This window comes from Rutilus rutilus (assembly GCF_951802725.1).
Source record: "Rutilus rutilus genome assembly, chromosome: 12".
Classification (NCBI taxonomy): domain Eukaryota; kingdom Metazoa; phylum Chordata; class Actinopteri; order Cypriniformes; family Leuciscidae; genus Rutilus; species Rutilus rutilus.
Window position 1 is genome coordinate 1,918,539 of NC_140217.1, and position 144,179 is coordinate 2,062,717.

A 144,179-nucleotide genomic window follows, 5' to 3' on the forward strand; every position below is an offset into this window, starting at 1 on the left:
CTGCGGAGCAACCGGCACAAACTAACCCTTTACTAAAGTCACCACAGACGACTGAATGTTCTCAAGCACCACTCCACCATTCAGAAGAGAACTGAGAAAAATACAGAAACGAGGTAGCACACAGACAGAACACAATTTAAAATTTAAAGGCGACCAATACAAGATGTAAGTCTCAGGTTCCCCAGAATCAGAATGTGTGTGTGAAGTTTCAGCTCAAAATACCCAGAGATCATTAACATGTTGTAAACGGTACCTTCATTTTTGAGTGGAAGGAAAAAGGAAAAACGTGCTGTTTTCGTGCATGTATCTTTAAATGCAAATGAGCTGCTGCCCCGCCCTCTAACCAGAAGAGGGCGGAGCCTTTCGTGCCTCGGATACTCTGCCAAAAACTAAATCATCTGTTTGGTTTTGATCATAGACTGTAAAAAATTGGTGAGAAGTAGAGGTGGGCGGATCGATCCTAAAATATCGATACTTCGATACTGACGTGGTATCGAAAAGGATCGATCCTCACATAAAAATATCGATCCAAATGTGTGGTTTTTTTTCCAGTAATTTTTATTAATTTAGCACGCAATTCAGTGCGTAAAATAAGCTTCTAAGTGGAAAAATAAGCGAATGTTAGCGGATAATTGTGTAGGATAGAACTTTTTCTCCTAGTCATCTGGATACAAGACGAAACCAATCAATCACAGAGAGCGTTCAATGCTGGTGCTTCGCTGAGCTCACAGGCCCAGTGCGTTTGGGAAACAAAGCCTTGCTTAGATGACAGAGAAACAATCGGGAGTTATTTTGCAATAAACAAAGCAAAAGTGTATATAACGGTTCAAAATGTTGAGGACAGTAAGATTTTTTTAAATGAAATTAATATTTTTATTCAACAAGGATCGATGCATTAAATTGATCAAAAGTGACAGTCAAGGGTTTTTCACTGTTAAAAAAATCTACTTCATATAAATGCTGTTCTTTCAGCTTGGTTCATCAAATAATTCTGCATCATAATAATAATAATGAATTATTATTATTATTATTATTATCATGGCATCCACAAAAAAATATGAAAATGTTTTCAACATTGATAATAAGAAATGTTTTCTGAGGTGTAAATCAGCATATTAAAATGAATTATCATCATAACTGGAGTAATGATGCCGAAAATTACGCTTTGATCAATTTAATAAATTACAGTTTAGTATGACATAGCAAACAGATAGCCTATGTTAAATTGTAATATTACAGTTTTTACTGTATTTTTGATCAAATAAATGCAGAAGAGAATAAAAAATCTTACAGACCCCAAACTTTTGAACAGTAGGCTAGGTGTACAATAGTACTTTTACTATAATTAGGGTAGTTTTGTAAAAGTCACTGACTAATAATTACAGGCGAGTTGAGAGCACAAATCACAAAATATTTAGTAGTCATGAAAACGTTTTCAGATTTAGCATATTAATGATGCATTCACCTCATAAATCATGACACACTGCTCTAGCACAGGAAAGTGCATACAAGTTCAAGTGCATGCTTTTAAAATGAAAAAGTATTGGTATCGATATCGGCGATACTGGCCCTGTATTTACTTGGTATCGGATCGATACCAAAATTTGGAGTATCGCCCACCCCTAGTGAGAAGTGAAGCCGCCAGTGTCCTGATATGGCGCTGACATCTTGGGGCTTGAGTCTGTGCAGTAGCGATCTCGGGACCAGACCTGCGCAGTCGTGAGCAGGAAGTAAAGCCGCGAAATCAAGGCCCCGCCCTCACTCTCGGTGTGAAATAATTAATTATAGAAATTTAGATATTAAATTTAACGCTCCAATCTCCTCAGTCCTCCGAAGATCCCGAAAAAAAGTCTGTTGGTGCTTCAGTGACTACTTCGCTCAGAGAACCTGTCAATCACAGCTGTCAATCATGATGTCACACCACCGTTTTTATAGCATCGCGTAACTAACTAAAAACAAATTTATTTTAAAAACAAACACTTGAATTTACATCAGCGTGATAAAAACTACAGTAAATGACAGAAACCACCTTCGGAAAAAAGATATTTGAAGTGTAATTAAATTGTTTAGTTGGTCTCAAGTCCCGTTGGATAACACTTATGACCTATACTAGGACCAGCCACTGGGGGGCGATCGAGACGTTTTGGCTTCACTTTTCAGGGCTTGTGCGGCACGCTTGGTTTTGATTATCATCTCGATTGCGATCACACTCACGTGACACTGCAGTTCTTCATCTTCATGAAAGTTTATTATCTGCATGCGTTTTAAAGTCATATCAGTCTAAACTTCTGATATATGGTTTTCTGAGCGCACACATCTGAAGCACGCACACAGGAAGCTGAACATCAGACGGAGCGCCCCGTGAGTAGTTAACTAATCTCTGTCGCGTCTTATTGTGCTTAAACGGTCAAATACACACAAGGTTATGTCAAAAACACAAAGTTCACATAAACACAGTCTGTTATGTCTGTGAACGTAAACAGCAAGTAAAGAAATCACATGTGTATATTAGATCTGTGTATTAAAGTGAAAGCAGTTCCTGCTGTTGATATGAATCAAACAACAAAAGAATAACTTTAGTAGCTTTAATAAGAATACTGAAATTTCTTACTTGGGAGGGCGGGTCTATGCTAAAAGGGCGGAGTCTGTCAGTCATGGGCGGGGCCTAAGCAATGTGACATCACACTGTACAGAAACTGCAAACGTCTTATTCTGTAATACAGCTTATGATTTATGGGATTAGAAAAGAAGGATTGGGTTGATTTTTACCAATATAGGGTGGTTGTGTACACACTCTGCCTACACACATTTATGTTAAAATCTTTGCATAATAGGTCTCCTTTCAGGGTTTAGCGAGCTGTTAGTAAATCTGTCCAAATAATGAATCCCATCATCAGTGACAGAACAACCCAAATAACTTGTGCTGTCAGATACATGTCTCACAGAGGGATCAGAAGCAGCCTTTTAATACCATATTATTAATAGCCTTATTATTAATATTATTATTATCAGTATTATTATTACTTCTCCTCTTCCTCATCCTCCAACCTCCCCCTCATTCCTGATGAAAAGAGTTTATTATTGTTGTTATTATTATTACCACTATTACTATTCTTAATATAATTATTGTATTATTATATAAGACTATTTTATCATATCATCTTCCTCATCCTCCATCCTCCAGTTATTATTTTTATAAAAATGTTTGCCAAACAACGATTAATGTGACCGCAAATACCACTAAATAAAAATGGTCACCTTTTAATAAAAAAAAAACAAAAAAAACAAAGATGCATGTCTGGCACTGTAACCGTGTCAAATCTCACCATGTCCTCTGCTGAAGCCGGCGCTCCCTCCTCCTCCCCCCGGGGTTAAACTGGTCAGGGACGGTCCCGGTGGCATGCCTGGCATGGGCCGCTTGCCCTGCACCGCCATCTGCAGGTGTTCTGGGAGAGGCTGCCCGCGCGCCAGCATCTTGTAGGCCATGATCTGCGCCCGCAGCTGGTGGAGCTGGCTCTGGTTGAAGGGCGTCGGGGGGGCAGAGGAGCTCGAGACGCTGGTGCCCGACACTGAGGCGGCGCTTTGGGTTCCCGGCCGGTTCTGGCCGTCCACACCCTCCAGCGAGGCCGAACCCGAGCCGGTGGACAGGAGAGGACCTGATGGAGGCCCGCTGGTGGACATGGGACTGGACACGTGTTCTGAAGCGCCCAGCGGAGACGGGTATCCTGAGGGACGAGACCGAACACATCAATCAAAACACTGAGGCAAAAACAAAACTGTGTTTTGTTATATATTATATATAAATATATGTACGTGCAAATATTTCTTAAATATATCCGTGCATGTGTGTGTATTTATATGTACAAAAATAATTATAAACCGTACACACACATGTTTTATGTAAACACAAACTTTCTTTTTGGATGCGAATAATCGTTGCCAAGCACTAGTTTTTATCAATTTTTATTACGTTTTAGTTACTTTAGTACATCAAATTAAACTAAATTAAAATGAGAAGAAAAAAAAAGTTTGATTTTATTTTACGTTAATTATATTTCAAGTTTTTCAATGATTTCAATTTCAGTTTACTATAATAAACCTCATGCACAGGAGGCGAAAACAGTACTTATGGGTGTCAGTCAGACTTTACTAGTCAAACGGCTGCGGTTCATGAATGCGGGAACCTTGAGAGCAGAGCAACGGTAAGTATTAGTGATGATTATCAGGACCAGTTAAAGGGATAGTTCACCCAAAAATGAAAATTCTGTCAGTAATTACTCACCCTCATGTTGTTCCAACCGCGTAAGACCTTCGTTCATCTTCGGAACACAAATTAAGATATTTTTGATGAAATCTGAGCCATGTTTCACTCCTCCATAGGCTTCCAGTGTGACCGAAACTTGCTGGCCCAGAAAAGTTATTAAAGAGATCGTTAATATAGTCCAAGTGACTCCAGTGGCTCAATCTTAAGTATATCAAGCGACGAGAATACTTTTTGTGCGCAAAAACAAACAAAAATAACGACTTTATTCCACTATTCATTTCCTTCTCTCTGGATGTCTAGTTGGTTTGCGTAGTGTTTTTGCGCAGCGCGTCTGTGTTACACGTCACCACGTAGGCTCACTATTGGCCGACGCCGGTCATGTGTGTGTTGCGTGATGACGTGCAACACAGACGCGCAGCGCAAACACACTACGAGGCCCAGAGAGAAGGAAATGAAAAGTGGAATAAAGTCGTTATTTTTGTTTGTTTTTCCGCACAAAAAGTATTCTCGTCGCATGATAAACTTAATGTAGTGCCACTGTAGTTATTTGGACTATTTTAACGATGTTTTAATAACTATTCTGGGCCGGTGAGTTTTGGTCACACTGGAAGCCTATGGAGGAGTCAAAATTCTGTCAGATTTCATCAAAAATATCTTAATTTGTGTTCCGAAGATGAACGAAAGACTTACATGGTTGGAACAACATGAGGGTGAGTAATTACTGACAGAATTTTCATTTTTGGGTGAACTATCCCTTTAAAGTTTTTGTCATTTTGTGCCAGTTTGTTATTTTTATTCGGTTTTTTTTATGTCTATATAGTTTGTATTCATTTGTATTAAGTTTTAGTTATTTCAGTACATCAAGTTAAAGCGGTGGTATAATGCCCTTTTCACAAGATGTAAAATAAGTCTCTGATGTCCCCAGAGTGTGTGTGAAGTTTCAGCTCAAAATACCCCACAGATATTTTTATACAGCATGTTAAAGTTGTCACTTTTTGAGGATGAGCAAAAACACACCGTTTTAGTGTCTGTTCCTTTAAATGCAAATGAGCTGCTGCTCCCGGCACAGAGGGCGGAGCTTCGAGAGAGAGAGTGTGTGTGTGTGTGTGTTAGCAGCTCTGATTATCTCACACAGACACACACTAAAAAAACTTTGTTTCTTTTATGTTCAAACCGGAGTCAGAAACATGGAGAGACTCGAGAAGAAGTGACAACATGTAGAAGCAACAGGACATTTCTGAATGTTTAGTTGATGAATTTATGAAGCTGATGTGTAGTTATCTTCTAGTCATTGATTAGCATATTCTGTCTTGATAATCTATAAATCATGTTCCCGGGGGCGGGGTTTATGTAAATTCTAGGGTTCATGATGTCACTAACCCGGGAGGAATGTGGTGTAGTCTCTACCAGCCGTTTGTTGTAGTCCTTAAAAAGCGATTTCTTTAAAAGCAAATATCTCCCTTTGCTCTGAACTTTGAGTGTTGTAACTTTGCAGATGTTTTTATGCTCAAACAGCAACATTACACACTAACTAAAGTCAGAAAAGTCAAATCATAATCAACCATCCCTTTAAACTAAATTAAAATGAGAAATAAAAGAAGTTAAAACATTTTATATTTAATTTTACATTTATTGTATGTATATGAGTGTGATTTGGGAACCTTGAGAGTGCTGGTCCATCGGGCTCCCAGGACGGGTCATCCTCATCGGGACCACCTTCATCTGACTGAAGCGGGTGTCTTCTGAAAGGCTCTCCTCCACAGGCTTCAGGACAAACACAAACATTAACCCTCGGACCTGATTTACCACAGTAAAACATTCAGATTTATTGAGCTTTCCACCTTGTGCATCTGATGCAGACTCTCCTGGCTGTATCCCGCAGAAGTCTGCTGAGGAAAGGTGTGTCCTGTGGAAGTGGCCGGTCCGGGACTGGGGCCCATCATGCTGTGCGAGGATCCAGGGGACAGTCCTGATCCCAGAACGGCCCCGGGAGACGGGCCCGGCCCCGGCGACGGCCCCGCACAGGGAGTCCCTCCTAACGGGGGCTCTGGGGTGGACATGCCTCACACTCGCCCTGACACAACCAGAAGACATTCAGATGTGACGCTATGAACTGGGTTTGAAATTAACATGGAAAAACTCAACAGTGGCGGATTTGGCAGGTTACTTATTATATTTAGTCGTGTAAGCCAAATCTGCGCAGATTTAGCGCAAATACTGAACTCGTGAGTCATCATGATATATTAAAGCTGCACTGTGTAGGATTTTCTCCCATCTAGCGGTGAAATTGTTTATGACTACCAACTGAATATTACTTTCTAGCTCCTCCCACTCCGAGGGCGTATTAACTCCTACGGTGGCCAGCAGTCGTGAGTAATCTCCCCCTCGCATTCGTCACGGCGCCACTGCGTGTCAAAACGCAAGGCGAAGCTTGAATTTCCAGGTATGTCCCTCTTTGGCTGATGTATTTTCAAGATGGAGGCGCAACATGGCTGCCGCCATTCGAGCGACTCGCTCGTATGTATTCTAAATGGCAGATTCCACGCTTACGAGAATACTTGATTAGTTGGTAGAAGTAATTACACATTAATGAGCACATATCATTTTGAAAGAACAAAGTGTTTTTTGCTAAGAACCAACTTAAAAAATGACACAGTGTAGCTTTAAAGCATCTGGTTAACAGAAAAGACATTGTTATTTTCCAACATCTTACATATTTTTTATGTTTTTTGTGCTGTATTGATCTGTCCACCTAAAATATTTTTTTGTTGAAAAGGATGAGGATGAAATAGGAAGGGAGGAGATGCTGGATGACAGGATTTAGTTTGAATAAGAAATGAATGTATGAAATCCAACAAACAAAAAAATTATATGTAATTTTTTTTATTTCATACATTTAAACATAAAAGAAATAAACCAGTTTAACTACATCACAGCTTATATATATATATATATATATATGCATACCTATATAAGCTGTGACGTAGTTAAACTGGTTTATTTCTTTTTGGCAACTAGAAGTTCTGAATGGCCGGTAACTTAAAAAATTTAGTAGCCAGTTAATTAGTTAATTATTTCAAACCCTGGTTATGAACGATCTACATAATGTTTTCCATGACAGCTGCTCTGTCAGTGTGCTTTATGTTACAGCTGGCTGTGATGACTTCTAAATACTCAAATAAAATATACTCATTCAAGCACAATTTATTTACATGACAAGACATGTTGTGTTTTTAAAGGGACAGTTCACCCAAAAATGAAAATTCCGTCATTATTTACTCACACTCATGTTGTTCTAAACCTGTATGAGTTTCTTTCTTCAGTTGAACACAAAAGAAGAGATTTTGAAGAATGTTGGTAATCACACAGTTGATGGGAGCCATTGACTACCATAGTAGGAAAAAAAATACCATGGAAGAAAATGTGTACCGTCAACTGTGTGATTACCAACATTCTTCAAAATCTCTTCTTTTGTGTTCAACTGAAGAAAGAAACTCATACAGGTTTAGAACAACATGAGTGTGAGTAAATGATGACGGAATTTTCATTTTTGGGTGAACTATCCCTTTAAAGTCCTCCTGTGGTGAAAATCCAGCTTTTAATGTTGTTTATGTGTCTATTTGGTGTTTTTAATCTGCTTTAACACAAACCATGTGTAAGTTCATAAGTCGACAGCATTGCTGAGTATTTCCTCCTTAAACTGCAGTGAACCAAAGACAGTCTCAAACACACGCTTTGAAATCGCTGGTGTTTCTGACGTCACAAACTACCTTGTAACCAATCAGATCAACGTGTGATCGTCAACCAGTGGATCTCTGAGCTGAGCGAGTGAGTGGATGGCGGGGCTCATTTGCATATTCATAGAACCACGCATGCTAAATGAGGCAAGGGTGTCGAGTTACATTCAAGATATTTTAAGGCATGAAAAAATTTGTTTTCAATGGAAAAACTCATAAATATGTCATTTTGGTGATCAAAGATGAGTTTTAAGGGATACAATTATTGACTACAGGGGGACTTTAAGGCACATTTTCTTAGTAATATGGCTTCCAGAATCTGATTTTGTCCTTCTGGGATCAATGATGCTTCATCATAACATGATCTGAAGACTTTCCAAATGTAAGTGAATTACAGACAGTAAATCCTGCTGAAAAAGCAGCTAAAAACAGACTAGCCGTGTCCCAAACACACAATTATAATGTTCTCATTGTAATTTTATACAGCCGATATGAAAGATTTGCGCTGCACATGTTGCACTTAACCGCATTTTCATTTTTGAAGTGATTTCAATCATATTTCAAGCAATTGAAAACCATCGTGGCGAAACTAAAGTGTCACAGCTGAAGGAAATAATCCATTATTTATCAGCTTTATTATATCGGCCAACTTTTCTTATCAGGCCAATATCATATACATATATCAGTATATTGTGCATCCCTATGAAAAAAATCACACTATAATACCAGTTTCTGCACTAGGTTCGACCAATGAATTTCCATATAATTTTATACAGATTGTCCACGCAAAGAATAATTTATATCCAATATAAATTAGTTGAGATTTATTTTACACTAGGGAAAAAAAATCATTATGGAAATTCCCATATGTATTGGTATCCATGACTTTTCCAGGCCTGGAAACCACATTTATCTAAATGCACTGTATTGCACAGGTATTCTATGATGATACTAATAATGATAAGGATTTATTGGTGTCAGTCAGATGATTAGACATGAGCAGATGATCCTGGAGGATGAACTCATTCCTGCCTCTGGAAACATCAAACTGCGGTTCATTATAGGAAAATAAGCCAAGCTTGAGCATTTGACAGGGAAATAAAATGTCGTCCAGCTCGAGCTTCTGGATGATCCTCCGCTGCACATCTGCACATCCACCGATCATCCGCTAAGATCAAACTCGCATGAATTACTGAGTCATATTGAAACACTGCGATAGAAATAATGACGTCAAGTGGCCAGACAGGCTGAAGCTGTCGCGTTCACACTATTGCTATCAGCGCGATCATAATTCCTGTTTAATCAGACTTACCCGTGGTATAATAAACGAGGCGGACGCGCTCGAGCTGATGACGGAGCCCACGGTGTGTTTAATTAACCGATCCGCGACATCCGTTCCGTTCATTCGGTTGATGTTCATGTACGGAGCGCCGCTGCGGACACAGAGTCATACGCTCGAGAGAGAGAGAGAGAGAGAGAGAGAGAGAGAGAGAGGGAGAGAGAATACATTTTTAAATTATAAAAAATATATATTTTATATTATATAAGTCTGTTTTCCCTATTTGCGTTTTGCTGTTCAGTCCAAAAAATATATAATTCTGGGTTGTTTCAATCCATGTTTGGGTCAAATAACCGTTGGTTTACATTTTTTAATTACATAAATTCGGATTTGACCCAATATGGGTTGAAAACAACCCAGCATTTTTGTTTTGTAAAAATTCTGACCACTCTCTAAGAAAAGGCACTTCATATACAGACGGGTTCCCATCATGGGATCATAATATGGATTTAGTTTTAATGAGTTAATTTTGATTTAATTCTAATTACATTTTATGAATTAAACAGCTCTTAAACATATTTAATTACTAGAAAAAAGAAAAGAAAAACCTGTTATACATAAAGTAGCCTATACTATCCAATCATTTAATACATTTTAAGAACTTTTTTTTGGGCATAAAGCGTTTTTTTAGAATTGAGTAAAAACCCCTAGAGTTGTATTTAAACTCCACTGAACCTTGTTTTCTAACCTTTTTCCTCATGAGATGCCTTTACATGTCCACCAACTAACTAAATGTCAAAAACCTATTGGCCTAGATAGCCTATATTACTAACAAATATTCCTATTTTTCATGCCTGTATAACTACTCTGGGACAGATGTAACACTCATTTTTAATAGCTTTAGGCTTGCATTTAAGAGAAATATACTGAAGATTTGTATGTTTATGAATAATTTTAACGTATCAATAGCCGATATAGTTCAGAATGTCTGTGACTTTATGCTCTTAAAGTCACCATGAATTTAAAACTGACAATTCCTTGTTTATTGAATATTGCATATATATATACCCTTGCTATTACTCAAAACTCACTACTACAGTTTGGCATTTGATGCTATGTGAGAGTATTGTTTTATTGTTTTGTTTTTTATTCCTTTTATTTTAAGTCATGTTGGTTGTTTGCATTATTGATAAAGGATATGTGTGTACAGCACTTTGATAAACACCTGTTGTTTTTAAAAAGTGCTATATAAATAAACTTTGACTTGACTTGACATAGGCTATATATATATATATATATATATATATATATATATTATTATTATTATTATTATTATTATTATTTTATTACTTTTTTTATTTTTATTAATATGTCTCATAATTTAGAAATCAGAATAACTTCCTTTTGCAGCATCTCTTCTCTTCTCTGATGACGAGGGCGTGGCAACCTGTCACTCACTTGACATCAGCCAATAGTAAACCACAACCATCCAATCAATTCCCCACAGACACAATCAAGCCCCGCCCACATTTATTCTTGTTCGAGAAGCTTCACTCAGATATACCGCGGTAAGAAAAGACAAGCGGTACTGCCGTTTCATGCTGACTTTATTCATTTTCTCAGAGGTGGGAGGACAGAAATACATTGTCCCACTTCCAACATCAGTGCAGTCAAAAGCCATCTATCCATCTAAAGTTATGGCGCCGTGATTGCTGGAGCAGATCCCAGTGTAAGGGCCGATGGCAGGGAAACATTCTGGATGCATGTATTCAGGGTTTGAAATCACTGTGGCGGGTAATGCTGTCAAATACTGCCAATTTTGTGTTACTTATATGTTTACTCAATTTGCTGGGGAAGTCAAGTTCGTGTAAGACAAATCTGCGCAGATTTAGCGCAAATACTCAACTCGTGCGTCATCGTGATCTTGCGCAGAATCTGCGCATATCTGCTTACTTGAACACACACGTCACAACGCAACAAATAACGACACGCTTGTTTATTTGCATTGAAGCAAAAGCGAAGATTAAAAAGCATTTGTTTAACAGAAAAGACATTGTTACTTTCCAAAATATACTTTGTTTTGATGTTCTTTGTACTGCATTGATCTGTCCACCTAATACATATTTGGTGAAAAGGTTGAGGATGAAAGGAGGCGATGCTGGATAACAGGATTTAGTTTGAATAAGAAATTAATGTATGAAATCCAAATTTTATAATATATAGCCTATATATATGGCTACTATATATATATTTAGTACAATATATATATATAAAATATAAATGTAGTAAAAATATATAATTTAGTAAAAATTTGGCTACTAAATTTTAAAGGTTTAAGTATATAGGCTACTAATATAAGATGCGACGTAGTTAATCTGGTTTATTTTTTGTGTTATTTTATGTTTATTTTATTATGGCTAGTAGAAGTTCTGAATAACAAATTTCAAAAATAATTAATAAATAATAATTACAAATAACTAAATAATAATAATAATAATAAAAAAAATCTTATATATCGCATCTTATATATAGATATATCTTATATATCTTATATGTCGCATCTTATATATATATATAAAAACGTTCATTTCAAACCCTGAATGTATTTCTGTGTATGTTTTCAACTCACAATGAGAAAACGGGGACATTTCGTTGACGTCTGCTCACCCAAACCGCTGCTTCTGTGTGTGTGTGTGTGTGTGTGTGAGCGTGTGTGTGTGTCCTCCGCTGCTGTAGGAGGCGCTGCTGTTCGACATTCATGATAATGAGGAGCGAGTTCCGGTGAATATCAGATTTCTGCTAGTGTTCCTGCTCACCGATGAATTTCGTTGATAATTTACACAAATGGACGAGTAGGATGGATCTGGTGAGTGTTCAGTTGTTGTAACAGCACAGGCTGCTCGATTAACGGAGAATAAAGCCGGTTAAAAGGCTATCCGATGTGTTGTTTGTGTCGAGCGCTCTCACGCGCCGCTGCGTTTACAGAATGAATTTAATCTGATGTGAAGAGCGTGTCTCGATCTCGAGGTATATTCATATTCAGTGGCTCTCAGACATGTTTATTGTGTAGCATATTGTCCTCTGTCAGTCCCGGTTGACGCGGCTCGCGGTGTGTGTGATGTTATTCACTCTGTTTTAGGACTTCGGGAACAAACTGCCCCAGGCTCTGTCGACAAACACTAAACTGCCCCAGTCTCTCTCCTCTAGCGCTAAGTTTCTGCCCTCAGGCCCGTTTGAGCACTACGGGCGGCCCGTGGGAGTCAAAGTCAAAGAGGAAGACGAGAGTGTGGAAGATTTCTTTCATTTCGGTGAGTGGCGACACACACGCAGTTCATATTTGCATGCAGCTTAATGTGTTGTTTTCCTTGTCCTTGATTTCATCATTACCACGGTAATATTAGCACAGCTAAAGATGTGTGTGTGCTACTAGAACTTTTCCAGAATATAAGGACCCAGACAGCATCATAGTGTCGGCCCAGATCCGGCCCACATCTGGTACGACTGGAATCCACATGTTGCAGATCTATGATGCTGTCTGGGGAATAATGATGAGTAATAGTTGTGCTAATGAGTCATTTTCAATCTCAAAAGTAGTTTTTGTGGCAAATGTCGCACTTATAACATTAAACCTGAGTTAGTAAACAATTAAATTTATTCATAAACACGAGCACCTTTTCAGTTGTGTGTTCATTAAAATGGGGAGATGTAAAAAAAATAATATTTATTAGGTCATAATTGACCATAATATAAAAACTAGAGGCTTGTTTCACCCAAACATGATCATTCTGTCAGCATTTACTGACAGACTTTCTGCTGTGGAACAAAGTCAGTGTTGTTTGGGTGATCTAACCCTTTAACCTCGTCTATAATATTCCTTAATCATCTCCATATATCACGTTGCTGATGCATTTATTCAGCTACTTACTATTAAAGTGTTAGTTCACCCAAAAATGAAAATTCTGTCATTTACTCACTCTCATGTCGTTCTGAACGCATTAGATTTCCATTCATCTTCAAAACACAAATGAAGATCTTTAATTAAGTCTGAGAGATTTCTGTCCCTCCATTGAAAGCGTATTCATCCAAAACACTCATAAAGAGAGGGTAAAATAAGTACATTTGAACGGATCAGTCTAATCAAGTCTTCTGAAGAGACCCGATCATTTTATATGATGCACAGATTTAATTTGGGCTTTTATTCACACATAAACATGAGCAAACAATGTTTACAGTTCAATTTTGTCAAGTGGAAGCTCAACCAATAAGGTTTGTTCTCACGGGTCACATGACATGGTATGATTGAGCTTTTATGTTGGCTGATCAATGTTTATATGTGAACAAAAGCCTAAATTAAATCTGTTCGTCATATAATGAGATGGTCTTTTCTTGGATTAATCCGCTTTTATATGGATTTATTTTATGATTTATTCGCATGAACAAGCTTTCAATGGAGGGACAGAAATCTCTCTGATTTCATTAAAGATCTTCATTTGTGTTTCAAAGATGAATGAAAGTCTGACGTGAACGTCATGAGGGAGTAAATGGGTGAACTATCGCTTTAATTGACTAAAAAACACACACCTGATGATGGTGTTTCATGGGAATGAATCGGTCACACTTTACAATAAGGTTCATTAGTTATAGTTTATTAACCAATATGATATAACCATGAGCAAAACATTTCTTACTGTATTTGTTAGTCTTTGTTAATGTTAGTTAATAAAAATAAAGCTGTTCATTGTTAGTTCATAGTGCACTAACTAATGTTAACAAGATTTTAATAAAGTATTTGTAAATGTTGAAATTAACATTAATAAATGCTGAATAAGTGCAGTTCATTATTAGTTCATGCTAACTAATGTGGTTAACTAATGAACCTTATTTTAAAGTGTTTCCAGTGAATCCAGTATTTTGAGATTGAAAATGCTCTTGCGTATTATCATGCATGTCTGAAATCGCAATGCATTGTGTGTAATCCTGTGTGTAATGGTCCACGTTACATCTGTTATCAGAGGCGACTGTCTGAGTTATGCATTTCAGAAATCATACACAAAATCACCATTAGCTAAAAATGTATTAATTGAAACTAGGCCTGCACGATATTGAAGAAAAGTGCGATAACTCATTTAATAAAGCAATACGATAATGCTTAAAGTGTGTAAAATAAACTTAAAATATCTTTAAAATGATTGTTTCACATTCTTTTTGTGACAAGAAAACATCCCTAAACTCCTGCCAGTGAACATCAGTGTTTTACTGTATATAAGAAGTGTTATTTTAACATCAGTGTAAACCTCGGGGGTCAGGGGGTCAGGTTATCCTACATTAGGGTTATTTAACTACACAAACTGAATAATCAAATGTAAAAAAATAAACACTGCTTAGTTTTCACTGTATGAGTTAAATATATCCTGATTCTTATTAAAGCTACAAAAGTGATTCAGCCGAGAGCGAGTGATTCTCTCTGTCTTTAGTTCATGACCCCAGTTAGTGCGAGCTGTTGCGATATGCATATATATTAGTGATATTTCGATAATATAATTGAAACAATGTCATATTTAAGGCAGAAGCCGTGTGTAACGGTGTTGTTCTCTCCTGACCAGCTCAGCATCTGCAGCAACAGACCGGAGAGTGTCTCACGGCTTGTTGCGGCGACTCCGATCCTAAAAGCCTGTCTCTTCCCGACTCCCCCAAATCCAACAACCGTCCCTCGGCGGACCGGCCCTATCACTGCCAGGACTGCGGGAAATACTTCCGGATCAACGACATCAAGAGACACCAGAGAATACACAGCGGAGAGCGTCCGTTCCCGTGCTTCCAGTGCGGGAAGAACTTCCCCACGTCCGGGGATCTGAAACGCCACGAGAGGATCCACACGGGAGAGCGTCCGTATCACTGTCTCCAGTGCGGGAAGAATTTCTCCGACTCCGGGCATCTCAAGCAACACGAGAGGATGCATACGGGCGAGAGGCCGTACCAGTGCTCCCAGTGCGCCAAGCGCTTCTACAGATCCGGGGATCTCAAACGCCACCTGAGGATTCACAGTGGCGAGCGCCCGTATAAATGCCTCCAGTGCGGGAAAACCTTCTCGGATTCGGGACACTTGCGCGGACACCAGCGCATTCACACCGGAGAGAGGCCGCACCGGTGCACCCTGTGCGAGAAGAGCTTCTTCAGATCCGGGGACCTGAAGCGCCATCACAGAACACACACCGGCGAGAGGCCGTATCAGTGTTTCCAGTGCGGGAAGAGCTTCTCCGAGTCGGGACACCTGAAGGAACATCGCCGGATCCACACCGGGGAGAAGCCGTACCACTGTAACCAGTGCGATAAGAGCTTCTCCAGGCTGGAGCGTCTGAAGGGCCACCAGAGCATCCACACGGGCGAGAGGCCGTTCCACTGCACACAGTGCGGGAAGAACTTCTTCCGGTCCGGAGAACTGAAGCGGCACCAGAGGATTCACAACGGGGAGCAAGCGTGAAGCGGGAAGAGGGCCGGTGCACTACCAGGAAAACCATCGGGATCGGGACGATTCTTAATGCTTTTAAGAGAAGTCTCTTCTGCTCACCAGGGCTGCGTTTGTGATTAAAGATACAAAAAAACTGTGAAGTATTATTATTATTATGATGTAAAAGTGATGTTTTCTATGTGAATATATAGTAAAGTGTAATTTATTCCTGATCAAAGCTGGATTCAGCATCATCACTCCAGTCTCCAGTGTCACATGATCCTTCAGAAATCACTCTAATATTGTGATTTGACACATTTCTGGTTATTAGTGTTGAAAACAATTGTGTACATTTTTATTTCAGGATTCTCTGATGAATAGAAAGTTGAAAAGAACAGCGTTTATTTAAAATAGAAGCTTTTGTGAGATTAAACACCACCGTTTTAAAGTTTGGGGTCGGTAGGAATTTGTATTTTATTTTTGTGAGGAAATAAAGAAAAGAAATCAATACGTTTATTCATCAAGGATGATCAAAAGTGACAGTAAAGACATTTATAATGTAACAAAAGATTCTATTTCAAATAAACGCTGTTCATTTGAACTTTCTATTCGTCAAAGAATCCTGAATAAAATTGTTTTCAACATTGATAATAATCATAAATGTTATTTGCGCATCAAATCATCATATTAGAATGATTTCTGAAGGATCATGTGACACTGAAGACTGGAGTAATGGATGATCACAGGAATAATTCACATTTTAAAATATATTAAAATAGAAAAGTCATTTTAAATTGCCATAATATTTAACAATATTACTGTTTTTTTGGTGTATTTTTAATCAAATAAACGCAGCCTTGATGAGCATAAAAGACTTCTTGTAAAAACATTAGAAATCCTACAGATCCAGAACTTCTGACTGGTGGTGTGTGTGAAGGCCGAACGAGCCGTTCATGTTACTCTGTTGTACCTGTGAAACCGTAGAGAACTGATTCTCACTGACTTCTCTTCTATTTCCCCATTAGAAACCAGCATATGCTGAACTCTAGCATTGTTATAAACACGTGCACCAGTTGTTCATTGCCGTAGACCGTGTTATGAACGCCTACAAACGCCCCAGATTTCCTCGGACCCGTCAGACTCGGCGCTGATCATGTGATCAGGTTGTTCATCACACTGTCTGTATGTCTGTATGTTGTTGCCAGATATAGTCAAGTGACTCATTAGAACTGTAAATTGTACAGGAGGATATTATTATTGTGTATGCTTGCATTCCCTGTATTTAATGAATCCCCCTCAAATTTTTTTTTTTTTTAAAGATATAAACATGAACACTGTTTTATTGTCATAGTGCAAAAGCCGTCGACATGAGACGATGCCTCTGAATCCTCTGATTTTGATGTGACCGTATGGTTTGTGTCAGTCTCTCAACGGTGGCTGTTTTACTAGCCGCTGTTAAACACTTGTGTGATCCACAGAACACAGTTATTGTTTAACTATAACACTTTGTCACAACTATCAAAGTATAGATATGCTCATATTAAATGAGCACCAGGTGAACTGTATAGCAAACTGAGCTTTCTCATAATAAATCACATTAGATTTAGCTTTTAAGTTTTTATAAATTAGCTCTTGACATTTATTATTGTTTCATATTGTCGTCTAATTTTTACTTTCTTTATATATGTGTGTATTTAACCATTTGTAGTCAGTGTGTACTCAGTTTGGAGGGCTTTAATGCGGTCAGAAAGGCTTTTACAGCAATAAGAGCTGTGTTGAGGGATGAGTTATTATAATAACTGTTTTGCTTCTTCATGTGCATGAATATTTTCTTCATAATGTGTCATTAATAAACATTTCACCTGTACTAATGCCAGCACACATGAAGAATCGTTTATTGGTGTTGTGTGACATTTTACATTTCCACAACAAGACTGACTCGTTAATAAATTATAAAACTTCAGATAAATCGAGTGATTAAGGGTTGTTTAATGTTTGTATGGTGCTGAACGGATATTTTCATATCTGTCGAGGTAAATTACTCGCACGTAGGTTTCTATTATTTAATTTAAATGATGTAATATTTAGAGGTAAACACAGCGAACCGTTTCCGCTTTCCTGTGGAAGCGATGCTCGTATTACGACATCTGCGTTGGCTTTACGGCACTGATCAGTCGGAAGTCTGGTAACCAGGGAGACGGCTGGCGGCACTGCGGTCAGCGTGAGACGGTGAGCTGTTATTGATTCGAAATCTCTCATTAAATACATTAACCAGTCAGTTTTCTTAGTCAGATATGTGTTTTCTAATGTTTCCATGAAACTATGAACGGCGATTGACCGGGACGGAGCAGTCTACGAGCCAAACACGGTTCATGTGTAAACAAAACAAACACTAAACACAGAAACTCGTGAAAACTAGCAGCGTTTGTGAGAATCTGAGTCTCATGTGACCGTCATTAGCTTTAATTTGACTGATTAACGGCCGTTTGCGTTTGTTTTCGTTCATTTAAAAGGCTTTTACTGCTGTTTTCCAGCCAGTTAGCGCTTGTTGAGCTGCTGTAGCGTTAGTTCAGCACTGATCGGAGGTCAGGTGTGCTGTTTCTTCTGCAGGTGGTGGTGGTGATGATGATGATGATGTCAGACAGGTGGGATGTTCAGCTGTTGTGAAGCTTCTGCAAACTCACCGACTGCTTGCACTCACAGGTGAGGTGTTTATGAGGGTTGATACGAGCTGATGATGTTTTCAGACCTGCCATGTTGCACTAAAGTGACCTGTAACCTAGATCGCAGAGCACTGTGGAAAGCCTTAAAGGGATAGTTCACCCAATATGAAAATTCAGTCATTAATTAGTGACTCACCTGCATGTCTTTCCAAACCCGTAAGACTTCTGTTCATCTTCAGACCACAAATGAAGATCTTTTTGAGGAAATCTGAGCGATTTCTGTCCCTCCATTGACAGCTACGCAACTACCACTTTGACATAAAGAGTTCGTAAAACAAATTCATATGAATTGAGCGGCTTTAGTCCAAATTTTCTGCAGAGACTTGATCGCCTTATATGATAGATAGAATAGATTGAATTTCGGCTTTTATTCACATTTAAACTGATCAGCGAAGATGAACATAAGCTTGCGTGACATGCGAGAACAAACCTCTTACAGAAGCTCAAACGAGCTGCGTAACACGAGAATGAACCTCATTTGTTCCTCATTGGTAACCTTCTGACCTTTTATAACGTCTTTTAGTTTGTCAAGAGGTTTAAAGTGTCGTTTCTGAAGAGTGTGAACGAGCTCTAGTGCGTAAGAACGAGTATGATTGAATCTGGAAATAAAGCAAAATAACTGAGAAACATGAGAAATAGTCCTCAGATGTCATGTCTGTAATCTATAGCAAAACATCTCGCATTAATTGGATCTCAAACAGATTCATTAACAGTAGTTATTACTCCAACACATGCGTGACCTCATTAACCAACGTGGTTGAACGACCAATTTGCGGCAATATGTTCTCGGGAAACAGTCGTGATGCGCTAGTTGATTTCTTCAACGATGTGTCGTACTATAGTAGTGAAGCAGCGAGTTATGGCGTTATACGGGAAACACACACCAGTTCTGTTCTAGTGAAGTTCTCAATGCTTCTGTGTTTCTCCACTCAGGTTATTGGAATGTCCTGGGTATGACACAAGTAGAATTCTCTTTTATGAAGTTATTTCACTTATTTAGTAAGATTATGCCTGCAAAGGTTTTGGATTTTATATCATATGTTAATTAAAAAAAGAAATTATAATATGACTTGTTTATTTGCTTGGTTTTATTGTATTTATATGATTTTTGTATTTTAATTTTGCCGTGAAAATAGCCTTAGATGCTGACATATCTGTCTGTCTGTGTCTCTCCAGAGCGATTCCATGGAGGTCCGTAAGCCGGTCCTGGAGCTGAAGGACGTGCCTCCGCCGCCCCCCCACAGCGCCGGCCCACACACACACCCGTGTCTCAGCGTAAGCGTGTGCTCCTGCTGTGAAGCGAGCGTTCGTCTGCAGAAGAGCTCGAGCGGCGTCACCGGTGGAGGCTTTCCTCTGTATCTCCCCCGCTCTCACACACACACACACTCTCCTCCAGCGTCACACTGCGCCGCTCTGAGGCCGATACACACCGGTTCCTCTCTGTGTAAACACTGTCAGTGTCATTTCCCACATGGTGACACGTCCTCACCCCCTCACCTCTGCTCTAGCTCACTCCAACACACGACGCGGTGTGTGACGGGCGCTCACTGTTTGCAGGACTGCTGGAGAAAGGTTGGTGGGTCCGATCGCTCGCTCACTGGCTGCGTTTACATGCTCAACGTTTGTTTCAATCGAACTGTAGTGTTTACATGAACGCTAAACAACTGATCGGGTTTTTGACATGCGCTCACTCCACGAATATAGAGTTTCCCACTGTTTGCAAATCCTCCTACATTGGTCCTTTATTTGTTTTAAACAGCAGACTTAATATATTTAATCAATTTCTGGCCATAATTTGGAGACATTGAGCCTCCTTCGCCATGTTATGACACATATGCTCATCAATTTTGGTGAAGTTCTGAGTTTTCCTTTAGGATTTATAGGCTATAAAATTAATTTGGACCGTTGTGCCGTACTCTTATATTTATCATGCTGTAAAAATGCCCAAAACCAGGATGAGAGTCTGAAACGAGCACTGGTGGGACGTTGTCCTGCTTCACTTTAAAGGAGGATTATAAAATGACGAGACACTCATTTATACGACACTTTCTTCATCAGAAGAACAGCTCGTTCTGCGCATCATTACGCTATTTCTACATCGTTACACATGCGCAGTCCAATCCGATCAAGTGTTTACATGTTCTCTCGATCGGATTAGAATAGGAATAAACCCCCCTTTCATTGGGATCGAGCTCAATCTGATCGAGTAAGGTGTTTACAGGAAGGCTTTTCAGTGCGATTGAGCCGTCGATCCGATAACTAACGGATGATTTGATTGCATGTAAACGCAGCCACTGAAGGTGAGGCAGGAACGTGGTAAAGTGTCTCTCGTGTGGATTCTGCGCTGAAATCTGACATCAATCTCTTCTGCTTTTTAGAGTTTGCGTGTCGACTCGGAGAAGGTTTGGCCGAACATTCCTCCGCCCGTCCCGGTGTGCAACGGCTGCGGCGTGACGGGAGTTTCCGACGGTCTCCTGGGTGTCCACCTCGGCAAAACCCCACAGAAATATGGTCTGTACACACACCAGATGCACATTGTTTTACTGCTGATAGTGAGCTGAGGCCTGTTGTAGAGCCCTGCACGGGCCTCAAATCTAGGCCCGAGCCCGGCCCTGGCCCGAGACGCTCAGGCCCTAGCCCGACCCGTGTCCGACAGCTCATCAGAATTATCAGCCCGAGTCCGACCCGAGCCCGTTTTTTTTTTTTTTTTTTTTTTTTTTTTTTACAGCGGCAGCCCTATTTGCAGCCATTAAAATATGTCCGTTTTGTTAGTTATGTTTCTTTTCTTTTCATTTCTTTATTAAGTTAATTTAGACAAATGTTTGGAGCATAAAAAAAAAAAAAAAAAGTAATAAAAACTCAGTGAGTGTTTTAGCGCAATTTTCTGACGTCATGGGATCACAACACTAAGAGATAGTAAATATTTTCCTGGATTTTTTTGTGCGTTCCCGAGATTAGACCTTCCTTAACATAATGCCGAAAACCCGAAGTCTCTAGGTGGTCTGGTTGAGGAGTAGATAGAAGTGCAAGATTGGTGCGCACAGACAGAACAGAAATCATGAGTTAACAATCGCAATTTTGTCCGGTGGAAAATTGCGCTAAAAATTACGACCAACAGCGAGTAAAACATGTTTGATCAATTTAGCCTCTCAAATCAACGCTAATACTTTACTTGGCTACAATAAAATCCATAGATATAAAACACTTCAAGCATATCACAGACAGTTAGTTTAATGTTTATTTATTAAACCACAGTGAGTAATTTTTTTTTGAAATACTGAGGCAGGCTCAGGCTGCTCGCAACAGCGCTCGCAAACGAAATGAGCAATAGAGCAAATTAAATTAAAAAAATCAAAAACAAACTTGCAGGTTATCTTACCTCAAAAACGCACCACAGAACATGGCCATTCTTTTTTCCAGTAGTTCCCAACAGTTAAACGAAAATAACGTCCAATCAAACGAAAAACATCAGTAGCCTAGTTTCCAACAGTTAAACGAAAATAAAGTCCAATCAAACGAAAAGTTAGAACAGTCTCTTACAGAGCATCGTGGAGAAAAAGAATAGCATCCACAGTGGGAGATTTTAACCCAGTCCTCTCTTCTATCACTCTGCGATTTTTCTCTTAATATTCTGCATTATTTGCAAGTGAGGTGAATCGTTGGTTGCGCTGACTGGAAACCTTCTGTGTGTGCGCGTGCTTGCGTGCGTGAGACTGTCATGTCAATCATATGTCAGTGTAATTATAAGATTATGAAAGTTATGAGGTTATTAAATGTCTTTCTATGTTTGTTCTTCTATCGTCGACGTCAACTTATCATATTTTTTTAATTAATGTCTAAAAATATAAAAAGAAGGATAACCCAAAAAAGGCCCGAGGCCCGGCCCGCATGTGAACTATGACGTGAAAATTGGCCCGAAGCCCGGCCCTAGGGGCGTAAAAAAGTCGGGGCCCGTCGGGCTCGGGCTGAAATGCAGGGCTCTAGCCTGTTGCACAAGCGGTGTGTGAGTTACAACCTAGTTTTGATGAAAAGGAACACGGCTTACTAAATACTTTTGCGCTGCACCATTAAATATAGTTGCAACGTAACTCTATGTATAAATGAAATATTTTTGGAAGCCTCCGACCAGGAGAAATTGTTGAAATAAAATAGCAGGCTGACTGAATTGCATCAATTTTACCCAACAATCCTTTATACATTAGGATTTCTGCAGGTCTTAATTCACTTTATACAAAAATTAAGGCCTTAAAAAGAAATCCATCTACGCACCTGACTTAAGTTTACCTCCATTTATACTAGCACTGCGTCTACAGTCGACAGCTGGCTTCGAGCCGGTCGACATGTCAGCCTTTTTGAACACCATCACTTGGGAATAAGGTCTTTAGTGTGCCACTGACCTGCTCCGCTAAAACACTATCACTTGAGGAGAAGTAACATCTGTAGTGTCTAGCCTGATGCACAGCAGTAATCAAACATTCTCCAGACAATGCCTTCGAATATGCTTTAATCACAACCGGAGGATCCCAGTTTCAGGGAGGGAGAATCCCAGTTTCAGAGAGAATCCCACCAGCAAAAAAAAATACAACAAAAATACAATGTGACATGATTCATTACATCATTTTTGTACAGTATGATTGGTTCTTCATATGCATAATTCAGCAAACCCTTCTGTTACTAGGGAGAAGCAAATCCTGATTTCTTGATTTACTTCACTGTTGCTCAAACTCACGAGTTTATATATTTAGACAACAGTCTAGTTTCACTTCCCCTTTTCTTAGATTCAGACACACACTGACTTTGACCAAAGTGTTGGAGACATTTAGTTTTCAACACCATATAAAAATGAGTCCTGCAAGAAAAAGAAACGTTAGTTATGATTAATTAAAATAATCATCACACAGAGCAGATATACTTCATAAAATAGTTATGGCATTAAATGCATGTATTGCAAAAATAAATATATCTTCCTTAGTGTTTTTGTCCTGTTTTCCATTACAAAAAACTTGAGATGATGTAAAATGTGAGTTTATGAATTTATGCCTAAAACAAGAACAAATATCTTTCAGTTATGAAAACTTCCCTTTGAATTATGTATTGAATTATTTTTGACCCCATTGGCAGATATTTGTCGTTTTTAGCACAAACTCACTTAATTTTGATCAGTTTAACAAAAACATTTAACAGTTGCTTTAATCCAGAGCGACTTACAAATGATGAGAGCAATAGAAGCAGTCAGTGATGTCATTGTGTACGTCTAGTAAATGTATCTTGATTTTAAAATATTCAGACAATTGCACTGGAAAATACGAAAGAACATCATCTTTCTGTGTGGTGTGATCAGAAGATGCAGGAAAAGTTAGAGTATTCAAGCTACTTTTTTCCTAAAATGAATGAAAAAGTGATGGATATCTTGAACGTTGTATTTTAAACCTCTGAAGTGTCGCTAATACGTCGGTTATCTCTAGACATTTAGATTTAGAGATCATATTAAATGTTCCTCCATAAACCCGCTGAAGCCCTGTTATATTTACACACACTTACATTCTGAACAAATAGTGCAACCGTACAGAGTTTGTTACAAGCTAACTAGTGTAGACTATGAAGCACGACCTTCCGGGTGGCTGGTGTAACCCTGGAGAAAGTGGACGAGTGCTTATACTGCGCCCCTAAAAGTGTGTACTGTACTTGTGAAGAAAGTAGAGAAGAGCAGACAAGCTTTGGGACAAACTATCACGTCATGTCTTTAACAGTTGCTCTCTGTCACCGTAAACTGGCCTGTAAATCATCTTGTCAAAGATAAAATCCTCCATGTAATTTCCTCCTGTATCGGAGAGAAATGCAGAATCCCGTTGATCTGCAGTGACGGGTCTCTCATGCGAGACTCTCCTCATATTAATGCAGAATGATGCATTTAAAAGTCAATGGCCAATCGGATCTTTCTGAAGCTCCACACTGTTATTGCAGATGGAATATAACACAAATAACATTAAATATATATATTTTTTTATCAGGTTAAACTTTAATTAGTCACTCAAACCTTCATCTAAACATTAATAGATAAGCATATCCGTCATGTTTTTTAGTTTAACACTCTTTACTCGTGTTTGTAGTTCCTCCTCCAAAGCGCAGTGGGTTGTGGGTAATATAAGCCTTTATAGTGAGCACGGATCCACACTTCCAAAATCCCCCGGGAATAGTAGATCATCCGGGGACTTCTGGCGCACTCTCTTCAACATGCTGTGCTTTGCACTGCAAAAAATGCTTTTCTTACTTAATATTTTTGTCTTGTTTCCAGTTCAAATATCTGAAAAATTCTTAAATCAAGATGCATTTACTCGATGAGTAAAATAACATAAGATATTAAGTCTTGTTTTCTGGGTAAATAAATCTAAATTAAGTGAGTTGTTGCTTAAAACAAGCAAAATGATCTGCCAATGGGGAAAGAAAAATAATCTTGTTTTTGTAAGAATTAACATTATTTTCCTGTCCCCATTGGCAGATCATTTTGCTTGTTTTAAGCAACAACTCACTTGATTTAGATTTATTTACCCAGAAAACAAGACTTAATATCTTATGTTATTTTACTCATCTAGTAAATGCATCTTGATTTAAGAATATTTTAGATATTTGAACTGGAAACAAGACACAAATACTGAGTAATAAAAGCCTTTAAGCAGTGTGGGACACTTATTTTAATCTCACAGATGGTTTAGGAAGGCTAGTGTGGAAGCTGAAGGGTGTGTGTCTGCAGGTTCTTCAGAGAGCGGCGCGCTGGAAACGCTGCCCCCCATCGGGGTGTTCTGGGACATCGAGAACTGTGCGGTTCCCAGCGGACGCTCGGCTGCGACGGTGGTGCAGAGACTTCGAGACCGCTTCTTTCAGGGACACCGCGAGGCCGAGTTCATCTGCGTGTGTGACATCAACAAAGAGAACAAAGCCGTCATCCAGGAGCTCAACAACTGCCAGGTGCGCACGAGCGTCACGGCTCATCCAGAGCATGACTTATGATTCATACGCATTTGTTTGTTGATGGCTTGATCTCGTCCTGCTCAGGTGACGGTGGCCCACATTAACGCCACAGCCAAAAATGCAGCCGATGACAAACTGCGTCAGAGTCTCAGGAGATTCGCGGACACACACGCTGCTCCCGCAACGGTCATCGTGGTGTCATGTACGTGTCCACAAACACACTACTCAAAAATATTTATCATGACAAATCAGATCTGTCTCTTTAGATAGAAGTGCTTGATATAATAGAACATTGTTAAAGACCCAAGGACCAGATATGATTAAGACCAGGAGTTTAGAAGTGCAGTCAATTTAAGACGAGAGTCAGAATTATAATAAACTGAAGAATTTTCACTGAAGATAGTTTGCAGTTTCATCAGCAGAAGTTCAGCTTTAAGACTCACAAGGGGTTATACCCTACACACACACACACACACACACACACACACACACACACACACACACACACACACACAGCAGTTATATCCTTCACCAAGGTCTAAGCTATGTCCCAGCTTCAGGTTGAATGATTCTGATTGGCTGAGAAATAGATAAACACACATTTTCCACGCATGAACAGATAGACTGAAGCATATCTCCATCGATTGTACGGCTGACCCTTAAGTTAGGCACGTCGTGACCTTCCAGGTCGCAGATCTGCTTTTCTAGTAACCAACATGTCGAAGAAAACAAGTCAGTCCATTTCCTATATGCAGCTTTTTCCTTAACCTGTAACCAAGAAGACTAACACACACACACACACACACACTGACACACAGCTTTTCCAAGGTTGGATTTGGCCAGGCTCTAACTATAAACAGGAGAGTCCTCTCAAAACATCCAGATAACACATTCTTTCTGTCAAGGAGAGCTACACTTTAATCAAACACAGTAAAGTAAATGCTTTAACTAAGAAATGGTCCCTTAAACTATCGGTTCCAATGACCCTTGTGACATATAGTCGTCATGGTGAGCTAGAAGAGCTTAGAGAAGTCATTCAACTCATTTGATATTTTGAAGGAAAAATATGAATACCTTGATTATAATCACTCATTAGATATAAAAAGCAGCAGTGGATTCCAGAATCCTCCTTCAACATATGCAATTATTCCTAAACAGCAGAAGAACCAATGATATGAGTCGTCTGTGGTGATATCGTGATTGTTTTAACGATGTATGATATGACAAAAACACGCAACGCATACGTGGCTTGATGTAGTCTATTAAAATGCAGTTTTTGCCCGTGTCTTGAATTTTGAGGGGAAAAAATTCCCCTGTATTTTGAGTTTTTGTATATTATATTTATATTAGATATAGTCAAACATTATCACATGAGCAAGATTGCTATTTTTCCCGAATATAAGCATGATTGCAAATATATATATTTTTTTTATTCAAAAGTTGAGTAACAATTTACACATAATATAATATAATATAATATCGGCTGTTTTTGTTCCATTTCGCTAACTGAAATGGGTCCAAACCAATCCACTGCAGAACTGTGAATCCTTGTGTTTTGAACGCATCAAGTGTCACTAGCTATGTGTCCGTCCACCTATTTTAATGTGAGTTTTGAGATGGAAAAGCCAAGATATGCGTTATCTCATGCACTCTAAGGCAGATTATTATTGTATCCTATAAGACGACATGCGCGTGAACTATGAATCACATTTTCTGAATAAACCCTCTATGCGCAACAAACTCAGCATCAGCTGTGATTGGATAACTGGAGTAACCAGTGGACCAATGGCGTCGCGGCATCTCTAATGTTGGTTTGGTGTTTCTGAAACGCCGGCGTCGAAGTGTGTGATCAGGACGATTTGGTTTAATTCCCTCCAGAAGCGTCTCACACACACGAGTGTGTTCCCGAACACCAGCATCCGAACGCTAGAGAACACGACAGCGTTTACTGTGTTTCGCCTGACGCCAATTTTGCGCCAATTTCCCAGGAAGTGCTGATTTTGTTCTCTTGAACACATGAGATGGAAAACGATATTCCATTTTTGCGCACAAGTTAAATTCGCAACTTTGTATTGAAAGACAGCTAATGATTCAATGACAAATTCATGAAGTCCTAAACCTGCCAAGGTTCCAGCACAATAACACACTCAGCAAAACAGAAGTCTCTTGTATTAATGATTCAATGACAATTACATTTAACAGTCACTCATCGCCACCTACTGGTGCAACGAGGAAATAATCTGAATTATTGTAACAGAAATAATATATACATGACAACTGCTCTCTCTGGCTCAGAGCTCAGATCTGAATGTTCTCTGTGATCGTACGTGTTTAATGGACATCGCCAAATCATTGTCCTTTAGGAATAAGATCACACGTGGGTGTTTACATCGAGACTGATCTTTTAGCGATTAATCGTGCATTACACATAACAATCACATCACACATCAAGCGAAACTGAATTCTGTCCGTCCTTCCCGCAGCGGATGTGAACTTCGCCAGTGAGCTGAGTGACCTGAGGCATCGACACGGCTTCCAGGTGATCCTGGTGCACAAGAGCCAGGCCTCGTCCGCTCTCCTGCAACACGCACACCTGCGCGTCGCCTTCGAGGAGTTCGTCTCGGACCTCCCGCCCGGGATGGTCGTCAAATCACAGGTTAGCCTCACTCCCTCTATATTCCTGACCAGTGTTGGGGGAACTCATTACAAGTAACTTGAGTTATGTAATCAGATTACTTTTCCAAGTAACTAGTAAAGTAACGTTTTACTTTTTCAATTTACAACAAAATATCGAAGTTACTTTTTCAAATAAGTAGCGCTAGTTACGGTTTCACATTTATTGACTGACAGCTCTCCATGTTGAGAGAAATTGTGTGTGTGTGTGTGTGTGTGTGTGTGAACATGTTGGTTATTTTAGTTCTAGACTAAATGTGTTCCTGCATTTACTCATCTCACTGCCACGGAAACATTCAGTATTCCCCAAACTGAATAAAAACAGTAAAATGCAATCTCAGAATTTTACACAAAACCTTTATAGTTAACTATTAAATTACACAGATATACTTTATGTATTTAATCTCACTTTATTAACCAATGTCTTTGCTGTTGACCTTCAATGATCTAATTCCACCATACTAAGCAAAATTAGATTAGATTTAGAAATAAGAGTGTTGAACTTCCTTTTCCTGTATCCTATTGTTCTTTAATCCAGAATAACAGCAGCTGAAAGGTTTGAGTGGCGCCCTCTACTGTACAGGAGTAATCATGCATTTCCTTCAGCCTGAGGCTTAATCACTTCACGTTTGGTGTGAAACGGCCTTAACATTTGCCAGATATATATATATATTTTTTTTTTTTGTTGTTGTTATTAAAAAACAAAAAATCAAGCCCAGCCTAGGTGAGAAAAAGTAATGCAAAAGTAATGTAACATTACTCTTCATAAAAAGTAACAAGTAATGCAATTAGTTACTTTTTTTTAAAATGCAATATTGTAATGCATTACTTTTAAAAGTAACTTTCCCCAACACTGTTCCTGACTGCATGTGGTTCTGCATTTTGAGCTCTGATTTGCCAGAAAACAGCTGATGTTTCTGTTTGAAGACAGATGCTGCTGTTGTAATCATGTGATCATAAACCTGTGTGACTCCATGCTCTGAGATTCCTAATGAGATCCCGTTATTTAAAGCTCCCAGCGGCAACTCCATCCTCATCTCAGATCTCCCAGAGTGCTGTTTGTGTCTCTGCTCCTCAGCCCAGTTTCAACCTTCTGTTTGTGCACCACCTTCCCACACACCGCGACGCCAAAGCTGTGGCGAACCGGCTCCAGCGCCTCTCCAATAACTGTGGAGGGAAGGTGTTGGGAGTATCCGGCGGCTGCGCCGTGCTCCGGTTCGCTAGTGCTAGCGCGGCTGAACGCGCGCACAAGCGCATGGAGAACGAAGACGTCCTGGGCCAGCGCATCGTGGTGTCGTTCTCTCCCGACGGCCCGGAGGAGGAAGAGGAGCGCCGACTCTTCCTCCCCGTGGAGAAGCAACGCTCGCCCCGTCGCCGGGCGTCTCGGTCGAGAAGCCACGCCCCTGAGCGCCCCTATAGCCCCAGGAAAGCAGGCCACGCCTCCTCATGCAGCCCTGTGACGAAGCCCCGCCCCCAGGTCAGCTGTGTTCCCGCCTCTGCCCCGCCTCCTCCCATCATCCTCCAATCGCACGCTTCCTCTCATTCTCATTGTGCCTGTGCCTCCGCTTGACCTGCTTGCTCCTCCCATCATCATACATACACTCTCACTCCCTCTCTCTCACTCCCACTCGCTCACTCTCCCTCTCACTCGTTCACTCACTCGTTCACTCACTCGTTCACTCCCACTCACTCATTCACTCCCTCTCACTCCCTCACTCTTCACACAGACACTCACCACTCCCTCTCACTCATTCACACACACACTCACTCACACTCTTCACACAGACACTCAAACTCCCTCACTCGTTCACACACACACAGACACTCACACTCCCTCTCACTCTTCACACACACACTCACACTCCCTCTCACTCTTCACACACACACACACACACACACACTCCCTCTCACTCTTCACACACACACTCACACTCCCTCTCACTCTTCACACACACACTCACACTCCCTCTCACTCTTCACACACACACACTCACACTCCCTCTCACTCTTCTCACACACACTCACACTCCCTCTCACTCTTCACACACACACTCACACTCCCTCTCACTCTTCACACACACACTCACACTCCCTCTCACTCTTCACACACACACTCACACTCCCTCTCACTCTTCACACACACACTCACACTCCCTCTCACTCTTCACACACACACTCACACTCCCTCTCACTCTTCACACACACACTCACACTCCCTCTCACTCTTCACACACACACTCACACTCCCTCTCACTCTTCACACACACACTCACACTCCCTCTCACTCGTTCACACACACAGACACTCACACTCACTCTTCACACACACTCACACTCCCTCACTCGTTCACACACACAGACACTCACACTCCCTCTCACTCTTCACACACACTCACACTCCCTCACTCGTTCACACTCACACTCCCTCTCGTTCACACACAGACACTCACACTCACTCTTCACACACACACTCACACTCCCTCTCACTCGTTCACACACACTCACACTCCCTCTCACTCGTTCACACACTCACTCTCTCGTTCACACACACTCCCTCTCACTCGTTCACACACACTCGCACTCCCTCTCACTCGTTCACACAGAGACACTCGCACTCCCTCTCGCTCGTTCACACACTCACACTCCCTCACACACAGACACTCACACTCCCTCTCGCTCGTTCACACACACAGACACTCACACTCCCTCTCGCTCGTTCACACACACAGACACTCACACTCCCTCTCGCTCGTTCACACACACACACTCGCACTCCCTCTCACTCGTTCACACACACTCACACTCCCTCTCACTCGTTCACACACACTCACACACACTCACTTGTTCACACACAGAGACACTCTCCCACAAATACTCTCTCGCGCACACACTCAGATACCCTTTTTCTCTCACACGTGCTCATGCACTCACTCGTTCACTCACACTCCCTCACTCGTTCACACACACTCACTCCCACTCTCACTCGTTCACACACTCACTCCCACTCTCTCATTCACACACTCTCACTCCCACTCTTCACACAGACACTCACACTCCCTCTCGTTCACACAGACACTCACACTCCCTCACTCGTTCACACTCTCACTCCCACTCTTCACACACAGACACTCACACTCCCTCTCACTCGTTCACACACACTCACACTCACACTCCCTCTCACTCATTCACACACTCTCTCGCGCGCACTCACGTGCTCTTTTGCACTGACACGCGCACTCGCACACTCACACGTGCACTCACACACACTCCCACACACTCTCTCACTCGTTCACAAACACTCACTTACACAAATACTTTCTCACACGCACACTCAGACACACACAACCTCTCACACATGTGCTCAACTACTCTCGCGCGCACTCTCGCACACACTCATAGCTACGCTCCCGAGGAAAGCAGGCCACGCCTCCTCGTGCAGCCCTGTGATGAAGCCCCGCCCCCAGGTCAGCTGTGTTCCCGCCTCCTCCCATCATCCTCCAATCGCACGCTTCCTCTCATTCTCATTGTGCCTGTGCTGCGCTTGACCTGCTTGTGCTGCTCGTGTGCCGCTGCTCTGTGACGCCGGGATGCTTTACGTGAGACTCCATCTTCCTCTGTCCTCGTCTGTCCTCCCCGTCACATTCCTGTCTTCCGTCTCATTGGGAATCGGCTGTGTGTTCGTTTGTTGTGAAGTTAGTGCTGTGTGTGTTTGCTGCAGATTGTGTGCGGAGCGGCCCGACCTGTGAGCGCCTCGCCTCAGAGTCACACTCTCCTGCCGGCAGCCGGAAAGCCTGCAGAGCAGCAGCGCAGCCGGAGGTAACACTCACTCACTCACTCACACACACTTGCACACTCACACACTCTCGTACACACACTCACACACAGACGCTCTCTTACGCGCGCACTCTCAGACACAAACAAACACACACACACACACACACACACACACACACACACTTGCGCACACACCCACATAGACACACACTATCTCACTCACACAGACACACTTGCACTCACACACACACAGACTCTATCGCACACACACACACTCTCTCTCTCTCTCACACACACACTATCTCACTCACACAGACACAGACACACTTGCACTCACACACAGACTCTATCGCACACGCACACGCACAAGCACACGCACACGCACACACACACTCACATCACTAGTGTTCATCATGTGATTGTGAAAGTTCACCAAAAATGAAAATTGTCATTCCAAACCCATAAGACTTCCGTTTATTGTTGAAACAAATTAAATCTATTCTTAATTAAATCTGAGAAGTTTCTGTCCCTCTATTGAAAGTCTATTCACCCAAAACTGATGCTTCAAAATGTTCTTAAAGAGATGGTCAAATAAATCCATATGAATTGAGCATTTTAGTCCAAGACTTCTGAAGAGACGCGGCTGCTTTATTTGAGGAACAGATTCAATTGATTCTGATTCTCATTGATCAGTGAATATAAACAAGCTCAACCGTACTTGATTGACGAAACCTCAGTGGTTCTCATGTCTCTGTGTGTGTGTGTGTGTGTGTGAAGGCGAGACTCTCCCGGCCAGCCGTTTCAGGTCAGCACTCCTTCAGCATTCAGCAAATTAAGTTTACAGCGGAGCTTCAGTCCCATGATGCTCTCTCAGAGTTCGTGGTCGTCACGGTAAGCGAATTGCATGATCATCAAAGGCTTCATATAACACTCTTGCGTTCTTGTCACGTGTGTGTGTGTGTGTTGGTCTCCGGTCTCTTCAGGAGTGTGTCCCCCTGCCTGTCGAACCGCTCGTCTCCGCTGAGCGCACCGTCCCCTGACGGCCAATCAGAGCCCTTCTCTGACGGAGCCGACGTTCAGATCACGAACCTCGACTACAGAATGTCACGCAAGGACCTCCAGCAAATCCTGCGAGACGCTTTTGCTAAACACGGCAGAGTGAGTCGCATCTCGCAGACGTTTAAAACCAGAGCGTGTCGAAAGCGTACTTCATTATTGTGTGTGTGTGTGTGTGTGTGTGTGTGTGTGTGTGTGTGTGTGTGTGTGTGTGTGTGTGTGTGTGTGTGTGTGTGTGTGTGTGTGTGTGTGTGTGTGTGTGTGTGTGTGTGTGTGTGTGTGTGTGTGTGTGTGTGTGTGTGTGTGTGTGTGTGTGTGTGTGTGTGTGTGTGTAGGTTTAGGGGTCATGTTAGTGTGTGGGTAGGTTTAGGGGTCGGGTTAGTGTGTGGGTAGGTTTAGGGGTCGGGTTAGTGTGTGGGTAGGTTTAGGGGTCGGGTTAGTGTGTGGGTAGGTTTAGGGGTCGGGTTAGTGTGTGGGTAGGTTTAGGGGTCGGGTTAGTGTGTGGGTAGGTTTAGGGGTCGGGTTAGTGTGTGGGTAGGTTTAGGGGTCGGGTTAGTGTGTGGGTAGGTTTAGGGGTCGGGTTAGTGTGTGGGTAGGTTTAGGGGTCGGGTTAGTGTGTGGGTAGGTTTAGGGGTCGGGTTAGTGTGTGGGTAGGTTTAGGGGTCGGGTTAGTGTGTGGGTAGGTTTAGGGGTCGGGTTAGTGTGTGGGTAGGTTTAGGGGTCGGGTTAGTGTGTGGGTAGGTTTAGGGGTCGGGTTAGTGTGTGTGTGAGATGGGTAGGTTTAGGGGTCGGGTTAGTGTGTGGGTAGGTTTAGGGGTCGGGTTAGTGTGTGTGTGTGAGATGGGTAGGTTTAGGGGTCGGGTTAGTGTGTGATGGGTAGGTTTAGGGGTTTGTGTGTGAGTGAGATGGGTAGGTTTAGGGGTTTGTGTGTGAGTGAGATGGGTAGGTTTAGGAGTTGTGTGTGTTGGGGTTAGGGTGTGTGTGTGTGTGTGTGTGTGTTGGGTAGGTTTAGGAGTTGTGTGTGTTGGGGTTAGGGGGTGTGTGTTTGTGTGTGTGTGTTGGGTAGGTTTAGGGGTCGGGTTAGTGTGTGTGTGATGGGTAGGTTTAGGGGTTGGGTTAGTGTGTGTGTGTGTGTGATGGGTAGGTTTAGGGGTAGGGTTAGTGTGTGTGTGTGTGTGTGTGTGTGTGTGTGTGTGAGTGATGGGTAGGGTTGGTGTAGGGGAATAGAATGTACAGTATAAAAACCAATACAGCTATGGAATGTCCTCAAGTATAGCAAACCTGTGTGTGTGTAGGTGAAGAGCGTTGATCTGAGTCCTCACACTGACTATCAGCTGAAGGCGCGGGTTCACATGAGTTCCCTCCAGCAGGCCATCGGTGCCGTCAGTCTTCTGCATCGCTATAAGATCGGCAGCAAGAGGATTCATGTGTCGCTCGTCACTGGAGCCAGCAGCAAATCTCTCGCCTGCCTCAGGTACACATGTGACGTGTCGAACTTCCACATCACGAGAATAGCCGAAGCTTTTATCATGGTATATGGTGTTATCACTGCACTGAATTCAAAGTGTTCCTCCTAACAGGGTTAAATGTTCATCTTTCTTTAGTGTGTAATGTTGCTGTACGATCATGATAAAGCTCCAGTTCTTCTCAATATCAGTGTCAGTGTTTCTGAACTCCTGAAACGCCTCCATTGTAGTCTTGAGTTTCTTCCGGGAACACGTCACAATATTCCTCATTATAATAATTCATACGCAGAATAAAGGGGTGGGGCCTGGTTGAGTTAGTTAGTAGAGTGTTAAACTGGTGGTTATGGTAAGAGCGGGACATTTCCCAAACACACTCGAAGCGCTCGACCAATCACAACGCACTGATCCAGTCGACCAATTAGAGCACAGTGTGCTTTTCAGAAGGAGGGGCTTCATAGAGACAGGAACTAAACAGAGCGTTACTGACAGACTGGGCAAGAGAGGAGCCGCAACAATGGAGAATATGAGGAAAATAATCAACATTCAAGCAGGAAAACCTGTTCTAGTAGAGCCTGAAAACAACATCAAGACTTAGTAAAAGGGCGTAATAGGTCCATTATAATACATGTTTTCCTAAAACAAAAAGAATATAAAGTAAACAAATGTTTCAAACAGATTAAAGTGCAAAAGAACAATAGAGTCAAAAAATGTTCAGTCAACATCCAAGGCATGTTTTAGTCCAGAATATGTCAAAATGTTTAAATATAAACAAATATTTGGTGCTGTGGTGAAGCGAATACACACATCTGAACGGTGTGAAACATGTAATGTTCAGAAACAGGAAGTGCCTGCTTTGTTTACTGGGGTAACAGATTAATTTCTGCTGTTACACTATCGCCATCTGCTGTCAGAGTGAGTGTGCATTTATTCAGTCTCTTTGAAGCAGTGTTGGAAGTGTTATCTGGTTAAGTTAATTATTTTATCTGGTTATTATAAGTGCACACGATAACAATTTCATGCATGTTCATATCGTGATTCCCCGTATATCTGCTCTAGCCTCAGTGATGGTGTTTGTTTCTCAGCTCTGAGATCATCAGTATCCTCCAGGACGCTCCAGCAAACTGCCTGCCTCTCTACAAGTTCACCGAGACCTACGAGAGGAAGTGAGTGAAGCGTTCAGTTCAGTTCACATTTATTTATATAGCGCTTTTCACAATACACGTCGTTTTAAAGCAGCTTTACAGAAAATGCATGAGTCCACATTACAATTTAGAGAGATCTGTTATCAGAGGAAACTGTCTAAAGCCGGGGACGCATAACGACTGTAAGGCTGATTATGAATGTAATTTGATACTTACGACTGATCATGCCAAACCGTGCCGAGTCGCGTTCAGGTCGGTGTTCACAGTCTGTGTTTAAAATCTGCTGTAACAGTCTGTAAGTGTGTTCAGTTACATCTTAGAAAGTTTCAGCTAATCGTTAAGATTTCCGAAATGTACATATACAAAATCACAGTTAGCTAAAAAAGTATTAATTTAAACAATGTAGTAATTTAAGTCAGAAACAATGAGCTCATTGAAGTAATGAACTTGTTTGTTAACAAATGATTATGACAGAGCATTGCCCGTGTGTGTGTGGCTGGTGTCTTGACGGCGTGTATCGCCTGTGTGTGTGTGTGTGGCTGGTGTCTTGACGGCGTGTCTGTCCCGCAGGTTTGGGCATAAGCTGGTGGTGAGCGACCTGTACCGCTTGCCGGAGCTGGTGTGTGTGCGCGAGCAGGGCGGTGGGCGGCTCGTGTGTCTGCTGTCCAGCACTCAGGCCCGGCAGAGTCCGCTAGGATCCGCACACTCTCACGACAGCTCCAACACGGCCAGCCCAGTTCTGTTCGAGGAGCTGGAGTACCACGAGCCTGTGTGCAAACGCCACTGCGCTCAGCAGGACTTCAGGTGAGTCGGGACACACACACCTGTGCAGGGCTCCCACAGAGGCAAAAAGAGGATGATATTGATAGGGTCCCACTTTATATTAAGTGGCTTTAAGTACTATGTACTTGCTTTGAAATTAATCATTTGAAACATACATGCATGTTTTTAAATTGTACTTATATTTTGAAAATACCTGCATGTAATTACAGCTGTAATTAATTGATGTAATTACACTGTTTAAACGTCCCTTAAACCTCACCCGTCCCTGACCTCACCTGTCCCTGACCTCACCTGTCCCTCACCTGTCCCTCACCTGTCCCTGACCTCACCTGTCCCTGACCTCACCTGTCCCTCACCCGTCCCTCTCACCTGTCCCTCACCCGTCCCTCTCACCTGTCCCTCACCTGTCCCTCACCCGTCCCTCTCACCTGTCCCTCACCTCACCTGTCCCTCACCTCACCCGTCCCTGACCTCACCTGTCCCTCACCTCACCCGTCCCTCTCACCTGTCCCTCACCTCACCTGTCCCTCACCTCACCTGTCCCTCACCTCACCCGTCCCTGACCTCACCTGTCCCTCACCTCACCCGTCCCTCTCACCTGTCCCTCACCTCACCTGTCCCTCACCTCACCTGTCCCTCACCTCACCTGTCCCTGACCTCACCTGTCCCTGACCTCACCTGTCCCTCACCTCACCCGTCCCTCTCACCTGTCCCTCACCTCACCCGTCCCTGACCTCACCTGTCCCTCACCTCACCCGTCCCTGACCTCACCTGTCCCTCACCTCACCCGTCCCTCTCACCTGTCCCTCACCTCACCTGTCCCTCACCTCACCCGTCCCTCTCACCTGTCCCTCACCTCACCCGTCCCTGACCTCACCTGTCCCTCACCTCACCCGTCCCTCTCACCTGTCCCTCACCTCACCTGTCCCTCTCACCTGCCTATATGGCTAGGAACTACTCTCATTCCAGCGTAATAATCAAGGAACTGTGCGGCTGTACCATGGGTGCAGCAGGCGTAATGATATGACGCAGCGCCTGAAAATAGTCCCCAGCTCGGTAACTTCTTCCAACGTGACCGGGACTAAGTTTGTCTAACCTATTAGACCTATTTTCAGGCGCTGCGTCATATCATTACGCCTGCTGCACCCATGGTACAGCCGCACAGTTCCTTGATTATTACGCTGGAATGAGAGTAGTTCCTAGCCATATAGGCTTAGAAAATCGCAACTTTTCATTTTCCGTCGATCTTAGTACACGGTTTAACTACAGAAGAGTCAAGTTTTAAATAGGAAAAATATTGAAACTCTTTGGTCATTTTGAAAGAAATGCTACTGGACTCATCAGAATCAATGATCTGTGCTAAGCTATGCTAAAAGTGGTACCGTCAGACCCGGAGTTCGGCTGAATGGATTCTAAAACGGTAAAACTCAACTGTTTAACTCTGGGGGAGATGTAAAATGAGCATATTTCCGAAAAAAGTGGAGTATCCCTTTAATGTACTTGTAGTTGAATTTGACATTTTAAGTCCTGGAAAACCCTTAAAATCAGCCATATTTATGAAAAGGTACTTCAAAAGTGCTTGAATTATTGAAGACAATATATGTGAAATTAGTGTTTAATTTTATCGATAAAACAATCTTTTCGCACATAATGAAGCTGCAGCCCGTCTGATATAGAGGCATTTCTCATGGCTATGAGTGTGATATTGCTCATTAATATCCAAGTATCTGATACAGCTTTCATTCTTCAGGTCAATCATATATTCATGGCAATAAATCAGTTTGAATAAGGAAAGCGATATCTTTGTCGTAGTATCCTTTCAGTGGTTAAAGTTTCCACAGTCACTGCATCCGCTGCACTTTATCTGTACCATTTAGTTTCATTGGTTTATTTTTATTTATGTTTACCTTTTTTTTTTTTTTTTTTTTTTTTTGAAGGTAATAAAGATATTGTTTGATTGTATTCCTTGAAAACCAAAAAGTAGTGCTTAAAGTCCTTTAAAGTCCTGGAATTTCATGTTACAGTGTCTGTACGAACCCTGCGTGTGCTCATCCAGGTTTAGCAGTGACGAACTCGACTGTTTCTCCTCTGGTTTCAGTGAATCTGACTTTGATCCGGATTTGTACATGATCCCGTTTGTTCTGGTGTCTCTGAAAGTTCTGGCTGCTCACGTCCACGGTTTGCTGCAGAGTCACGAGGGAACGGTACCTCTGCTCAGGTGACACACACTCCTGCTGTCATCTCATCGGTCTGGTGTGTGTCTGTTGCATGTGTGACTGTTTCCTGTCTGCACAGTTTCCCAGAATGCTACGCTGCAGAGTTCAGTGCTTTGAGCGTTGCGGAGGAGGGGGGGCTGGAGGGAAGTGTCCCGCTGGAGCATCTCATCACCTGCATCCCGGGAGTCACCATAGTAACGGCCCAGAACGGCTTCAAAATCATCAAGTGGATTCACAACAAACCCCCACCGCCCAATGCAGGTGTGTGTGTGTGTGAGAGTGATAGTGTGCGAGAGTGTGTGAAGCACCTGCATAAAGCCAGTACAACATTCAAACACGAGGTGTAAGTGATGTTGAGTTTAAGTCCATTTTATGATCCATCTTTTTTTTTTTTTTTTTTTTTTTTAAGCCTTGTGAAAATCACGGAAATTCTGTCATGAAAATGTTCTATGAAAATTTAAAGCCATGCATTTCTATTTAAAATAGGCATGAAACAGAAGTTGTGCTAGTCTATTTGAGTGAAATGCTTCTGGAACAAGAACAAATGTGGGCGGGGCTTGATTGTGTCTGAGGAATTGATTGGATGGTATTGGTTTGCTATTGGCTGATCTCATGTGAGTGACAGGTTGCCACGCCCTCATCATCAGAGACGAGAAGCTGTTATTCTTTATTCTGATTCAAGATTATTAAAACAATAATGATGTGCACCAATAAATCATTTATAATAAACACTGAAACTTTTAGTTTTTTTAATGGAATATTGCAATTTAGATTTCATGGTTACTTTAAGAATCACACAATTCATGGTGACAATCCGACTGGTCAATCGTAATTAACTGCACAGTGCTCATCTGTTGTCGTAGCTTTAGTCACATGCTCATCTGAAGCTAATGAAGTGCATAAGTGAAAAGTGTGTGTTTCCCCGTGTGTGTGAGGTCAGATCCGTGGCTGCAGCGCAGTAAGAGTCCGGTTGGGAATCCACAGCTGATCCAGTTCAGCCGAGAGATGGTGGATCTCATGAAGAACCAGCCGTGCTGTTTAATGCCCGTCACCAAGTTCATTCCAGCGTATCACCACCATTTCGCCAAGCAGTGCCGTGTGTCGGACTACGGATACTCCAAACTGCTGGAGCTGCTGGAGGCCGTTCCTCACGTGCTGCAGGTCTGTGGACACAAGCTCACAATTTGACATTCCCAAATGCTTCCCTAGCAGGTGTAAAGTCAGAAACTGAAGTCATTTATATATAATCATTTATAATAAATTCCATTAAAGATGCTGTATGTAACTTTCACTCCAAGTCCACACACTCGTTTCTCTGAAAACACTTCTACAGCCAGTTAGTTTATTTTACTGAAATGTGGACTGAAAACTGAAGGAAAACGCCGACAAATAATGGGAGTCAGTGGCACTGAAAAACTTGACATAACAAAAACTTAACATAACTTAATTTTTTCTGGCCGTCATATCTAAATATGAAAACAATTTAAAATACATTAATGAGGATGACCGACGTTAAATGACAGAAAATATTCGTCTATGTGTTGGTTATGCATGGCCTAATTACCCTTAGGAAAATAGTATTTTGGGACAAAATATTACTATAGAAGTACTATAAGACTACTATAGAAATACTATAGCGGCTCTAGGATATTATAGAGGTATTACAGAACATAACATACTTCTGTGATGTTCTGTAATACCTCTATAATATTTTAAAGCTGCTATAGTATTTATATAGTAGTCTTATCGTACTTCTGTAGTATGTCCCAAATTACTATAGTATTCCTATAAGATTACTATAATAATTTGTCCCAAAATACTATAAGATTCCTATAGTACTTTTTAGTAAGGGTATGTCCCCCACTGAATCGGCTTCATTAGCCTATACGGTTTGCAAAGATACAATTATAAAATTACTGCAAAACTTGAATCTATCAATATTTATGTTCTATTATGCATTTTCCTTGTTATATGACTAACAGAAATTCATGAAATAATATAGGCTAGGGCTAGGCTATAGGCAGACACACAGTAATTAGATATAAGTAATAAGATATGTATTCAATGTTGATTTTGAAATTAGTGAACATCACCATATATATGATTTGAAAAAATTATAAATTATAAATGAACATTTCTAACAGTTAATATTTTACATAGAATATCACAAAAATATTAACAACTTGTTTTTTCAACATCTTCAGTGAAAGTGCACACAGTGAACGTTTCAATGGCAAGAAAAAAACAATCTATGAATGTCCTATTACAGGCGGAAAGGTACAAAAAAGATGTGCAATCTAGCAAGTGCACACATGAACTATAAACACCTACTAAAATGGATTTTGCCATTGACTGGCGCTAACGATTTCAGCAGCTTTCGGTCCATAATGGCGGACGCGCCTCCGCAGCGCCATCTACAGACTGTTACCCATAACACAACAGAGTTTCGCCTCTTGGGCTTCTATACTCTTTGTTTGGGATGCCAGTTGGCAGGAAACAGCGTATTGCAGCCAGCAACCTAAAAAGCCTTAGTATCATCTAAAAATCTCTCTGAACGAGAGCATATTAAAATGTGATCTGATATTTTGAATTTGGACTGCAGTACCTATTTCGACCACTAGCTGCCAATCTTACAGACTGCACCTTTAAAAAAAAGAATTGTGCATATTGATTTCATGCTGACTTTAATTCTTTTGTGTGTGTGTAGATCCTGGGTTTAGGCTCCAAGCGTTTGTTGACGTTGACTCATCGCGCGCAGATCAAGCGCTTCACTCAAGACCTGCTGAAGCTGCTGAAGTTTCAGGCCAGTAAACAGGTGGTGATCGGGGACTTCGCTCAGGCGTATCACTGGTGAGAATCTCAGGACGGTCGTCTCTCTCTCTCTCTCTGCTTCTAAAAGGGATAGTTCACCAAATAATGAAAATTTTGCCCATGACTTACTCACCCTCAAGTCATCCTAGGTGTATATGACATTCTTCTTTCAGATGAATACAATCGGAGTTATATTAAAAAATGTCCTGACTCTTCCACGCTTTATAATGGCTGTTTCTGTTTTGAAGTCCATAAAAGTGCATCTATCCCTCATAAAAGTGCGTCTTTCCCTCATAAAAGTGCATCCGTCCATCATAAGTGCATCCGTCCCTCATAAAAGTGCATCCGTCCATCATAAGTGCATCTGTCCATCATAAAAGTGCATCCGTCCATCATAAAGTGCTCCACACAGGCTCTGGCGGGTTAATGAAGGCCTTCTGAAACGAAGCGATGAGTTTGTGTAAGGAAAAATATCCATATTTAAAATATTACAAAGTAAAATTCTAGTTTACGGCCAAACGCAGTCTCTGCTTGCGCCTAAAGCGTAACTTACTCAACTTGTGATGTCAGAAGTAGTGTAGTGCGTCATGGCGTAGCGCAAAAATCAGCAGTACGTCGCATTACTCACATAAGTTGCGCTTTAGACTCAAGTGGAATCCGTTTGGCCAGAAGCTAGTTACTTTACTTTATACAGTCTTAAATATGGATATTTTTCTTACAACACACGCTTCGCTTCAAAAGGCCTTTATTAACCCACCAGAGCCTGTGGAGTTTATGATGGATAGATGCACTTTTATTTAGAGGCACTGCCATTATAAAGCTTGAAGAGCCAGGACATTTTTTAAATATAACTCTGATTGTTTTCGTCTGAAAGAAGAGTCATAAGGATAGGACGGCTTGAGGGTGAGTAAATCATGAGGTAACTTTCATTTTTGGGTGAACTATCCCTTTAAGCATTAGGTGTAACCTCTTCCTCCTGGTGTGTGTGTGTGTGTCAGGTGTTTCTCCAGGAACTGGCAGGTGGTGGATTATGGGATGTGTGATCTGATGGACCTGTTGGCTGAGATTCCGGACACGACCATCACAGTCACTCAGCAGGACTGTGACACACTCATCTCTGTTCCCAAAAGAGGTGAAACACTGCGGCACATGCATGAATCCCTGACGCCACGGCTGTACAGATGCAAGATTGTTTTTCCAATGTTCCAAAGTTGCGAATTTAACTTAAGCACAAAATTGGAATATCGCATAAAACGTGTGAATAAAGCAGCGTTTCCATCCCATGTGTTCAAGAGAACCTGGGAAATTGGCGCAAATTATCTGTAATAAAAAATAAATAAAAATAAAGTAAAATAAAGTTTCTGCAATCTGGCTCCTTTTCCCTCCGTCATAAATTAGTGTGTCTCAGAGCGTCAGACGAAACACACTTAACGGATTATCTGAGGTGACGTGACGCTAACAGACGGCACACAAACGGCTAGTAGTGACATCAGCGGCAATCCACCTGTCACTCAAGTGGTCACGCCCTTAAAGGGGCATTCCACCCATTTGAACATTGTTTTTTATTTAAAGTGGGTCATATATGTAGTCGAAATGTAAAATAAATTTTGAATTTGGTGCCTTCGTGACCGAGGAAAGACAAAAAATAACTTCAGGACGCATTTGTATGAAAGACAACAACTCCCACAATGCACCACATTGCACAGCTCCGCAAGCCACTCCCACTAATCCAGAAAGCGCATATCTGCCTATAAGAGAAATCACTCTTCCGTCTACAAGGCTAGCTACCACCAGAGCTTGAAATTCATTTCACATTCACACAAAATGTCTAGTTAGTTGGCGAACTCATTACTCCTCATTTGTATTTCTTTCGAAAAGGTGAATTATTGCATGGTACCTGGATGTTCAGTCAGAACATATGCGGTGCGAAACTAGGATAGTTCTCAACACAAACGTCCGTGTCCTCGTCTGATTCAGAGATTTCGTCCAGGAGAAATTGTCATCGTTGTAAATCTTTGCCACAGACGGACTCTATCTCTGTGTTCGTAGCGGTTCGTAGTTGCATAGTGAGATCACCGGCGCCACCAGTCCGCCCTAACCCGAGCCAGTCCGGGCTCCTCGTCCGCGGCAGGCAGGTCTTCTGCCTCGGCTGCTCTTCGCTATAATGCGGCTTGTAAAGGTAGCCACAAACACCTGATTCAAGCATCAGACTTCCGAAATCCTCTTCCTCTAGTCTATATCATATTGAGCACTCTCCTCCGCTATTGTCATAACTTTACATCTGTCTCCACAGCGCCTGTTAGCTTAGCTTCAAACAAGATGGAGGATATTGCTTTCAGTTTCAGAGAGTAAAGTCCCACCCACTGATCTGTAATAGGTCTGTAGCGTGAGCGGGTCCCGCCCCCTGGGAAAGATGAGGAACTAGTGCTTGTAGTCTCAACAGAATTCCCCCCCTCTTACACTTCCTCCTACAATGACGCAAAATGACGATTTTTGCATCATTGTAGGAGGAAGTGTAAAAGGTAAATAACCAGGGCTCCAGACTAACTTTTTTTATTAGGAGCGCTGTAGCCCCTGACTTAAAATTTTAGGAGCGCAAGCAGAAAATTTAGGGGCACACCTTCACATTTTCCCCCTAAATAACTATTACAGACAAATGCTTTGATAATAAATAGATTAAGCGTACAGAAATTATGGTGCAATTTTATTTTAAGATCACAGGGCTCCAGACTAACATCTGAGGGCCGCGGCTCTAAGTTCTACAGAAAGTATTTGGTAGCACTGTGGGATGACAAAGCACTGAGATAAATTTGAGGTGTATAGATAAAGTTAAATTTAATTATTATCCTTCATAATGTCTTAATATTATTTCAAAAGCAAAATGAGTGACAAAATAGATATTAGGGAGTGAAAATAGCCAATAAGCACCCTCAGCAGCTGTTTACAATGGTAATTTAGTCTTCTTTTAAAAAAAAAATAAGTGTGAGTTTTCCTACTTTTTGAAACTTTCAGTTTTATAAATAGAGACAATCTTTAAAGGATGAACAAAAATGTTTTGGTCGACACATAAAAAAAAAAAAAAACATTTTAATAGGATATAGTTTTGAAGTGCTGTAAAAAGATGTGTAGGCTACTTTCATAACCACAGTATACCATAGTTATAGTTATGCCTGGTTCAGAATACGTAATTTTTTTGTCTGTATAGTCAATGTATCAGATTACACGATTTCGACTCCTAAAAATCTTGTCATGTCCTGGACAAGAAACATTGTCAGACTACACATTGCTTTACAACCAGTCATCTCGAGCCGTCTCACACACATATTCACTCGCACATGTACACACGCACTCACTCACATACACGCACATAGACTAACGCACGCACGCACGCACACACTCACTCACTCACTCGCGCACACACTCTCTCACTCTCTCTCTCTCTCTCGCTCGCTCGCTCGCTCGCTCGCTCACTCGCTCACTCACTCGCGCGCGGGCGCACACACACACACACACACACACACACACACACACACACACACACACACACTCATTCACTCGCGTGCACACACACACTCATTCACTCGGAACCCTTCATGGAGGACCGTTAAAAAATTAAACATGCTAGTCTTCTTGTCGTGATGTCGTAAACAAAGCATCGCAGACGCGACGTCGGTTGTCGCCCACTATGAACGAGATGAAATTTACTGGTCGCACATGTGCGACTGGATGTAAAATTTAGTCGCACACTCTCAAATTTTGGTCGCAAAATGCGACCATTTGGTCGCAGTCTGGAGCCCTGATAACGGATTTCTCCCGTCTCAGGGGAAAATGAGAGAGTGCTGCACGACCATTCAATAGTATGACTGGGTTTCTAACAATGCAAAGCTTAATGCAAATGGGTGAAGTGTCCCTTTAATTATGCAGAACTTTAAGGCTTAATATAATATAAACGGATTCACCCAGTCACAGTCATCATGAAGGGCAAAATCAGCTATATAGACCAAAGCCACTTTTTGCACCAGACTGTAAACATGTTTTCTGCTGTAAAGTTGGGCATTTTATCATGAGGGTTTATGGGATTGAGTCTCTTCTGCAGCCGGTCTCTAGTGGCCAGTCGATGAACTGCAGTTTAAGTCTCTTCTGTGTTGGTTTCAAGAGAGAGACCGGACCGATGCCGCTTGGTTAAAATAAATAGTCATTACAAGCTTAATTGCATCAATTTTAATCACAATGTCACTTAAATCTCATTATAATGGCATTATGAGGGTTTGTGTAACAGTAGTGGTGTCGTCTGGTCCCTCAGAGCGCACACCAGAGGAGGTGGAACGCACACGGCAGTTTGGGAAGGAGGTTGTGGACCTGCTGAGACACCAGCCTCACTTCCGGATGCCCTTCAGCAAGTTCATCCCCACGTATCACCACCACTTCGGACGCCAGTGCAAACTCTCCTACTACGGCTTCACCAAACTCATGGAGCTGTTCGAGGCCATCCCGGACATTCTTCTGGTCTGTAGAACCTCAGATGTGAAGGTGCTGGATGTAGGGCTGCACGATTAATCGCAATTTACATGTAATCGCATTGAAACCGATTTGGCTTATCACGATTATGAAATCACAAAGGCTGCGATTTATTTAGTTTTTTATATGCGCAGCTTGTAAGTAAGTAAGTAATGTTCTGTTTATTCAGAGACAGCGATAGGGATTTCCTGGAATGACGCGTTTTCTTCTTATCGTACTCCTGCAGGGCATATTTGGCGTGTGTGTGAGACGCCCTCTGGTGTTCAGAGGTGTGTGCGTGTGTGTGTGTGTGTGTGTGTGTGACGCCCTCTGGTGTTCAGAGGTGTGTGTGTGAGAGACGCCCTCTGGTGTTCAGAGGTGTGTGTGAGACGCCCTCTGGTGTTCAGATGGATATGTTGTGTGTCTGAGACGCCCTCTGGTGTTCAGAGGGATATGGTGTGTGTGTGTGTGTGTGTGAGAGATGCCCTCTGGTGTTCAGATGGAACAGTATTTATTACCGATCAGCCGCTGCACTGACAAACAGCGCATAAAATAATCGCAGACTTTGTCATATCGCGTGCGGTTTCATTGAGATTAATCGTGCAGCTCTAGTGCTAGAGCAGTCGGCGGGAGTCTTTATCTCTCACTCACTCACTCACTCACTCACTCACTCACTCACACTCTCTCTCTCTCTCTCTCAGGTGTTGGAGTGTGGAGAGGAGCGTCTGCTAGCGCTGACGGAGGTGGAGCGTGTGAAAGCATTAGCGGCTCAGCTGGTGAAGCTGCTTCGAGCTCAGAGAGAGTCGGCACTTCCTGTTAATCAGCTGCTGTGTGAATACAGCAAGACGTTCGGCTACAGCCTCCGCCTGCAGGACTACGACTCCGGCACGCTGCCCGTCCTGCTCAACAAACTCTGCCATGTTGTGAAGGTAGACGGTCTCTAAACTCACGCCAAAGTTCTGTGCTTAGGGGTAGGGTATCGCAAAACATGTAATTGTAGCTGAATATCATGAACACAAATCAATAGACTAAAGGACACTCACGCAAGGAACGTTTGCCTGTGGTTTAAAAATGAAGAAAGGCAATTAGCCGAACTAATGTACATTTCAAGCATTATTAAAGACGAGTAAACGCTTAGCAATTAAAGAACAAATAAACAAACTAGCAATCTCTACAAATAGACACAACTGAACGAAGATACGATTGAAACAGTACTTTAAGATTTTCAGGTACAGAAACTGTATCAAATGTAAAATAACAGCACTTTATAAATAAAATATACATTACAAATATAGTTACAAAGGTTATTCAGTCAACAATGAGTGATTTTTCTTTATCTTGTTTGATTAGTGTAATTATAGAGACAGCAGGAGTATTAGGCTACTGTCTCTTTAAGAGCCGCACAGATCCAGTATACTGATACACACTCCTGCAGCACAGAAAACAGCGCTCGAGTCTCACGCTTGAATGGTTTAAAATCATATTGAAATGCTCACAAAGGAATCAATAAGAGGAATCGAAATGATCCACTTCCTGACCTCAAGTATTCAGCAGTTGTTTCTGAGAATTACAGCGATGCATTTGCTTCTGTTCTGTAGCTTTCAGCAGTCTGTAAAAATACACCTCAGATTTCTGGGCAGATCTGTGTGTACTGTCAGTCTCAACGCTCTGTCCCACTTTAGATGTGTGACCCTGTCTATTGGATGTCTATTGGGTGTGTGACCCTGTTGACGCATGACCTCTATTGGCCTAAAGGTGGTGGAACCTCAGAGCCACACCCACCTATTACATCATCACCACACAGACCAATGACAGTTTGAAGGCGTCTACCAGCCAGAAATATCTTTTCCAGAAAGTTCGAACTCCAGAAACTAACTTTGTTTTGGCATTTCTTTCGTTCAAAACTACATCACACCAGTTCGTCCTTCGACATCACCAGACCAGCTGCTCTGAAACCAAACGCAATCTTGGAAGATTGTAGGCGACGCAGCTTTCAGTTTGTGAAGATGATCTCTGTCCGTCTTTCTCTCTCCAGGTGGTCGATGCTCCCGAAGGGAAGGAGGTGCAGCTCATTAACAGGAAGTCCCTGCGGGCCTTGACGTCTCAGCTGCTGGCGCTGATGATGTCACTTCCTGAGGATCGTGATCATCTCGGAGTGGAAGAGCTGAGGCAGCAGTACGAGTTCGCCTACTCCACGCCGCTCAACCCCTGCGAGTACGGCTTCATCTCTCTCACCGAGCTCCTCAAGAGTCTGCCGTACCTGCTGCAGGTACGAGCGCCACACGAGCTTTAGCTACGAGCTTTAGCTACGAGCCTAGCCTAGCCAATGTGTGTACTATACTTTTTATGTGCAGCAGAAGAGTAGGCAAGCTTTGAGACGTACAACTTCTTTAAAGTCCCCCTGTGGTGAAAATCAAGGTTGTTTATGTGGTGTTTTTAATGTGCTTTAACACAAAGCATGTGTAAATTCATAAGTCGACACCATTGCTGAGTATTTCCTCCTTAAAGCTGCAGTGAACCAAAGACAGTCTCAAAAACACGCTTTGAAATCGCTGGTGTTTCTGACGTCAGAAACTACCTTGTAACCAATCAGATCAACGTGTGATCGTCAACCAGTGGATCTCTGAGCTGAGTGAGTGGAGGCGGGGCTCATTCGCATATTCAGAGAACCACGCATACTAAATGAGGCGAGGGTGTCGAGTTACAGTCAAGATATTTTAAGGGATGAATATTTTTTCAAGGAAAAAACATTTAAATATGTAATTTTGGTGATCAAAGATGAGTTTTAAGGAATAAGATTGACTACAGGGGGACTTTAATATAGATATGTGCATTCTGTCACCGTTTAAACTGCCTTGTCAATCATCTTGTCACCGTTAACAACCTCCATATTTCATTTCCATCGGTGTTGGAGAGAAATGTAGCGGCACGTTGATCTGGCAATCGTAGGTCTTTCATGGATTGGGTTTCCGGGAGAATGTGCACGGGTCTGCACTTCGGATTCTCATCGGAAATAGTAAACCATCTGGGATACTCGTTTTAACGCACCACGATTTGGGATTTAATGCTAATTTCAAATGCTATTTAGGACCGATAGTATGTGAACAGTGATAGTATATCCCACCACTGGATTCCTTGTAATGTTTGTGAGTGACATTCACGGACACATCCGTTTTCTTGCCGCTACAAACAAACATTTTGGAAGGAAAAGTCTAAATATAAATGGAATCAGTACATAAAATGCATAATATTAAAGGGGTGGTTGATCATGTTTTCACTTTTCTAACTTTAGTTAGTGTGTAATGTTGCTGTTTGAGCATAAACAACATCTGCAAAGTTACGACGCTCAAAGTTCAGAGCAAAGGGAGAAATTTGCTTTTACAGAAATCGCTTTTTAAGGACTACAACAAACGGCTGGTAGAGACTACACCACATTCCTCCCGGGTTAGTGACATCACCAACCCTAGAATTTACATAAACCCCGCCCCCTGAACACGATTTATAGATTATCCAGACAGAATATGCTAATCAATGACTAGAAGATAACTACACATCAGCTTCATAAATTCATCAACTAACCATTCAGAAATGTCCTGTTGCTTCTACATGTTGTCACTTCTTCTCGAGTCTCTCCATGTTTCTGACTCCGGTTTGAACATAAAAAGCTAAACGTTTTTTCACTGCGTGATACACAAGGTCTTGAAGCTCCGCCCTCTGTGCCGGGAGCAGCAGCTCATTTGCATTTAAAGGGACAGACACAAAAACGGTGCGTTTTTGCTCACCCTCAAAAAGTGACAACTTTAACATGCTGTATAACAATATCTGTGGGGTATTTAGAGCTGAAACTTCACACACACTCTGGGGACATCAGAGATTTATTTTACTTCTTGTGAAAAGGGCATTATACCACCCCTTTAAAGATGATCGGAAAACAGCGAGTGTTCTTTGCCATCGTGGCTATTTAACTGCAGCAAACGGGCAAACGCCGGTCTATGGGTTCACGAATGCATCCAGTCTCGGAGTCAGCAGAGCGAATACCAGCGTACGCACACGGAGACCTGCTATCAGAAATTACAGGACAGTTCCTGACTGCTAAAATGAGCTGCTCATTCTTCCTCAGTCGGACTCGGCACTGAAGAGTGACGGATCACGTGACTCCACTGACTTCACTCCTATTCGTTGTTGCTCCCAAAAGTCGCTCTCCATTTGCATAAAGTTAAACATATCAACGTTGTCGTGTCGCTGTAAATCGCCCGCTCTCCATTGAAATGATTGGTGTCGTGACGCTTGTCATGTGAAGTCTGTGTGTCTTCTTCCTCTCCAGCTCTCTGAGGATGAGGAGGATGATGATGGAGACGCTGAGGAGCGTGTGAGTTTGACCAGACTCTACCAGTTTGCCCGCAGTGTCCGTGCACTTCTGCACACCTATCATTACAACCAGATCTTCCTGTCGGAGTTCTGCGGCGCCTTCAGCAAATACACCGGCCGAGAGTTTCAGCCGCTGGCGTACGGGTACAAGACGCTGGACGAGCTGCTGGCTGCCATACCTCAGGTACACACACACACACACACACTCACTCACTCTCACACTCTCACACACACACACACACACGCACACGCTTCGATTCAGCATGCTCAGATAAATCCCTCAATGAGCCGGTTCTCTCTCTTCTGTGTGTTCAACAGGTTGTCTGGATTAAAGGTCACGGACACAAGAAGATCATAGTCCTGAAGAACGATATGAGAGGTATTGAATCCTTTATTTTCCCTCCATGTTGGTTGATGCAGGATCTGAGTTTGATACCCCTGATGAAGCTCTTTGAATCATGTGATCATGTTTGTCTTTCCTTTATTTTATTTATAAAAGGACCGTGTTAAATTTACAAATGTTTCCATTTCATGCATTGTACTGGATTTAGCAAAAGGCTAATTTTCATCTGTAGTCCCCAGGCTGGTCAACACTAACATAAAATTACACAGACAATACCTGTGTGTACAGTTACAATAAAAACATACATGCACACTTACAATTTTAAAAAAATTGTAATAATTAAACAGAAAAAATCTCAATGTTTACAGAGTTGGAGTTTGAACAGAGTTTGTTAGAACAGAAGACGTTACTAAATATAACTCGGATAATGAACAAAAAACGTAGCTTCATCATTCTGCATTAGTTCACCAATTCATTATTACCAAAAATAATGAACAATATAAATGTGGTGATTGACTCAACGCTACGCTTTCCACTTCCTGCCGCAGAATTACCATAATTGTTTTAATAGTAATGGTTTAGCCAAAAATTATACATTATATCATCATCTTTCTCAGATAGTTAATTCAAATAAATGCCATAATTCATTCTTTGAATCAGTGCGGTAAGATTACATCTATTTTAAAGTGTGCAGAATGCTTGAGCTAATGAGCCGTTACTCACGAAAATAAGCATCATTTACCCTTCCGGTCAAATATTGTGCTGCAAACGTCAATAACAGCTTTAACCTGTCACTGCTGGCTATGGCCTATGAGCAGGATGTTAATGCGCTCCACTTCACGTTCGGTGGGTTTTTTGCCTCAATGTCGTGCATTAAAGGATTAGTTCACTTCAGGATTAAAATTTCCTGATAATTTGCGCACCCCACGTCACCCAAGATGTTCATGTCTTTCTTTGTTCAGTCTAAAAGAAATGAAGGTTCTTGAGGAAAACACTCCAGGGTTGTTCTCCATATAGTGTCTTCAATGGGGTCCAACGGGTCGAAGGTTTCAGTGCAGATTCAAAGTCTCGACACGATCCAGCCGAGGAATAAGAGTCTCATCTAGACAAACCAGCGGATCATTTCTTTTAGACTGAAGAAAGACAGACATGAACCTCTTGGATGATGTGGGGAGAGTAAATGATCAGCAGTTTAATTCAGAAGTGAACTAATCCTGTAATGCACAGCTATCTGTGGATTAACCCTTACATGTCAGCCCTATTACAGCAGTCACAATGTATCGCAATACAAACATGCAACTATGTATCGTGGATAGTGACAATGTATTGTATAGTTCTCACAAAATAAAAATTACTGGGTGTGTGTGAAAAAATTAAAGTTTACAGAGTTTTAGTGTCAGTACTACATTAAACTACTATATATAATGTTGAAGATGATGTATAATAATGCAATGGGGGAATATTTGTGTGTCCTGATAATGCCAGATGTCTGATGTTACCAGTAAAAAGTGGCTTACATTATTTTAAATATATCTAGTCAGTGTCCGAGTGAAGCATATGTGTCTAAAATAACTCTGTTTTCAGCTTCAGAATCATGAGTATTGTTATTCTGGTGTCTCTATTGTCCTGTGCTTTGGGTTTCAGCACCGAGTCCAAGACTCTTCATTTACACACACAATGTAAAACCAAATGTAGCATTTTAATCAACAGTAGAAATTTTAACCTTTTATCATGTCTTGGAGTATCGCAGTAATATCGTATCGTGACATGAGGGTCTCGTTACACCTCTAGCTGTTTGTGATGGTGTGTGTTAAGTTGAGCTGAATATGTGTGTGTGTGTCTGTAGCTCGAGGCAGTCCTGCGGTCTCTGCTGACGGTCCTCGTCCCGATGAAGAGAACCGATCCACCGACAGCCCCGCCAGTGGTAAATCACAGCAAGCACTTTTCACAACACACACCGTTTCACAGCAGCTTTACAGAAACACATGATCCACGTTACAGGTTAGAGAGGTCTGTCGTCAGAGGAAACTAACTTATGCATTTCAGAAAATCTACATGTACATAATCACAGTTAGCTAAAAACATATTCATTGAGAAAATGTAGTAATTTAATGCAGAAACAATGAGCTCACTGAAGTGATGAAAAACACATTCTTTGGGATTGCCAAATCTTTAATGTTATGAGGCGCTTTTTATCAATTTTAAGGATTTATTTATGGATCCAGAATGTATTTTGAAATTTTTAGCACAAGTACATTTAAAGAATCTCTTATATAATTGTACGTTTATAATAATGATGTTGTTAAATGTTATCTGCCGTGTAATAGCTGATGATGCTGATATGGCAATAAACTCTACTTGGTAAATGATAATGACATTTAGAAAACTGTTGATTCAGAGCTTGCGTCACGAACATGCACTTTAACCTGCGCTCCGCTAATCCGCGTGTGTGTGTGTGTGTGTGTGTGTGTGTGTCCGTCAGGTGAGCTGGAGCTGCTGTGTCTGGGTTCGGGATCTCCCGTGGATCTCCTGTGTGGCCCGGTCCCGTCCTGCCTGCCGTCTCCTCAGCTGCGACCCGACCCGGTTCACCCCGCAGATCTGATGCGCTTCGATCCGGTTCACGATCGGCAGCCTCGACCGGCCAACGGTCTCCTCGCGCCGTCAGACAGCGACCCGAGCGAACCCAAAGCTTGCATCACGGACAGCCCCGGCCGCCGGACGACACGAAACAAGGTCAAACTAGCGGCTAACTTCTCCTTCACATCCGCCCTGTCAGGCTAACGCTAAACGAGTCCCGCGACATCACGTCATCATGATGAACGTGCGTTCGCCAGCAGCTCTGTGTCCTTCCCTTTGACTGTGTGTGTCTGTGCAGAAACATCATGTGACACAGATGTTCTTCTGTGAGAGGAAGCAGTCGTTCTGTGTGGTGAATTTCTGTTTTCAAATCTTTTGTTCTCTCGTGTTCTCAGACCAGCCGTGGCCCGTGCGATTGGTCTTTCGTTACTACAAATGCTAGTTATCAATGTCTCGCTTGAGCCTGAAGCGTGCAGGCCGCAGCTGATCGGGACTGTGAAGCCATGATGCTTTCATCCAAACCTTCATTACGGTGAATCTGTGCCTTTGTTTGAGACGTCATTTGTGTTGTGTGAAGCACATGGGCTCCGTCCAATGAAATGAAAGGAGGAATTCGCTTAACACTTTTTTTTTGTTGTTGTTAAATCCGTTCCAGAGCAGGAGCCTGTTCTTAATGAGCCTTCCTCTCTTTTAAACGCATTCTTTACTCAAAGCCGCCCTCGTCACATGACTCACGGAAGCCGAATCGCTTAAGTTCATGTTGTGAATCAAGTCTGTGTTTGTTAATTCTTAAAGGAATGTTTAGTTTAAAGCGCCTCGTTTCAGCCTCGCGGTTTCACTGGCGTCCGGATGAACGACGGCGGGCCGAAGAGAGCAACACCCTCGTACTCACTCATCTGCAGCGTGTCGTTTAGTTTGGTCCAGAAGTTGCTTTGTACGTTATATGCACATCGTGCATAAACCCTTGTTTGCGATGAGTAGCTGCAGTTTCCTCTTTTACGTGTTTTGGCAAAATGGTGCTAATCAGATGATGTCCCTCTGGAGATGCCAAGGTTGTTTTGGTGAACCTTGAGTCCGTGTCCTCGCTCTCTGCAGAAGCTCCTCGTGATCCGAGTCCGGCTTTTACAATGGTTTGTATCGGACGCCCTCGGTCACGGCGAGGCTGATCTGTGTAACTGTGTCGCACGCTTTCGGCTGGAGAAACCAACGAACCGAACGCTCAAGTGTTCTGCACTCGTGACACTGCATGAAGTGTTCACGTCTTCTGTTTAGGGTGTCTCTCCTCGGTCCTGACGTCTCGGACGCGCTGAGCGGTGACCGCTGAAACTCTGAGGTGGAGGACGCGTGTCTTCAGAAGCTCTCAGTGTTTATATGCATGTGTGCATAACGCTCGCCTCTCGTGCTGTTGGACAGATGGAGATTTGGTTTATGCAGGAATGTGGTGTGTGTTCGTCCCGTGTGTGTGTGTGTGTGCGCGTCTCCGTTCGTCCGTGCAGTGTTAGTGTGTGTGTTTATCCTCTCGCGTCATCAGATGAATCCAGAAGCCTCAGGTTTGCGACGTCAGCTGACCATCATCCGGTTCGTGTGTTCTGATGTGGAAGTTCAGGCTCAAGACGCACGAGGTCTTGTATGATTTTAGTCTCCACCAGAAACTCTTGTTTTTTTTATTTTTATGTAATGACCAAATATTTTCTGTCATGTATAATAAATATCACAAGCATCACTTGGTGTCCTGCTTTGAGTCGAGGTTTGCTGCCTCTGACGCGTCTCACGTTCAGGTGTAGGTCCGGATGAAACGCCTCTCATGTGAGGAAGTGTTTTAGTATCATTGAGGTTTTATTAACATTCTGAATTAAAAAAAAATATATATTCCATTTACATTTTAGTTTCAGTTAGTTTTTGTTGTGTAATTTAAAAAAAAAAATGTTTATACATATTTTATATCGTGGCCACGAATTTGTTCCCCTTGTTTTACTAAATAATGGCCGTGTTTAACTAATTTGTTCCCTTGTTATTGATTTAACTAAATATGAGGTAATGAATTAATATATATATTGTGCGCTCAATTTACTTAGTCCCCCTGTGGTGAAAATCCAGTTTTTAATGTTGTTTATGTGTCTATGTGGTGTTTTTAATCTGCTTTAACCCTCTGATGGTTTATGGGGTCTTTTGGGACCCCAAATGACTTTTACTCAAATAAAAAAAAATGTTCCCTTTGTCCAAATGGTATGAAACCTTCTACGGCTCTCAACACTTTCTAGATCTACAAAAAAAAAAAATTATTGGAATGATATCTGTTTTTATGTTAGCGTGACAAAAATTGTGACACTCGAGAGACCCCGCAATCAAAATAGACAAAATTCATCATCAAAATCAGAAACAACGCAGAACACATCGACAGAAATGGCACAAATTAAGTGGCACACTTCCACCAATGCAAAAAACATCCACAATGCTGAATTATATTGCTCACAACACGCGTGTACACGCACACACACACACACACACACACACACACACACACACACACACACACACACACACACACACACACACACACACACACACACACACACACACACACACACACACACACACACACACACACACACACACACAAGGCTATAATTTGTCAAATAAAATCATCCAAAATGCAGAACCAACACAAATATAAAGTGGTGACACTGACACCGACAATGTGTACTCACACACTCTCTCTCTCTCTCTCTCTCTCTCACACACACACACACACACACACACACACACACACACACACACACACACACACACACACACACACACACACACACACACACACACACAGGAACATTTGTAAGGCTATAATTTGTCAAATAAAATCATCCAAAATGCAGAACCAACACAAATATAAAGTGGTGTGGTGACACTGGCACATCGACAATGTGTACTCACACACTCTCTCTCTCTCTCTCTTTATCTCTCAGACACACACACACACACACACACACACACACAATTGTGTGTGTGTCTAGAATTAGATTAAAAATAAATGATTGAAATAAATGATAAAATCTTAAGACTCCAACATTTCTCTTTGTAACATTTTGTTCAGGTTTGATTCTAATCATAATGTAACATTATTGAAAAACTGGGTTTTTTTGGTACAAAAAAATGCTAAACTTTGACAAAAATATTTTATTTTTGTTATAATTGTGATTTTATAATATTTAGATATGAATCCAACTGAATCCAACTTGTGAAAAGATATATTTCATGTAGTCTAATAGCAAATAGCATATACTGGAGCTCTATAGCCATATAGTAGTTAAAATGATTATTTTTTATTTTAAAACTGCATTTTCCAAAAATTGGGGAAAAATTTTACATTAAACCATTTAAAATTATCCATGTTATCCCCATGAATGAAAGTTAGAAATCTGGGTCTTTTATAAAGTGAATTTTACATCAAATGCTGTTTTTTTGTAAAAAGGCTATTTAAATATTTATTTATTTATTTATAGAAATTTAAAAAATATCATAAATTCTCCAAAAACTGCACAAATGTGGAGTAAAAACATTAACAAACAGAATAAAATTACATTTGTAAAAAAAAAAACTATTATCTTGTTACAAAATTAAATGTTATTGTCTGGGGTCTCTAGAGACCCCAAAAACCTCAAGTGTAGACATAAAGACCATCAGAGGGTTAAGACAAAGCATGTGTAAGTTCATAAGTCGACACCATTGCTGAGTATTTCCTCCTTAAAACTGCAGTGAACCAAAGACAGTCTCAAACACACGCTTTGAAATCGCTGGTGTTTCTGACGTCACAAACTACCTTGTAACCAATCAGATCAACGTGTGATCGTCTACCAGTGGATCTCTGAGCTGAGTGAGTGGAGGCGGGGCTCATTTGCATATTCATAGAACCGCGTATACTAAATGAGGCGAGGGTGTCGAATTACAGTCAAGATATTTTAAGGGATGAAGAATATTTTTCCAATGAACAAATGCTTAAATATGTAATTTCACTGATCAAACATGACCATTGCACATTATTTGAAACCTTCATGAAGAATCTGTCACTCATTAGCAGTGTTCGAGGGTAATGCAAGTTATGTAATTGGATTACCTTTTTAAAGTAGTGGGTAAAGTAACTCTTTTAAAATGTACATTTTAAATATATTAAGCAATGTCTTTGCTGCTGACCTTCAATGATCCAATTTAACTACTTATTACTACATACTAGGCGAATATATCTTTAGTTAAACGGCAGCTCAGCGAAAGGGCAGGTCAGGCCTCTACTGGACAGGAGTGAACTTGCATTTCCTTCAGCCTGAGGCTTATTCACTTCACTTCTGGTGTGAAAGGGCCTTTAACATTTGCCAAAAGTACAACTTTCTTTTGTTGTTCTTGTTAAAAACAAACGCGCAAGCCCAGCCAAGGGGAGAAACGTTGAAGTAAACTAATGCATTACTTTCCATAAAAAGTAACTTGTCATGTTTTTAGGGAGTATTGCAATATTGTAACACTTTACTTAGTAACTTCCCCCAACACTGTTCATACACATCTATTGATTTTTGCTGAATTACCTTCATTTTTTTTTATTCCGTGACGGACACAAGCTTCCATAAACACATGACATCCAGTGAAAAATAAAAAAAACTGGAACTCAAACACTAGTAAATGATGCGACTGTGAACATGAATGAAGGAGCGACACACACACTGCTGAATGAAGGAGCGACACACACTGCTGAATGAAGGAGCGACACACACACTGCTGAAACAAACTTTATTTGCAGGATATTCACGAGTGCCACTGATATCCTGTTATTCAGATTCAGATTCAGTTTCTGTTTAATTCAGATTTCTGACCTGCTTAAAGATCACATTTCAAAAGGCAACAAACGCCTTAAACTCCAAACACAGTTGTCATGTTAGTGCGCACACATGACGAGGTGGTGTGTGTTGATCCGGCTCTGTGTGCAAGAAAACGTGTAGAAATCCCCTAAACTTCACAAGCACATTCAAGCCTTTAGGGAAGTGTGTGGAGAACTGTCCAGGGGATAATGACAGAAGATCGAGTGATTGGCTGCTCGTGTCGAAGAAGAAATATCAGCTGTTAGTGGAAACGCTCTAATATACTTTGGACTGAGACTCATAATAGTGTTATGTAACATTCTCGTTTGACAGTGATACTGTGGTGAGGTTCTGTTGTGCTTGTGACCCATAATTCATAACTCTTAATGTTTGTTCACACCAACACCAATAACTATAGCGATGAAGACGATCGTTCTAAATCTAAAAGAATATAGTTATAGCGGTGGTGTGGACTCTGCTAATGACACACAGAAGCGATATCCACAGCTAAAACTACTAGCCTAACTCATATAAATTTGAAACATTCAGTCTCTAATTAAACTGTTACTTGTCTTAAAAGTAGTCAAATGTAAATAAAAAAATTGAATCATAGATTAATCCTTAAAATTTCAAGTTATTCAGTCAAAGGGCAATGAGTTTTTCTTCTCTTTGTTTAACGTTAAACACAGACGGCAGCAGGAATATTAGGCTACTGTCACTTTAAGAGCGAAGGCACAGATGTAATATACTGATACACATGCATTGTCTTTCGCGACTGTGTCTTCACTCAAGCCATATCCAACTGTGTTTACTAGCATATTTGGACATAATTATGTATTTGTCCGTTCAAGCGTAAGACGAGGTGAAACGGAGCTCATGTCAGTATTCACGCGGCTTTCTGCGCACACTAAACTTCCAGCGTGACGATACGAGTTCCTTTCCGTGTCTTCTTGTGCTTGAATGTTTTAATTGTCAAGGTTTAAACGTTCATGAGGATGCAGCGCTGGCTCGGCTACTGTCCCGAGCGGCGTCATGTTCACAACACTGCATTATTAGAATTCATCAATGTTACGGCCGACTGACGACTGACGCGTTTCATGCTCGCCGACACTGATTTTTACTCTCATTTGGCGCTTGGCAAGTGTTAATTTCAGGCCTTGAACAGAACGATATCATGCGTTAGTGCGGACACTAATATAGTAATCATCATAGTTATCGCTCTTGGTGTGAACGGACTTTATAGTCAGGGTGAAGAAGTGTTTGAGGAGCTGCTCTTCTGTTCCTCCGGACTGGAACGAAGCGCTTGAGTAACTGTGGAGTTTTACATGCTGCAGAATCAGTCTTTATTGCTCCAGTGATCAAATCCAAGCTCATTAACATATTCATCAGATTGAGTTAACAGGGTTGTGGTTGGGCGTGAGGTGTTCACATGACGCTGCACTGAGTGGCCCCACAGCAGTCTTTGATGAGGGCCGCGCTGCTCCGGCTGAGCGACGGCTTGTTCGCGGGAGCTTCAGATGCTCGGGGTTTCGGAGCTCCTGTGGCGGGAAGAAGAGCCAATCAGCTGAGCAGACGGGTCAGGGGTCACATGACTCTCTTCTGCGTCTAGCTGCGTTCACGCCATTTCACAATTACTGAGATTACGACTTCGCGTCCATGTAAACTCATAATGGTAACACTTTACAATAAGGTTCATTAGTTCACATTAATGTATCAACAAACATGAACTTACAATGGGCAAAACATTTCTTACTGTATTTGTTCATCTTTGTTAATTTTAGTTAATAAAAATGCAGCTGCTCATGTTAGTTCAGTGTATTAACTAATGTTAACAAGATTTTAATAAAGTATTAGTAAATGTTGAAATTAACATTAACAAAGATTAACTAGAAAGTTTGAGACAAACTTTAAGTTGACTTGAGAAAGCCGGACCAGACAGTTTGAAGAAGTTTAAAGTAGTTAAAATTGTGATTGATAGATTAGTTAGAAAGAAGGAAAGAAAAAAAGATAGATTAGTTAGAAAGAAGGAAAGAAAGAAAAAAGATAGATTAGTTAGAAAAAGAAAAAAAGATTAGTTAGAAAGATAGATAAGTTAAAAAGAAAGATTAGTTAGAAAGATAGATTAGAAAGAAAAAATATAAAGAAAGACTAGTTTGAAAGAAAGACAAAGAAAGAAAGATTAGTTTGAAAGAAAAAGAAAGATTAGTTAGAAAGAAAGGAAGATAGAAAAAAGAAAGACAGAAAAAAGAAAGAAAGATAGATTAGTTAGAAAGAAAGAAATATAGATAGATTAATTAGTTTGATAGAAAGATTTATTATTAATAAATAATTTTCTGAGAGCTCTGAGTCGTACCACCTGAGCGCTGTTTGCCGCTGATAGTGTTTGCCATACACACTCATAATTCCCAAACCTACGGTCCAAACACAGAACGTCTGGTGTCATCTCGTAATGATGCCATGGCATGAACGCAGCATTGAGGCGCAGCACGTCCTCCTGGGAATTTAGTATGTACGAGTTGGGAAGTCGGGATTACGACATCAGGTGTGATGAAGTCACTGTGACTCGGAAAACCCCAGTTTCCCACTCGCAATTACGACTTGGTGGAAACATTCATGTGTTCAACTGTCAAAGATGATGTTTCCGACATGACTTGACCACCATTATTCTCAGCCGCTGGGTTTAAACAACGTAGTTTCAACTGTTTTCTTATACATTTTTATTTCAATGTTCAAACATTTAAGGAAGATAAATCAAAAATCAGATGAACTATATACAAACATGCCACAAATAATTTAACCAGTTTGACACTGACTTGTTACTTGTTACAGCAACTGCCTTACGTCATTGTCATGTCAAGGTCAAAGTTGAGCGGCGTGTGTGTGTTGATGCCCAGTGCAAGTCATGGGAAAACCTCTTAAAGTCACCATGAAATCAAAATGGAATTTTTTTTTATGGAATATTAGTTTATTATAGATGATTTATTGGTGCACATCATTATTTTAATAATCTTGCAGCATCTCTTCTCTGATAATGAGGGCGGGGCTATAACCTGTCACTCACATGAGTTCAGCCAATAGCAAACCACAACCATCCAATCAATTCCCCACACCCACAATCAAGCCCCGCCCACATTTGTTCTTGTTCCAGAAGCGATTCACTCGGATATACGACACAATAGAGGAGAAAACACTAGTGTGACTTCTTTCATGATGACTTTAAGAAAGGTCTCAGATCTCTCAGTGAAATAAACATTTATGTGAGCGATTAAAGCAAAAGAAACTCTTACTCTGTATTACGCTGAGCTTCTGTCGGAGGAACTCGGCCATCTCCTTATCCTCCTCCTGCTCCCTGTTACACACACACAGACCGCAGATCAGGTTAAGATTAATATTAAATATTGTTTGGTTTTTTTATGCAGACGAGTCACTAGTTCACTCTTAGAAAGAAAAGGTTCAATGGGGTTCTCCATTCTTGACTGGATTTTAATCTCCTTCAGTGTGAATCAAATAATTATTGATGATCGTTCGTGTCTGCTTGGATATGGCCGACCTAAACGAAAAGTGTCTTACAAAATTGAAATCAATATATTGATTTAAACTATTTCACATTATTTTGAAGAAAAAAAAACTCTAGGCTACAAGATCCAGTTCTCAAAAGTTAACGTTAAAGATGGCATAATTCTTTCATGTTAAACACGTTATAGCAGATTTTCCCAACCGATAAAGTATGTTTACAAGATGTTTAATTCATATTAAAACAAAATGAATTGAAACTAAATCTGTAAAGTTGATAGATATATCTTCATTATCTACACTAATGGCATTATGTATACTAATGGATTGCCTGATAGATCCTCTAAAAGCCTGTAAACACACAGAAGCTCTTCTGACCTCAGCCGCTCGACTTCTGCGTCCTCCACCAGGAAGTCTCTCTTCTGCACCAGCTGATGAATCTCCACGATTAACTTCTCTTCTCTCTGACGCTGTTTCTTAGTCTTCTCTGCGTCTGTGTGTGCAGGTGAGTGTGTGTTAGAGGAGAATATAAAAGTTCACTTGCTCACGGTTTCACTGGTGAAAAGATGCTCTGAGAATGTTTTGCTAACGTTTAAGTTATGAAAATGTTATTTCTCAATGTTCCCTGAATGTTCAAAACGTCCAGTTTTTTAAAAGTCCCCCTGTGGTGAAAATCCAGTTTTTAATGTTGTTTATGTGTCTATGTGGTGTTTTTAATCTGCTTTAAAGTTTAAGGCACACCATGTGTTAGTTCATAAGTCGACACCATTGCTGAGTATTTTCTCCTTAAAACTGCAGTGAACCAAAGACAGTCTCAAACACACGCTTTGAAATCGCTGGTGTTTCTGACGTCACAAACTGGTAACCAATCAGATCAACGTGTGATCGTCAACCAGTGGATCTCTGACCTGAGTGAGTGAGTGGAGGCGGGGCTCATTCGCATATTCATAGAACCGCGTATACTAAATGAGGCAAGGGTGTCGAGTTACATTCAAGATATTTTAAGGCATGATAAAAAAAAATTCACGGAAAAAACATTTAAATATGTAATTTTGGTGATCAAAGATGAGTTTTAAAATTGTTGACTACAGGGGAACTTTAAATGTTTTTTGATTGTCCTCTTGATTATAAATATTAAGGTTACATTCCATTGTATCATTTTTCAAACATTATGGGAACGTTACTTTTGAATGTGCTCTGAAACTAGTAGTAACATTTAATAAACTGTAGTCGATCCATAAAGGATGTATGAATAATGTTTTTGTGCTAATGTTTTGAGAACATTATTAAAAACCAGATAACTTTGAACAAATATTCTACAACGCTTGTTCATGACGCTTAGAGACCATTCCCTGTTAGTGGGTCTCGTTTGCTGGGTTTCCACTCAGCTGTGTATATGCAAATTTAGAATTTTTATTGCAAGATGGAAATGTGCACAAAAAATCATCAGAATAAATACTCATAATTTATGCTGAGGTGTATTTTCAGTAGTTTTGTATACTGTAGTTGATGGAAACATGTTCTCTTCAGTCACCTGGCACTGTCACGATCTTCCTCAGCTCCTGTTTCAGGCTCATGATGTCTTTGCAGAGCTGAACATCGTCCATCCTGAGAAGAACACGAGAGAAAAGCTCAGATTCCAGGAGAGAATCTCAGCGTTTTGTTCAGTAAACATTCAGATACTCACAGATACTCACATACTCATACACAGATACTCACAGATACTCACATACTCATACACAGATACTCACAGATACTCACATACTCATACACAGATACTCACATACTCATACACAGATACTCACAGATACTCACATACTCATACACAGATACTCACATACTCATACACAGATACTCACAGATACTCACATACTCATACACAGATACTCACATACTCATACACAGATACTCACAGATACTCACATACTCATACACAGATACTCACATACTCATACACAGATACTCACAGATACTCACATACTCATACACAGATACTCACATACTCATACACAGATACTCACATACTCATACACAGATACTCACAGATACTCACATACTCATACACAGATTCTCACATACTCATACACAGATTCTCAGATACTCGCATGAGTCTCAGCGTTTAGTTCAGTAAATGTTCAGATACTCACAGATACTCACATACTCATACACAGATACTCACATACTCATACACAGATACTCACATACTCATACATAGATACTCACAGATACTCACATACTCATACACAGATACTCACATCACATACTCATACACAGATACTCACATACTCATACACAGATACTCACATACTCATACACAGATACTCACAGATACTTACATACTCATACACAGATACTCACAGATGCTCACATGACTCAGCGTTTAGTTCAGTAAACGTACATATACTCACATACTCATACACAAATACTCAGATACTCACATGAATCTCAGCGTTTGGCTCAGTAAACGTACAGATACTCACATACTCATACACAGATACTCAGATGAATCTCAGCATTTAGTTCAGTAAACTCATACACAGATACTCAGATACTCACATACTCATACACAGATACTCAGATACTCACATACTCATACACAGATACTCACATACTCATACACAGATACTCACATACTCATACACAGATACTCACATGAATCTGAGCTCGGACTCGCGTCTCACCAGAACCTCCCGCAGGCGCTGAATACGAGCCATTTCTGCCTCGATCTCGTCTGGACACATGGAGCTTTCAGCCATCGACACGTCCATCTGGCCTAGAGTGCAAACAGACGGCGGGTAAGAGTGTGTGTGTGTGTGAGTGTGTGGAATCTTTCAGGACCATTGCATTGAAAAATCTGTGCCATATATCACTGCTGTAGTGCCACTGACACAGTAGTTCCCAAAAAACAACTTAAAAAGTGCCTCTATTATGCTTTTTTGGATATTCCCTTTCATATAGTGTATGCAGCTTTCTGTGTATGTGTTAAAGGTCTGCCAAGTTTCAAAGATCAAAGTGTATGACAAATAAAGTTATTGTCTCCTAAGAAGCGATTCTGAACTGCTGAAACGGCCTGTTACATATGAACCTGTGTAATATAATGTAACAAATTAGGCAATGAGTGTTTGTTTTTCGGACGCATGCTGTAAGCGGTTGACCAATCACAGCAGACTGTGCCATCTGACCAATCAGAGCAGAGCATCTCTCAGAGAGGCGGGGTTTAGAGAGACTGAATCCTTGATGGAAGCGTTTCAGACACTGAGAGAAAAGAGCTGATGCTGCAGTGGAGATTATGAGGAAATTAAAGTGTTTTTGACCTTTAATGCATGTAAACCTGTTGGAGCCTTTAAAATAGCATAATAGGGGCTCTTTAATGTTACTGCATTAGATACAAAATATAAATCAAATATTGCAAATCTTTTACTAACATCACTCTTCATGCTCTCAATAATTTGGCAAATTATTTCCTGAGAGGCCTCAATACAGTAGAAATAATATTGTTTATATTTTCATGATAATATTAGTTTTGAATTTAAGAGTAAGCGGAAAGAAATTGGAAACGCGCTATAATGAAATTTCCACCATAGAGAACAATTTTGCCACTTTTTTGTTTTATCAACAGTTATTAAACATATTTACCAAGACAACAACAGAGAGACTGAAGAGCTGGAGATGAAATGTAAGACATGCGATGTATGAAGAAATATAACATTTATGAAACTGCCATATTATTTTAAAAATGTTCCACAAGTTCACCCGCTGGTATATAAGGCTGACAGACATCTCAAGCTTCAGCTTAATAATAATTACTCAAATGAGTAATAAAAGAACAGAAATATTATTAAAATAGATTTTCCGTTTAGAACTCCATTTGTTATTAACCACAGGATGATATTAAACACAACATTTGTATATTAATCTGTTAGTATCATTGTGAGTATAGCTTTATTAATATTTTGAATTAATATTTAATATTTTGCATTTTTATTAGTTTTAAATTATTTATATTATTTCTATACAGTTTTTTTTTTTTTTTTTTTATATATTTGGCAACTCGCTGAAATGTTAAACTTTTAAATATTTTATTTTGTTAACGTTTATCTTATTCCAACAAAAATGTTTTTATGGATTTAGTTTTTAATTACCTGTCATATGACTGAATTGAAAGGGTCACAAATAGAAAAACAAACGGGTGACCCTTAAAAACACGAGAGGTCATCAGTGTTATTGAAAACTGATTTTTATTTTTTATTTTCAATTGTTACAAATGAATAACAAAAGTAAAAAAAAAAAATCATAACTGATAACATCAGCATCAATATCGCGTCTGTTAATAACGCTGTCTGCAATCATATCTAATATTAAACCAAATATCAATGACTGACTGAAATCATATCTGATAGCAGCGCTAATGCACGTCTGATAATAATATTGAAATAATATTTTTATCTAATTAATAATAAGACTTCCATCACATAGACAATAACACTAATGTGACGCCTGGTAACGACAGTGAAACCATATCCGATAATAAGACTATATGATATATGATATATCTGGTAATAATAACATGTAAATCTGAAGTGCCTGTCACCTTTGTCTCTGCCCCGGTTGGTCTCGTGCATCGCGCCGTATGTCTTCATCGTCCCGTCGCTCTCGGAAAGGGCTTTCTTTAGTTCCATGGTAAATGCTGATGTGACAGATCTCGGATTTCTTTGATTTCGTCTTTGTAATCACGCTAATCTGCGCTCATCCGAGGAGACCAACAACATCATGACAGAATGAAGATCCGTGACGTCACCGTGATGAGGGATGCAGAGCGCATGCGCACAAGGGTCGACTCGACGGACTGACACAAAACACTGGGCGAAGAACGCTACTCTGCATTAACATCGATAACAGTGGCGTTATTAAGAAATAATCACACTAAGTAGCCTATAGTAAGAGAAAATTGTTGCAAACTTAAAATTGGTGTTTTTGCGTCGGTACAAACTGTTTTTAATTGTTCTTTTTTGTCAACATGTGCTTAAAAAAAGGTCTATTTAAAACTCGTTTTGGGTCCCGCGTTTCTTTCCGTCTCAGAGAACAGGGAACGTTCTGAGAACTTTAGCAAACGTTCTTCCCGTAAGACTAATAGAACGTTCGTTCAAATGATGTGGTCTTTCTTTATTAATGTAACGTTTTTTAAATGTAACCACTTGTTTCAGAACGTTCAAAGAACATTCAAATGTAACGTTCCCATAATGTTTGAAGAATGATACAATGTAATGTTCACTTAACGATCGTAAAACCAAGAAAAAAAACCGTTATCAAAACATTTAAAATATCTTTCTGACTGTATTGTTAAACTATAAAACTACATTTCTATATATTCTATATTCATTAATGCAGTGAGTATCAATCATGAACATTACAATAAAGAATACTTCAGTACAGCATTTATTAATCTGTTAATAAGATTAGTTTTATATATTACGTTTTAATTTATTAAAGTTATACCCAAACGTCCAACTCATTGCAATGAACCGTATATGATTGATGATAAATGACTGATAAAAAAAAGTCTGTTATTTTATAACATTGTTTTATTGTTAACATATAATTTGCATAAAACAGAATACACAATAATCATTCTCCCCATGTGTGATTCATTCATTTCAATTAAAGAAGATTATGAAGGTGTTCAAGATATTTACAGTTTGCTAAAAACTGTTTCCCATCCCATAGGACAATCTGTAAAACCTATTAAATACATTTTAATAATTTCATTCCACTGAATTTGATGTAGATGATAAATGATGTGCAAAACAAAAACAGAATGAAATCAAAAGACTAATAAAGAAAATGCATGTTTGGACAAAGGAATTAGCTGCTTATTAAAGAGATTATAGCATATACATATACTTAGGCATATTCAAAGCATCAAATACAGAAGAAAGTCTCATGTAAATATGCTGTGACCAGATTTCAGCCGCCGTCTGCAATAAAACCCTCGATCATTCATTAATAATTATAACCTTAAATAAATCCTGAAATAAATACATTTCCACAGAGAAAAATGTGTAAGATACTAATTAAACCCCAGTCAAACATACATATTAATAAATATTAGTATAATTCACAGGAACCGTTTGTGAATAAAAAAAAAGAAGACAAACAAAATCAACATAATAAATTAATACAATAAAGGAGATTTGTTTCATCAACAGAAACTCTAAATATGATGTTATCTCAGCCACATAAAGCTGAACATGTTCAAATAAATATTAGCACTACATTTGTGTCCCAGGAATCGTGTGTGAATGACGGAATCAAAAAATGGAGACAAACAAAACTAATATATCAGGAAGAATTAAATATTAAAAACTACCGTCTTTAAAAATTAAAAGTTTTTTTAAAAGGCAACATCTAAACCCAGGAAGAGTGGAAGAGTGGATCTGCAGCTCGTCTGGACTGGTCTCAGCGTTTAAACACTGCAGAACCGATGAAGCCCCCTGAGTGTCACTCTCCGCCGCTCTTCCCTGAGACGGAAGGTTCTGGTCTGCGCGGGACGCCCCTGATCCAGTCCAGCGCTGGTGTGACGGTCCCGTCTCCGCTCCGCTGGGAGAAGCAGAGGAACCAGGCCCACAGGAACACACAGCAGCCGGAGAACATCGTGCGGATCAGCGCCGGGACCAGGGAGAAGTTCAGGAACTGTGAGCCGTGAAGAACACTGACGTGAGAAGAACACACACACACACACACACACACACACACACACACACACTCTCACTCTCTCTCTCTCTCTCTCTCTCACACACACACACTCTCACTCTCTCTCTCTCTCACACACACACACTCTCACTCTCTCTCTCTCTCACACACACACACACACACACACACACACACACACACACACACACACACACACACACACACACACACACGCAGTCTCTCTCTCTCTCTCTCTCTCTCTCTCTCACACAGACACACACACACACACACACACACACACACACACACACACACTGCCCGACTCTCAGAGCACCGGGACGCTTCACTTCCACATGATGCCCTCTCTGTGCAGTGTGTCCTCCTGAAGGCTGCATGCACAAGCACTGAGAGGGACGAGTCCACTGACGCCGCTCTCCATTACACAGTGTGTTTGATGTTAGGATCAGTGTTGGGGTCATCTGAGGTACGTAATCATTACTTTTTTTAACTAGTAAAGGAACGCATTACTTTTAATTTTACAGTAAAATATCAGTTACTTTTTCAAACAAGTAACGCAAGTTACTTTGTTTTTCCATTTATTGACTGACAGTCCCTGAAGAAAACCACTTTAGCCATACTAATAAGCAGAAGAGACTTTACAGATAAACATCACATTTGTGTTTCATTTTTAACATTTTCATTGCTCAAGTAAGCGTATTAAACTCATAGATATCATATAATAAAGGCTAGATGTCTTATGGCGGAGTCACTTCCGGCATCACCGGCGGCCATCTTGCCACAGGGAAGCTGTGAATAAGGTGAGTGATCAGCACACACACATCCTCTTATCTCGCTGAAATCTTGACGGATTTACAAACTGTTTGGTTTCTAACAAACGTTATTAACGTGGCTATAATTCTTTCATATGGAAGTCCATTGTTATAATTATTCATATGTATGCAGTGTCATAACTACATCTCTGACGTTAATAACAAACCAAACCGTTTGAAAATCGGTTGAAAATTGAGCAAGTTATGGTTATTTAAAAGTACATGCACCATGTTACGAGTGAGCGAGCCCCCTGTGGTAAGATGGCCGCCGTGTGCGGACGCCAACCTCCATTGGCCAGCAGCGCGCACGAGACATCTAGCCTTTATTATATATCTATGGTTAAACTTCTCTGCATCCAATTCTTCACTCCAGGTTAACAGCAGCTGAAAGGTTTGAGCGGCGCCCTCTGCTGGACAGGAGTCAATCTGCATTTCCTTCAGCCTGAGGCTTAATCACTTCACTTTAGGTGTGAAAGGGTCTTTACATTTGCCAGAAATATAACTTTTTTTGTTGTTATTAAAAAACAAACAAGCAAGCCCAACCCAGGTGAGAAAAAGTAACGCAAAAGTAATGTAACGCATTACTTTCCATCAAATAGTAACTAAGTAACTTAAACATTGTAAACGCAATATTGTATTTAAAAGTTATATTCTTAGGCTGCTCTGCCTCAGTGCTCGTCACTGTCAGAATGACTGAAATGGCCAATCAAATCAGAGAAGGCGGGGCTTACTGTTCACAGAGCGAATGATCTCATTTACATGATTTAAAGTCATTCATAACTGAACGCGATGAGAGAAGAAACACTTTGTTTTTGACACACATACTAATAAGAGTGAATGTGTGCATATTTTAGAATAAAATATTATTTACAAATAGTTTAAATTGATTACTTCACAACTTCAATTAAACCTAGAATTATTTATTTTTCTTTATTCCCTTTTAATCTTTTAATTATTAAAGAACCCCTCCCCCAAAAGCTTTAATCTCATACCTTAAAGGGATAGTTCACCCAAAAATGAAAATTATATTAAAAAAATCCTGCCTCTTCCCAGCTTTATAATGGGAAAGAATGGAGCCTGAGATTTTGAAGCCCAAAAAAGCTCATCCATCCATCATAACAGTGATCCACACGACTCTAGGGGTTAATGAAGGCCTTCTGAAGCGAAGCCAAGCGTTTATGAAACAAATAAAAAAATAATATATATTTATGACTTTATAAACTATAATCACTGGGTTCCGGTAACGGATGTACGAGAGTCTAGTTCTGGTGGAAGAGTGACCTCTGACCCGATGCATGACCTCTGACCCGATGCATGATGTATTGACGAAAGCAGAAGCAAAGAGGATAGAGCAAAACAAAACACCGGTCATGAATTAGAAAAAAAAAATTATTAGAAAGAGAATTTTTAAAGAGAAATGTGGGAGGAACTTGAGTTTGTTGTTTGAACCGCGAGAGGCGTCGACTCTCACCTAAGCTTACGCTAATCCTACATCACGCGTCGGGTCAGAGGTCACACATCGGGTCAGAGGTCACTCTTCCACTGGAACTAGACTTGCGTACGGCCATTCCCGGAAACCAGTCATTATAGTTTATAAAGTTGTAAATATGGATATTTTCTTACAAAAACACATCCACTGAAACTAGACTCGCGTACGGCAATGATTACGTATTTTCGTGAATTTGGGGGCGGAGCTATCAAGATAGAGGTGTGATTCTTTTGGCTAGGGGCGTGTTTATTTTGTTTTGGCTAGGGGCATGTTTGTTTTGGCTAGGGGTGTGTTTGTTTTGGCTAGGGGCGAGTTTGTTTTGGCTAGGGGCGTGTTTGTTTTGGCTAGGGGCGAGTTTGTTTTGGCTAGGGGCGTGTTTGTTTTGGCTAGGGGCGAGTTTGTTTTGGCTAGGGGCGTGTTTGTTTTGGCTAGGGGCGAGTTTGTTTTGGCTAGGGGCGTGTTTGTTTTGGCTAGGGGCGAGTTTGTTTTGGCTAGGGGCGTGTTTGTTTTGGCTAGGGGCGAGTTTGTTTTGGCTAGGGGCGTGTTTGTTTTGGCTAGGGGCGAGTTTGTTTTGGCTAGGGGCGTGTTTGTTTTGGCTAGGGGCGAGTTTGTTTTGGCTAGGGGCGTGCTTGTTTTGGCTAGGGGCATGCTTGTTTTGGCTAGGGGCGAGTTTGTTTTGGCTAGGGGCGTGCTTGTTTTGGCTAGGGGCGAGTTTGTTTTGGCTTGTTTTGGCTAGGGGCGAGTTTGTTTTGGCTAGGGGCGTGCTTGTTTTGGCTAGGGGCGTGCTTGTTTTGGCTAGGGGCGAGTTTGTTTTGGCTAGGGGCGTGCTTGTTTTGGCTAGGGGCGAGTTTGTTTTGGCTAGGGGCGTGTTTGTTTTGGCTAGGGGCGAGTTTGTTTTGGCTAGGGGCGAGTTTGTTTTGGCTAGGGGCGTGCTTGTTTTGGCTAGGGGCGAGTTTGTTTTGGCTAGGGGCGAGTTTGTTTTGGCTAGGGGCGAGTTTGTTTTGGCTAGGGGCGAGTTTGTTTTGGCTAGGGGCGAGTTTGTTTTGGCTAGGGGCGTGTTTGTTTTGGCTAGGGGCGAGTTTGTTTTGGCTAGGGGCGAGTTTGTTTTGGCTAGGGGCGTGTTTGTTTTGGCTAGGGGCGAGTTTGTTTTGGCTAGGGGCGTGTTTGTTTTGGCTAGGGGCGAGTTTGTTTTGGCTAGGGGCGAGTTTGTTTTGGCTAGGGGCGTGTTTGTTTTGGCTAGGGGCGTGTTTGTTTTGGCTAGGGGCGAGTTTGTTTTGGCTAGGGGCGTGCTTGTTTTGGCTAGGGGCGTGCTTGTTTTGGCTAGGGTCGAGTTTGTTTTGGCTAGGGGCGTGTTTGTTTTGGCTAGGGGCGAGTTTGTTTTGGCTAGGGGCGTGTTTGTTTTGGCTAGGGGCGTGTTTGTTTTGGCTAGGGCGAGTTTTGTTTTGGCTAGGGCGAGTTTGTTTTAGCTAGGGGCGAGTTTGTTTTGGCTAGGGGCGAGTTTGTTTTGGCTAGGGGCGAGTTTGTTTTGGCTAGGGGCGTGTTTGTTTTGGCTAGGGGCGAGTTTGTTTTGGCTAGGGGCGTGTTTGTTTTGGCTAGGGGCGTGTTTGTTTTGGCTAGGGCGAGTTTGTTTTGGCTAGGGCGAGTTTGTTTTAGCTAGGGGCGAGTTTGTTTTGGCTAGGGGCGAGTTTGTTTTGGCTAGGGGCGAGTTTGTTTTGGCTAGGGCGAGTTTGTTTTGGCTAGGGGCGTGTTTGTTTTGGCTAGGGGCGAGTTTGTTTTGGCTAGGGGCGTGTTTGTTTTGGCTAGGGGCGTGTTTGTTTTGGCTAGGGCGAGTTTGTTTTGGCTAGGGCGAGTTTGTTTTGGCTAGGGCGAGTTTGTTTTGGCTAGGGGCGTGTTTGTTTTGGCTAGGGCGAGTTTGTTTTGGCTAGGGGCGAGTTTGTTTTGGCTAGGGGCGTGCTTGTTTTGGCTAGGGGCGTGCTTGTTTTGGCTAGGGTCGAGTTTTTTTTGGCTAGGGGCGTGTTTGTTTTGGCTAGGGGCGAGTTTGTTTTGGCTAGGGGCGTGTTTGTTTTGGCTAGGGGCGTGTTTGTTTTGGCTAGGGGCGTGTTTGTTTTGGCTAGGGCGAGTTTGTTTTGGCTAGGGGCGTGTTTGTTTTGGCTAGGGGCGAGTTTGTTTTGGCTAGGGCGAGTTTGTTTTGGCTAGGGGCGTGTTTGTTTTGGCTAGGGGCGTGTTTGTTTTGGCTAGGGGCGTGTTTGTTTTGGCTAGGGCGAGTTTGTTTTGGCTAGGGGCGAGTTTGTTTTGGCTAGGGGCGTGTTTGTTTTGGCTAGGGGCGTGTTTGTTTTGGCTAGGGCGAGTTTGTTTTGGCTAGGGGCGTGTTTGTTTTGGCTAGGGGCGTGTTTGTTTTGGCTAGGGCGAGTTTGTTTTGGCTAGGGCGAGTTTGTTTTAGCTAGGGGCGAGTTTGTTTTGGCTAGGGGCGAGTTTGTTTTGGCTAGGGGCGAGTTTGTTTTGGCTAGGGCGAGTTTGTTTTGGCTAGGGGCGTGTTTGTTTTGGCTAGGGGCGAGTTTGTTTTGGCTAGGGGCGTGTTTGTTTTGGCTAGGGGCGTGTTTGTTTTGGCTAGGGCGAGTTTGTTTTGGCTAGGGCGAGTTTGTTTTGGCTAGGGCGAGTTTGTTTTAGCTAGGGGCGTGTTTGTTTTGGCTAGGGCGAGTTTGTTTTGGCTAGGGGCGAGTTTGTTTTGGCTAGGGCGAGTTTGTTTTGGCTAGGGGCGTGTTTGTTTTGGCTAGGGGCGAGTTTGTTTTGGCTAGGGGCGTGTTTGTTTTGGCTAGGGGCGTGCTTCTTTTGGCTAGGGGCGAGTTTGTTTTGGCTAGGGGCGTGTTTGTTTTGGCTAGGGGCGAGTTTGTTTTGGCTAGGGGCAAGTTTGTTTTGGCTAGGGGCGTGTTTGTTTTGTGGATTTCAAATATTAACAACGTTTCTCAGAAATCGTTTACTGTACCTTTAACTGTGAGAAAGTGTTGTAAGTGCGATTTACCTGCATAAACGGCCAGTACATCAGCCCGGTCTGCACAGAGAAACAAACACAGGTGTGTGACTCTGTCTGCTGCCTTGCCAATCTGACATTTACCAGCAAAACTACAGATCCGTATAAATGACGCCTGCAGACTCACCTTGTACGTGTTGAGGAATTTCTCCTTCCAGTCCTGCAGGATCTCATCTCTGCCCTCCATGAAACTCACACCTGAGTATGACATCATCACAACACATCTCACATCACACCGCACATCATAACACCTGTCAGTCAGTCAGTCAGTCAGTCACCTGCGCTCACCTGTTTATAAGACATCATCACAACACATCTCATGTCACACCTCACGTCATAAGACCTGTCAGTCAGTCAGTCACCTGTGCTCACCTGTGTATGACATCATCAGAACACATCTCACGTCACACCTCACGTCATAAGACCTGTCAGTCAGTCACCTGTGCTCACCTGTGTATGACATATTATCACAACACATCTCACGTCACACCTCACGTCATAACACCTGTCAGTCAGTCACCTGTGCTCACCTGTGTATGACATCATCACAACACATCTCACGTCACACCTCAGGTCATAAGACCTGTCAGTCAGTCACCTGTGCTCACCTGTGTATGACATCATCACAACACATCTCACATCACACCTCACGTCATAACACCTGTCAGTCAGTCAGTCACCTGTGCTCACCTGTGTATGACATCATCACTACACATCTCACGTCACACCTCACGTCATAAGAATTGTCAGTCAGTCAGTCAGTCAGTCAGTCACCTGTGCTCACCTGTATAGAACGCGCTGATGGCGAGCGGCGCGGCGACCGTCTGGTCCAGCACGAGCTTCTGCATCACCGCTCGCAACGCGTTACCGGGGAAGCGTCGCTCCAGGAACCGCATCCAGAAGAAATTGAAGTTGCCGTGAAAGCTGAACGCGACCACGGCCACGTTCCTCGTGTGCGACCAGTCCACTTCTTTCCGAGAGAAGCGCTGGTGCACGAGATCGCCGCCCGCGAACAGGCACCCGTACAGGGTCACATTAGTCGCCCACGGGAAGCGTCTGACAGGCGTCAACAGCGCGTCGCGCATCTCAGCGGCGGCCTTTCATTAACAACAACAATGATCCACAAACAGTTGAGATGAAATTTGGATTGATCCTCAACGCTGTTCCAAGATCCTTATAGTTATGAAAACTCTAATGTACTGTGTGTACTGACAGTCTTCAGTGGGAAGTGCAACCGAGAGCGCGAGACGCGCATGCGCAGAACCACCCTATCGTCACGCCCACTCAACCGAAAGGGAGTAAATCGGGCCGCAAACTTTCTTTTATTTTTATTGCTTATTTAATGATTTATTCTTGTGTACAACACAGAACCGGGAACAACCAATAGCATAAGACACAAGCACCAGGATGAACACTAACTAACTAACTAGATAGCAAGGAGCAAGAAGAATCAAGGCAAACGATTAGCAGACAAAGACAGTAATACACTATTTCATATTCTACCACAGAGGAACATAAAGTTTGAGACCTTCCATTTCTTTTTAAAAATAAATACATGAATAAACACTGCCAGAAAGGGCGGACTTTACCATCAACCACTCGTTCCTGAATTCTACTTGACATAGACTAAGTTAATATTTTTAATAAACATTAATTCGATTGCCGTTTTAAGTACTTTACATTTTTAATTATGTTTTTTTTTTAAATAAACAAGAAGAAAGTATTGCATATTAGTTTGTTTTCCTTGAGTTTTTGAGTTATTTGAAATATTATTAATTTCATATTGGTGTAATAATGGTGTATTCATTGCTTCAATGAGCTCATTGTTTCTGCCTTAAATTATTACATTGTTTAAATGAATACATTTTTAGCTAACTGTGATTTGTATATGTACATTTCCGAAATAGACAGTTTCCTCTGATTACAGATCTCTCCAAATTGTAATGTGGATCATGCATTTTCTGTAAAGCTGCTTTGAAACGATGTGTATTGTGAAAACTAAGCGCTACACAAATAAATGTGAATTGAATTGTATTCATGTAATAACCATGAACTGTTAAAACTGATATTCATTTATTTGAATTTTACAATATATATTCTGTAAATATTTTATGAATGGGATGCAAATGAAAAGGACACTGACACAGCTGAACATAAAGTTTTTTTTATAGGCCTATTTGTTTATTTTATTTTATTTTTATTTTTTATTTTTTTTTGCTGACCATTTACATGTATGAATCATATTAATTAACGAGGCATCAATGTTCTCATGAAACATTTAACAAAACAGGCTACATGGCCGAACTCATTCGTGTGTCCCGTCATGCCCCGGTGCATTGTGGTCGCTGTCAGGGGCGCATGCGCACAGCGGAGCTCCATCTTTCCATCCCGAGCGCAGAAGAGCAGCGGATGTGTTGATGCTTGTGGACGTTTTGTTTTTATTTTTAAACGCTCAGAGTCGATGTGAAACAAACCCGAGCGGACTCTTCCTCCGTTATTATCCTCCTGGGAGCTTCCAGCGGACGGAAACGATGCGTGTGGCGGGTGTTATGAGGTAGATCGAGCCGCTGCTGCTGTGCTTCGGCCGCGGCGACACATTTGAGTGTAAATCCGCTAAAAGAGTGTTTCCGGCCCGCACGCGAGCAGGTACGTTTGTGTACGTGTGATTGTATGTTTGTTGCGCGTGTGTTGTTTAGGTTAGCAGTTAGCTGTGTGTATATGTATGTGTGTGTGTATGTGTGTGCGCGCGTGCGCGTGTGCGCTCGCTCGGATTCACCCGCAGCCATAATGAGCCCAGAGCTTCATCCCGAACCGAGCCGAGCCTGTGCTGAGCCGCGATCCGACCTCTGATGCTCTTCGACATCATCTCGGGCTAGCTTTAGCCTTAGCTGTGGGCCAGCAGCTCGTTTATCTGCTCTGGGTTAGTGTTGTCATCAGTAAATGCTGAAATAAGTGATTGTGAATGTGATGTTTGTCGTGATACAAACACACAAGTGTGTGTGTGAGCAGGACGTTTACTGTCTCATCTCTGTCAGTATATCTTCAAGAGAGAGAGAGAGTCTGATCACATCTGAAACTCACATTATTTTACTGTCAGTACAACTGTCACTCATATATCAGTGTGATTACCACAGTATTTACAGCTCTCAGTCGGTGGGTAAACCTGAATGCCGAGATGGGAATCATCTTATGTCATGTTAATGACAGGTAGGCAACACCTAGAGTGTGTCTCTCTCTCTCTCTCACACACACACACACACACACACACCCCTGATGTGTCTAATACAACACTCATGTAGTGATCAAGACGTTCTGTGTCTTCTTCACGTACTGTATTTTGTCCTGTTGTCGTTTAACTTGTGAATATTTCTCTGTGAGCTGATAACATTGTCTTTTCTGATGTTGTTCAGTCAGCACACATTGAAGTAAATGACCTCTGACCTCTTTAAGGGTCACCGCAGGGCACAACAGCTGGACTCTGTAGGTCTGTCCTAATTTGCATACTTGTACACTATTCTATGCCATTTTTTTTTTTTGTAATATATAGGATGATGCACTTAAGTGTCGAACGGTGGATGCTTCACGCTCTCGACAGCTTTACTTAGTGAAGGATCGATGTTGAATGTCAAAATATTGTGTATATATACGCATATAGTGCGTCCTTTGGGACACAACTTGTGTGTATGATTGTGTCATCTCTGGTGTGTTGTCCTTCAGTTTCAGTGTAGTTTGTGCAGATTAGCACCTGATTGCTCAGGTAATGGGTTTCATTCTTGTCAGAATCTCCTCTGACAGCTTCTGCAGGTGTGTGTGTGTGTGTGTGTGTGTGTGTGTGTGTGTGTGTGCTGCTCATTCAGACCTGTAGTGAGTCAGCAACACAGTGACACACACAGCTGCTCGTCTTCTCATGAATGTGGCCGTGTCTTCTCGAAGTCCAGCGTTGAGGTTTGTGTGATCCGGACTCAGACCCGTTCACACTGCTGATGTTCAGGAGTGAATTCAGATCTCATACACACTCAGTTCTTGATTCAGTCTGCCTGTTTGTGCTTCAGATCTGAACATCTTAGGCTGCGTTCACACACTGCTCAGATCAGAACATCTTAGGCTGCGTTCACACACTGCTCAGATCTGATTTTTTGTATAGCTGTTCAATTTGTTGTTTTAAATCAGATTCCAGTGTGAACAGATCCTGATCCTGAACTGACTTGCATGCACGAAAGAACGAGTAAAAAGGCGGCACGCTGTCATACGGAGGTGAACACGGGGAACAGTAAAGTAAGTGATGGCGTGTGTGTGTATGGTGTGATCTGCCGTGGAAGCCAGCCAATGAATGCGCAGGCAATATAAAATAACGACGACGAGATGCGAAAAAGAAGAGCAGAGTTTTTAAACCTTTGATAATACGAGCCCTCGTGTTATGCTTTGTATAAAGAGCTGTGTCTGGAGGACTGTAGGTCTGACACATCACTGTCCTTCACTGACTATCTTTCATGTCTTGATAACATCGGCTATGTAAAATGTGACTCCCATGAGCTCTAGACATAAAAGTTGCATGAATTCTGATGTGACTGTTCAGACTGAGGACGCATTGCGAAACATCTGACCTGTATCACACATGGAAGTGACATAAACCTGAACGGAAAAGATCCATGTGGTTTGAGCCGCTCACACTGTCATGTGTGCGCAAAATAAATCTGATTGGTCGTCTGCGGTCTGAAGTACGTAGCCTTACTGTTTATTAAGTGCCCTAAATCCATCCAGGATTTTAACATGATCTTTCTCTTTGTTCAAATGTCTTCTTGAAATCATCAGTGTTATTTACTCATGCTGATGATGCCTTCAGGTTATAAAGGTCTGCTGTGCGACATTTCATCTTTCATCTCTCGCTAATCTGTCCTGACCAATCAGAGCTCACCTTAGTTGAGTTGCTCAAAAGATTGGGGTCGGTAAAATATAATTCATTCCTGTGAATGTTCAGCATCATTACTCCAGTCTTCAGTGTCACATGATCCTTCAGAAATCGTTCTGATTTGATGCTCAAGAAACATTTCTGATTAATAATGTTGAAACCGGTTGCGCTGCTTCAGATTTGAGATGAAACCGTCCACACTAACATTGATAACATTCTGTCGTCTGTCTCTTTAAGTGCTGGAGCGCTTTAACGCAGGATGGATTCTGATTGGCTGTCAGAGAAAAATCATTCTGAAAGTGATTCCGATGATATTGTTTCCGTCTTGATAGTTGCGGTGTGGACTCGGTTACTCTTTTACATTTAGGACGATTTTAGAAGTATATTTATCGATATCGTCCTTCATGTGAACGAGCCTTTAAGGTTTTTAGACAAAAATTATTTATTATTTGACTTATTTATTTTTAAATTGAGTAACTAAACCTGGAATATAGCCATAGAGGCTGGCATGGCTTTACAAGAGAGAGAAAGATAGAAAAGCCAAATGACATTTTGTTCCTTTCAGTTGCATTTTGAAGGGTTGAGAATATGATCACAGATTTACTGACTTCATTATTTATATAATATAAATTGTATATAAATATATATATTTCTGAGACATACAAATATTTGCATGTATGTATAGATAGATAGATAGAGTGTGAGTGTGTGTGTGTGTGTGTGTGTGTGTGTGTGTATATATATATATAAGTTGAAAAGAACAGCATTTATCTGAAATCTAAAGCTTTTGTAACATTAAACACCACCGTTATAAAGTTTGGGGTCAGTAAGAATTTTTATTTTATTTTTGGGGGAAATAAATAAAATAAATCAATACTTTTATTCATCAAGGACGAGTTAAACTGATCAAAAGTGACAGTAAAGACCTTTATAATGTTAGAAAATATTCTATTTTAAATAAATGCTGTTCTTTTGAACTTTCTATTCATCAAAGAATTTTGAAAAAAATGTGTACACCTGTTCTCAACACTGATCATAATAATGAACATAACATCCTCATATTAGAGTGATTTCTGAAGGATCATGTGACACTGAAGACTGGAATAATGATGCTGAAATAAATTACAGTTTAAAATATATTAAAAACAGTCATTTTAAATTGTCATAATATTTCACAATATTACTGTTTTTTTTTTTATTGTTAATCAAATAAATGCAGCCTTGGTGAGCAGAAGAGACTTCTTTTAAAAACATTAGAAAATCTTACTGACCCCAAACTTTTGAACGGTAGTGTATATAAATATATACATGCATTTGTGTGTATTTAAAAAACCCCAAAGAGATTTTGTTCCTTTCAGTTGCATTTGGTATTTTTGAGAATATGATCATCACAGATTCTCTGACTTCATTAATGAGACTCACGGCAGCATGTGGATGAAGTCTTCCGCTCTCAGATCATCACGGTGTGTTGAGCAGAAACGCACTGTAGTTTCCGTAGAGCGAAGGTTTGAGAGGAGCGTGTGGACGAAAGATCTAAGAAGTGTTTGGATTATAATGTTTTCTCTCTCTTTTAGGAACCATGAATTTGCGCGAGCTGCATCTAAACGGTCCACGATGAGCAGCGCATCTACAGACCTGCCGAGAGAACGTGACGTGTGCGGTCCACTGTGAAGACACGTCACATGACCTGGACCCGCCGGTCCCACTGCCTGCTGGGAGCTGCAACTCTTCCATGCGTCTAGTCATTTGAGGTGCTTTTATGTCAAGATCAGAAGCGCTTTCAGACTTCTTTCTCATGGCTTTGATTGGTCGGACTCTAGCAGCGGAGGTCCTGTCTGCGTCGAGTGGAAAAGTAATGAGTCCGTTTCGCGGCGGGTCTGCGCTGTGAGCCCGTCTCACTGCGGTCCCGGGAAAGTTGTGCTCCGTCTTCCCTCTTCTGAGCGCCAGAATGAGACATTGTGTCGGGACAGAGAAGAGCGTGTGATCTCTCACGAGGAGTTTTGCACTGGTCCATAAAAATGAATGGAGGTAAAGAAAGGGAGGGTGGGGACGGCAGAGGACATCTCGCCCAGGTGCCCATCGGCTGGCAGCGAAAGGTGGAGGCCTCGGGGGTCCTGTATATCAGGTGTGTTCTCACTCCATGCACTTTCTCCTTATGTTTTAAACGGTTCATTGGATGCCCCACAAGTTGGTATGATTCTTCAGGGTCTTCATGCTATTTCATACTAGCAACATGCTAATTCAGGTTAACAATGTGTCAAAAAATGCAAATTCATGCAAACAATGTGTTAATTCATGTTAGCAATGTGCTAAAACATAAATCATACTAACAATGTGCCATTCAATGTGTTTTAGCATGTTGTTAACATGTTTCAAGCATGAATTAGCACAATGCTAGCATGTTTTAAAGGGGTCATCGGATGCCCATTTTCCACAAGTTGGTATGATTCTTCAGGGTCTTCATGTAAAGTTTGTAACATACTTTGGTTAAAATTCCTCAATGGTCGTGTAAAACATACTAACAACAAGCTAATTCATGCTAGCAACACATTAATTCAGGTTAACAATGTGTAAAAAAATGCAAATTCATGCAAACAATGTGCTAATTCATGTTAGCAACGTGTTAAAACATGCTAGTGGCATGCTAATTCATACTAGCAATGTGTTAAAACATGTTAGCGGCATGCTAATTCATACTAGCAATGTCTAATTCATGTTTGCAATGTGCTAAAACATAAATCATACTAACAATGTGCTATTTCATGTTAGCAACATGCTAATTCAAGTTAACAATGTGTTTTGGCATGTTGTTCACATGTTTCAAGCATGAATTAGCACAATGTTAGCATGTTTTAAAGGGGTCATCGGATGCAAAATTCACTTTTAAATGGAAACCCCTGTAAAGGGGTCATCGGATGCCCATTTTCCACAAGCTGGTATGATTCTTCAGGGTCTTCATGTAAAGTTTGTAACATACTTTGGTTAAAATTCATCAATGGTTGTGTAAAACATACTAACAACAAGCTAATTCATGCTAGCAACATGCTAATTCATGTTAACAATGTGTTTTAGCATGTTGTTCACGTTTCAAGCATGAATTAGCACAATGCTAGCATGTTTTAAAGGGGTCATCGGATGCAAAATTCACTTTTATATGGAGACCCCTTTAAAGGGGTCATCGGATGCAAAATTCACTTTTATATGGAGACCCCTTTAAAGGGGTCATCGGATGCCCATTTTCCACAAGCTCAATGGTATGATTCTTCAGGGTCTTCATGTAAAGTTTATAACATACTTTGGTTATAATTCCTCAATGGTCGTGTTTGTACCTCCTCAAAAACAGCTCTGTTCACAGCCACAGGTTTCGGTGCATGTCTCTTTAAATGATAATGAGCAACTGCTCACCGGTAATATGACATCATAGTGCTCAGAAAATCCAAACGGCTTTATTGAGAGTGTTTGGATTATTTCACCTGCCAAAATGTACTGGTCGTAAATGTTTCTTCCAAGCCGTGGATCGCTATTATGTATGGAAGCTTGTTTCCGCCACAGAATAAAACATTTTAAAAGATAATTGCAACTTTTTATCTCACAATTGCAAGTTTACGTCTCGCAATTCTGACTTTATAAAATACAATTGCAACTATATCACGCAATCCTGACATCTTTTCTCACAATTGTGGGATATAAACTCGCAATTGCAAGTTATGAAGTCCAATTATAAGGAAAAAAACACTGACTTTTTTCCTCAGAATTCCTAGTTCTCACAATTCTGACTTTATAAATTGCAGTTCTGACTTTATATCATGCAATTGTGAGTAAAAAAGACAGAATTGTGAGATAAAAAGTCACAGTTGCCTTTTTTATTTATTCTGTGGCGTAAACAAGCTTCCATAGGCTGTGCGAAACTAATTTTCCTTACACACATACTTGCTTGTGTCATGTTTTGGAAGCCGGCTTTATTGGCGATATTTGCGGGCGCCATATCTTTGCATAAATGATATGTGATGACGTTTGTTATTTCTTTATGCCTTCTTGAACTCTTCATATGGTGTGTGTGTGTGTGTGCAGTTCACAAATACCTGTATTATCGAATTTTTATTCAACTGGTTCACAATGTGCCATTGTTTTTCTATGTAAACACGTGCTAGACAGACTTCTTTAACCGTTGCCCTCGCATCTCACGTCTTTAGCAGCATCTAGCTCAAGATTAAAGAAGTTCAGCTTTTAAAAACGTGTCTCTAGACGAGAGTCTCGTGTTTTTACCCACAGAAATGTGTCCTGTGTGAAATACACCTTCACTGGTTTGCCGCAACGATAGTTTGACAGGTCTTTCAGATCTCCTGGCTCTGTGATCCATCATTCATCCTGCATCCAAATTATTCCAAAACCATGGATGATGTTGTTTTGTTTTTTGTGTTAGGGTTAGGAACTGCGTTTTGATTCGCTCACATCACTTACATCAGTGAATCTCAGGGGCTGTGTACACCTGGCCACTTCATGCGTTTTCTCAGATCGGATAGCTATCCGATCGTGAAAAGATCAGGTGTAAATGCCCTCCGAAATGCCCTCAAACCACTTCAGGAGGAGGTCTGAGACACGTTCCAGACGAAACTGGACAAGTGTAAATGCATCTGTTAAAGGCTCTATGTAATGTTATAGCCAGATATGACGACGCTACTGCAACACATCACCTCAGATGAGAAGCTGTGCATCTCTTCATTAAGCCAACGTGCAAACTATCGCAGATCATAGTGAAAGTAGGTCGCAGACGCTTAACACACAATTATCATCATTAAAAGTAAAGAAATGAAATGATCTTACCAGGGCTGTTGCCGCTCTCTCTTATTGCGGTCTTTGATTTAGAAATTTTAGCTGATGATCAATAAAATGCAGCTCATATCTGTTGCTGTCGGTGACGTGAACTCCATTAAATCTGCATATAGCGGGAATTGAAGATCGGATTTAAATCCGTTTTGCAAAAACGCATTTATGTGACACAGGTGTAGATGGAATCGTTTTGATAAATCGGACAGCTCTCCGATCTGAGGTAACGCATGAAGTGGCCAACAACAGTTCATCAGAATCACAACAGCTCATAACATAGCAATTATTTAAGATGACCGCAATAATTATGCAGTTCAATTTTAATCACAAATTTGCCGTCCAAATAAGGGAAATTTAAGCGCTCAAGGAAATGCCATAAAATGCATGATATCGTGTCTACTTTTCCAGTGTGGTACAGAGAAACAGGAGAGTCATCATCTAGCAGGGATAACACCGCTATAAAGTACACAAATATAGTGTTAGGTCTAAATTCACACAATTTTATGCCAAACAATATCGAGTATCCTAGTAAACACAGTCGGTTATGTCTATCCTGAACGTAAACATTTGAGAAAATAAGCGCATTTGCATCAGTATCAGTCTATTAGATCCGTGCATTCGCTCTTAAAGTGACAGCAGCCTAATAATCCTGCAGCCGTCTGTGTTTTAATGTGGACAAAAATCACTCACTGCTCTTGAAAAAATAACTTTTGTAACTTTAATAAGGATTACGATATTTAATTTATAAATGTAAGGCTACGCACTGTTATTTTACATCATGTGCTTAATTTATTAAATTCCTGTACCTGAAAACTACTGTTAGACTAACCTGAAAAGCACTGTTTATGTCATTTGTATCTTTGTTATATTGTATTTATATGTGCTTTTGCTTTTAATTTGATTGTGTTTTATTTTATTACTGACTGTTTACTTTTCTTTAGTAATGTTGTAAATGTATATTAGTTAGCCGGCTAGTAGTTTTAGCTGTGGTATTAAAATTGTGAACTTTCACTGGTATCTATAATGTCGGTGTCATAATGAGCGATTCACTGATTGGATTTGCTCCGTTTATTAATGCCTGTTTTTGCAAAAACTGTTTGATGGCCGGTACATTTTCTTAATCCACCGGCCATTGGCAGGAGTGGCAAAAAGTTAGTTTTAGGCCCTGAGGCTCACACTGTAAGTGGCATGAACAAAACAGAAGCTAATTGCAATTTCTTGAATGACAGTTAATCGTCGGCTCTTAATTCATGATCGTGACGAGCCTTTGACTCGCTCAAAGCTGCTCTCTTTCAGTGTGTTCAGTCTGGACCCCGTGTCAAACACGTCATTACAAATAGTCCTCCAGACATTATTTGTCAAAACTAAAGTGTCTATTTTCACTTTTATAGATTGATGTCTTTACTGTATTTGTCAAGTCACCTTTATTTCTGCAGGTCTTTATACTAAGCAGCTTCACCCTGATAAACAGGAACATGACACTCAATGCTGCAACCTAGGGATGCACGATATATCGGCCGCCATATCGGTATCGGGCGATGTTTGTTCATTTTTTAATGTTATCGTTATCGGGTTATCGTTATTGGCAGATATATTAAAGCCGATAAATAATGGATTATTTCCTTCAGCTGAGACACTTCAGCTTCGCCTTGATGGTTTTGAATAGCTTGAAATATGATTGAAATCACTTCAAAAAAGGAAAGTACAGTGAAGTGCAGCACAAGACTGTCATATCGGCTACAGAAAATGATGAGAACATTATAATTGTGTGTTTGGGACATGGATTTTAATGGTGAGACTTTTGTTTTTTGTAATCAGGCTCTCAAAAGATATATCAAAATTTGGATTTAGATTTATCGGCCAATATATCGGTTATCGGCTTTTTAAATGTAAAGAATTATCGGTTATCGGTATCGGCCAAAATGTTCATATCAGTGCATCCCTACTGCAAACTTCATTAAATATGAGACCAATTCTAAATTCTGTTAAGTAATAGTGTGTGTGTGTGTGTGCAGTCCAAGTGGATCAGTGCTGTCCTGCCTCGAGCAGGTGAAGTCTTACTTGCTGACTGATGGCACCTGTAAATGTGGTCTGGAGTGTCCTCTCATCCTACCCAAGGTCAGTACTGAAGTTGCCCATTCCACAAACACCAAGCGTACACTCTGGACATGTTCCCAATGCATCTGTGACATATACATGCTATAACGTAGCCTATACATTTACATCGTCACTGATGATAGTGTTGATGTGGAGGATAAATCACGGCAAGATCAGTATAGATGCTCCATTCCTCAAACTTCACGAGGATCTCATGTCTTCATTCCCTGTTCGGTTGTGAACCACACATGCTCAAACTGACCGGAGACACATTATGCCTGAGAAGATTTCAATATTGAGCAATGAATCAGACTTCACTTATATTTGGCCAAACGGGTTTGCAAAATGGCCTGAATTGATTCGCGATTCATTTTGATTGATTCAGTTGCTCTCTCACTGAATCATTTGGAGTTTAGTCAGTAAAACAGAGACTAGACAACTAAAATAACTCAAAATAAAACAATAGTCAGCTTTTTTGAGAGGTATTTTGGGTCATGAAAATAAGCTGTTCCGGCTAAAAGTGCTGCTTTTCGATTCATTTCCTATGCAAACTCAGCCGTACTTCCCTGTTTCTTCTCGGACAGTAGTGATGCGTTTCATAGACCGTTGAAGGGACAGTTCAACCAAAAGAAAAACACAAACTTCACCAAGTTCTGAAAAACTTCAGAAAAACACAAACGAAGATTTTTAGGAAAATAATCCAAAATAATTTCGTCTACTGTCCTTTTCACGAGTTCAGCTTGACATAAACGTAAGTGCATTGTGTAGTAATGCAGAAGCACAGAGGACCGTCACCTCTCGTACAAGCGTCACGACGTCCGTCTCATGAACGCTCGTATGAACGTCTCTGTCATCAAACGAGCGGCAGCCTTTCAGTGGCATTATACGGACTCTCAGAGAGGGGTTATTTTCCTAAAAATCTTCATTTGACTTTGAAGAAAGAAAGTCATATACATTGAGGAATGCATGAGTGATGAGCAATCCAGATCATAGTGGCTGTGTGGGAAATCACATACTCTCTGACTAGGGGCTTATTTTTAATAATTACTTTGCTACTGATAAAAACTATGTTCTATATAGTATGAATGTAATTCGGTCGTACTACATTCACCATGTTGTCACTGTCATGTGACCTACCAGAGACAGTTGCGTCGCTTCACTGCCATTCATAAATCCTCTCCCGTGGCCTCATGGGATAGTAAAGTGTCCTGTTTGTACTGAAGTGTCCTGTTTTTCACCTACTAATGAGTAGGGAAGTGTGTGATTTCAGATGCAGCCAGTGTTCCACGAATTGAATTGAATTGAATTGAATTGAATTGAAGCCTTTATTGTCATTGTATTTGCATACAATGAAATTATGAACACTACTCCTGACTCTCGTTTACTAGACAAACATATAACCACCAACAATAAATAAGACACTTACAATTTTACAAGTGTATACAGAATTCACGCAGAGTTTACATATTGCCCATGTAGTGAGTATTTTAAGTCTACGCATCAGGGCTCGTGCTCTGTGTTTAATGCTTTTTCTGTGCAGTTATTGAACCACGTATAAGATCAGTTCTGAAACCAGATAAAAATCATGAATTAAAATAAATAATGAGACTCTTTGTGCTGATTTAAATGATCCAGCAGCTGAGATTTCTCCTTGTGAATATAGTGTAACAATGCGTAACGCCACCAGCGTCTAAAACACTGGAAATTAATAACGTTCTCAAAGGAAGACTTCACCACACAGGACTGTATGAGGAGTAGGTAATGCAGCATACTGATTATCATTAGAGGCGGCATTTATTTAATTATGTAATTATTAATTAATAAATAATTATTTAATTATTTATTAAATAGGAATTATATAAAAGACTTTTAACTTTCCGTCCTTATTCTGTATTCTTTTTCGATATTATATTCTGAAAATGATGAAAAAATGTGAGAACTAAAAGGTCAATTGTATGAAAGAATAACTTGTATATTGTATGAAGTCCTTAAAAAACGTTGCTGTAAAAAGTACTTTAAAGTCCAGTATTGAACCCTGTGTCAGGTTAAAAAGTCTTGAAACACCTTTATTCTGCTCACTTATATGTTCATGGAGATACCATGTTGGCATTGTCATGTGACCTACAGTGTTCATGCATGCCATTTGTTTCATAAATACTGCTTATTCCAACATATTACTTGTTTCACGCATACTATACTAGTAGGGAGATTTGACTGTGAGGATAACTTCCAGTAATCAGTGTGGTATCATTGACTTAGAGATTTAATCGCCTCTAAATGTCACGTTGAATAAACAAAGCAAACTGAGACTTTATGCCGAAACCCAAGGCTTGCTCTGACGATTCTGTTTTCTTAGGTTTTTAATTTTGATCCTGGTGCGGTGGTGAAGCAGAGGACTGCCGAGGACGTGAAGGCTGATGAGGACGTTACGAAGCTTTGCATCCACAAGAGGAAGCTTATCGCTGTCGCGACGCTGCATAAAAGCATGGAGCTGCCGCCTCCTTCCCTAACACTCACCAGTCCTGGCGGAGGCACAAGTATGACGTCTTTGATCATTTTTGTACATTTAAAGTGCCCCTGTTATATTCTTTCCTGGTATTATCTTTAATGTAGTGTCAGGCATGAAAACTGGTCGGGGTAAAAAAAAGGTGAGAGGGATACGGCAGCAAAAAATCCAATCCAATCAACTTTATATACATCACATTTTAAAAAACAAGGTTACCCAAGAGCTGCACAAATAACAAATAGGAAATATAAGTCCGGGGGGGCTATAAATATAAGTCCCCCCCCCCCCCCCCCGATTAACCCATGAGAAGGGGGTCTCAAATTTTGTCTAAAAAATAAAATATTTTACCGTCACCAGTGTTCATTTTGTTAACGGAAAAATGTACGTTGATGACCTTTTTTCCCCTGACCAAGACAAGGCGATGAGAGACGTCACCCACGTCATTAAACGATAACTGTGACTATATCAACACATGCAATATCGTTGACAAAAAAAGACAAGACTGAAATGTGTTTAAAAACTAAATTAAAACTTGACCAAAACCACTTATTTTCGTCGAATAAAGGAGAAGACAACATATTACTGACTGTTTTTACGAGCGTTCATGCTTATGGTTGCCAGATTTCAATCATTTAAACCCCAGTCAGAGCTTTTCTGTTAAAAGAACACGTTTTCTACCCGGTCTTTGACAATAGTATCTGGCAACCATACACACTTTCTATACTTCTGAAGAAGCGCAGATGATCTGAAAACACAGACAAGTAAGCTGGAGGTCTGCAATCTCCATTTGAGATTTTCATTGAAAAGATTTTCTCACGACCCCCCCCACTCCCCACCCCCAAATATTTTCTCATCGGATCTGCACCAATCACGTAGGTGATCCATTTTGGTTTTAAAACGGCGAATTTCGCCGAAAGGTGAGGAGTTTTCATGCCTGAGTGTGTAATAAAGCTGTTTATGAATGTAAAACACCTGCAAAGTTTCAAAGATCAAAGTGCAGATAAATTGAGTCTTTGTCTCCCAAAAGAAAGCGACCGCCTGAAATTAGTTACAAACGTAGGTTGGTGTTTCGTTTCTGGCGCGCGCAGTAAGCAGTCGACCAATCACAGCAGACTGGGCCATCTGTCCAATCAGAGCAGAGCAGCTCTCAGGAAGGCGGGGTTTAGAGAGACTGAATCCTTAATCAAACCTTTTTCAGACACTGAGAGAAAAGAGCTGATGCTGCGATGTATATCATGAGGAAATTTGAGTTGTTGTTTTTTTTACCTTGGATGCATGTAAACCTGTTGTAGGAGACTCAAAAACAAAACTAGGAACCTTTAAAATAGCATTATTGGAGCACTTTAATATGAACGTATCTGAACAAGCACCTTTTTTGAATTAATGAATTATGTTTTTTATCTTGTGCATGTTTTTTCCTCAGTATTTGGTGATTTTACTGTGCTTTGCAGCAGGGGTTCTTATGATGTAAATTAAGCCATTCTAACATTTTGATAAATATAATAAATGTCACAGAATATCACAGTTTATCGCAAATAACAACCAATGGCGGCTATTTACAGTTCACCCTGTTAATACAGCCATTATTATCTTGTAATGATAAACCCCAAGGGGTTCATATAGCCTCATCGGGGAACCCTGTAGTAAAGAAACAATCGCACACTAAATGATTGACAGCGACTCTGTGTCTTCCTGCAGGTGTGACCTCCATGACCTCGACCGCACAGCCTCGAGCAATAAGGAATAAAACCCACGAGGGCCAGCCAGAATGTAAGATCCCGTATAAGGCGATGATGGCGGCGGGGCAGCGGCACTTCTCCCCGGATCGGTGTGTCCCGCAGGACGTTTTCCCTCCGTTCTCCCGACAGAGAATGGCCAGCGGGGACCCGGGGCCCAAGTCTCCGTACCGCAGAGTCATGCTGAGCCCTCCCTCGCAAGCCTTCGGGGACGGTTCGCTGTCCCCAAGAACAGACGCTATTGGCAGTCCCGACGCGTTTTTGCGGAACAACCCCTGTGGCTTCCAGGGAACCGGTAGTCCAAGCGCAATCCACAGCAACAGCCGAATCCCTTTGTCTTCTCCCGGGGTCATGATGCACGGCTCGCCCGTCACACAGTCATCATGTGTAATGGCTGGAAGGACTAACATGCCTTTGTCCCCGCCAGTCCCAAACAAGAGCCCCGTTATGAAAAAGCCCATGTGCAACTACCCGCCCGGCATGGACTCGAGCAGAACGGTGTTTCACCACAAGGCTCCGTCGGCTCCCTGTTCCCTGCAGAACAAACAGGTGAGCTCTGAGAAAGACCCTCTTGGCATCCTGGATCCCATTCCTAGTAAACCCAATCCCACTTTCCAACCCAACGCCCACTCTCAGGTACCAATGATGAATGTAAACATCCCTCCTGCAATCGTCCCATTGCCGAGCAACCTGCCTTTGCCCACGGTGAAACCGGTCGGTCACATGACGAGGACGTCGCACGGCACAGCCACATCAATCTCCCCGTCGCCCGTCACTTCTCCTGTGCACATGTCCGGGCCGGCTTTGAACCGGATCGAAGCGTCTCCACAACGTTCCCGTTCCTCGTCAACCTCATCCGAGCAAGGAAGCTTCGCCGTTCCCCCGTGCGCCACGATAAAGGTCCCGCCACGCTCGCCGAGGTCCTCAATGAGTTCCCCACGACCGGCTTTGCCTTCAAGCCCATCTGGCAAACCGGACGGTATCCACCAGTACAAAGAAATCCCAACCCAGCTGCTGGCAGGGATGAGCAGTCAGCACAACCCCATGTACCCCCCCGCGAAGGAAAAGGAGCACCCGGGCCTTTTGGGAATGCCACTGAACCAGATCCTTAACCAACACAACGCTGCCTCGTTCCCTGCCAGCAGTCTCCTCTCAGCCGCCGCCAAAGCACAGCTAGCAAATCAAAACAAGATCGGAGGAGCCGGTGGCGCTTGCCCTCTAAGTGCGGGTGAAACCAACAGGGCTGTTGAAACACACATGTTGCCACCAAACCCTGGAATGGTTATACCTAGCGAAGCCCAGAGTGGACGCGCGGCGCTTCGGGATAAGCTAATGGCACAGCAGCGCGACCCCCTCCGCAAGCGTAAACATCCTCCAAACGCTACCAACCACGAGAATTTCTTCAACATGACCGGCATGAGAACGCCGTCCGCCGAGCAGATGCGGAAAAACTCTCGAATGCCATCGAACACGTCAATGGCTCAGCTACTCCAGTCTCTGAGCAACCACAGCTCGCACATGGGCAGGGGGAGCAGAAACCCGGGGCTCGTGAGTCCGGGGGGGCGCGTGCACTTCGCCGAGGGGGTCGTGACCTCTGGTGTGGCGTCTCAGAGCGCGCAGGTTCAGCAGCGACTGCACGGCCCGACCGACGCCATGATGGAGACCCAGAGCCAGTATTCGGGCAGGATCAACCAGATGCAGGCGACAGCGATGGGAAACTGTGGACCCGTGAACCAGAGCGGACAGGTTCCTCTCGGAAACCATGTGATGGGACACGCGAGCGCTCACTTTCAGCAGCGTGTTCAGCCAAACGTTAGCTGTATGCTACCCAGCGGCAGTGACGCCTGCTGCTCACAACCCATGACTGACACAGGTAAGGAGAATTTCCAGCACTTTTGTTGCACCAAATTAGTATTTAGAAATGTTGATCAACTCAGCCACCCCTAGGTTGCATGCTGATTTTAATTTTTTTTAACCTTATTGGATGTTTTACATAGCTTGCCTTGGTATTGAGAACAGTGAAAGGACAGTAGTGAAATTGAGAAATCTGATATGGTAATGTAAGGGTGCTTTCACACCTGAGCATTTGTTTCAGAATTAGGTGCGTTTTCTCCTTTGGTTCGGTTCGTTCAGGCATATGTGAACACGGCAATCGCGCTCGGATCCGCACCAAAACAATCGCTCTGAGATCGCCTGAATGAGGTCATAGCCCGATTGCAAACGAACTCTGGAGTGGTTCACTTGCCTTGGTATTGAAAACAGTGAAAGGACAATAGTGAAATTTCTTACATTGTGGCAGCCCAATGTTTTTAATGATTTGGAAGCAGTTGTTTACATGCTTAACCCTCTGGTGCTCTTCGATCATTTTTGAACGAAAATGTTTTTTATTTATTTTTTATTTTTTATATATACTTTTTTATTTCATCGGAATGGTACGAAACTTGGTAAAGGTTTTAGCAGTTGCTCTGTGTGAAAAAATAAATAAAAAATAATCATGGACATGATTCAAAAAAGGTTAAATGATCCTGCAAAAAAATACACACTTGTGCTCCTCGCGGTCAAAAATGAGCGCATTGGAAATGAACGTGAGACGAATTTCAACTAGTGAAAACTTTTGGTACTGCGGCCAAACAAAGCACATTTTTTTGAGATATCAACCTCAAATTTACAACTTGTTTAGATTTATGCCTTAGGTTTTCTTGCAGTTTTAGAGTAAAACTTGTATTTGAAAATATATATTTCATATAAAAATTGAAAATAATATTTTTGTGCATTTTTCATAACGAAAAATGTAAAATTCTGTAACTTTAAGTTCACATTTTTAAAACTTTTTTTCTCTTCAGCAATAATCTGTCAAGTGTCATCTTTAAAAAGAGATCAAACTTCAGTCTGTTGCTCTAGTCTAAAGCATTCAAGATTTACCACAGTTTAAGTTGGGAATTAAGTTTTCAGGTCTATGCTCAAAAAGTGAATAAATGTATTATAGATGCAGTGTAAATATAATTTAGTACTATAAAATCCCCTAAAAATACAAAATATTAAATAAAAAATATTATCGAAGTAAAGTATAGTACAATAATTTAATGGAGAGAAAAAAAAAATTGCCATTTTGACCGGCACGTGAAGAGCACCGGATTGTTCACTCAAAAATTATAATTCAGTCATCATTTGCTCACCCTCATGTTGTTCCCAATCCAAAAGACTTTCATTCATTTTCAGAATAGAAATGAAGATATTTCTAATGAAATCTGAGCAGTTTCTCTCCCTCCTTAGAAAGTCTGTTCACCCAAAACTCTGACGCTTCAAAACGTTCATAAATCCATATGAACCGAGTGGTTTAATCCAAGACTTCTGAAGAGACTCGATCGCTTTAGTTTTTAGACTTTAATTAAACCGCTCGAATCATATGGATTTATTTTACCACCTTTTTATGAACGTTGTGATGTTTTGGGTGAACAGACTTTCAATAGAAGGACAGAAATCTCTCAGATTTAATAAAAAAATCTTAATTTGTGTTCTGAAGAACGAAAGACTTTTGGATTTGAAATGACGTGTGTGTGAGAGTGATTGAGGACAGAACTTTCATTTTTGGGTGAACTAACACTTTAAAACCAATAACTGTTTTGACGGGCCAATTTTGTCAGGGCAAGTAGTAAATATGAAACAAACCCTTGCATTGAGCCCTGCAGAATTCAGTATTGTAATTAAGACCCTACATATGATATTGAAATATGTTATGATGTTATATAAAGAATATTTGTGTCTTTTTTTATAATGTAGGATTAGTGAGTTGCTGGAGCTGTGTGGTATAGAGAATATAGCCAATATATTCAATACAAAAGTTGCTAAAGTTGATAAAATCCTCTGCTAAATGCTTAAATTCATAAGGCCACCATGTTTGTTCTTACAATTACACTAAATGGAGAAAAAATAGCCAAACCCACCAAGCAAAAACTGCCATTTCTGTGATTTATTTAATTTCGCATAAATCATAAGCAGGATATTCTATTTGGAGATAAATCCCAGCTTCCTTATTATCTGATCAAGAAGTCACATTATTATCACCCGTTCCTGTCGTGAAGCATTGAAGCGGTTTCTGTCGATATGAAGCAGCGTCTTTAGATCAAATGTTGTTTATTAACTCAATCTTACATTGGAGGGAAGATGACTGTCAGGCAGGTGAGGTTATGATTCATAAACAGTCACTACAGTGACACTTGCAGTCCAAATTCAAAGATTTGTCAAAAAGGACGTTGTATCCTCAACGCATGCATGTAAAAGCACAGATCCAGTGTTAGCATGACATGAGTGTTGTTAGCCTGAGCACCTGTACTTACAAATGCTCCTGTTATAATGCACACATCTTCCTCCCTGACCTGTTCAGTCGTGTGTGTGTGTGTGTGTGAGTGTGTGTGAATCATACCTTGGAAAGCACTACCAATCATCGCACTGCTGTCTCCATGGCAACCTCGCCAGTAGATCATACACACTGTCCGCACAGGGCCGTCATTCTGTGACACCACACACCGCATTCATTATGCAACACGACACGACTGTTATTTAGCACATGTATTTAATTTCACTCCATGTGCTGTGAACGCATGTGGAGGAGGTCAGTGTGGAGATCTTTAAAACCAGCACATCATGTGCATGACATCACATCAGCCAGCACAGGGTTTATACACACCGATCTGTCGCTACGCAAACTACGCACATGCTTGCAATAAACATGCCGCTTTTTCTACACGTCAGATATTCATCCCTCAGGTCTTTTTTGTAAGGACAAACACTGCATTTGCAGGCCTTCCTGCAGAGATTAGCTCCATCCCTGATCAAACTCTCACGCCTGGAGCTTTCCAGTAATCCTGACGGCCTCGATTAGCTCGTTCAGGCGTGAGAAACATGCAGAAACATGACGCTTGTATTTTTATTAGATGGAGCATGTGAATTATTCAATGACTACCAGTTTATTAATGGAGTGCTGTAAAGTGTGTGATGAACAGTGGATACATGTACATTTCTAGTGTGCGTTTCTGACTGTTTCTGTGTGTGGAATGTGTGTGTCCTGCTGAATATACACCAGTTTTAGCCATAGACTGTAAACATATATGTGCGTAGTGTCTGTGACGTCACGCGTAGTGTTTCTGAAGAGCATTTCTGAAGCCCAAAGTGGGCGGAGCCGGCCGTCGCCATCTTGGCAGCGTCACTCCCGAATAAACGACAATGTGCAGCGAGGCGGATTAGCTGAGGTGACGTGACGCTAACAGACGGCTAGTAGTGACATCAGCGGCAATCCACCTGTCACTCAAGTGGCCACGCCCTTAATTATGCAGAAATGTAAGGCTTGATATAATTTAAACGGATGAGTGATACAAATATTCACCCCCCTCACAGTCGTCATAAAGGGCAAAGTTAGCTATAGAGCTGGTAAGTCCCGCCCCTTCTGCTAACCCCAAAGTGGACCTCTAGGTTGAAAAATCGTCAATGCAAGTGAATGTGAGAAAATAATTATTTTCTGGTCCAGTTTGAATTGTGCCATGAATGTGAACATATGTTGTCTGTGAATTTTTTATATAATTTTTCATGTTACGAGTTTGACAGTATATTGTATGATTCTTTGGCTAGCAGTTGTGGAAAAGACATAACGAGAAAGACTACATGTCGCCTATGTGACGTCACCCCATTACACATTTTCCCTCCACTTGTCAAATCACGGTGCTAATACTGCGATAATCTATGGAGACAGATCGAGATGCCTGTGTGTTTTGTACCCAAATGTCACCATTCAAACCAAATGGGCTGTTCTTTCTTCAGATTCCTGTCTGATGTAATCGAAAGCAGCAAAGAGTTGTAGTCCACAAAGTGCTCTCACACACAAAGTCTAACCGTATCAAACTTCTACGCGCAAAATTGTAGCGTTCTTCACACGAAAAATTATATAAAAATTTCACAGACAACATATGTTCACATTCATGGCAAAATTCAAACGGGACCAGAAAATAATTATTTTCTCACATTCACTTGCATTGACGATTTTTCAACCTAGAGGTCCAGTGGGGTTAGCGGAAGGGGCGGGACTTACCAGCTCTATAGAGACCAAAACCACTTTTTGCACCAGACTGTGAACATGCTTTTTTCTGCTGTAAATCGCGTAAAGTATGATTTTGCTGAGTATCGCGATATAGTGAGTTCAGTTTCGTGATATATATCGAATCGTGACATGAGGGTATCGTTACACCCCCATCAGTCACTGATTCTTTCACACTAGCCTTATGCTAACAAGTATAATCTTTGTAGTTGTACTTTTCAAACATTGTGCATGCATAACCAGGGCTGCCAATCAATTTTTGTTTTTTCCAGGTTAAGATATTTTTAGTTCCTCCAACTTTTGCCTATTTTATTTACTTTTACCATGTACTAGCACTAATGCAGTATAGTAATACGTGCTGACTGTTTTCTGCTGTTCCTAACGCATGCTTTGGCCACAGGTGACCCTGCATCGCTGAGCTGCAGTATAGGAAACTCTCCTCAGATGGGCGGTGTCATGGCTGCCGCTGGGCACATATACCAACACCATCAACACCAACACCATCAGCAACACCAACACCATCAGCAGCAGCAGCTGCACCCGTCACTGCAGGGCATGCATGGGGTCTCCACATATCCCAACCAGGGGCATTCCTTCGCCACAGCTCCTTTCACGGACAATAGCGTTCCCAACTCCAACAGCTTGCCTTGCCGGTACCAGGATTATCAGGTGACTCACTCAGTCCTTTCTTTTTCCATAGCTAGCATGCTCTAAGGCCACGTTCAGACTGTCAGTCCAAATAGGGCTGTTGCGATAACCGCAATATTGTAGTATTACAATATTTTCAGACAGTTGCAGTCCTACATTGTAGCCTACTGACAGGCTAACCGCTACTGACAGGCTAAGGCTAACCGCAGAGGAATGCAATAACCACAGCAACCACGATATTCGCGTGTTTTCTTTTTTCATAAGGCTATACCCTTCTTGTTTTGAACTTCGTGCATGTGTATTTAGTGTTAAAGGTGCTATAAGCGATCTCACGCGTTTTTTAGGCTAAAACATTTTTTTTCACATACCGCAAACATCTCCTCACTATCCGCTAGCTGCCTGTCCCCTGAACACACTGTAAAAAAACACGGTCTCTGCAGACAGCCCACGCTCCACAAACTGCAGCAAAAACAAACTGAGCAACAAACAGAGCGACCCGCACCACGAAACATAACAAACTGTTCCAGCCAATAACCAACAAGAATGATGTGGGGGTGGGGTTCGGGGGTTAGTGCGCGGATGAGGAGGAGGGAGGGTCTAGCTAGCCTCCGTTTTGTTTGATAATAATTCAAACATCAACAAAAGGGTTACGCCAACCGAGATCGCTTATAGCACCTTTAAATAAGTTAATGATAACGAGACTGTTTATCATGGTGCACTTGCACATTTGCACTTAAGCCTAAACAGACAGTGAATGAGAGAGATCGACTGAGCGGGTGTGATTACCTGCGTCTGTCTTTGAGGTCAAGTCATATATTCGTGAAAAGGTTGCCGTGTCCAAGGAAAGCGAAATATTTGTCGTGTCATCCTTTTAACCTTTAAGGGTATTTACCATGAATGGCATCAGCGTCAGCGCTAGTCAGCATCCACAGAGCGAGGAAGCCGCGGGAAACAAACATCAGCGAGTCACGCATTGAATCAATGCCATGGTCTCCATTAAGTGAAGCATCAGCGTTACCCATGCGACGCATTGCTGCTCAGCTGAGCCTTGAAAAGTGGAGTTCAAAGTTAAAAATAATGAACACCTTGTTTCATCACTATCTTTGAATGAATCAGCGTTTTTGAATGTGTTCGTTGAATGAACGGTTTCGTTGCCGTAACGATGTGACAGCGCGCTGAGTGACAGCCTTTCAATGCGCAGACGCGGTTTAGTTTCGGTTACATTGGTTACTGAAAATGTACTTGTTTTTGTGCCTGCTGACTACATCGTAACACTTATTTATTTAGCAACAAATAAATCTAAATGAATAAATGGCGATAATACCGCATATCGCACTATTGAGCCATTTAAAATTACCGCAAGTGAAATTCCTTCACCGCAAAGTCCAAATCCAATTTTTGTGCATATCCGATTGAAATCCGATCAGAATTAGCTCATGTGAGCATCAAAAAATCTAATTAAATTGCACATGCGCGGTCCATTCAGTTTCAGAGTGTTTACATGTTCTCTCGATCGGATTAGAAAAGGAATAAACCTCCCCTTTCAATCCGATCGAGATTTCATTGGGGATCGGATCGATTAAAGTCCCACTCTGATCATATTTCGAGCTATTTTTAAACATTCTCAGTGGTCTTTAAATGATGATTATGCCGTTTTTAGCCAAAATCACAAAACCTGTGCCGTTTTCTGGGACTTCGCTTCAGCAGAGCGGCAGTAGCTCATTAGCAATTCGCCTCTGCGTTGTGGGCGGAGCCGTTGGCACGGACACGACCCTCCCCCTCCTCTCCTCTGTACGTTCACACCCGCCGGCGCCGACTTGAGCTTCCGAGAAAACGGAGGAGAAGCTGATCATCGCCGTTGCTGGGTTTCCTATCATTATCGGATTAATTGCAGTTTAACCATCACAGAGTGAAAGCTTATCATTATGTGTTTTTAAGTCCTGCCAGTTTAACAGGGCGCGCTTGACAGGGCATATAAGAACGAGGAGAGAGAGAGAGAGAGAGAGAGCCCCGGCAGCGCGCGCGCACTCACTAATAATAATAAATAATAATGTGACCAAAACGGTTATACAAATGCTGTCATTATAAAAGGTTTCTAGTGTCAATGTATTTCTTGTTTATTCTGTTTACTTTTCATGGTGTGGCACTTCTCTTCTCCCATGATCAAACATAGAATGCTGCTACTTCAGAGCGGCCATAAGCGTCAACAAGCTTCCTCGTACTTTTTGACAAGCGTCCTTGACAGGGCGGCCAGAGCTTCTTTGCCGCTCAAGTCGGTGGCGGTGTGAACGTACAGTTAGTATTGCAACCCGCTACCGCACATAGGTGTTGATCCGCCATCGTCTTCTCTACTCCTCAGAACCTGAGCGGGCGGGGGCGGAGGGGAGTATGAGCTTGTGGCCCCACCCAGTGGAGTTACTACGTCACAACTCCAGTCTATTTTAGCTGGCATTTTAGCGCCTGCTACTGATTCACAGCCATTTGAATGCAGAAATACTCAGAAATACAACTTTGAGCTTATTTTTCTCAATATATGTCCTCTAACATCAGAAAAATGCCACAAGAACATGTTAACACCTAGAAAAACATGATTTTCATCGGAGTGGGTCTTTAAGGTGTTTACAGGAAGGCTTTTCAGTGCGATTGAGTCGTCAATCCGATTACTAACAGATTATTTGGTTGCATGTAAACGTAGCCTAAATGAATGACATGTTTTTGGCATTTGTTCAGGGGTGCATGCCTGACAGCGCCCAGCCTGGGATGACATCTCACTCCGGAGACGTGGGCATGTACCGAGAGCCTCAGCAGAAGCTACAGGGTCACGACGCTTCGATGGCGGGAGGATCGGTGGAGTCGGTGGACGCGATCTACAGAGCGGTGGTGGACGCCGCCGGCAAAGGCATGCATGTGACCATCACCACCGGCATGAGCGTCAGCACGCAGGCGAGCCCCGTCCCCGCGCTCAGCGCCATGAGTGCCTTCACCGCCTCCATCGGCCAGCCGCTCAGCCTACCTCACGCCGTCAACGCCGTCATCCACGCGCCGCGCAGCTCTGAGGCGAACGAGACGCTCTCCCAGATCCAGCGCAACCGGCTGCAGCACAACCACACGCGCAGGAGCTCGGAGCGCGAGAAGAACACGCCCGACGGCTCGGACGCGCACGAGTATTTCCGCTCGCCCCGCCCACACTGGGACGAGTCCAATCACGCGCACTGGAGAGGCGAGGAGTTCCTCGAGTGCTCCACGCATGTGCACAGCAACACGCGCGTCAGCAAAACCGAGAGGAAACCCATCATGGACTGTCCGACGGAGACTCACGAACCCCACGAACGGTTTAGCCAGCGCGTGAGAGAGCAGGTGAACGGCACGATGGCTCGCGGCGGATACGATGACGACCAGTCGCCCGGCTCTTCCACGAGCCTCGAAGGGCCGCTGCTCAAAGACTACGCTCACTTCAACGGGCACTTTAACGGACACTGTGCGCCAAGCCCCTCGGACACGAAGAGCCTCAGCAGCGAGGAGGAGCTCCGGCACCCCGACTCGCCCTCAGCAGAACTGATGCACTACAGGCCCAGGGCCTTACACGTGGGAGAGCTGGTCTGGCCGATTAAAGGCTTCCCCGCCTGGCCTAACAAACTGATGAGAGAGGAGCATGGACACAATCCCAGCATGCAACTGTCTGAACAGGCCAAGGTAAGAGAGACTGCCTCGTCCTGTTTATATCCCTAATGCCTAATCTGTTATAATACAGAATGTTAAGGAAACATCACGTGCCACTTTTGCTATAGAGCAGCATTTCCGGTTTCATTGAACATCTCGTGAGATTAGTTTCAGAGGTTGTTTGAAGTAATGAAAAAATGAGAATTGATGAAATCAGTCCTGTCAGTAGCTACATTTCCATCCATTTTTGATCTGATAAGACGTGCATAAACTACAATGGAAACACATTTACTGAATAAATCCCAGCATGCACCTGTCTGAACAGGCCAAGGTAAGAGAGACTGCCTCTATATATATATATCCCTTTGAAGGTGCCTAATGCAATACTGTATCTGTTTTAATTAGTCCTGGGCAATGATTCATTTACATAATATATGTGTGTGTACTGTGTTTGTATTTTGTTTATAAATACACATGCATGTATATATTTGAGATATTTGCATGTATATATATTTATACATCATTTATGTATAAATATAAATATTTTATATATAAATAACACTTTTCTTAAATATATACATACGTGTGTGTGTGTGTGTGTGTTCTGTTAAAAATAATTATACACAGTACACACACATATATTATGTAAACAGAAACACAAGCTTTTATTTTGGATGCGATTACTCGTTGCCCAGCACTAATACAGAATGTTACATCATATGCCACTTTTGCTATAGAGCAGCGTTCCTGTGTCATTGAACATCTTGTTTCGGAGGTTGTTTTGGTGAGCAAGTAATGACCTCTGAACTCAATCCTGTCAGTATCTGCGTTTCCATCCGCTTTTTATCCGATAAGAAGACATGCTCATAAATGATGCGGTGGAAACACATTTACTGAATAAACCCCTCGATGCGCAACAATAAACTCATGTGAGTTTCCCTCAGTGTCAGCTGTGATTGGATAACTGGAGTAACCAGTGGACCAATGGCGTCGCAGCATCTCTAATGTTGGTTTGGTGTTTCTGAAACGCCGGAGTCGAAGTGTGTGATCAGAATGATTTGGTGTAATTCCCTCCAGAAGCGTCTCACACACACGAGTGTGTTCCCGAACACCAGCATCCGAACGCTAGAGAACACGACAGCGTTTACTGTGTTTCGTCTGACGCTCTGAGACACTCGTTTATGACGGAGGGAAAAAGAGAAAGATTGCAGAAACTTACAGTTTTATTACTGATAATTTGCGCCAGTTTCCCAGAAAGTGATGATTTCATTCTCTTGAACACATGAGATGGAAACGCTGCTTTATTCACACGTGTTTTATGCGATATTCCAATTTAAATTCACAGCTTTGGATGGAAACACAGCTAGAGATTGTCCAGCATATCTGATCTCTGTGCAGTTTCTGTGCAGTTTCAAATCTTCGGTAGTACATTTATGCAGTGACCGATCTCTGTGTGACCTCAGGTGGAGCCAGAGCAGCTGAAAACACTAACACAGGACCTTCAGGTGCTGGACAGAGCCAGCAAGAAGAACAGAAAGTAAGTGTGTTGACTCTGTAACGTCGGGATCCTAAAACCCTCACGCTGGTAAACATCTACAAGTGAGGATGTTTAATGGTGTGTGTGCGACGGCTGTGTAAAACGACTGACAACAGTTAAATAAATGCTATTTATGGGCAAATAAATCTAAAGTTGATGTTGGCAGGATAATAGTCCAGTCTTATTTACACAGTCAAATCTGCGGCCCGGCAGATGTTTAAAATGTTCCTATATTTCCCAATCACATTCTCCCTTTAATGAGATGATAGAGCCTTCACACATTATTTACACTCGGTATTTGTTAATTATTCCTTACCCATCTGATTTCAAGTGACAGGTTCACACTTTCACGTTCAATTCACGTTTATTTCACAATACATTACATTCGTTACAAGCATCTTTACAGAAAATGATACATGTCATTAAATCAGGAAATCTCCATCACTCTGTAAACCCCAGTGAGCAGTAATGGGTGACGTCACTGTCAAGGAAAATAATTGATTAAGTACTATTATGACAGAGACATTGTTCCTAACAATATTTTTTTATGCAAGTGCATAGTAGTTAAGGACAGTAGTTAACAAAAGCTTCATGAGTGATGAGGTGTCCGCCTAGCAACAGCATAATGTCATGTACCATCTTAGATCTATAATATATCACTGTTATAAGTCATGTGTTTAGGTTGTAAATACAGTAACGATTGCAATATAAGGAAAATATTCATATGTCGGAGTATGTAACGAGGTAAGCTCCAATTTAAGATAAATCCCTTGCTTATTTTTATTTTTTTATCATTATCGTTTCACAATTTTATTATGGCTTTCATTTTTTTAATCAGTACTTTTTAATAATCATAAATGTTTCTTGAGCATCAAATCATCATATTAGTCATGTGACACTGAAGACTGGAGTAATGATGCTGAACATTCAGCTTTGGTCACAGGAATAAATTACAATTTTAAATATATTCAAACAGAAAACAGTCATTTTAAATTGTCATTAATATTTAACAATATTACTGTTTTGTATTTTTTTTGTATTTTTAATTAAATAAATGCCTTGGTGAGCAGAAGAGACTTCAAAAACATTAAAAATCTCACAGATCCCGAACTTTTGAACGGCAGTGTATCCGAGTGGAACAAGAACAAATGTGGGCGGGGCTTGATTGTGTCTGTGAGGAATTGATTGGATGGTTGTGGTTTGCTATTGGCTGATCTCATGTGAGTGACAGGTTATAGCCCCGCCCTCGTCATCAGAGAAGAACTTATTCTGATTCAAGATTATTAAAACAATGATGTGCACCGACAAATCATTTAGAATAAACTGAAATATTCCATTAATTTTATTTATTTTTTTGATTTATGGTGACTTTAAAGATGCTTGTACTGAAGCGTCTGGTGTCGCTCTCTCTCTCGCAGGGCGGGAAAGCTGAATCATCATCTAGAAGCTGCGATCCATGAGGCCATGAGTGAGTTGGACAAGATGTCTGGAACTGTGAGTGTCACACACACACACACACACACACACACATCACATGGAGGTTCTCCCACACCTGATTGGCTGAGTGAATCTGTCTGTCAATCTGCAGGTTCACCAGGATCGTCAAGTCAAACTGCCCAAACCCAAGAGGAGGAAGATCTCCAGATAACAGCAGCGATCAGTGTCTCTCTCTCTCTCTCTCGCTCTCTCTCTCTCTCTGATCGTGGTGCTACACACTAGCAGACGCTCACCGTGGCCCCGCCCACACCCTGTGACTGACAGGTGCTGGATCAGCCAATTAGAAAAGGCAGCAAAGACAACTTGCTGAAGAACTATTTTTTTCTAGTGTACAAGGAAAAATATCGAAAAAGCAAAAAAAAAAAAAAAAAAAATCCTGCATTTAAGAACACAGACAGTCCAAATATTTCTGATATGTTTTCAATGTGTATATAGACAATACAGAAGTTTCATGGTAAAAACATGGGAAGAAGTGTAAATACTGTAGGATAATGACATGTACAAGCCAACTCGATGCACACTTTATCTTCAGCTGTACAAAACACAAAGCAGAAGTGTCTCTTCGGCCCATAAGGCCCTGCGACATTACGATGAATAAGAGTCAATCTGAGACTTTTCTAAGCTTCAGTTTGAGTTGTATTTTGAGTGTGTGTGTGTGTGTGTGTGTGAGTGTGTCGGAGTGGACTTCACCAGCTCAATGGGCTAGTTGCGGGTTTGACTTGTGGGCTTCTCTATATAGTTCAGGTCTTCCAGCACTAAACACTAATACAGTCATGCGTTTAGGATCGTCCTGTCATGTTTTCTGTCTTTATACCGTTATTTAGTTTTTCTTTTGTCATATTTGTTTGAGTTATATTAGACCACACCGATGAAACACTGGTTTCATACTGTACTGGCCAACATGGAGGAAAACTGAGGCCTTATGATGTGTGTTAGAGTGATGTATGAAACTCCCTGACATGTTCAGTAAATCTTGGCAATAATGCGGCACATGCTCGGTAAAGCCTTATACGTGTGTGTACACACACACACACACACACAGACACGTACCCTTCAGTATTATTTTAGTTTGTTTTGCCTTTATGAATGCACTCATTATTCTCTCTCCTCAAGTTTCTCTCGTTAAGAAATGAGCAGTAGAGGATGGTGTCATCGTCCGCTCGCCTCATCATTACTGTGGTGATCTTCATCTCACGGACGTCCAGAATGCTGTCAGTCACTGAGATATCCAGAGAACTGGTTTACGCCACAGAATAAAACTATTAAAAAGGTAATTGCGACTTTATCTCTGAATTCTGACTTTATTTCAGTTACATTTACATTTAATCATTTAGCAGACGCTTTTATCCAAAGCGACTTACAAATGAGAAGAGCGATAGAAGCAGTGAAGCTAACAGTAGGACATGTGAGTGCAGTGACCCTTCCAGTAGTCTAACGCTGTTTTATTCTATTTTAATAGTTATAGAAGAGAAGAGAAAGTGTTAGTATTAATGGATCAAGTGTTGCTGACAAAGATGCGTCTTCAGCCGTTTCTTCTTCCGTTGCGAGTTATAAAGTCCGAATTGCAAGATTAATAGTCGTAATTCTGAGAAAGTTGTAATTAAGATTTTTTTTTCTGGCAATTGAGGCAATTTTGAGAAAGTCGTAATTCTAAGAAAGTTGTAATTTTGAGATGTAAACTTTCTCAAAATTACAACTGACTTTTTTCTCACTGTTGCGAGTTTATATCTCAGAATTCTGACTTTATTTCAGTCACGTTATAAATTCAGAATTGCGATAAATAGTCACACTATTCTGATATAAACTCAGACGAAATTATGACTTTATATCTTACAATATCGTACAATTGTGTCTTTTTGACTATTTCAATTGCGTAAAAGTCAGTCGCAATTCTTATATAAACTTGCAATTCTGACTTTTTTCTCGCAGTTGCAAGTTTATATCTCAGAATTCTGAATTCATTTCATTTTTGAGTTATAAAGTCAGAATTACAAGAGAAATAGTTGCAATTCTGAGATATAAAATCGGAATTATTATATAAACTCACAATCTGGACTTTTTTTCTTGCAGTTGCGAGTTTATATCTCAATTTTGAGAAAGTTGTAATTTTGAGATGTAAACTCGTAATTCTGACTTTTTCCTCGGTATTGTGAGTTTATTTCAGTTGCAAGTAATAGTTGTAATTCTGGGAAAGTTTATATCTGAAAATTCTGACTTTATTTCAATCAAGTTATAAAAAAAGAACTGCGATAAATAGTCTCACAATTCTGATATAAAGTCTCAATTATGACTGTATATCTTACAATTGTCTTTTTGCCTCAATTATGGTTTTATATCCCCCATTTCTGACTTCATTTCAATTGCGTAAAAGTCAAATTCGCAATTCTGACTTTTTTCTCGCAATTGCAAGTTTATATCTCAGAATTCTGAATTCATTTCATTTGTGAGTTATAAAGTCAGAATTACAAGAGAAGTAGTTGCAATTCTGAGATACAAAATCTGAATTCCGATATAAACTCGCAATCTGGACTTTTTTCTCGCAGTTGCGAGTTTATATCTCAGAATTTCAATTGCAAGTTATAAAGACAGAATTCCGAGAAATAGTCGCAATTCTGAGAAAGTCGTAATTTTGAGATGTAAACTCACAATTCTGACTTTTTCCTCAGTATTATGAGTTTATATTTATTTAATTTATTTAATTCCTGAGTTATAAAGTCAGAATTGCGAGATAAATAGTAGCATTTCTAAGAAATAGTCGCAATTCTGAAAAATAGTCGTAATTCTGAGATATAAACTTGAATTTGTTTACTTTTAACAATTGTCTTTTTGTCTCACAATTCTGACTTTATGTCAGTTGCGCGATAGTCGCAGTTCTGACTTTTTTCACGCAATTGTGGGTTTAGATCTCGCAATTCTGAGAAAAAAGTGTGAATTTTGAGATTAAAATGACTTTTTTTATTATTATTTATTCTGTGGCAGAAACAAGCTTTTGTACCGGTCAGTCCGAGAACGTGTACATATCGGCCAGCCGGCATCCGAGCACGCCCGAGTGCGTCTGTCACGTGACCCGATCGTGTAATAACGTGTCATTACTGCATTAATGAACGACACCGATGAACTGTAGAACAGACTCAGGAAAGTCCTGGTATCATTCAGATTCACGCTCTAAAAGAAGTTGTGCTTTAGGGGTCATAGACTGGAAGGAGCCTCACCCTGGAGGTCAGAGGTCACCGTTGGGGTCAGGACAGGTTGTATATAACTACTGTAGCACATCTGCCAGTAACACTAACTCAAGATGAAGAGCTTATTAAATTATTTTTTGTGTGTAAACTCTATAGATGTGTGTAGGATCTCTCTTCAGTAACTCTAATCTCGGGCCGATTAAACTCCGGGTTTGGACCGGTTTCTCTCCTCGGATTCGGGCCGGACAGGAAGTTCACTACAAAATTAAGTGCAATATTTCCATGCAGTGGATCTGAAAACTATATCAACGCAAATATCCAGAGGTGAAATCATTGAAGCCCATGAACAGACGGTTGGTGTGTGTGTGAGTGTGTGTGTGTGTGTGTGTGTGTGCTGGTGAAGTCGACTCTGTTGTCAGTGCAATGATGCGGCTCTGTGTTCAAAGTCTTACTGTTCAAGGTCAAAATACATTTTGTGTTCATGTGGTCAGTGTTGCCCAAAACCTTTCCATTTCTATTCTCGAGTCTTTCATTTCCTCCGTGAGTGTGTGTGTGTGCGTGCGTGTGTGTGTGTGCGTGCGCGTGTGTGTGTGAACATTTTTATTTTGTCGTCTTTGCTTGCTATTTTCTGATTGGTATCTGACTGGTGTTACGAGCCTCTCTGATGTCAATATTCCCCGATGCGTATCTGAGTATATATTTTCTCACCAGTATGTACTTTACAGCAGTCGACTTTGTAAAGTATGTTGTGCACTTGATTCTGTTTGTTTCTGATAGCTTTGATGTGGCTGTTAGGTTTAGTTTGTTAAAGTCCATAATTTCTTATTGTTTCGATTGATTTTTTTAAAGATGTCCTAAACAGCAGTTTTGTAAATATTGTGAACATTACAGGTCATGCTGTGATGTGACATTGAAATGATGTTGCACCAATGTTTCAATTAAAACCTGGTCACTAAACTGGTGTCTTTATATGACGGATCTTCAGGAATCATTTGTTTTGTCTTTTTAAATTCATGTTTTATTATCATTTTTAAATGTACCCATGACTTCTGTTTAATTCTAGTTAGTATCGCAATGGTTTAGCAATTAAATACTTTTCAATTTTATTGGCCACACACACATTTGTAAAAATTGTCTGATTAATGTTTATAAAACTTGAAATTGCGAGGAAATGTCAGACATTTTTATATCTCACAATTCTGACTTTTTTTTTCTCACAATTTTAACTTTCTCAGAATGAGGTTTTATTTTATTTGTTATCTTATATCGATGTAAACTCACAATTGCATAAAGATACTTTTTTCATTCCATGGCGGAAACAAGCTTTCCTGATATGAATATCTTCCTAATATGCGTTTATATCTATTTCTTTGCTGGCTGTGAGTTTAGATCTCACGATATCTTGAATTTTTACCAATTCCGAGTTTTGCGATTCGTACTTTTTTTTTTTCTCAGAATTGAGAGTTTTGCGGAATTTCGAGGGGAAAAAAGGGTCAGAATTGTGAAATAAAGTTTCAGTTTCCTTTGTTCATTTTTGTCCTGTGACTGAAAGATGATTCCCATACTTTAAACATATCGGGCATCTTTCATGAACACATTCCTGTCGAGCTGATTGACTTTTATTCATTCCCAGGATACGAATTACTGATAAACCATTCAATTTTCACAAGTTATAATGCTAATTCTTGATATCAAGAATTACATTTCAACTAAAAACTATAATAATTGATATCTGGAACTGTTTTTTCACCTTAGGCTCCCATTCAAATTCAGTTGTTGATATCAAGTATTGATTTCTTATCATTTCAGAAATATAATTCTTACGTATTAATTCTTAAGTAAAAAAATCATAATTTTTTATATGAATAATTACGTGGTTACTAGTGCAAAATTTTGATTATTTTTTATATGAATGTCAAGTGACCTTTATATTTCATACATCATTTTTGTTGTAAAAGACATTTTCAGTGACAACTGAATTCTTGATTTCAGGAATATATATTTTTACTTGTAACAAAGTAATTATTGATATCATAAATTAACATTTTTACTATTTCTGAAATATGAAATTGGAATTTCAACTAGTAAGAAAGCAAATCTTGATTTCATCAACAACTGAATTTGAATGGCAGCCTTTGGTGACATTTAACTAGTGAAAATACAATTACAAATATCAAGAATGATAGTTTTTACTAGTTGAAAATACAAACTAGTTGAAATTAAAATAGTTGTAATTCCTGATATTACAAATTCATATCCAGCGTATAGTGGCCAGATATTGTCCTATCCTAACAAACCATACATCAATGGTGAGCTTATTTATTCAGCTTTCATGTTTTTTTAAATATAAAATGTACCCATGTGACTGGTTTTGTGGTCCAGGGTCACATATTCGTAAATCCATTGGTTTTCAGTCCAGATGAACAGCGCCACCTGTGGGAGAAATAGAGAACTACCGACCCGAGTGAGCGAATGAGTGCGGGCGGGGATGAGGAGCATCAGGCAGATTAACTGGGGAATAAAGGATAAACGCAGCATTCTCTGTTTCCCTGGATATATCATCTATTTATGTACTGTTAAATAGTCCGTGATAGTTTTACAGAGGCAGTGTATCGCTTGATGAACACACACCATGGCGACCGAATGCAACCAAGAAACGGTTTTATATTTCATAAAGGAGAACGGAGGACGCGTGAAGAACACGCATTTAACGGATCATTTTCGAGCTACAATTCCCAAAGATCCTGCGTTAAAACAAGCGGCAAAGGAAGCCTTTAAACGGTACGTAGACAGCGTGGCTTACGTTAAAGAGGAAAACGGGGAGAAATACGTTTGCCTCAAAAAGAAATTCAGGCGTTCAAACGAGACGAGTGACAGAATGAATGAGCTCAAATCCCGCGGAGAAGAACAACAAGAGGCCTGTGTCAGCAAAAGTGGAGTAAAAGAAGGAATGTCAGTGTTAACGTTACCTGGATCAGGTTACGGAACTGGTTACGCAAAATCACGACCAGATCCTTCAGTCAAGTTTTCACAGGGAGCGACAGAATCTGACATGGGGAATACAAACAGTAGCACGACGAAGGAGGATAAAACTGATTTAAGTCTGAAAATAAACCGATCAGAGAGTGAAGATGAAGAACAAGAGAGGAAACAATCTGAGGGAACTAGTTTGGGAAATGAAGTGAAAAGCGAGTCAGAGCCTGGAAAAGAAAATCGTTTAACTGATGATTTCAACCGTAAACATTTCGCCCAGGGTTTGATTGACAGTTGGCCTCAGGTTCGTCTGAGAAGCTCCGTGTATCTCCCGGGAAAGTGTCGCGACTGCCCGCGTCCTGACGCCGATTATGAGCCCGCGTCGTTGACGCTCGAGCCGCTGGAGCACGACTGGATGATGAGCGCGTCTGACGGACACTGGGAGAGTCTCCATCGGCTTCTCCTCAGGGATCCCAGCCTCATTACTAGGAAAGACTTCATTACGGGATTCACTTGTTTACACTGGGCGTCAAAGCTCGGGAAACACGAGCTGATCGTAATGCTAGTCAACTTTGCGAAAGAAAATGGCATCACGCTGAACGTCAACGCGCGCTCCAGCGCGGGATACACACCTTTACATTTAGCCGCGATGCATAATCATCTCGAGGTCGTTAAGTTGCTAGTCGGCGCGTTTGACGCCGACGTGGAAGCTCGCGATTACAACGGGAGAAAAGCGTGTCACTATTTAAAGAGCGACATCGCGCGGAACATTCTAGACATCGTGGGCGCGTGCGTTGAATCTGACGCGGATCAAGTGGATGTTGGAGACGCGAGTCGCTGGAGATTATCGAGGGTTATTCACTCCAACTTCAGACCTTTGAAAACACAAAACAGTAGCGAAGAGGAAAGTAACGGTGTGGCCAGGAAACCTTCTCTTCGCAGGAAATCTTCGTTCACTAAAATGAGACCCAGTCTGAACAAAATCCGGCTGCGGTCGCAGATCGTGCACAGCACTTCTCTCATGGACCGCTTTGAGAAAGATGCGACAGAAGAGCCTTCAAACCTCTCAAGACCAAAATCAAACCTCTTTGGGTGACATTGGGAAAAGGTTGCGCTTCATACAGACTTCACATATCTATCATGGGACTTTATGGATTTAGTTTCAGTTCATTTTGATTTGATTCAATTTTATGAATTATGCAGCTTGAAAACATTCTTTATCACTAGAAATGACGCATTAAACATGAAAGTATTATGCAAAGACATTTCAGAAACTTTTCTGCATAAAGGGTTCTTAAAAACTGAGTCTAGAGTAAAGACCCCGTCACTTGGGGCTTTTTTTAATCTCCTGTCTTGCACAATATTTATTGTGAAACTGAATTTCAAAATAGTCTTCCAAAGCATTATGATAGTCTGATTTCTGTCTTGACTTTTGTTAAAGTCCCCCTGTGGTGAAAATCCAATCCATTGCTGAGTATTTCCTCCTTAAAACTGCAGTGAACCAAAGACAGTCTCAAAAACACGCTTTGAAATCGCTGGTGTTTCTGACGTCACAAACTACCTTGTATCAGAATTAACCTGAATTAATGTAAAATTGTGACGTATCTATATGTATTTGTGTATGGAGGTTATATCACAAGTGATTTGTGATATATATCTTTTTTTTTTTTTTTACAGTAAATAGTTTTGAAACACCATCGATCCACCAGACAGACCTTTAAAAATTTTGTGACATAGTAATAAATCCGATATTGAATCAAATAGTATTAGATTTCCCGCACTTTTGATTTTCAGCATTATGCACTTGAAAGCTTTATTTCTCAGAAGGAAATTTTATAGTGACACCATTTCTGTATTCATTTAAATTTAACTAGGAGCCTTGAAACTTGAATGTTTTATGATCATTTTATGACGTTTATGATATTCAAGGGTTGCGGAACATTGCTTTTTATTTTTTTACTATTTGTACTGATGGGACTTTTGGGCTCATGACACAAAGAGTCAGATTTTCCTTGATGATTTTTGACGTACTGGACTTTACATTCATAACTCAACTTTATCTTCACTTGAATCTGATCTGAAAGACTCCTGTATTTTAAATTACATTGTGACATCACTCTGTCACAGGTCAACACATCATTGGCTAGTTTCACATCATCACCTCCTTGGCCCCGCCCACTTCTGACCAGTAGGTGAAGCGATTGATGCATAAATCACTAATGCAATGTTTAAAGTAAAAAATAAAAATCTTCCTCTGAAGTGTTTTTGAATCCTTACTGACCGATCTACAGCAGTAAAATCTGAATCTATTGCCTGCCCTGAACATTTAAGGAAGCTTTTCAAGTTGAGTAAGATACTGGTCTTGCTGATCATATCTGACACGTTTCTCATTGAGCTGTGAAGTTCAGGGATGATCTGTTGCAGATTAGCCAACGCCTTCAGACTGAGATCTCGTAACTCGTCTAACCGGGTAAAGAATGATGAATTAGTTCAGACATGCAGCACTGTAACCAGGTAACAGGTATAATCCAGCACAATTCCTTTGAATGTGTAATACTGAACACACCCATGCTAAAGAAGCGGCACACACTGGCGTTCCCAAATAATGTACGGATACACCCTGATGAATGAGAACTAACTCGATCTTTCATTCCAACAAGCCCTTTGACTAAACACCTTATTTTGGTGGTTTTGTGCCTCTCGTCACAGCGTCATTATGCTCTGAAAACACAGCTTATGTTTCTCTCAGGGTTCGTACAAGGTGCTTAAATGTACAATATGTAAGAATTTTTTATCAAAATATCCAAAAACCACTTGCACAGTGTTATATATTTCTTTTAATTGTGTACTTACATTATCCTAAATGTTTCCAAGAATTTGTAAATTCAGAGAAATTCACAATTTTAAATAGTGCCCGTCCCTTGCCACTTGTCGCCGGTCAATGACGTAATATCCGCCTTATCGCTGTTTCCGCTCGTACTGCCATAGTAACTGTAGTAAAGGTGGACTGGTTGCTAGGTAAAATTGGCCGTCGCCATGGAGTGTCGGTAAGGACACGGAGACAGGAACCCCAATTAAATGGCTTTATTATACAAGTTTGTGTGGTCTAAACAAAGAAAGGAGAAATATACATAAATTAAGTGAGTTTACAATAAACAAGATCACCTTGACACATTTAAACATCAGTACATAACATTGTAATGTAATATACATACATACTGTGCTTCATTAAACTTGACTGAGCTTAATAAACTAAATAAATTTACATAAACATGGGTAGATATCTCAAATCACACTTCCGGATAATGTAATGTTAATTTAAAAGAAATATGTCGCAATCGCATTAACAGCGCTGAGCTAAACTGGCCTGATTTACATCTGTGAGTTGACACGCGTATGTTTAGAAAAACATTCGTCCGTGCAAGGCCGCAGCCTGCTGCGTATCTCTTCACTTACACATAAAACAATATTCTCAATACCATTGAATAATCTATTACGCAGCAATAACAGCAACATACAATATAATTAAACACTTACTTTTCGTCATTGACGCACACAAATTAGGCAGGAATTAGGAGGAAAGTGAACTACGAACCGTCCCTCCATAACAGAGTGGAAAACGAAACTAACAGTTCCTTAGCGCAGCCGCTAGATCAGAGCTGCTTTCCGATTGGCTGTCCGCTTGCATGATCGGTGCATGATCAGTACGTAATCTAATACTCTCTCGCTATACTGCCTTCTGTATGATGTAAATGGATAAATGTGTCCAGCAGGGGTCGCAACTGACCATCCTTTTCTACAGCCGCCCCTACATTTGTTGTGCAAATGTACTTTTCATCTTCCTAGTCTGTTGTAGGGTCATCATCTGGGATGGCAGGCAGTGTAATGAGACGAGCCACTGGTCGATGGTAGAGTTTGTTTTTTACTTCAATCTTTGCTGAACGAACACGACCATCTGATCCAGGGTATGTGGTTATTACTTTGCCAACAGGCCACAGACCTCGAGGGAGTTGGTGGTCTATTATCATCACAACAGTTCCAGGTGTGAGATTGTCAGAGTCACTCATCCATTTTTGACGTGGTTGCAGAGCGGGCAAGTAATTCTTAATAAAACTTGTCCAAAACTGATCTGCCATTACTTGTGAGTGCCGCCATCTTTTCCGACTAAGAATGTCAGATTCTGGGTAGACAACCTGAGGCAGTGATGCATCAGGCCGCCCCATCAACAGGTAGTTTGGGGTCACCGGATCTGGATCTGCCACATCAGAGGAGACATACCCCAGTGGTTTTGCATTGAGTATGGCCTCAACCTCTACAAGAAGTGTTCTGAGGACTTCCTCTGTCAGAGTTTGGGATCCTACGGTGGTATGTAGGGCACTTTTAACTGAGCGGATTTCACGCTCCCACATACCTCCGAAATGTGGGGCGTTTGGGGGGTTGTAGTTAAACTGGATCTTCTGATTTGCTAACTGGGTTTGGAGATGTGGGCTCATGGCAGTGAAAGCTGTCTGTAACTCTTTATCACCGCCTCGGAAATTGGTGCCCTGATCTGCCAGGATTTCAGCGGGGGTCCCACGTCGAGCGACCATGCGCCGCAGAGCCATTAAAAATGAGTCTGTGTCCATGTTACTCAGCAAATCCAAGTGAACACAGCGGGTAGTCATGCATTTGAATACTATTCCCCACCTCTTTTCATTACTCCTCCCTCGTTTTATCAGGAATGGGCCGAAGCAATCCACCCCTGTAGAATAGAAGGCTGGTTTCATGAGGCGGAGTCTGGCGGGAGGGAGTTCTGCCATCTTTGGAATGTTCGGTTTAGCCCTCCATCTTTGGCATTCAACACAGGTACGCTGATGGCGGCGTATTGCCTCTCTTCCTCTGAGGATCCAGTAATATCTTCTCATTTCTGCGAAGACCCTTTCTGGACCAGGGTGGCAGAGTTTGGTATCGTATTTCTTTATCAGAAGGTGAGTGATAGGGTGCTTTGGGTCTAAGACGATTGGATGCACTGTATTGTAGCTTAAGTGGGTGGCTCGGCGCAGACGTCCTCCCACGTGGATGAGTGCAGTTGTTTCATCCAGCTCCGGTGATAATGTGAGTAAACGGCTGGATGAAGGGATAGGCTTACCAGTTTTGAGAGCATGATACTCTGTGGGAAAACTGTCTAACTGGACTTGTCTCAATAAGCTTCTCTCAGCCTGTTCGTACTCCAATGCTCTCGGCTCATCAATTTTCCCCGCCGCCCCGTGCATGGACCTGCAAGTAACCTCTAGGAGTTCCTCAAAGGTTGAGAACTGCTTAGGATCTGGCAGTGATAATCCTGGATCAACTGAAGTGAGGCCACAAAATTTTGTAGCACGGAGCTCAGTGGGGTCCTCATTTATACCAATGGCAGGACTTTCTGGCCATGATTCAGGTGGTAGGTAGAGAAATTCTGGCCCCTTACTCCATCTAGTGGGTTGGGATAACTCGAGCAGGGTTTTGCCACGTGTAATGTCATCAGCGACATTGTTTCCTGAATCTACATAGCGCCAGCAGTGACCTTCAGTAAGTTCTTGTATCTCAGATACTCTGGTTCCTACAAAAACTTTAAATCTGCAGGATTCTGATGTCAGCCAGGTGAGTACTGTTGTTGAGTCACTCCACAAGAATGTATTCCTGATCTCTAATGAGAGCTCATTATGGAGTAGCTTGGCTAACTGTGCTCCAGTGAGAGCGGCGCAGAGCTCAAGTCTAGGTACTGATTGTTGCCTTTTCGGAGCTACTCTAGATCTGGCATGGATGAACGCCAACTCAACCTGTCCTTGGTAGTCAGTACGAAGGTATGCTACTGACCCGTAGACTGCCTCAGAGGCATCACAGAATATGTGGAGTTCTCGTTCTGCCTCTGGAACATCTAGTGCAGCTGATACATAACACCGAGGCATGGTGATCAATGGTAGGTGCTCTAGTTCTGTTTCCCATCTTTGCCAGGCCTTAAGCTGTTCAGAAGGGAGAAGGGGGTCGTCCCATTCTCGTTCCTTTACCCATAACTGCCGCACTAGCACTTTAGCCCTGGTGGTGAAGGGGATTATGTAGCCCAGAGGGTCATACTGACTGGCGAGGACTCTGTAGATGTTTCTCATTGTGACTTCATGATAGGAGAGCAAGCGATGGCGGTAATGGAGTGTGTCTGGTATGCAATGCCAGCTTAATCCCAGGGTCATTTCTTGTGGATCTGATTGATTTTGAGAAATCCACAACTCTGTGTTCTCTGATCTGGCCTCTTTTGGGAGATGGTTAACCACTGAGGCTTTGTTGCTCGCCCATTGACGGATTTCAAACCCGCCCGACGCCAGCAGGGACCTTAATCCATCGATCAACTCACGGGCCTCAACTGGAGATGCAGTGCTCTGTAAACAGTTGTCGACATAAAAGCACCGTTCAACTGACTGTCGCATCTTATCACCCTGCTGGCTATGAGTGAAAACGTGTCGCTGAACTGCAAATGTCGCACAACAGGGGCTACAGGTTGTGCCAAATGGAAGGACCCGCCACTCGTACACATCTGGTGGGTTTTCAGACTGTAGGTCCCGCCATAAGAACCGCAGAAGGGGTTTATCTTGGGGAAGCAGTCGGACCTGGTGGAACATTCCTTTGATGTCTCCACTGATGGCGACTTGATGTTCTCTGAAGCGAATTAACACTCCAAGAAGAGAGGGGCCCAATGTAGGTCCAGGTAACAGCTGCTTGTTTAGATTTTCCCCCTTGTAGGTGTACGAGCAATTGAATACCACTCTGTGTTTTCCGTTGTGGGTTACAATATGGTGGGGCAAATACCAGGATTCCGTATACAGAGCGGCTTCTTGAGGAGTAATTTTAGTGACATAACCAGCATTCTCCAATTTTTGAATCTCTTCCTGGTACTTGTTAGCTAAAGGCGGGTCTTTGGCTAGTCGGCGTTCGATGTTACGGAGGTGACACATCACTGCTTCCTTCGGAGCTTGTAGCAGAGGCATGGTCTTAACTCTCAGAAGTGGTGTGGCGTATCGGTCAACTCCTTCTACTTTCACCCGCACTGTCTGTGTCTCCAGCATATTCAGCGCTTCTTGGTCTTGTTGTGACCTTACTATCATCTTTTCACTGCGATAAGGCAGAATATCTAACTGCCATAACCGTTCAACTTGGCGGTACAGCTCTGCAGATGGTGAGCAGTTAGATGTAAACAGACACTGCGAGACTGAGAGTTGATCCTGGAGATGTTTGGAGGGGCCTTGCAAGGTCCAGCCAAGGCGTGTTCTGACTGCGGCGGGACCTCCGGGTGGACCCAGTCGCACTGGTTCAATTGGGGTGATGAGCTCAGTGTGATCTGAACCAATAAGCAGTAGGGGACGAGCTTTGACCAGAGGTGCTATGGGTATACCTCTGAGGTGTCGGTACTTCTCCTGCAGGGTACTCACTGGGTAGGTATACTCTGCCAGTCCGAATTGGTCTGCAGTAAAGGCCCCCTGAATAATGAACCTTTCCCTGGGGTTACTTGGGGTGGATATGCTGAAGGTTACAGAAGTGCCAGGCAATGTCCTGATGTCTTGATGCACTGTCCGTAAATTCAGTTGTTCTGGCTTACCCTTCAAACCAAGGTGCTGTGCAGCTGTGGCAAGCAGAATGGTTCGTTCTGAGCCATCATCGAGTACAGCAAAGGTATCCAAAACTTTCTGCTGGTAATGGATGGTAACCTTAACAACTTTCAGGAATACTTTCCCACCGCAGCGAGGTTGGTCTAGATAGAGAGTCTCTGTGGTGGAGTTGTAAAGACTACTGTTTCCATTGGTGACCTCACCCTTCCTTTGGTTGATGTCGTGAAGCACGGAGAGGTGCTTAGCTTGACAAAGGTAGCAAGGCCTCTTTAGGTCACAGTCTTTGGCCATATGGGATCGTGCACATTTCCAGCAGCGTTTATTGTCTTTAATCCAACAAACCATTTGCTCCTTGGTTAATGCTGTAAATGTGGTACACTGGCTGAGGTAATGTTCTGCGCTGCAATATGGGCAGATAACTTTAGACTTAGTAGATACTTTGGGGTGAACCGACTTGGACTTGGTTGTTGGTTCTATGCCCTGCCTTTGCTCTACGCCATGCAGTATGGTGGTTTGTTTGCTCTGTCCCCGAATTGCTGCTCTTTGATCTCGTTTTGTGGCTCTGGTCTCCTCAATTGGATCAAACTCCATACAGTTGGCTTCCAGCTGCAGCCAATCTGCAAACTCAAGGAGGGAGAACTTAGTCTTATCTGGGTTCCTTTTGAGGTGATGCCTCCTGAATTGGGTTTGTTGTGAACGAGGAAGGCGGTTCAAAAGACGTTTCACATTTGACCCGCTGTGCAATTCTTCAATACCATCCCCCTTAAGGGCTTTGAGCATGCCAACTATGGCTTGGACTCTGAGGGAGAAATCATCGAATGCCCGCTCATCACCAGCACGGATAGGTGGTAGGTTCTCCAAAGCTTCTATTTCCCTCAACACAAACTGATAGGGCCGGCCATATCTTCTGTCGAGGGCTTGCAGAGCATTAGTGTACGGCGTAACTGACTCTGCATGTGCTAAAACCAGTCTGTGTGCATTAGGCACCTTCACATGTTTCAGGAGGATGGAGTACCTATAATGCTCTGGTAACTGGGGGGGAAGCAGACTGTCCAAAGCGATTCTGAGTTCTACATACTGGGCTCTGTCCTCCTTAATGAAGTCTGGGAAAGTGGGACCTTCTACTGTTGGAAGCCAGTATGAAGAGAATTGAGGGGTGTAGGACACAGCATCAACCCTAGGCTGGAATGCTGTAGTTGGGTGTGAAGTTTGTGGCATTGGCTCAGTCTCTGAAGCAAACTGACTGTGTGTCGGAAAACCCTCTGGGGGTGGTACTTGGTAGATAGAAGGCTGGGTGGGCTGGCTCTGTATCTGTTCGGGTGGCGGAGGCAACGGTTTCATCCAGGGCTCTGCTCTATCACGCAGTTGGGTTCTGGCTGGATCTGAGTTGGTGCTACAGCATGGCGAAGCATACTGATATGACGACAGAGTGGTCTGTCTGCTCACAAGAGGTGGTGATTGGAAAAGATTGTCTCTAATTTGTGTTTTTCTCAGAGCCTGGGAAAGCTCCTCAACGAATGGGGATAAAGGTTTGACAGGCTGTGGCCAGCGACTTGGATCTGCACTTACATCACGAGGGCTTACATCAGATTTCGGCTGTCCCCTCTCCACTGATTGCAGGATCTGGGTCCGAGGTGTCTGATGCCGTGATGATGCTCGTGAGGAGTGGGTAGATGCTTGAGGAGTGCTTTGTAGCAGGACTTTCTCCAGGAGCTCTGTTTGGCGTCTAGCGGTCTCGCTTTGCTGCTTTGTAATTTCCATCATCTGCAGCATAAATTCCTCTGATAAACCAGTCGTTCCAAAGGGTTGGTGAGATGAGATGGGAGTTGAAGTCTTCACTGCCTTCCCTTTAGGTCTTACAACCTGCCCGGATGGGTGTCCAGCATAGTCGACCTCGTAGTCATCTAGGTAGGCAGGTCTCTGAACTGCTCTGCGTGGACGTTGGGATGAGGTAGGGGCAGACTTAGGGGTTGCCATGGTAACGACCCTCTCCGGCTCGAAGGACCAAATTCTTGTAGTAAAGGTGGACTGGTTGCTAGGTAAAATTGGCCGTCGCCATGGAGTGTCGGTAAGGACACGGAGACAGGAACCCCAATTAAATGGCTTTATTATACAAGTTTGTGTGGTCTAAACAAAGAAAGGAGAAATATACATAAATTAAGTGAGTTTACAATAAACAAGATCACCTTGACACATTTAAACATCAGTACATAACATTGTAATGTAATATACATACATACTGTGCTTCATTAAACTTGACTGAGCTTAATAAACTAAATAAATTTACATAAACATGGGTAGATATCTCAAATCACACTTCCGGATAATGTAATGTTAATTTAAAAGAAATATGTCGCAATCGCATTAACAGCGCTGAGCTAAACTGGCCTGATTTACATCTGTGAGTTGACACGCGTATGTTTAGAAAAACATTCGTCCGTGCAAGGCCGCAGCCTGCTGCGTATCTCTTCACTTACACATAAAACAATATTCTCAATACCATTGAATAATCTATTACGCAGCAATAACAGCAACATACAATATAATTAAACACTTACTTTTCGTCATTGACGCACACAAATTAGGCAGGAATTAGGAGGAAAGTGAACTACGAACCGTCCCTCCATAACAGAGTGGAAAACGAAACTAACAGTTCCTTAGCGCAGCCGCTAGATCAGAGCTGCTTTCCGATTGGCTGTCCGCTTGCATGATCGGTGCATGATCAGTACGTAATCTAATACTCTCTCGCTATACTGCCTTCTGTATGATGTAAATGGATAAATGTGTCCAGCAGGGGTCGCAACTGACCATCCTTTTCTACAGTAACCATGGCGACAGACTTGGGCCCTGTCCCAAATGGCACACTTCATGAGGACTTTCGGTCTCGTGGACTTAAATTGCGCGTGCTCGCTGAGTCTACGAGTCCGTAGGCCGTCCCATTCAGCATTTTAACGCTCTGAAGTGTGCTCAGCAGCGCCCCCTGTGTACCCTTGAAGCGGTCTTCCGCGAAGCCCACATAGATGCAGGCTCCACACACTTTAACTACCCAGGAATCCTTGCGAAAGGCCAATCAGACAACGGATGGGAGGAGATTTCGCTCACGGATAATTGTTGACATGCTGAGAAGAAAATATTATGGTTTTTATGACCTAGATGTACATTTTACCAGTTGTAACCTACAGTTTATACAAACATTATGGTCATCGAGCAGTGGTTGACGTCTCAAACATAATAATAGTGTGTTGAATAATACGATCACATTATGATTCATTAAATAAACAGAACCGAATGTCAGGGCTTTACTGAGTCATATATAAACATAGCATGATTATTGAAACCTGTAAATTCATCTGAAACTCGTGCACATTTTCATTATGTGTTAAAATTGTAGTTCAAATGGAACATTATGGATTATTATGTACAACTGTATACATCATTTAAATAAGCATGATGTATCTATTGTCTAATGCCCGGGTGAAATGCACAATATCAAAATACAGAACTGTAAAAGCAGGCTGTGTAGTGGACATGGAGATGAGGCGTCGGAGCGCAAAAATGTGATTTCTCCTGTCCAACAACAACCAGACCGTTATATCCGGCTTGAGGATCGAGTCTGTCCCAAAAATATCTCTCAGTGTGCCCTCGTGGACTCGCGCCAAGGGCCCTATAGGTCTGCACTACATGACGTCACCAAAGTGTGGACAGGAGTGTGCCATTTGGGACAGGGCCGTGGACAACTGCGTTATGTCTAGCGGCACGCTCGCGCTGTAGTTCGGTAGAATGAAATGTCCTTATTCCTTTATATCCGTGGGACTCGCGTGTGGCGCTGACATCTGTCTCTCATTAGCACTCGCGCCCCGCTTCATTCCACAGTCATGTTACAAACATCAATGTATTCACTCATCCATAAACATTACTTCCCCTTAAAGGTAGGGTAGGTAATCCTGTTCAGAAACACTTTTTTTTATACTGGGTGAAATGGTCCTTCCATCCTGATAGTAGTCAATACATTATGTGTTTAGAAAAAGGAATGAAAAAAATCAGACCTCTGTAGCAGCTGCAGGACAGTAAAAACTCTGACCAATCACTGCCATTCGGTGCGAATGTAAAGAACCAATCAGATGCCTTCATGTCTCGTGCCCGCCCCGAGCCCCACTGCGCGCGCTGCCCTGCGTGCACTCATCACATGTCACCGTTCCCGGAAATATTCAGCTCAAAGCACCTGCATATGCAGTCAGCGAAGGCAAACAAGGCAAAAACTACTTCCTCGGACCCTGCCCGCACTCTTGAACGACCTCCTCTGCTTCGCCCTCAACCCCGGACCTGTCCTCGAACCGACGATGCGGTACTTGTCTCCGGACTCGGAGTGTATGTTAGTCTTCATTAGAGTCAACAATGTTTTCATCATGGAAACTCTTACATGCAAAACACCGTATATGTTATGAATCTTACACGAAATTCACCTTCATCACAGTGTAACTGATGGTAATGGGAAAACGTGTATCAATGCAACCTGTTTTTAGCTTTGCCTTATAAATATAGCTCGTTACCGAATGAAACTTTACCATTATCGATATGCTATAGCTTGATAGTGAGTACTAAAAGAAATCTTATTTGTTTATATTCATAGTGATAAAGTTAGGTATTTTATTACATGTGATTCTGACATGATGTCACTGTATGTACTGCGCTCCTTCCTCTCCACTCGTCTCAGGTAATAAATGCGTCTTGTTCCAGCCTGAGCGTTTGGCGTCGCGCGTTCATGTGTTTTGGGGGCGTGGCTTTGGAAGGAGCTCAGAAGGGAGGGGGTGGAGTGAATGGAAATAATGAGCTGTGTTTATTGCAGATTGAAAGGTCTACAGTCACTCGATTTTTATATTCTCTTTTTCAGAGTACTTACATTTTAATTATGTATTGGTATATAAAGACAGTTTAAACAAATTTGGAATGTTTTTTTTTTAGAAAAATGATTACCTACCCTACCTTTAAACATTAGTTAGATCCATCGGCATGACAAGAAGTTCCATGATTCCACGCTCATTTCCTGTCATCAATCTACGCCTTTGTTGTTGTAAGAGGTTAGCGACCCCTAGTGGCGGACAAATGACAGACTGTTCCTTTAAAGTGCTTGAATTTGACTTTTTGAAATTTAAGTCCCTGGAAAACCCTTGAAATCAGACATATTTATGAAAAGGTACTTGAAAAGTGCTTTACTTATTAAAATACAATATATATAAAATTGTTTAATTTCTTCGGAAAAAAACAACAATAATCTTGTCACACAAAGTTAACACTGCGGCCCGCCTGATAAACCCCCATCAGACCGTCTCTGGATATGAAGTACGCCAACATTATAATATCAAATATTATTTATTTAACAACAATAGCCATTATAAACTTTAGAATATATATTCTTAAATTTGTGGTAAGTTGTATTTTGGATACTTTATATCTGTAAGAATAAATAAAGATATTGTTTGATGAGTGAGATCTCTGATTGTACTGAAAGTAGTGCTTAAAGTCCTCAATAGTCCTGGAATTTCATGCCATTTCCTTGCATGCCGTTAAAGGCCCTTATTGACCTGAAAGAGATGCATCCATAGTTTAGCACAAAAACGTTGTATATATGTTGCATTAGTTACGATTATTATTCGCTCATGCCTGTCAAAGTAATAAATGTGAATAAATGTTTCCTGCAGCAAACAGCAGCCGATCGGAGTGACGGTGTCCAGCGCTGGGATGATGTGGGATCAGCTGTTTGTGTGTGTTCACTCAGATGGATCAAACTATTTGAGCGTTCTCAGCGCTCCTGTCCCACACACACACACACACACACATCAGCTCATGGGAGAATCTCCCTGAATCATCATCATCATCATCTCTTTTGTCCGAGGCCTCAGACACACAAACACATTAATTTATCATTTGAATAAGACTGATCTCAACCTATGGCCATAGAAAGGAGTCGCTATAGATCACATTTCTGATGGTAAATTATATTTTTCTTTATTTATAGCATATGGGATGCTCTACAGAAGTGGTGCATAATGCTATATATATGTTTTAAAAATAAAGATGTAAACAACTAACACATTTTTACAAAAATCAAGTTCATAACTAAGGCAATATAAATAATTCATGTAATAACTTTAAGTCTAACCCTCAAAACTTCACTTAGATTAGCTAATAAACAATGTTTTTTCTCATTCTAATGTGCCATGTCAAGTTATTAGTGTCATAATTCAGTTCAAAGTTATTCAGTTTACATCAGTGAAGGTCAACACTGCAAAGTTCATCAGTTACGAAACATGTGATTCAGCTATAAGCAGAACTAAAGACCCAACTCAGATTAAATCAGCTCACGTTTTGTTGTTATTATTGAATATTAATATATTATTGAATAACAGTCTTTTAAACCCTCTTAAATACTCTTGCAGTTCATAATTCTGCTGCAATCCGGGAAAACCAGCAGGAGAACAGAAATGCTTAAACTCTTCTTCTTTTTCAAACATATTTTTTGTGCATTTTGTTAAAACTCAATAATTAGTGGGTTTAATGATGGCATGAGGGAGTCAGTGCTCAATCATTTGAATGTCTCACTTTTTCAACGTGTTAATCTATAATAATGATTATGAAATATATAAATCCCCCACACTACTCGGGCTGATCGAAACGGTGCTGATGCAAACATGAAGGTGATTATTGTGCAGGATTTATATATCTTTTTTCTGATGGATTTTGAATGACTGGATGTGTTCGACACTATTTGTTATTGTGTTGATGATGGACTAAATAGATCATTAATCTTCTAAAACATTCAGGCACAAACTGCATTCGATGCACAATAGTTTTTGTAGAGCCTGTGATAGATGCAGAAATTAACAGAAAAGTTCTCTTGCTTGTTCATCAGCTTTGACTATTTGAATAACAAAAAGCTATAGCGGAGCTGATCAAGTATAAAAGCTGGAGCGGCGGATCCCTCCTGCACAGAAGCAGCCATGAACAAGGTAAGCACACATCTACTGGTCACATTCACTGATCAAAACATTCACTTTTTACATTTAAAAAATGTGTTTATGGGAATGTTAACATTACATTGTATCATTTTGCAAACATTATGTGAATCATATTTTTTTATATAAATAATGTTTGTGGGAGAACATTATTAAAGACCATATAACTTTGAACGAACGCTCTATTAACGTTACTGGAAGAGAACTTTGAGAGAACGTTCTGAGAATGTTTTGCTAACGTTCCCATTAGATTATGAAAATGTTATTTCTCAATGTTCTCTGAACATTCAAAACGTTTGCATTCGTGGTTATGAAATCGTTAAAAGAAACATTCCAGTTGGTCTTTCTTCATTACTTCAGAATATTCTCTAAACGTTCAGAAAAATCGGATTATTTTACATGTGCGTCAGCAATGCTTCTATCGCTTGTTTCTGCTTTTGATCTGGAGTCTCTGTACTCTTTCAGAAGGTGAGTAACAGCGCCCCCTACCGTATAACAGTGGAAACACAGGGAAAGAGTTAAAGACCAGATAGCAAAAGTTCTTGGGAAACGTTTGCTCGTACCTTTGAGAGAACATTAGCTGGGTCTCCTAGTAAACGATGATGTTTGTGTTCGGTCTAGATAATCTTCTACGAGGACAGAAACTTCCAGGGCCGCTCGTACGAGACGGGCAGCGACTGCCCGGAGCTCAACTCGTTCCTGAGCCGCTGCAGCTCCTGCCGGGTGGAGAGCGGCTGCTTCATGGTCTACGATCGCTCCAACTTCATGGGGAACCAGTTCTTCGCTCGTCGAGGCGAGTACTCCGACTGCAAGAGACTGGGCCTGAGCGACTCCATCAGATCCTGCAGGATGATCCCTCAGGTACAGCGCTCTGCTCTGGGCTAGGGGGAACATACGAAATATTAAATAAAAAACATTAGCGAACTAAAATATAGTACATTCATTTAATTGAAATAAAAATATATGTCATTTTTGAACAAATCAAAACCCTAACCCTCATTGCGTGTCGGTCAAATATGTCCGAAATAAAAAAATATATATATTTGAATTAAATTAATGTAGGCTACTAGTGCGATCGTTTTTTTTTATTTAATATTTTGTATTTTTAGGGGATTTTATGATACTAAATGATATTTATGCTGTATTTATAATCCATTTATTCACTTTTTGAGCATAGACCTGAAAATTTAATTCCCAACTTAAACTGTGGTAAATCTTGAATGTTTTAGAGCAAAAGACTGAAATTTGATCTCTTTTTAATAACGGCACTTGACAGATTATTGCTGAAGTTAAAAAAGTTTTAAAAAGTGAAGTGAAAAAAGTTACAGAACTTTTTTTATTCTTATGCATTTAAAAAAAAAATTTATATGAAAAATATATTTTCAAAAACATGTTTTAGTCTGAAGCTGTGAGAAAATCAAAGCCATAAATCTAAACAAGTTGTGTTCAAATTTGAGGTTGATATCTCCATAAATGAGCTTTCAGTGAGAGTGTGCAGTACCGAGCGCTTCCACTAGAGGAAATTCGTCTCCTATTCATTTACAATGCGCTCGTTTTTGTTCGCAAGGAGCACAATTGTGACTTTTTTTTTTCAGGACCATTTAACGAATCACGCCCATGTTTTTTTTTTTTTTTTTTTTTTTGCCAAAGTGCCAAAACCTTTAACAAATTTCGTACCATTCAGATGAAGGAAAAATACATGTATTTAAAAAAAAAGTTCGGTCATTAATGACTGAACAGCACCCAGAGGGTGTTAACTCTCATTGATGCCCTGTTACATCAACACCTCCAGAACTGTTGTGTTTCAGTGCCTGTGTGTGTGTGTTTGAGCAGCACCGAGGACCCTTCAGGATGAGGATCTACGAGAGGGAGAACTTCGGCGGGATGATGCACGAGGTCACGGACGACTGCGAGTCCATGACGGACCGCTATCGCCTGGCTGAGATGCGGTCCTGTCACGTGATGGACGGCCACTGGCTGATGTTCGAGCAGCCTCAGTACCGGGGCAGAATGATGTACCTGAGACCCGGAGAGTACAGGAGCTTCAGGGACATGGGCTTCAGGTTCAGCTCCATGCGCAGGATCATGGACCCCTGCAATTAATCACGATCAATCAACAATCCATTAAATTACCTTCATTATTATGTACTCTTCGTTTTGTTGTGTTTGTCACATTTAAACCTCCTCGGGTCATTTTGACCCGAAACAAAAATCGAGTGTTCATCAGAGGGGTCCAAGACACTTGAACCACAAATACACACACAAAAATAATGTAATGGATTTGAGGAGTTTTGTGGTTGAAATTTAAAAAAGTAACAAATCCTTCATTCGCGGGTCAATTTGACCCCCTTAGGGATGAATGGAGTGCTTCAGTTCACATAGAAAAACCTAAAAATGCTCAACATTTAGCAAAGAATTATTTTAGAATGTCTACATAATCCATACTGAAGAGAAATGACTTTAGGACCCAGAGGAACAGCTCATTTGCGCCATATATAGAGCTATCCACCTTACTGAGTTTTGGATGGCACTTCCGGTTTGGGAACTTCTATTCAAAAAGGCTGAAACGAATCATTTCAAATCATAAGGTTTCCCTACAAATAAAGCAGATCCGTCAGTCTGACTGGATGAGCTGTCAATTTTCCATCATAATTTATTTTCAGACATGAGAATAACGTTATATTTAGTATTTTAACGTGACGTTATAACAAGAATATCTATGGCGAGAGCTCTTTTCAGTCGTGATTATTTTCTTTTTTCCCCTTTGCAATCCACTGAAAAAGTGTGAAAATACGTTTTGGGAGTTAATTTTTAGTCCATCTCTGCAAAACGGACTTCAGGGTAGGAGATGGACTAAAAATAAACTCACAAAACGTATTAAAACGTATTCTGGAAGATGAATTCTTCAAACAGTGGTAGAAGAGGATGTGTTGCTGGTCCTTCAAGAGTCACTCTCAATCTGTCTGTCTATAAAGCCTATAAAAAAACAGTCTTCATGTATTTAACAACACTTCAGCTTGTGACTCTTATTAAGTGGGGGTCATTTTTTAGGATTCTTTGCCTAACCCAAGTCTCTGAGACCCTGACACCTTGCTCTTCTGGAGACTCCAGGTAGGTTGCAGTTCTGGAAAATGGTGGCGCTGGAGACTAAAGGGTTCCCGATGGTTTCACACTTAATTCTTCACCTTAATTCTTCATTCTTTTGCAGTTAACATGTGTTTTTTCTTCTCCACCTGTTTTTGTCTGACCCTGCTGACCCAATGAGCATTTCACTGTCCAATGGTCATGCCTTAACTGCAATCTCTAGTATTGCATTAGTTTTGCATTCTTCTCATGGGGATTTAATAATTTTTGACTTTTCAGTCTTTGTTAAATCTCATTTTTGGCTTATTTTATCTGTAAAAGAAAACTTGCCTAATAATTCTGCACACCTGAAAATAAGACATTTTTCATTTCCAGCCTTCATGAACAATTATATATCACTTATACATGATTAAATAGAAAATGAATAGTAGTTATTAAGTTTAATATGGTTTGGAATTGGCAAAATGTTCCTGGAAATAAAATATGATCAGAAAATCAGCATGCCTAATAATTCTGCACACACTGTAATCTGACAAAATGACGGAAATCACTTTGAAATAGTATCACGTAATGCTGAAGTTAATGAACATTTTTGATTTAGGCAACATAAGTTACATAATATATATATATATAGCCTATATATATATATATATATATATATATATATATATATATATATACACTCACCTAAAGGATTATTAGGAACACCATACTAATACTGTGTTTGACCCCCTTTCGCCTTCAGAACTGCCTTAATTCTACGTGGCATTGATTCAACAAGGTGCTGAAAGCATTCTTTAGAAATGTTGGCCCATATTGATAGGATAGCATCTTGCAGTTGGTGGAGATTTGTGGGATGCACATCCAGGGCACGAAGCTCCCGTTCCACCACATCCCAAAGATGCTCTATTGGGTTGAGATCTGGTGTCTGTGGGGGCCATTTTAGTACAGTGAACTCATTGTCATGTTCAAGAAACCAATTTGAAATGATTCGAGCTTTGTGACATGGTGCATTATCCTGCTGGAAGTAGCCATCAGAGGATGGGTACATGGTGGTCATAAAGGGATGGACATGGTCAGAAACAATGCTCAGGTAGGCCATGGCATTTAAACAATGCCCAATTGGCACTAAGGGGCCTAAAGTGTGCCAAGAAAACATCCCCCACACCATTACACCACCACCACCAGCCTGCACAGTGGTAACAAGGCATGATGGATCCATGTTCTCATTCTGTTTACGCCAAATTCTGACTCTACCATCTGAATGTCTCAACAGAAATCGAGACTTATCAGACCAGGTAACATTTTTCCAGTCTTCAACTGTCCAATTTTGGTGAGCTCGTGCAAATTGTAGCCTCTTTTTCCTATTTGTAGTGGAGATGAGTGGTACCCGGTGGGGTCTTCTGCTGTTGTAGCCCATCCGCCTCAAGGTTGTGCGTGTTGTGGCTTCACAAATGCTTTGCTGCATACCTCGGTTGTAACGAGTGGTTATTTCAGTCAAAGTTGCTCTTCTATCAGCTTGAATCAGTCGGCCCATTCTCCTCTGACCTCTAGCATCAACAAGGCATTTTCGCCCACAGGACTGCCGCATACTGGATGTTTTTCCCTTTTCACACCATTCTTTGTAAACACCATTCTTTCCCATTCTGACATTCAGTTTGGAGTTCAGGAGATTGTCTTGACCAGGACCACACCCCTAAATGCATTGAAGCAACTGCCATGTGATTGGTTGATTAGATAATTGCATTAATGAGAAATTGAACAGGTGTTCCTAATAATCCTTTAGGTGAGTGTATATATATATATATATATATATATATATACATATACACACACAGTGATATTTAACCAGTCCGTTATTGCTGTGGAAAGACTCGCGCTTTTGGGGTTGTTTGGTCTGTTGAAAGGACCTTGTTGATGCTTTTACACTTTTAAATGTCCTTTTAATGTTCGAGGGTTGAAGGGTGAGTAGATTAATGTCATCTCATTGTATTGCGTTCATAGAGCGAGCGTTTCACTGATTGTTTACAGCTTAAAGGAGACATATTATGCTTTTAAATTGTTCCTTTTTACATATAAATCATACATTTGTAGTCTATAAAAAGCGGAACTGCAATGCTTGGGTCTGAATTCTTAATTATTATAGCTCCACAGGCCCCTTTTCTACCCCTTTTCTGATGTGCGTCTGAGAGCAACTCGTTTTGGTGCGGTCTCTTTAAATACAATTGAGACACTTCATACCCCGCCCCCTCTCCAGGTTGCAGAGGTTCAACTCCACCCCGTTCGGCCATTTTTGTAGTTTGATAGCAGAGATACGATTATCTAGCGGCACAGAAACTTTTTATTCACACGTTATTAACAAAATGTCAACAACGGAAGACTTGTCCAGCCAGCCTTACATGTTCGAGCCAGAGTCGGAGCCGGAGCGAGATGAAAATGAAGACGACGAACCTGTAGAACAACGTCTTCATATGGATGTATCGCACTGGTGTGTACTGTATTTACACATGAAACTTTGGTCTTCCGACCTTTTACCACCGTGTCGATTTATTTTGATTAATATGTGCGAGGGAGAGAGAGCAAGACAGCGTCTAGTTTGGAGACGGTGATGTCTTGTTTACACTTTCGCCTGGCTCTGAAGAGAGAGAGAGAGCGCGCGCGCGACCGGGTCTCTCTCTCTCTCTGCTCGTTCTTTCAGTTAAACATGCGCCCTTGTCACAAGCGCATCCGTTTATCTACATTAGACGGTGTAATGAAGCGTGTGGGTTACTACATCCAACAACCGAACATTTTAACTTACCCTCTCGTAACTTCTGCATCCTTTAGCTTGGACTACAAAATTGCAGCGAGAAATAAAAATGGCGGATTGCTCGAAGTGTTGGGCCGGAAGTCAATGTCCTTATTTGGCAGTTCCGCTGCAAATACTGTGACGTAATAGTTCAAAAAACGTCATAGATAACAGAAAAGTCGGAACAGGTTGAAAAATATGACCAAAACAGAATATAAAGATATCAACGAAGCACCTGAAGAGAATAATTTCATATTTTTTGTACTTGTAAACACTCCAAATATACAACAAAATGCATTTAAGGGCTAAAAAAGTGCATTTGGCATGATATGTCCCCAAGTTACACCAATAATTCGCGCAAAGTGTCATGGGGCGCAGGCATAAGGTGGATAAGAGTCATGAAATATCATGTGATATTATTATTTTTCCACAAGAGGTCGGCAAACACTCCCAATGTATGATATTTTGAGCTGAATTTAAAGGGTATGCATGAAATTGTGAGTTACTTTGAATTTAAGTTGAGAGAATGTGCATAAATTACTATTTATTATTTATTGATCAAATCTAGTAATTTAAAGGTAAATAAAATGTTTAAAAAAACAAAACAAAAAATAAATCGCATTACAAAATAGAAAAAAAATGAAATAAAATATGCTTTCTGAACAGAAAAAAAACACTAAGTATAATTTTAGGGCCCGCAAGGGAATGATGTGTTACAAAGTGTGAGGGGAGGATGAGGGAAAAGTTCAGTGAAAGGTCTTTATGAAACAGTTTGACCCCGTAAAGAGAGACCAGTGAAGATCAGGGGTCAAATGTGAAGTTTGACCGTCTCCGGAAGAGAGTTCGCCGTAGAAAAAGGGAACGTTCTTAGAACTTCAGCAAATGTTCTGCAAGATTTCCTTCCAATAACGTTCTATCATAAATCTGGTCTTTAATAATGTTCTCAAAACATCAGCACAAAAACATCATCTATACATCATGGACCAGGAGAGTCTCTGAGACAAAGACATTACAAATGAGCAGTTATATTCACTTATTCTTTATTGCAAATACAAACTATACAAATACATTTACAAAGTGCATATCTGAGCAGTTAAAGAGGGCGGTGTCATCCGAAGGCCGAGAGCGCCCACTGCTTGACGTCTGTGGGGCATTGTGGGTATTTCTGCAGCGCCTCCATCACCTGAGTGTGTTCCAGCATCAGCTTCATCAGCTGATACTCACGCTGGACTTTACACACACCCGAGTCTACAGGACGAACCAGCTCCAGCTGCAGGAGATGCTCAAACGCCTGCACACACACACACACACACACACACACACACACACACACACACACACACACACACACACACACACAGGTAAGCACATTAAAGTGTGGATACTGTCAAACACAGTACAGTCAGAGTATCCTGAATGAAAAGAAAACGCCTGTTCACAGATAAACTGTATTTGTTCTGCACACGTGTATCAAACCAACAAACACCCGTACTGTAGATTCCCACAGCGCTACACCACTAGTATGAACTTATGAGTTATTAATGTTTGAACCGTCTGCAGATGAAGCACTCACTGACCTTCATCACCACAGGCTTCTCGAACTTATGGATGGAGTGAGACTTCCTCTGGATGAACTTCTTGAACTCTGAGGGAATGACAGAACTTGAGCTGAACATGAACATTCACACACAGATTTCCACTTGAGATGAGCAGGAGGACGGCGTACCGTTGTGGACCATCTGGAAGTTGAAGGGTTCTCCATCGTACGTGTCGTTCAGATGTTTCATAGCAATGATCAAACACAGCTCCAGGATAGACAGACCTGGAGGAAGAGCGATCGAGAGTTAGAGACGAGTGTGTTCCTGCGCTCTCACACACACGAGTGTGTTCCTGCGCTCTCACACACACACACACACACACACACGAGTGTGTTCCTGCGCTCTCACACACACACACACACACACACACGAGTGTGTTCCTGCGCTCTCACACACACACACACACACACACACACACACACACACACACACACACACACACACACACACACACACACACACACACACACACACACACACACACACGAGTGTGTTCCTGCGCTCTCACACACACACACACACACACACACGAGTGTGTTCACGAGTCAGTGTCTCACCGTGGAGGACGTTTGCTTTCGAGTCGGCAGAGATCCAGCGACCGGCCTCCTGCAGATCAGCCTCGCAGAGAGACGGGCGGGACACACACACCCGACTCACAGCCAGAAACTACAACACACAAACACACCATCACACATGAGCACGGGCCAACAGTTCAAACACACACACACACACACACACACACACACACACACACACACACACACACACACACACACACACACACACACACACACACACTCGACTCACAGCCAGAAACTACAACACACAAACACACCATCACACAAAAGCACAGGCAAACAATTCACACACACACACACACACACACACACACACACACACACACACACACACACACACACACCTCCAGCTGTGTTCTGAGCAAGAGACACTCACCAGCAGTGACTGCAGAGAGCGCAAGTCTTTACTGGAGTTAAAGCTCCTCTTCAAAACCTCCTGAACACTCTTATCTTCACACACTCTCTGCAGGAGAACACAGACAGGTGAGACTGACAGAGTGTGTGTACAGAGTGTGTACAGACTACGGAGTGTGTGTACGGACGGGGTTAAACATATCCATTCTTAAATCCCAAGAATCTTTTATCCTGTGCTGTTTTCAGCTGATGCGTGAACAAACTTCACTAAGCATTACAGTAGCGCCTGCCGTCCAATAATAACAGTGAGCTCTTGTTATGAAGAGTCTCAGCTTTCATACGGTCTCACGATCATCTCTTCCTCTTTACAGCAGCAAACGCACATCAGAAGAAGAGTCTGTACCGTGAGCACTAGATGTGTGTTGCATCTGTACCGTGAGCACTAGATGTGTGTTGCATCTGTACCGTGACACTGCGGTTCCACTCGGCGGAGAACCTGAGGTCCGGGAAGTCCTGAGGCAGACGGAGCTGATGGAGAACCACATCCACATACTGAGCGAAGGAGAGCGAGCTGAAGAGATGAACCTGTCTGTGAGAGAACCGAGACTTCACTCGCTTCTCCAGCAGCTCCAGCACGTCCTGCAACACACACACACACACACACACACAGCAGGAGGATCAGCTTGGGATGCACGGTTATGACGAAAATCAGAACTGTTGATTATTCCCTTAAAGCTGCAGTCCGCAGTGTTTCCTCTTTGTCGCCATCTCTGTTTGAAATCTGCAATTGCACTGCAGTTATTCGTGGAATGATCAGCTTTACGTGGGTTGTGCCTCGGCTCGGCACAGCGCGGATGAATCCCATGTTTTGAGGAGAATGTGAGGCTGTCAGTCGCAAATCACAGATTACACTTTTTGGAAGTATGACCAACAAAAGAGTTTTCACCGGAAAATGTCGCCTGAACACGTAACATCCACTTTTGTTCTGACCAACTAAGGGGAAAAAGCATTGCAGTAAATCGCGCCGATTAAATCTAAGGATCGCTTTATCATATGTCAAACCGTGCAAATTATTGTTCTCAAATTGTTAATGTTAACAGTCTAATGTCTAATGGTCATACCAGCAAATTAATGTTCCTTAGAACTCTTCTCTTTGAAATACAAACACACGTATCTGTAATATAATATAATAATATATATCTAAGGCGATATATCTATTATAATATATATATAATAATAATATAATAAAATTTTCATCTTTCAAAAGCCCTTCCGCTATTATCCTTGTTTTCGCACGGACCGGTTGCAGTCTCTCTTTTTCTGTAGCCGCTCCGAAGTCCGAAGTCTTTTGCATTTTACAGCGAGTGAATCTCCAGTTAGTGATTGTGGTTTGAACCTTTCTGGATCCATCATCAAATTAATAAGTTTAATTATATCCCAGTGCTGTGAGAAAAGGCTGTAGCACTCCACCTCCAACATCCTCACACTCACAGCCGACTAGCCGAGACTCTTCTTTATGTGGACAGATGTGACTATGAGTACAGATGTGACTTTATGAGTACAGATGTGACTACAGATGTGACTACAGATGTGACTTTATGTGGACAGATGTGACTTTATGTGGACAGATGTGACTTTATGATGTGACTTTATGAGTACAGATGTGACTACAGATGTGACTTTATGTGGACAGATGTGACTTTATGTGGACAGATGTGACTTTATGATGTGACTTTATGAGTACAGATGTGACTACAGATGTGACTTTATGTGGACAGATGTGACTATGTGGACAGATGTGACTTTATGATGTGACTTTATGAGTACAGATGTGACTACAGATGTGACTTTGAGGACAGATGTGACTATGAGGACAGATGTGACTACAGATGTGACTTTATGAGTACAGATGTGACTTTATGATGTGACTTTATGAGTACAAATGTGACTACAGATGTGACTTTATGAGTACAGATGTGACTACAGATGTGACTATGTGGACAGATGTGACCATGAGTACAGATGTGACTTTATGAGTACAGATGTGACTACAGATGTGACTATGTGGACAGATGTGACTTTATGAGTACAGATGTGACTTTATGAGTACAGATGTGACTTTATGATGTGACTTTATGAGTACAGGTGTGACTACAGATGTGACTATGAGTACAGATGTGACTTTATGAGTACAGATGTGACTACAGATGTGACTATGTGGACAGATGTGACCATGAGTACAGATGTGACTTTATGAGTACAGATGTGACTACAGATGTGACTATGTGGACAGATGTGACCATGAGTACAGATGTGACTTTATGAGGACAGATGTGACTTTATGATGTGACTTTATGAGTACAGATGTGACTTTATGATGTGACTTTATGAGTACAGATGTGACTACAGATGTGACTTTATGAATACAGATGTGACTACAGATGTGACTATGTGGACAGATGTGACTATGAATACAGATGTGACTATGAGTACAGATGTGACTTTATGAGGACAGATGTGACTTTATGAGTACAGATGTGACTACAGATGTGACTATGTGGACAGATGTGACTTTATGAGTACAGATGTGACTTTATGAGTACAGATGTGACTTTATGATGTGACTTTATGAGTACAGATGTGACTTTATGATGTGACTTTATGAGTACAGATGTGACTACAGATGTGACTTTATGAATACAGATGTGACTTTATGAGTACAGATGTGACTACAGATGTGACTGTGGACAGATGTGACTATGAGTACAGATGTGACTTTATGAGGACAGATGTGACTTTATGAGTACAGATGTGACTTTATGATGTGACTTTATGAGTACAGATGTGACTACAGATGTGACTTTATGAGTACAGATGTGACTACAGATGTGACTATGTGGACAGATGTGACTTTATGAGTACAGATGTGACTATGATATGACTTTATGAGTACAGATGTGACTACAGATGTGACTATGTGGACAGATGTGACTTTATGAGTACAGATGTGACTATGGTGTGACTTTATGAGTACAGATGTGACTACAGATTTGACTATGATGTGACTTTAGATGTGACTTTATGTGGACAGATGTGACTTTATGAGTACAGATGTGACTATGAGGACAGATGTGACTTTATGAGGACAGATGTGACTTTATGAGTACAGATTTATGAGTACTAGGGGTGGGGGAAAAAATCGATTCTTCGATGCATCGCGATGTGGACGTGGACGATTCTGAATCGATTCACAAATGTCAAAAAATCGATTTTCTAAAAAAAAAAATATATATATTTATTTTCTAATAACGTAATATTGACGGAACGCAAAAGGCGGAACTATAAGCGGACGTGCAGTGTGCGGACAGTCTGTGGCGTGCAACAGAGACGCGAACAGAGTCGCGCACATACATAACAGACTGATGGCTGAGCGCCAAATTCGAACGGCACCTTCTTCGTTAAAAGCTAACGTATGTAATATTGGCAATTTCATTGTTACCAATTTAGTATTTTTGTATGAGAGCTGCTTTCTGTATTGTTTAGTTTTCACATCAGTACACTGTGTAAACCGATCTGTTACGTTATACTGCAATATGTGCAATTTCAGTCACAAAAAGTTACATTTTGACTGTGCTCTCTGCAGATGTTCATTCACTTTTTTTGTATAAGCTGTTTTTGATTGTAGTATACAGCAAACATTTCAAGTCATAACTCTTTATTATTTAGTTTTGTATAAGAGTGGCTTTAATTTCTACCACCGGTGACATAATCTCTGCTCAGAGGTGTGCTCTTACATCTGAGCATGCTGATCAGTTAGTTCCTCAAGAAGAATATGCCTTGATGTGTCCACTGTTTACAGTAACTTACTGCTGACGTTTCAGTATTATGGTTTACACATGTTAATGTTCATGTTGTTTTGTAATGTTCATGCACTTTTATCTGTCTAGATGTACAGTGTTTACATTTAAGACCAGGAGGCAGTGAGTTATTATGCAAATGCATATTTCTTTGCACAATGTTGGAAATGTTGGCATTAATAAATGCATAAAATTTCCTTATTCCTTCTTTTTCTTTTCAGTCACATATATCGTGATATATCGTTGATGAAATTTCTTCCAATATATTGAATATCGTAGATATCGCAAATCGTGATATTATCATATCGTGGACCACATATCGCCACAGAATTGAATCGTGAGGTACCTGTATCGTCCCACCCCTAATGAGTACAGATGTGCCTTTATGAGTACAGATGTGACTACAGATGTGACTTTATGAGGACAGATGTGACTTTATGAGGACAGATGTGACTTTATGAGGACAGATGTGACTGAGTACAGATGTGACTTTATGAGTACAGATTTATGAGTACAGATGTGACTTTATGAGTACAGATGTGACTACAGATGTGACTTTATGAGTACAGATGTGACTATGAGTACAGATGTGACTACAGATGTGACTTTATGAGGACAGATGTGACTATGAGTACAGATGTGACTACAGATGTGACTTTATGAGTACAGATGTGACTTTATGAGGACAGATGTGACTTTATGAGGACAGATTTATGAGTACAGATGTGACTTTATGAGTACAGATTTATGAGTACAGATGTGACTTTATGAGTACAGATCTGTGACTACAGATGTGACTTTATGAGTACAGATGTGACTATGAGTACAGATGTGACTACAGATGTGACTTTATGAGGACAGATGTGACTGAGTACAGATGTGACTTTATGATGTGACTTTATGAGGACAGATGTGACTTTATGAGTACAGATGTGACTGAGTACAGATTTATGAGTACAGATGTGACTTTATGATGTGACTTTATGAGTACAGATGTGACTACAGATGTAACTTTATGAGTACAGATGTGACTTTATGAGTACAGATGTGACTTTATGATGTGACTTTATGAGTACAGATGTGACTTTATGAGTACAGATTTATGAGTACAGATGTGACTTCAGATGTGACTTTATGAGTACAGATGTGACTATGAGTACAGATGTGACTACAGATGTGACTTTGTGGACAGATGTGACTTTATGAGGACAGATGTGACTTTATGAGGACAGATGTGACTACAGATGTGACTTTATGTGGACAGATGTGACTTTATGAGTACAGATGTGACTACAGATGTGACTATGAGTACAGATGTGACTACAGATGCAACTATGAGGACAGATGTGACTTTATGAGTACAGATGTGACTATGTGGACAGATGTGATTTTATGAGTACAGATGTGACTTTATGAGTACAGATGTGACTATGTGGACAGATGTGACTTTATGAGGACAGATGTGACTTTATGAGTACAGATGTGACTATGTGGACAGATGTGATTTTATGAGTACAGATGTGACTTTATGAGGACAGATGTGACTGAGTACAGATGTGACTTTATGAGTACAGATTTATGAGTACAGATGTGACTTTATGAGTACAGATGTGACTACAGATGTGACTTTATGAGTACAGATGTGACTATGAGTACAGATGTGACTACAGATGTGACTTTATGAGGACAGATGTGACTATGAGTACAGATGTGACTACAGATGTGACTTTATGAGTACAGATGTGACTTTATGAGGACAGATGTGACTTTATGAGGACAGATTTATGAGTACAGATGTGACTTTATGAGTACAGATTTATGAGTACAGATGTGACTTTATGAGTACAGATCTGTGACTACAGATGTGACTTTATGAGTACAGATGTGACTATGAGTACAGATGTGACTACAGATGTGACTTTATGAGGACAGATGTGACTGAGTACAGATGTGACTTTATGATGTGACTTTATGAGGACAGATGTGACTTTATGAGTACAGATGTGACTGAGTACAGATTTATGAGTACAGATGTGACTTTATGATGTGACTTTATGAGTACAGATGTGACTACAGATGTAACTTTATGAGTACAGATGTGACTTTATGAGTACAGATGTGACTTTATGATGTGACTTTATGAGTACAGATGTGACTTTATGAGTACAGATTTATGAGTACAGATGTGACTTCAGATGTGACTTTATGAGTACAGATGTGACTATGAGTACAGATGTGACTACAGATGTGACTTTGTGGACAGATGTGACTTTATGAGGACAGATGTGACTTTATGAGGACAGATGTGACTACAGATGTGACTTTATGTGGACAGATGTGACTTTATGAGTACAGATGTGACTACAGATGTGACTATGAGTACAGATGTGACTACAGATGCAACTATGAGGACAGATGTGACTTTATGAGTACAGATGTGACTATGTGGACAGATGTGATTTTATGAGTACAGATGTGACTTTATGAGTACAGATGTGACTATGTGGACAGATGTGACTTTATGAGGACAGATGTGACTTTATGAGTACAGATGTGACTATGTGGACAGATGTGATTTTATGAGTACAGATGTGACTTTATGAGTACAGATGTGACTATGTGGACAGATGTGACTTTATGAGGACAGATGTGACTTTATGAGTACAGATGTGACTATGTGGACAGATGTGACTTTATGAGTACAGATTTATGAGTACAGATGTGACTTCAGATGTGACTTTATGAGTACAGATGTGACTATGAGTACAGATGTGACTACAGATGTGACTTTGTGGACAGATGTGACTTTATGAGGAGAGATGTGACTTTATGAGTACAGATGCGACTTTATGAGGACAGATGTGACTTTATGAGGACAGATGTGACTACAGATGTGACTTTATGTGGACAGATGTGACTTTATGAGTACAGATGTGACTACAGATGTGACTTTATGAGTACAGATGTGACTACAGATGCAACTATGAGGACAGATGTGACTTTATGAGTACAGATGTGACTATGTGGACAGATGTGATTTTATGAGTACAGATGTGACTTTATGAGTACAGATGTGACTATGTGGACAGATGTGACTTTATGAGGACAGATGTGACTTTGAGTACAGATGTGACTATGTGGACAGATGTGATTTTATGAGTACAGATGTGACTTTATGAGTACAGATGTGACTATGTGGACAGATGTGACTTTATGAGGACAGATGTGACTTTATGAGTACAGATGTGACTACAGATGTGACTTTATGAGTACAGATGTGACTTTATGAGTACAGATGTGACTATGATGTGACTTTATGAGTACAGATGTGACTACAGATGTGACTTTATGTGGACAGATGTGACTATGAGGACAGATGTGACTTTATGAGTACAGATGTGACTATGAGGACAGATGTGACTTTATGAGGACAGATGTGACTTTATGAGGACAGATGTGACTATGTGGACAGATGTGACTATGAGTACAGATGTAACTTTATGAGTACAGATGTGACTACAGATGTGACTTTGTGGACAGATGTGACTATGAGGACAGATGTGACTTTATGAGTACAGATGTGACTGAGTACAGATGTGACTGAGTACAGATGTGACTATGAGTACAGATGTGACTATGAGTACAGATGTGACTATGAGTACAGATGTGACTATGAGTACAGATGTGACTACAGATGTGACTTTATGTGGACAGATGTGACTTTATGAGGACAGATGTGACTTTATGAGTACAGATGTGACTTTATGAGTACAGATGTGACTTTATGAGTACAGATGTGACGTAATGACGCAAAGACATGCTCCCACAGAAATCCACCAGTACCACTGGAATTAAAAACATTATTACAAGCTTACCGTTGTGAGTCGAGCTACGGCAAGCAGAGAGTTTTGAACACTGGCTGGTTATGTACTTGCTCCAAAAATTATTTTGGATAATTTTTAACCCCAAAAAGCAACGGACTGCAGCTTTAAGATAAGCTGTAGAAAAAAACACACATCTTAAACACAGAGAATAATGTAAGCGAACCTTTTTTTTGTAATTGCACCTTTAAACGATCACATAATTGTGGGATCCGTAATTGCAATCGCGATGACAGATGTGATGAATTGTGCATCTCTAGAACGGTAATATATATATATATATGTGTGTGTGTGTGTGTGTGTGTGTATATATATATATATTAAAACAAGTTTATTTTTCTAAACCACAGATGGTTTTCTTAATTTAAGCATTATCTCACTTTTCTGATACAGACTTAATGTCTTTTTTTGTGACATCTTCTTTTGTGTTCAGCAGAAGAGAGAAACTCATACAGGTTTGAAACAACTCGAGTAAATGATGACAAAATTTTCATTTTCAAGTGAACTGTCCTTTTAAGCGTGTTGTTGACTCATGTGTGTGTGTGTGTGTGTGTGCGCGTACCAGTCTGCAGGTCAGTCCCACCACAGCGACGGGCGTCTGCGCAGACTGGGACACGTCCAGTAGATTATACAGCAGCGTCTGGTTCTTATGATGAGCGAACAGATCAAACTCATCCAGCAGGAACAGCACAGGACGACTGCTGCTCCGGTCACCTGACACCATCACAACACACACCACAGGAGACACAACACAACATTTAATGTTGCTTTGGCAGCTAAATCAAATAAAATAGGTTTTTTTATAAATTACTGAAAACAAAACTAAAACAATAATTTATTATAATTTTTATTAACAATAAAAAAAATGACAAAAATAACAAAATTACTAAAACATTAACTTAAAAAAAATAATAATTTCAAATTAGAAATATATATAAAAAAAAAAATTTAATACAACTAACTAAAAGTAAAAAGAAAACTGAAGACATAAAAATGAAAACATTCAAAATATGAAAAAATATAGTAACTATATTTAAATACTACAATAACACTGATTAGGGTCGGGTATTTGAATTGTAGCGTTTCCGATTCTGCCTTTCAATTTCAATTCTTTTCTTATCGATTCCCATTTTAGATTCCAGTTAGGTAAAGAAAAACAAGTCAAACATTTATTCTGTGTATTTTTGCAAAATATTTCACTGCAGACGGAACAACAATCCCATGAAGCACTGCGAACGGCATAATCAAATTAAAAATGGAGGAATATAAAACTACTCATTCTACAAATAAAACAATATATTTGTTTGTATATTTGTTAAGGTTTATTTCAAAATATGCGATCGACTCGATTACGTCACACGCGGTGCTTCATGGGAGTGGGCGGAGCTAACGAGCTCTATTGGCACGTTTTTCTTGTTTTGACTCTGATTGGTGGAATTGTCTGTACTGCATTATGGGTAGGGTTGGGCGGTATTACCGTAATATCGGATACCGCGGGATCTTAAAATAGCACCGGTATCAGTTTCAATACCGTCAATACCGGCACTTATCTAGCCTATAATATATATAATTGATTTATTGCCTAAAAAATGCTTATGTGTGGTTGCAGTTTGGCAATATTTCTGGTTCCAACCGAATGAGAAGGGAGAGGCGGTAAATACTGACGAGGCAATTTGTAAATTGTGCAATAAAAAGGTGACCGCGAGAGATGTAAACACCTCTAACGTCGCATCTCGGAAAAAACCGCCCACTCACTGCTGCCAGGATACAAAAGCGCATTAAGTTTCGTATTTGTTAAAATATTATAATGTTATTTTTTCCATCTTTGTTGATTATGAAAAGTGAACAGCACAAATAAGATGGGATGCATCGGGAGTCAGACGATTTGACCACTTCAATAAATTTAGTTTTGTAAAAGGCCTCTTTAAAACGAATTTCGTTTTGTATAAATTGTATCTAAATTTTTATAAAATTTTCATCAACCAATATTGCCTGGATTTAATATAATCATGACATGATGGGCATGCCGCTGTCACTTGCATTGAAATCTCATAAAAAAGGCTATGCCTCACTGACATGACAAATAAATAAAGCTTGAAATTTCTTTAAACGAAACAATTAAAAACAAAAGAAATAGGCTACTCACTGATTAGGCTAAGTAATCCATGATGTGCATTTCTCTCGTTCATACAGAGATGCGATCGTCAATTTCATTAAACGAAATTCAAAACGAAAATAAATATAGTCTGATTAATCAATGGTGTGCATTTCTCTCTATAGCGTTCACTACAGAGATGGCGATCGTCAATTTCTTTAAAACGAAACAATTCAAAACGAAAGAAATAGGCTACTCACTGATTAGGCTAAGTAATCCATGATGTGCATTTCTCTCTAGGCGCGTTCATACAGAGATGCGATCGTCAATTTCAGTAAACGAAACCATTCAAAACGAAAAGAAATATAGTCTGATTAATCAATGGTGTGCATTTCTCTCTATAGCGTTCATACGGAGATGGCGATCGTCAATTTCTTTAAATGTAAATTCAAAACGAAAAGAAATATAGTCTGATTAATCAATGGTGTGCATTTCTCTCTAGGCGCGTTCATACGGAGATGCGATCGTCAATTTCAGTAAACGAAACCATTCAAAACGAAAATAAATAGACTAGCCTACTCTCTGTAATCCATGATGTGCATTTCTCTCTATAGCGTTCACTACGGAGATGCCGATCGTCAATTTCTTTAAACGAAACAATTCAAAACGAAAAGAAAAAGGCCACTCTCTGATTGTGTAATGATGTGCATTTCTCTCTATAGGCGCGTTCACTACAGAGATGCGATCGTCAACTTCCATCTTTGCAGAAAAGTTTTATTAATAAAAATCAATGGACACGCGTCACCGGATTACAAAGGCACTTCTTGCTTGTTGCACGCACACAGATATTATGTTGAATAATGGTGGGCTCCGCTCATAATAACAGTTAATGCCGTCGGCCTGACTCAGACACAACGTGCACAGGTTGGGCTGGATTTTTTTGTTGTTGTTTTTTTGCCCGATCTGGCATTCAGTTTCTGAACGGTGTAGGCACAAGCCAACAGTTTGGTGACGCCGTCTGAGCCCATTATGTCATAATTTTTAATTAGTCACGGTAATACCGTATACCCCGGTAAAATAGGGAGGCGGTTTGACGGTTTCAAAATTCGAATACCGCCCAAGCCTAATTATGGGTAATGTAGTTTTTCATCATGAATTCTGCTGTTAAACACGAATATTTTAAAACTAAGTTGAACTAATTTAACAGAAGTAAATAACATTGATTAAACTCGTAGCTCACACTAGGGCTGTCTTAAAGGGTTTATAAGTTATCATTAAATATAAATGTATCTGTGGAGTATTTGTGCACCATTAAGAGTTCTTCTGTGTCATCTTGAGCTTGAATGGTTTCAAATCACATTAAAATGGTTTCTGATTCCCAGCGCTGACAGTGATGAAGCCTCACCTCTCTTCAGAGCTTCCAGAAGGAAAGCCAGATTCTCTGCAAAACTGCCCTGAACACAAGAGAATCTGCATTATGACATCACTGTTTCAGTGAATGAAGACAGAACGTTGGTTTCTGGGTAAATTATTCGTGTCACACTCACAAACACTTTGTCTCCTACGACGTTCTCCAGGTGCAGCTGGCGAGTGATCTCCTTTAGCGCGATCTTGTCGTCCGTCTGCAGAAGACCTGCGCTCAGAGAAGCGAGGTGTGTGAACATGTGATGCGGCGTCTCGAGTCTCAGATTAACAGCAGAGACTCACGTCACATGACACATGACACAGTGACACACGCATGAACTCACCGTTGAGCTCCACTAGAAGAACGTTCTTCTGCACTTCCTTCAGACTCATGAGCTCTCTGAGGACACAACCCAGCAGCTGCACACACACACACACACACACACACACACACGCGCACGCACGCACGCACACAAAATGTATTATTATTATTTATATACATTATATAATAAGTGAGGAACTCGTGTACACACTGGGATCTATATTCTCAGAAGGCGAAGCACTGCTACGGCGGAGTGATTTGCTCGCAGCGCCTGAAGCTCAGTGGTGAGGAGCAGAGAGTTCCTCAGAGATGGAGTAAATCCCTCCGCCCGAGTAGCAGTGCTTCACCTTCTGAGAATATAGTTCCCAGTATGTATACGGTTAGAAGGTGGCTGTGTCTCATGTGACCTTGTT

General features: G+C 41.1%; 9 protein-coding genes across 16 annotated transcripts in view; 5 read left to right on the plus strand and 4 right to left on the minus strand.

The window, feature by feature from the left end:
• The window catches only part of smarca4b (SWI/SNF related BAF chromatin remodeling complex subunit ATPase 4b), a 37,950-nt gene extending 28,512 nt beyond the window's left edge, over positions 1–9,438 (minus strand). For all 4 annotated transcript variants that reach the window (XM_084425107.1, XM_084425106.1, XM_084425105.1 and 1 more), the window contains exons 1-4: positions 9,314–9,438; positions 6,106–6,338; positions 5,926–6,028; positions 3,327–3,725 (exon numbers count right to left, since the gene is read on the minus strand). In XM_084425107.1, the coding sequence (XP_084281233.1) occupies positions 3,327–3,725; positions 5,926–6,028; positions 6,106–6,324 (721 nt within the window). In that variant the 5' untranslated portion in view covers positions 6,325–6,338; positions 9,314–9,438. The remainder of the gene's footprint in view (positions 1–3,326; positions 3,726–5,925; positions 6,029–6,105; positions 6,339–9,313) is intronic.
• Positions 9,439–11,963: 2,525 nt separating this feature from the next.
• LOC311300687 (uncharacterized protein) lies at positions 11,964–17,595 on the plus strand. The gene is made up of 3 exons (XM_084425130.1): positions 11,964–12,146; positions 12,420–12,588; positions 14,884–17,595. The coding sequence occupies exons 1-3, from the start codon at positions 12,099–12,101 to the stop codon at positions 15,759–15,761; spliced, it is 1,095 nt and encodes a 364-aa protein (XP_084281256.1). The 5' UTR covers positions 11,964–12,098; the 3' UTR covers positions 15,762–17,595.
• A 229-nt stretch (positions 17,596–17,824) lies between these two features.
• On the plus strand, positions 17,825–54,848 carry marf1 (meiosis regulator and mRNA stability factor 1). 3 transcript variants are annotated; one of them, XM_084425110.1, is made up of 26 exons: positions 17,825–17,957; positions 18,339–18,431; positions 19,628–20,023; positions 20,830–20,962; positions 25,203–25,417; positions 25,505–25,622; positions 27,904–28,076; positions 29,172–29,570; positions 31,811–31,908; positions 32,644–32,757; positions 32,850–33,024; positions 34,218–34,396; positions 35,471–35,551; positions 36,101–36,334; positions 38,412–38,531; positions 38,609–38,790; positions 39,470–39,690; positions 41,237–41,379; positions 42,339–42,472; positions 45,644–45,846; positions 46,539–46,766; positions 47,873–48,106; positions 50,162–50,389; positions 50,524–50,584; positions 52,395–52,472; positions 53,031–54,848. In XM_084425110.1, the coding sequence occupies exons 3-26, from the start codon at positions 19,637–19,639 to the stop codon at positions 53,327–53,329; spliced, it is 4,437 nt and encodes a 1,478-aa protein (XP_084281236.1). In that variant the 5' UTR covers positions 17,825–17,957; positions 18,339–18,431; positions 19,628–19,636; the 3' UTR covers positions 53,330–54,848. The 3 variants fall into 3 exon arrangements, with proteins under 3 accessions (XP_084281236.1, XP_084281237.1, XP_084281235.1); XM_084425109.1 differs by having other exon boundaries at positions 17,912–17,956; positions 18,341–18,431; positions 29,106–29,570; XM_084425111.1 differs by lacking the exon at positions 29,172–29,570.
• Positions 54,849–57,885: 3,037 nt separating this feature from the next.
• Positions 57,886–66,283, minus strand: bmerb1 (bMERB domain containing 1). Its single transcript, XM_084425138.1, has 6 exons — positions 66,071–66,283; positions 64,132–64,252; positions 63,014–63,087; positions 61,858–61,972; positions 61,254–61,315; positions 57,886–59,504 (listed from the first exon to the last, which is right to left on the minus strand). Exons 1-6 carry the CDS (start codon positions 66,156–66,158, stop codon positions 59,392–59,394), a joined length of 573 nt encoding a protein of 190 aa, XP_084281264.1. The 5' UTR covers positions 66,159–66,283; the 3' UTR covers positions 57,886–59,391.
• A 767-nt stretch (positions 66,284–67,050) lies between these two features.
• On the minus strand, positions 67,051–74,792 carry LOC311301323 (mpv17-like protein). The gene is made up of 4 exons (XM_084426329.1): positions 74,301–74,792; positions 73,644–73,714; positions 73,508–73,537; positions 67,051–68,169 (listed from the first exon to the last, which is right to left on the minus strand). The coding sequence occupies exons 1-4, from the start codon at positions 74,599–74,601 to the stop codon at positions 67,978–67,980; spliced, it is 594 nt and encodes a 197-aa protein (XP_084282455.1). The 5' UTR covers positions 74,602–74,792; the 3' UTR covers positions 67,051–67,977.
• Positions 74,793–75,866: 1,074 nt separating this feature from the next.
• Positions 75,867–103,411, plus strand: mbd5 (methyl-CpG binding domain protein 5). Of its 2 annotated transcripts, XM_084426673.1 has the most exons (11): positions 75,902–76,162; positions 80,000–80,550; positions 85,268–85,370; positions 87,706–87,886; positions 89,554–90,601; positions 90,734–91,464; positions 96,080–96,348; positions 99,058–100,020; positions 101,451–101,524; positions 102,943–103,018; positions 103,113–103,411. In XM_084426673.1, the coding sequence occupies exons 2-11, from the start codon at positions 80,444–80,446 to the stop codon at positions 103,170–103,172; spliced, it is 3,612 nt and encodes a 1,203-aa protein (XP_084282799.1). In that variant the 5' UTR covers positions 75,902–76,162; positions 80,000–80,443; the 3' UTR covers positions 103,173–103,411. The 2 variants fall into 2 exon arrangements, with proteins under 2 accessions (XP_084282798.1, XP_084282799.1); XM_084426672.1 differs by having other exon boundaries at positions 75,867–76,162; positions 89,554–91,464.
• A 5,272-nt stretch (positions 103,412–108,683) lies between these two features.
• sowahcb (sosondowah ankyrin repeat domain family Cb) lies at positions 108,684–111,427 on the plus strand. Its single transcript, XM_084425120.1, has one exon. The coding sequence runs from the start codon at positions 108,836–108,838 to the stop codon at positions 110,270–110,272; it is 1,437 nt and encodes a 478-aa protein (XP_084281246.1). The 5' UTR covers positions 108,684–108,835; the 3' UTR covers positions 110,273–111,427.
• A 12,363-nt stretch (positions 111,428–123,790) lies between these two features.
• crygm4 (crystallin, gamma M4) lies at positions 123,791–125,908 on the plus strand (the record flags this gene model as incomplete). Its single annotated transcript, XM_084426228.1, has 4 exons — positions 123,791–123,799; positions 124,271–124,273; positions 124,427–124,666; positions 125,639–125,908. The coding sequence occupies 4 exons, from the start codon at positions 123,791–123,793 to the stop codon at positions 125,906–125,908; spliced, it is 522 nt and encodes a 173-aa protein (XP_084282354.1).
• Positions 125,909–130,700: 4,792 nt separating this feature from the next.
• orc4 (origin recognition complex, subunit 4) overlaps positions 130,701–144,179 on the minus strand; it is a 14,960-nt gene continuing 1,481 nt past the window's right edge. For both annotated transcript variants that reach the window (XM_084425125.1, XM_084425126.1), the window contains exons 5-14: positions 143,789–143,864; positions 143,588–143,673; positions 143,446–143,494; positions 140,508–140,659; positions 132,673–132,846; positions 132,230–132,316; positions 131,833–131,941; positions 131,404–131,499; positions 131,255–131,322; positions 130,701–130,968 (exon numbers count right to left, since the gene is read on the minus strand). In XM_084425125.1, coding sequence (XP_084281251.1) covers positions 130,786–130,968; positions 131,255–131,322; positions 131,404–131,499; positions 131,833–131,941; positions 132,230–132,316; positions 132,673–132,846; positions 140,508–140,659; positions 143,446–143,494; positions 143,588–143,673; positions 143,789–143,864 — 1,080 coding nt within the window. In that variant the 3' untranslated portion in view covers positions 130,701–130,785. The remainder of the gene's footprint in view (positions 130,969–131,254; positions 131,323–131,403; positions 131,500–131,832; positions 131,942–132,229; positions 132,317–132,672; positions 132,847–140,507; positions 140,660–143,445; positions 143,495–143,587; positions 143,674–143,788; positions 143,865–144,179) is intronic.

What these genes read in the sequence shown, in the direction of transcription:
- bmerb1 (XM_084425138.1), bottom strand. Translation starts at nt 66,158, where the DNA reads ATGGAACTAAAGAAAGCCCTTTCCGAGAGCGACGGGACGATGAAGACA. An exon ending in GAGTCCGAGCTCAGATTCAT is followed by an intron (nt 63,088 to 64,131) that starts GTGAGTATCTGT and finishes TGTTCTTCTCAG; the next exon opens with GATGGACGATGTTCAGCTCT. An exon ending in GCAGAAGTCGAGCGGCTGAG is followed by an intron (nt 61,316 to 61,857) that starts GTCAGAAGAGCT and finishes TGTGTGTAACAG; the next exon opens with GGAGCAGGAGGAGGATAAGG.
- LOC311301323 (XM_084426329.1), bottom strand. Translation starts at nt 74,601, where the DNA reads ATGCGCGACGCGCTGTTGACGCCTGTCAGACGCTTCCCGTGGGCGACT. An exon ending in CATCAGCGCGTTCTATACAG is followed by an intron (nt 73,715 to 74,300) that starts GTGAGCACAGGT and finishes TGTCATACTCAG; the next exon opens with GTGTGAGTTTCATGGAGGGC. An exon ending in AATTCCTCAACACGTACAAG is followed by an intron (nt 73,538 to 73,643) that starts GTGAGTCTGCAG and finishes TTCTCTGTGCAG; the next exon opens with ACCGGGCTGATGTACTGGCC.
- LOC311300687 (XM_084425130.1), top strand. Translation starts at nt 12,099, where the DNA reads ATGAATTTCGTTGATAATTTACACAAATGGACGAGTAGGATGGATCTG. An exon ending in GGACGAGTAGGATGGATCTG is followed by an intron (nt 12,147 to 12,419) that starts GTGAGTGTTCAG and finishes ACTCTGTTTTAG; the next exon opens with GACTTCGGGAACAAACTGCC. An exon ending in GGAAGATTTCTTTCATTTCG is followed by an intron (nt 12,589 to 14,883) that starts GTGAGTGGCGAC and finishes TCTCCTGACCAG; the next exon opens with CTCAGCATCTGCAGCAACAG.
- sowahcb (XM_084425120.1), top strand. Translation starts at nt 108,836, where the DNA reads ATGGCGACCGAATGCAACCAAGAAACGGTTTTATATTTCATAAAGGAG.
- marf1 (XM_084425109.1), top strand. Translation starts at nt 19,637, where the DNA reads ATGGAGGTCCGTAAGCCGGTCCTGGAGCTGAAGGACGTGCCTCCGCCG. An exon ending in CAGAGTTCGTGGTCGTCACG is followed by an intron (nt 32,758 to 32,849) that starts GTAAGCGAATTG and finishes CGGTCTCTTCAG; the next exon opens with GAGTGTGTCCCCCTGCCTGT. An exon ending in TTCGCTCAGGCGTATCACTG is followed by an intron (nt 41,380 to 42,338) that starts GTGAGAATCTCA and finishes TGTGTGTGTCAG; the next exon opens with GTGTTTCTCCAGGAACTGGC.
- mbd5 (XM_084426672.1), top strand. Translation starts at nt 80,444, where the DNA reads ATGAATGGAGGTAAAGAAAGGGAGGGTGGGGACGGCAGAGGACATCTC. An exon ending in CAGTCCTGGCGGAGGCACAA is followed by an intron (nt 87,887 to 89,553) that starts GTATGACGTCTT and finishes GTCTTCCTGCAG; the next exon opens with GTGTGACCTCCATGACCTCG. An exon ending in AACTGTCTGAACAGGCCAAG is followed by an intron (nt 100,021 to 101,450) that starts GTAAGAGAGACT and finishes GTGTGACCTCAG; the next exon opens with GTGGAGCCAGAGCAGCTGAA.